The following is a 144,179-nucleotide window of genomic DNA, read 5'->3' as shown; positions in this document are numbered from 1 at the left end:
CCGACGGAGCCACCCAGGCGCCCCTATAATCACATAATTCTAAAAAGTCCTCAGAAGCAGAGAACTTTCTCTGGCCGCAGGCAGAGAAATGGGCCGGAAGATGTCAGAGATTTGAAGCCTGGGAGGGTTTTGCCCCACTGCTGCTGGCGGGGGGTGCACGGAAAGCACGAGAAGGAATGTGGGCAGCCTCTAGTTGCAAAGACCAGCCCCCTCCCCCCCCCCCCCCCCCCGTTGGGAGCAGGGGCTCCTCAGTCCCACAACCACGGGGAACTGAATTCAGCTAACTACTGAAATGAGCTTGGAACCACATTCATCCCCAGAGCCTCCAGAAAGGAACATCGTCCCACTGACCACTCTGGTCTCAGTCTTGGGAGACTCTAGGCAAAGGACCCACCAGGGCATGGTGAACTTGGACTTCTGACCTGCAGACACATGAAAGGGTAAATAGACTTTGTTTTAAGCCTTCGAACCCGTGGCTGCGCGTTACAGTTGCGATAGAAAACAAATACACCGCATGTGATTTGCAGGACCTGCCTGCATGCTCACTGGGTCCACAGTCTATATCTGTCCTAGTGACCTGTCACACTGACTTACACCCCTGCTGTCAGAGGTGCACCTTGAAATTAAGGCATTTTTTTCCCTTCAAAAGTCTTGTTGGGGGAGCACCTGGGGGGCTCATTCGGTTGAGCATCCACCTCTTGATTTTGGCTCACACCATGATCTCCAGGTTATGAGACTCTGTGGGCTCTGTGCTGAGTGTGGAGCCTGCTTGAGATTCTCTCTCTCTCTCTCTCTCTCTTTCTCTCTCTCTCTCAAAAAAAAAAAAAAAAAGCCTTGCTGATAAGCACAGACACCATCTGAGATGAAATAATGCATTAGCAGCCTGTCACTGATTAACATGCAACCAGAGGCATTGCCTGTCCCAGAACGTAGAACAGGCATGTTCTGACACAGAGGCCGGAAATTCCAAGCAGAAAAGGACCCTTCTCTGGAAGGGAAGATCTGGGGAGGGAACAGGTGTGAAAGGACCCTGAACAGCATGCAGGGGCTAAGGGCTCCTTAGAGACAGGAAGGAGAGTGGCCCCCGACATAATTTTATCTGGAGCCACCATGGCCTTGTGGTGTCCTGACTTACGGCTTTGGAACCCGCTGTTTTCCATGCTGAGAATGCCCTTCCCTCGGCCCGTCAGAAGGGCCTTCCATGACCATCCTACCAAAGCAGCATCGCTCTCCCCTGGCCACTCTGGTCCTCTCCATGGCCCTATCACCCTCGGATAGGATCTCTGCATTTTCAGGTACTTATAATTCCCACCCAACTAAGCTATAGGCTCCAAGAATGCTGGGACTTGGCCTCCCTTCTGGTATCCCCAGTGCCCAAACGATGGCTGAGACAGGCTGGGGATTCAGCAAATACCCACCGAATGAATGGAAGACTGAAATGCAAGGTACTGTCTGCCAACAGCAATCAAAGACGCAAAGGATGAGAATCTCTAAGGGTGGGGAGGCTAACGGAAGAGAATTGATTGAAAAGGCCCGGATGTTTGCAAGGGAGGCAGGGGTCTGATTTAGATACGAGTTGGCACGCAGGAGGGTGGACTCATGCAAGAAAAGGCAAGGCAATGGGGGAACAGCAGGGGCGCTCAGGCAATGGGTGTCAATCCAGTTTGCCAGAAGGCAGAGTGTGTAGTCACAGGTGAACGTGCTGTGAAAGGCGTGAAGCTTAAGCATCAGGGTTTAGCACCTGCATGGGCACTCCCAGGTCCCTAGCAAGGTGCTCACATGGTCACGTGTTTCCATGTGATTTGCACGAATAGGATGGTTTGCCCATTACCAGTTAAGGCCAGTTCTCCTTCCGGTTGGTTGGCTTCTCTTCCATCTCACTTCCTTTTGCGTCGGGTGGCCCTGGGATTTCTGTGGATGATTGTTGGGTCTAGCCAAAGGAAGCTGAGTTGGGAATGCATCAGGCAGCTGTGTAAATAAATATGTCCCACATAAGCCACCAAACGTGTGGCCGTGTGTCCCAGCAGCGACGGAAAACGAACACACCCAGTGTTGGTGTCCCCACACTACAGGTGAGTGGTACACGTCTTTGCACCTGCTCTCCTCTATGCTGAGTGGGGTGTAGTTAAGCAGTTCACAGTCACTTCCTCTACAGTTAAGTAATTGCCAGCTATCTTCATGCAAGAATAGTTTCCAGGAATCCTCTCACTACCCACTGGGCCAATTCACCTGGAATTATGACTTAAAGACACGTCACGATATGAATCTACCCCCGAGGATGTGAGTAACGGAGTAGAAACAAGCTCTGAAGTGCACGAGCCAGAAGCTGGTCTGTGTAAAATTACTCCAAACCTTTGAGCCCATATATGAAAGAAACCTGATGGCAATTTTCCAAATTTAACATTTCTAGAATTTCATATGATGTTACCAATACAAAGTTGTAAGGCTGAAAGAAAAGTTTATAAGTTATCAAGAATAGGAAAACAGGGGTGCTTGGGTGGCTCAGTCGGTTAAGCGTCCCACTTCGGCTCAGGTCATAATCTCACGGTTCGTTGGTTCAAGCCCTGCGTCGGGCTCTGTGCTGACAGCTCAGAGCCTGGAGCCTGCTTCGGACTCTGTGTCTCCCTCTCTCTCTGCCCCTCCCCGCTCAGGCTATGTCTCTCTCTCTCTTTGAAAACATAAAATGAAAATTAAAAAAAAAAAAAGAATAGAAAAACAAATTCAATCAGTCAACACGCTGTAGGAAAGATGGAAGGATCGTTCCATGTTCTCTAGAAAGTGGTATTTTAAAGTCATTGCTGGACGTAGAGGCAAAGAGGAAGAAGAAGAGAGGCATATTGGCACTGATGGCTGTGGACGTCAACGGCAGAGAGGCAACAGTCAAAGACAGAGGAAGGGGAGTGCTCCCCCCAAACCAGAGGGCCGGACAGAACCTCAGGAAGGGGCCAGAAGAACCTTGAGGGTAACCCTCATGCAGGCAGAGAAAAGGAACTGGCGGTGTGAACCAGCCGTGCTTTGCCAGCCATCGCGCTAAGGGCTGGATGCTGGTGTTTGAGTCTCCAACAGCCTTACCACGTAAGCGCGTGTGTCTTCCCCACAGACACACACCTGAAGCTCAGAAGAGGGAGGATTGCATCCAAGTCTATTCAGCTCTGAAACCCACCACAGGATGAGTGAGACCACCAAGAAGTGGGGCTGCGACGAGGAAGCCGGTAGAGGATAGACATGAAAAGAAGGCAAATGATGGCCAACGCTTAGACATCTTTTAGAGCCAGAGATGGGGAACCCAGATGCCTGCAGGGGCTGGGCAGTCGGCAAGCGATGGAGAGGTGTTTGCAACACAAAACTCACAAGCTAATCTTTACTTACATGAACTAATTTATACTGCTTTTTTTTTTTTTTGTTTTTTTAACACACAAGGCTTCCTTGGCCGTGCTTTCATTTTCCTTGATACAAGAGCAATTTCTTGACTGTCAAGGAACAAGACTACGTATGTGCAATGATCCCGGGCTGTGGGTTCTTGGTCTCAGCGCTGGGGATGGGTGGGGACGGTGGCAAATTGGAGAATTACTCACACTACCCAGTTCCAGGCCATGATGCCAGGTGGAAATGACCCAGGATCGTCAGATCTGATTTTCCAATGGAAGCCAAAAAGACAGATTTTCATGTGAACTCTTAATTTCTAAATGTTGTCAATGAATTTTTTTTTAGAATAATGTGTAGCCCACAAGATGCATCTGTGAGTCAGATATGAAACCATGTTTGATCCAGAATGAATGAGGTTGGTGAAAATAATAACAGAGACAATGATGATAAACTTGTGAATATTTAATGTGCCAAGAACTGTTCTTACCCGAATGAAATTTAGGCTTCTACCACAACCCTGTAAAGTTCGATATTATTATTCCTTTTTTATATCTGGGGAAACTGAGGCTCAGAGAGCTCATGTTCATGTACCCAGGAAGCGTGGAGCCAGGATTTATACCACGCAGACTGACTTCAGAACCTGGGTTCTTCATCCCCAAAGCTGGTTTAGAGAAGACCTCTGATTTTACACCCAGGAACAGCGTTATCCCAGGGACTGAGGCAGAGCTTATGAGGCCTGTGGTTTTCTGAAACTATTTACATTTTTTTTTACCTGGGTGCAAGAGTGTGTTTTCATTGGAAGGGAAGACCAAAGCTTCCATAAAGCTCTCAAAGAGACTCTAGAAAGGACGGAGTGACTGATTTAGGATCATGAGTAACTTTGCTTCAGACAAGCCAGTCCCATAGACTAAGGGGCAGAAGCTGAACGGCCAGGGGTTAAAGAGATAGCAAGCTATACACGGTGGGGGTCAGCCCTTTCTAGAATACTGGCAGTGAAGAAAGAGAAAGCAGGGGTAAGAGAAGATTCTACAGATAAGAGAGATCTGGGCATTTCGTCTGCTGGAGAAGGAGGCGAGGGAGAAGGAAAGAATGAAGCATTTATGGTTCTTACAGAGCAAGGACACTTTGAAAAGGGCCATGCCTTGGCTCCCAAGCACGAGGGTCTCGAGAAGTCTGGACAAGTCGAACTAAAACACGGTTTCACAAAATGGGAGTAGCTTCTCTCCTATGCTCTGCCCCACTCCAACCCAGGAGTGAAGCCTGAGAACTTCCTTACCCATCCACCTCTTTCCTGCTCTCCCTGTCTTCGTGCCGCAAAGCCGGGGTCAGGGCGCCCCACAGGATCTGCTAGTGTGTGTCTCTTACACACCCACCCAGCTTCGACTTCCCACCAGCAAAGGGGACAGTGCGCGTCTCTTTGCATTCTCCAAGAAAAAACAGCCCCGTCCGCCTGCTTGCCATGTTCTGTTCTGGCCTCGTTATCACTCAGATTTGTTTGAACAATCACTCCAGATTCATTTCTCCCCAGTAGGTGAGACAGGTTTTAAAAAACATGAACTATGATAAATAGATGAATTTAAAAGGACAAGAGACGATGAGTGAATGCCACCTACAGAATGTTTGTGTCCCCTCAATATTCATATGCTGAAACCTAATCCCCAGTGCGATGGTATTGGTGGGGGGGGGAGGAGGGCTTTTGGAGGTGATTAGTTCATGAGAGTGGTGCTCTCATGAATGGGATTAGTGCCCTTATAAAAGACACCCTGGAGGGGCACCTGGGTGGCTCAGTCGGTTAAGCGCCCGACTTCGGCTCAGGTCGTGATCTCGCGGTTCATGGGTTTGAGCCCCGTGTCGGGCTCTGGGCTGACAGCTCAGAGCCTGGAGCCTGCTTTGGATTCTGTGTCTCCCTCGCTCTCTGCCCCTCCCCCACTCATGCTCTGTCTCTCTCCATCTCTCAAAAATGAATCAACATTTAAAAAGATTGAAAAAAAAAAAAGACACCCTGGAGAACTCCTTCACCCCTTCTGCCATGTGAAGACACAGCAAGAAGACAGCTGTCTACTAATCAGGAAGTGGGTCCTCACCAGACACTCCACCTGCCAGGCACCTTGGTCTCAGACTTCCCAGTCTCCAAAACTATGGGAAATAAATGCCTGCTGTTTAAGCCCCCCAGACTGTGATAGTTTCGTTACAGCAGCTTGAATGGACTAAGACAGTGGATAACTCGGGACAGGAGTCAGCACTGGCTTCTCTGAGGATGCTGCTTTTGACATGGCTCATGAAGACCAAATCAAAGTTAACTAGGGGAAAAGGCGCAAGGGTGGTGGTTGGGCAGCGAAGGGTAAATTCAGGCAGGGCGAACTGCACTGTGAATGGAGAAATAATGCTCTCGGATGGGGGAGGAATAGTCAATGACAACCACGCACCATCACAGCTGCAGACACCAGGTCTCAAACAGGAGGAAGGCTCCTGGGGAGGGTGGGTCAGTGGCCTCAGGGATGAGTGAGCAGAATTAGGAAGTTTAGTGTACAACGTCTGGTGCTTTTGATCGCACCTCTTACATACAATTCTTAGGTTTGGGAAATTTCCCGAGATTCTCCTCTCTTCAAGGCGGAGACGAGAAGCTCCGTTTACTAGACTCCTTTGCAGCAAAGACATAGGTGTTGTTCCTGGCTGTGCACCCTCTAAGCCCAATGACCTGGTCCTGCCGGGGCTCCCGCGAGTTGCCTAACACCATCTAACATTTTCCCTTTCTTTTCAAAGTAACTGAAATGGATTCTGTTGTTCTCAACCGGGAACCCTGACAAAGGCAGGAAGGATGACTAAGTAATTAGAGGAAAAGGGAGCGACAGAGCTTAGGCACAGGGGCGCAAAACAGTACGATGTGGCAAGGGAGCATAATAGGTTAGGATGCAAATTTTCCCCAAGTCTGAGAAGGACACATCTTCAGCCCGGGAGAAAACAAGCTCGGGACAGCTCTGGGCTGCTGCTATTACCCGCAGCACGTTGGGTATCTGCTGTTCCATACAGTACTAGGAGTATTGGGGACACACAGCAAGGCTGTGGGGAGGGGAACACTGGGTTCAGTTGACAGAGTATCTTGGTCTTGAAGTCAGGGTATTACCTGCATCTCCTCAAACCCTTTAACCCCTTGCCACAGTATGGAAGTACATGCTCCCGGGAATCAGAAGCCCTAGGCTGGAGACCACGAACTGTTAATTGGGTGACCTTGAGCACAGGGTCACTTCCATTCTCTGATGCTCAGTTTCCACATCTGTGAAGTTGGGTAACACGTGGTTATATGACACGGCACCCACACAAATGGTTTGTCAACTATGAAGTGCTAAGTAACCATGATGGAAGATTCTCACCTCGTTTGGGGTACCAAACAGAAGCAAAATACAAATGGAAGTTAAGATTGATGATTTCAGTGGGGGCCGCATGGGGCCCAAGGCCGCGGGTTGTAAGTCATCAACATCAAGAAAGAAACGGCTCTTGAGGAAGATGTTAAGATTATCTGTAGTCAGCCAGGACTCTTGTGGTTGCGAGGGACACTAGCCTCATGCCAAAGCGGCTTCAGAAAACAAACACAACTTTCATGTCACAGCGCTTGATTCAGGCCCAGTTGGATACAAGGACTCAAGCAACAAAATCACACCTCCAACTCCATCTTGTGTTACATTTTTGTTGATCCTCCTCAGACAAATTCTTTCTTTCTTTCTTTTTTAAGGTTTATTTATTTATTTTGAGAGACAGAGAGCACGCACGTGAGCGAGCCCGAGCGGGGGACACCCTCAGCGCAGACCCCAGTGGGGGCTCCACCCACAAACCACGAGATCGGGACCTGAGCCAAAATCAAGGGTCAGACGCTTAACCCACTGAGCCACCCAGGCGCCCCAAATTCTCTCGTTCTGCTACCAAGAAGCTGGCTGCCAAGAAGTCGGCAGCTGCTACAGCCCTGATAGTCTCTGACCTATTTGAAAGGAACACAACTGCAATCTTGAAATTTCTATAAAACCTTTTCGGTATCTCATTGGCCCCAACTAAATGATGTACTCTTACCTGAGCCAATAACTTGGCAGGAATGCGATGATCTCATTGGCCAATGCTCAATCACATGATCACATTCGGAGCCAATCAAAACACTTCACTTCAAAACCTCAGGGTGGGGTGGTTTAGCGCAGGTAGAAGTCGCTCCAACAACCACAAATACCTACAGCGGGTAGTTCCTGATTGTGAGTATTTACTATGCTTTGAAGAATCTACATGGAACCCATCTAAAAACCAATCAGGCTTAAAAATGCCGCAAACACTCCATGCTTAAAAATGCTGGGAGGAACCTTATTCCAGGGACTTCTATGAATTAGTCATGAGGGTGATTTGAATGCTGCCCTCTGAACAGCGCTTTGACATCTTATGACTCTTCTAACTTTCTACAGAGCTCCCACATTTGTTCCTTTATTTGATCTAAATTTAACCATACTCCTAGGAGTCAGAGAAGTTAAGTCACTTGCTTAAAGTCACACAGCCAACCCTGATTTCCTGCCTCCCGGCTTGTAAGTTGTCCGCTCTTGATCCTGGGGTACTAGCAAGAGATAGTATGGGCAAGTTAGGGGAGAGAGCAGGGACGCAGGCGTTTAGGCATGAAGGGTAAACCAGACAGACTCGGTCTCTGTGTGCATAAGCACAAAGCGTCGTGTGGACACAGACAAGAAACCAGACCCTGATTGTTCCCTGTGCTAATGACACAGGTGAGCCCAGAGCCCCTTGGGAGCTCCCTCGGATTCTGCTGGCGACACTGCTTTTCAAGTGAAGACAAGGAGTCAGGGAGTGTGCATCTTTAAGGATCACATAACCTCTATTTTAATTATTAACTTGCTGCATTATTAACTGACCAGCTGTGGGTGGCAGAGAACCAAGGGTCAGAACTCTACGGCAACAATTCGTTCCTGGTGGAGCCCCCAGGCCAGCGGTTCTGAAACCTTCTTAAGGCACATTAAGCACCTGATGAATGATGGCAAACTTCCCTCCAGAAAAAGGCACGACTGGTCTGCAATTTCAGGACTCAGCTCTACGTACTTCCTCCCCATGTCCTGAGGAGCTACCCACACCAGGCCTAATGTCCCCAGGTCCCCTAGCCTTCCTTGGTCTCTTTCCAAATAATAACCCCACCCCCACCCTCACCCCTCCCACTGCCTGCCATGGGTAGCCTTGGGGAAAAGAGGAAGGTGAAAAGATTAGGAGGCGGGAGTTTACAGCACAAACCTCAACCATTTGGAGAAGAGAGAAAAATAAAGTTCTCTTCCAGAAGGCACTGGCCGAACTTCCTCTATACATGGATATCCCTACAGCACGCGCACATCTGTTCAGTCCAAAACTTCAAACATATGGATGGCACCTTCAAGGCTTTTGGTTCGTTCCTCCCACACTGTGACAATTTTTCCTCAAGAACAATACACCTGAAGTTAAAATTTTCTTTTAAAAGAGGACTTTCTTTTAAAGTAGAGAGCCACGATGATTATTTGAAAAAAAAATTAAACACTCAGAAAACAAAACAATGTTATTGAATCCTAGCTAGCCTTGGTAATTGTGCTCTGAGCCCAGAGATGTTCTTTCCGATTAGATATATAGATGGGCAGGTTTTTAAAAGGGGGGCAGAGAGGGTGGGGAGAGGAATAGCATGTTGGACACACATTCACACCAAACTGCAACTTTTGATGTTATCAGATGGGTTGAAATGATTGCAAAGCCAACAATTTCCTCACCAAATGGTTCAGACTTAACTTCATGCCTCACCCAGTCAGGGAACACTGTGATTTATTTAACAGATATCTATTGGGTTACCTACTAAATGCTCTTGGGCATCGATGAATAATGGGGATGAAAGGAAAATACACATGGTTCCTGCCCTCCCAGACAGACTATTCCCTTGGTGGAGACAAACAACGAAATGGAAAAGAAAACAATTTCAAATTGGGTTGGGTACTACCTACAAAAACCCAACAGACCCAACAAGGGGTTACAAGAGAAGGTTGAAGAGGCATGAGATGTACGAGGGGGGGGGGGGGGGCTTCACAGACTGGAGCCAAGATCAGAAGGCAGTTTGGTCTTTGAGTGAGTGAGACCGGAGTTTCCAGTAGAAAACTCACGCTCAGGATCAGACTCTCAGGGAGTGGGAAAGTGGTTAGCAGCTGTAACTCGATATCCCAGGCATAATCTGAAGGACACTAGAGAGACCTGCTCTTTGCCCCTGATTCAATCGGAAAGCAAAGCAGATGTTGTCTTAATAGTTTTCCAGTCCAGTGGCCAAGAGAAAACAAAATATGTCATACATGTGGTTGTATTTAAAGGCAAGATTACAACACATGTCCACCAAACGTTGGTTGTTGCTGGAGCAAGAGATTCCATTTGTAATCACAGCTGAGTTAATCTAATTAACTGCAAATGAAGACAGTTTTCAAGTTCAGCCAAAATGGTCACAAGTACATGCTTTTTACAATGTTTTCCCCTCTTCTCTCCTTGAAGGGCCCCAACCTGCCATCCTGTTTTTAAATGCTGAAGTCCTAGTGACATGACATGAGAGTTTCTATTTGTTGTTTGGCTGGATCTCTGCAGAGGCAAAGGCTCGATGCCCTAAAGAAGTTAGATCTTTTAAAATATAAATCAGTACAATGGCTTTTGATCGCAATTGATCAATATCCAGGCCCCAAAATGGAGATTGCACAATCTACCATCAGACTCGCTACACCCATAGAGGTCGATGCTCCACGCCAAGCCCCCTCAGCCTTGCCTAAGAACCCAGGCTCCCACCCTACCAGCCAAGCCCTCTGCGTTTCCCTTAGATGGTTCTGGATAGGAGCGTAAGAAAAATCCCAGGCTTAACACTGGCCTCTTAAGTGCTGGCGCTTCTTAGGGCAGTCAGTGATGTGGGGTGGCCAGGATGAAAGGCTGACTTTAGCTCTGCTTTGGGGGCCTCTTGAATCATCTATGTTGGGAAGCTGGATGTCCTGGGGGAGGATAATGGATTAAGATCATTCCATTTGAAAGAGTTCACTCAGATACAAGCAAAAAGATAGATGATGACACCATTAGGTTTACAAACCACAGAGCATTTGCTCCCCCATCCCATACAGGATGAAAGCTCTAGGGCCATTACATGTTAGGCTCCCTGAAGCAGAAGGGTTAGGATCTGGGGCTTTTGACTCAGGCAGCCCCGGGTTCAAATTCCAGCTCTATCATTCACTATATGTCGAAATGCAGATAAGCCATGCAACCTCTGAGCCTCACTTTCCTCATCTGTGAAAAGGGCATGACACCACTTGCCTGGAGTTGCTTAGAAAATGGGAAATGATGCATATGGAACTGCCAAGATAATGCCATGCACAATGTCAACGGCACGTAGTTTACATCTGCATTCAGTAACGGTACCTTCCCTCTGCCACTCTGCGCGTTCGCCAGATCTCCCCTCCTGCCTCTCTTCTCTGGTTTTCTCATACGGCTGCCCCAACTGTAAGCAATCCCTATGATGTCATCCAACCCTGGCCGTTCAACTTCTTCCTTAGGTCACACATTTCTCAGGGGCAACTCTGGGTGACAGCCATCAATACAAGCTGCGGCCAAGGAAGGCGCTCCATCTTTATGAATGGCGATTCCCAAGTGTGCTCTGTGTCAACAGTAACTAAGGCCTGTGAGCATTCCTTGGGAGATGGAACAAAATGGAATTCTGTGGTCATATCAGTTTGGGAAATGCTCAGAGATTCATAGGACACATTCATATATTAAAGGCTCTGAGGAATCTTACCATGAATAACCCCACTTAGCTTTGTTTGCTTTACCCTTCCCACTTTATCTGATTTACTGGTGTCCTGCTATCCGTGGTTCCTTCTTTAAGCGCTTTCCTTTACACCCTTTTTAGTATGAACTAAATAATCCCCCTTCGCAAATAGAGAAATAGGGTTCAGAAAGGTTAAATGGTTAGCACATCCTGATCCAGTGGGTAGTACCAGAAACACCTGCTCCCTCTTTGAGTCCAGGGCTCTTTTCTCTACATCTGGAAGAAATAGCTTAATAAATCCCTTTCTGCTAAACAATCCCAGAATCTATAAATCACTGGATGGGCTCACGGGATTGCATTGCCTGACAATTTCATCTTCGTAGCAAGGAGAAAACCATAGAGGGGGAGTGATCTGTCCAGAATTAGGGGTGGCAGAGTTGAAAGTGGCACCCAACCTACTAATCTCCAGGCTCAGCTGCCTTTACCTTACGCCCGGGGTTCATGGGTCTGGCTCAAACTCCTCAGCCATCTTCTTCAATTACATCTTCCCTCTCTCCAAGGCTAGATCAGGGCTGCCTGACAGACCCTTCCGAAAGAGGGTGGAAACGTCTATAGCCGTGGCATCCCTTCCGATAAACACTAACCACATGTAGCTGTTGATCACTACAGATGAATCTAGTGCAAATGAGAAACTAAACTTTTCATGCCATTGCATTTTGAAAAAAAATTTTTTTTAATGTTTATTTATCTTTGAGAGAGAGACAAAGTGCGAGCGGGGTAGGGGCAGAGAGAGAAGGAGACACAGAATCTGAAGCAGGCTCCAGGCTCTGAGTTGTCAGCATAGAGAGTGATGCGGGGCTCAAACTCATGGACGGTGAGATCACGACCAGAGCCGAAGTCAGACACTCAACCAACTAAGCCACCCAAATGCCCCTCATGCCATTTCATTTTAATGAATATACACTAAAATAGCTGCATGTGACCAGCCACCATATCAGACAGGGTAACTCTGAAGACCAGAAAGCATATTGATTCTATAGACCCACGGATGCAATTATCACAGAAGCAGAAGATCCTTGTAATAACAATGGAGTCTAAGCTGCCTAGACCTTGTTAGGGGCTGCATTCAGTTTCATTTAATGATAGAGCACAACCTATCCCAAAAGATGCATTTGCTCAACCAATTTCCTCCTTTCCTTGGCAACATCTTACCCATCATTCTAATCTAGGCTCAAATTCACCCTCTTTCAGGAAGCTTTTGCTGATCTACCTCCCTCCCACCAAGCACAGCGAAGAGATTCTTCCATGGAACTCCCACTGTCCTATAATTGTCCCCAGCGGGATGAAAAGGAAGACAGTTTTTGTGTTGGTTTTGAAACTGGATGAGAGGGGAGAGAGTTTGCCTGGGGGGAGGGAGTTGTGGCAGGTGCATTTGGGGAGTGGTGTGGGAGAGATAAGGAAGAGGTACCTAAAAGAGATGGGTAATGCGTGACTTAAGCTTTTCCAGCTACCCTAAGAAATCTTCAGTAAAAGTAGGTATTACAATCTATAGTGACACGTGGATCAATCTCACAAGGTTGAGAGGGAAAAGGAAATCACATGCTTCACAAACAAAACACCCAATATATTAGGAATAAGAGGGGATTTTCTCAACCAGATAAAGGTCATCTATGAAAAACCCAGAGCTGACATCATACATGATGGTGAAAGACTGAAGATCAGTCTTCAGTCCCCCTAAGATCAGTAACAAGACAAGGATGCCTACTCTTGCCACATCTATTCAATATTACTGCAGATTCTATCCCAGACAATTAGGCAAGGAAAAAATAAAAGGCATCCAGATTGAAATGGGAGAAGTAAAACTATCCTCATTTCCAGATAATGTAATCTTGTACATAGAATATGCTAAAGAGTCCACCCAAATACATTAGAACTTCTAAATAAATTCAGAAGTGTTGCAGAATATGAGATCAATATACAAAAAGTAGCTGTATTTCTTCTACATATTGACAATGAGCAAATCAAGAATGAAGTTAAGAAAACAATTTTATTACCACAACATCAGAAAGAATAAATACTGAGGAGTAAGTCTAACCAAAGAAACACAAGACTTTTGAACTGGAAACTACAAAATGCTGTCGCAAAAAATTACAGAAGACCTAAATAAATGGAAAGACATCCATGTTCATAGATTGCAAGATTTAATACTGTTAAGATGGCAACACTCCCTGAATTGATCTACAGATTCAATGAAATCCATATCAAAATACCAGAAACTTTTTTGCGGAAATTGACAAGCTGATCCTAAACTTCATATGGAAATTCAAGGACCTGAAATAGTAAAAATAATCTTGAAAAAAAAAAAGAACAAAGTTGGAGGACTCACACTTCCTGATATCAAAAGTTACTACAAAGCGGCAGTAACAGGAAAGTGTGGAACTGGACAAGAATAGACACATAGACCAACCAATAGAATAGAACTGAGAATGTAGAAATAAACCCTCACAATTTATGGTCAATTGATTTTTGACAAGGGACCCAAGACAATTCGTTCTACAAGTGGTAGTGGGACAACTGGATAGCCACATTTGAGAGAATGAATGTGGACCCTTTACTCACATCATAAATAAATTAATTCAAAATGGATCAAAGACTAAATTTAAAAGCTAAGCTTATAAAACTCTCAGAAGAAAACAGAGGGGTTGAGGCACCTGGGCAGCTCAGTTGGTTATGTGTCCAACTCCTGATTTTGGCTCAGGTCATGATCTAATGGTTCATGGGATCGAGCCCTGAATTGGGCTTTGCGCTGACAGTAAGGAGCCTGCTTGGGATTTTCTCTCTCTCTCCCCCTCTTCCTCTGCCCCTCCCCAGCTCATGCAAGTGTGTGTACTTTCTCTCCCTCAAAAGAAATAAAGACACATTTAAAAAGGAGAAGAAAACATAGGGGTAAATGTTCACGACCTTGGATTAGGCAATAGGGTCTCAGATATAACAACCAAAGCACAAGCAACAACATCAATGAAAAAAAATGGATAAGTTGGACCTTATCAAAATGAAAAACTAGTGAAGATAATTCACAGAATGGGAAAAATCATGTATCTGCTAAAGGACTTGTATCTAGAATATACAAAGAACTATTACAACTCAATTATTTTTGTTTAATATTTTTTAATGTTTATTTATTTAGTTTTTTGAGAGAGAGAGAGAGAGAGAGAGAGAAAGAGAGAGACCAAGCAGGGGAGGGACAGAGAGAGAAGGAGACACAGAATCTGAAGCAAGCTGTAGGCTCTGAGCTGTCAGCACAGAGCCTGACGTGGGGCTTGAATTCACGGACTGTGGGATCATGACCTGAGCTGAAGTCGGATGCTTAATCAACTGAGCCACCCAGGTACCCCACAAATCAGTTATGAAAAGACAGATAACCCAATTAAAAAGCAGACAAAGGATCTGGATAGACATTTCTCCAAAGAAGATAAACAAATGGCCAATAGACACATGAAGAGATGTTGACCATCATTAACTACCAAGGAAATGCGAACCAAAACCACAATGAGATACCACCTCATACCCCTGAGAGCGGTCAGAATAAAAAAGATAAGATAATAACAGGTATTGGAGAGGGTTCAGAGAAATAGGAACCCTCACATGCTGTGGTGGAAATGCAAAGTATTGCAGCTGCGTTTGAAAACAGTTTGGCAGTTCCTCAAAAAGCTAGGCCTGGAGCTCCCCCATGACTCAGCAATTCCACTCCTAGGTATATAGAAGAGAAAAAGAACATGTCCACACAAAAACTTCTACATGAATGTTCATAGCAACATTATTCATAATAGCTAAAAAGTGGAAACCACCCAAAAGTCTTATGAGCTGAAATCCGAGTAAGTAAAATGTGGTACAGTAGATACCCCTCATCTGCGGGGATAGGTTCCAAGACCCCCAGCAGATGCCTGAAACTGAGGATAGTCCCGAAGTCTCTAGATGTTATATAGTTTTTCCTATACATACATACCTATGATAAAGTATACATTTATACTAAATTTATAAATTAGGCCAAGTAAGAGTTTAACAATGATAACTAATAATAAACTAGGATAATTATAACAATATACTGTACTAAAAGGTAGGTGAATGTAGTCTCTTTCTCTCTAAATGTCTCTTTTTTGTGTCTCTCTTTTTTTTAAACGTTTACTTATTTTGAGAGAGACAGAGCATGAGCAGGGGAGAGGGCAGAAAGAGAGGGAGAGAGAGAATCCTAAGCAGACTCCATGCTTAACATGGAGCCCGACATGGGGCTCAGTCCCAAGACTGAGAGGTCACAACTTGAGCCGACATCAAGTTGGACACTCGACTGACTGAGCCACCCACACGCCCCTGTATCCCTCTCTTTTTTTTTTTAATTGAAATATAGTTGACACGCAATGTCAACTGTATGCCTATTAGTTTCAGGCATACAACACACTGATTTGACAACTCTGTACTTCATGCTGTGTTCACCCCAAGTGTGGGTACTATTCATCACCATTCAACACCATTATAGTGTCATTGATTATTTTCCTTATGCGGTACCTTTAATCTCTGTGCCTTGTGCATTCCACCCCGTACCTTCACCCATTTCTCACTCCCGTTCACTTATTTTGCCCATCTAATCCCCCTCCCCTCCCTTCTAGCAACCACCAGTTTGTTCTCTGTATTTATGCATGTATGTTTTTGCTTTTTGTTTGTTGTTTTTATTTTGTTTTTCAGATTCCACATATAAGGGAAATGATATGGTACATGTGTTTCTCTGTCTGACTTATCTCACTTTGCATAATGCCCTCTATAGGTCCATCCACGGTGTCCCCCGTGGCAAGACTTCATTCTTTTTTATGGCTGAGAAGTATGCCATCATATCTATATACACACCACAACTTCTGTATCTCAAAATATCTGATTGATTGTCCTGCACTCACCCTTCTTCTTATGATGATGGGAGATGAGAAAATGCCTGCGAAATGAGATGAAGTGAGTTGGGTGAGTGACGGAGGCCCTGTGACGTAGCGCGATGCTACCACTGACCTCCTGATGAGACTTCGGAAGGAGGGTCATCTGCTTCAGGACTTCGGTCGACCGTGGTCACTGAAACTGCGGAAGGCAAAACCACAGATGAGACGGGGCTACTGCATAACGGTACAATGAAATATTATTTGTCAATACGGAGGCAATAATACCACCTACTCCTCATAATTAGTGAAGACTAGATTCACAAGCCTCACCTGGTTCCTGGTTTCCCACCTGCTACTGGCAAGGCTTTTTGTCTGAGCTCGCTCCCATCTCCCAAACCAGTCTTGCTAGGAGACCCCTGTCCTGTTGAATCCTTCACTCTTTTGCAGGACTCCTTTGATCGGCCAGCAACCAAAACACATGGAATAGAATTGATTTTAAGAGCCCACACTTTCTGTGCCCCTGGGTGGTTCACTCGGTTAAGCATCTGACTCTTTTTTTTTTTTAACGTTTATTTTTGAGAGAGAGAGAGAGAGAGACCGAGCGCGAGGGGGTAGGGGGCAGAGAGAGAGGGAGACCCAGAATTTGAAGCAGGCTCCAGGCTCCGAGCTGTCAGCACAGAGCCCGACGTGGAGCTCGAACTCACAAACCTCGAGGTCATGACCTGAGCCCAAGTCGGCCACTTAACCCACTGAGCCACCTGGGCCCCCGCCGACTCTGATCTTGGCTCAGGTCATGATCTCAGGGTTCATGAGACGTTCGAGGGATGGAGCCCTGCATTAGGCTCTGTGCTGATAGCATGGAGCCTGCTTGGGATTCTGTCTCTCCCCATCTCTCTCCCTCTGCCCTTCCCCCACGTCTCAAAATAAATAAAATAAACTTAAAAAAAAAAAAGATCCCATACTTTGTTCCTCTCTTCCTCATGATTTTAAAAAGTTCTGTGAAGAGAGCTCCCTTCACTACTCTTGAAACCAAGGAAATGTGTAAGTGAGTTGGCTCTGTCATTCTCCACGGGTCATTTTTGTATTCCCAGCTAGTGTTCACCAGTTCCTGGAGGCTGGCAGGGCAGGGCAGGGCAGCCCCAAGGGCAGAGGGAAGAGACTGAAGGTGCGTATATCTGTCTGTAGCTTTCTCCCATACAGCTGGGCGGGTTCGCCCAGCCGTTCTTGGAGACTGGAAGTTTGGACACCTCGGCCCTGGGCCCTTGGCAGGTGAAATCCAAGGGCACCCCAGCACCCCTGCCAATGGCAGCCCGGCACCTGGGGGAAAACCAGGAGACAGAGTGGGTCTGAGTCTGTGCTGGTAGCTGCCCAGGGTGGAAGGGGACTCCGGCTTCATGTAGGAGCTGCTGGGGAATTGCTCCCACGGAGGAAATTCCAGTCACCGAACAGAACCTGGAAAGTGCGTTCTCCGAGCTTTGGGCTCTCACCTTCAGCCTCCGAGTGTCAGTCCCCCCTGCACGGCTGGCTAGTCCTCTGTTTCCTCTGGGACTTGGCTGGTTTCTTTTAGGGGAGCTGCAGTCCAGAGTCTGTGGCCAATGGAAAGGAAGCAGGGAGGTTGTGCCCCGGCCGGGGAGGGGAGAGCCTGGTTGCGGTACCTCCAAAGGGTCCAAGCAGGTCAGAGCACAGCCTCTGTTTACTCCATTTCCGATGACCTGCAGTTACCCCAGTGTGATCCCCTGGGGTCACAACCCAGCCTGGAGTGTGATGTGTCATTCCAGCTTCTCCCATGGTCCTTTGGGATGGCCTGTGGCCACATCTGTCCAGGGACTGACCCTTAGTAACCTGTGGTCTTTGCGGCCCAGGGTGGGCGTGGACGCAATGGCCTGGGTGGCTTTGGGAACTAAGGGAAAAGTGATAGTCCATTCTCCCCACTCCCCAGCATGTGTCTGGGGTCCAGCTGGCCCACTCTCCCACCCACTCAAATAAGGGTCCTCCGGAAGTTAGGGCCGGGGCCGCCATCGAGCCCTTGGGTTTCTCTGAAGGCCTTTGGGGAGCTGCAACGTGCTGCCCACAGCCACTGCCTTCTTCCTGTTCAGTCTGTCACTGAAGCCATTCGTCCAAAACTCATATGGGACTGTGTCATAGGCCTGTTTGGAAACCCTACTTGGCTCCCCTCCAGGGACTGGAGGCCCACAGATGGGCTTTTGCTTGGCCTGCCTTGAGTTTTTTAAAAATCTCGAAGTTTTGCACGAAAGCTGACTTTCCTAGCTTCTCTTGAGACGTGGAGCCCTGATCCTGTGTGGCCACACAGCTGAGCACAGCACCTCTCCAGCCATGTGTTCCTCGGGGAACGGCTTCCACTCGTCCCCCTGGCCTTGCAGCCAAGCCTCCCTTCCTCCTCTCACGACCAGCTGGCACCCGCCCGCTTTTGAGTTTCCCACTCTCGTCTCGAGGCCAAGGCTCCCGTGGCACAGCTTGGGGGCAGTAGGTGACCTGACCTCTGTCTGCCTTTCCAGCCTTGTTCCTGCTCACCCCTCCATTCCCTCCCTCCCTCACCCCTACCTCTCGGCCCATGGGCCACGCCAGTCTCTGCCCGCTCACCAAACGAGCCAGATGTCGACACGGGTCCACACCTCGTGCAGTTGCCGGGATCTGCAACTGTATCCTCGGGCAGCAGACGTCTGCAGAGCACCTGCTATGCATGTCTGGGCTACGTACTGGGGACGGAAGTATAAGACCCAGGGTATGAGTCTGGGTTCTCCACTGAAACAGACCCAATAGAATAGATGATCGATCGATTGATCAGTCGATAGACAGATACTAATCATAAGGCAATGGCTCATGTGATTATAGAGGCTGAGAAGTCCGAGATCTGTGGGAGGCAACCTGGAGCCTCAGGAGAGCTGATATTTCTAGTCTGAGTCTGCAGGGCTGAGTCTCAGGAGCGCCGATGGTGCAAGTTCAAGTCTGAGATTGAAGGCAGAAGACGGATGTCTCAGCTCTAAGACAGGCAGGCAGAGGGGAAGCATCCTTTCTTATTCAGCCTTTTGTCCCATCTGCTGTACTCAGTCTACCCAGGCACACGTTAATCACATCCAGAAACACCCTCACAGACTCCCCAGGTCCAACGCTGAGCCAAATATCTGCGCGCTCTGAGGCTGACACGTAAAATGGGTCCTCCTTCTCCTGAAGCCTGCAGCTTAGCGAGGTACGCAGAGGGGCAGGAAAATAATTCCAAAACTGAGTGGTGAGAGCTGGAGGGATTCTCACTTCTACTTCCAGCTTCACCTCGAATAGTGCCTCCTACAAGTCTTTTCTCGTCTCCCCACACAATCAGTGACTTTCTCTTGGGGGCCCCCAGAGAACACACCTCTTGGGAGAGATTGTCTCTCTCTTCTCAGTGAAATGTTCTAAGTCTACAAAAGGATACAGAAGTAATGGAGCAACGTCCCATGTACCCACACCCGTCCTTAAAAGATAAAGCATCACAGGGGCGCCTGGGTGGCTCAGTCGGTTGAGCGGCAGACTTCGGCCCAGGTGGTGATCACGGTTCAGGAGTTCGAGCCCTGCAGTGGGGCTCAAACTACATTGGGATCCTCTGTTCCCCTTTCTCTGCCCCTCCCTCTCTCGTGCTCTCTCTCTCTCAAAAATGAATAAATATTAAAAATAATAATAATAAAGCATCACAGGCTAGGGCTGCCAAGTTGTCCCCTCCGGGGACCCCCCTCAGTCCCTGGCAAGTCAGGAGGATGGGTCACACCAGTGCAGGCCTCCTCACCTCCCACGCCTGAGTATAGCACTTCTTGAAATCGTCCCCCCCACACTCCCCAGCAGAGGACTGATCGATGTATTAAATCGATCAGTTTTAGGGTTACCATGTGTGTCTCTATACTTCGAATCCAGCCCTAAATGACATTGGATTGTCTGTGTCCGCGGCCGCAGCCCCCCCCCGCCCCCCCCCCCCCGCATGCACACTGGCGGCCCAGGCTGGGTCCAGAACACTGGATGACCTCTCCTGATGGGTGACGGCGATAAGAGCCGGGTGGCAGCACCCAACACTTGCTGCAAATTTGAAGTCAAAAGCTGGAAAAGCAAAGCTGGAAAGCTGCGTGAAACCCAGACAGGGGAGAGGTGGGTGGTGGGGGGAGAGGCGGGGACTAGGTGGAAGAAGCAGAGAGCGCCCCCGAGAGGCAGTTAGGAGAGCATCAGAGTGGGGACCCGGGGCTGGGTGGAGAAGGTCAGGGCATGTTGGGTAGGGAAGCGCCAAACTCCCCCCCTTTAATGCTCCTGCGACACACTCCACAAAATCCACAGCCCTCACTCAGGCGTGGGGGCACAGGCGCGCTTTCAGGGGCCCGACTCTCGGTTCTCCCGGAGATGCTCCCGGAGGTGCTCCCGTGGCCTCTTGCGGAGCCTAGCTGCTCCCCGAGGCCTCCTGGTGCCGGCTAAGTGTTCAGTGTTATTTGTCGGGGGAAGATGGGGAGGAGGGAGGAACACAGAGAGGGAGGAGGGAAGGAAAATAGGAAGGGGGGGAGGGAAGGCCGGCCTCAGCTCTGCGATGGGGGTGGGGGTGGGGGTGGGGATGGGGAGGAGCCAGAGCGGCTCCGCAAGGTCTTTCCTGCCAGGACGGAAGGGCCTGATCTGCAGAGGGGCTGCGAGGCCCCCGCCACTGGCCTGCTGTGGCCCCAGGAGCCTTCTGGGCTTTGGGAACCAGGCCGGGAAGCGCACTGCGAGCGAGGGCGTGAGGGGGTGGAGGGTGGAGAGAGCAGACAGGGAGCAGAGGGAAGTGGAGGGGCAGAGGCGTGCTGCTTAGCAACGGCAGGAGAAGATTTAGGGAAGTGACAGGACCATTTCTCCCCGCGCCTCAAAGGGAGCGGTTTTTTTTTTTCCCCAGAGCTGCCTGCCGCCTACACTGGCGGATCTTGTTGTGGCGGCTCAGAACGCGGGTTAGAAGTGGGGGGGGGGGGGGGGGGCTCCCCGCAAGTCAGGGCCATCGCTGGGGCAGGCTGCCCCGCCACATGTGCGGCCACCAGGCTCTCAGCAACTCCAAGGGGACCTCTCCTCTGGGCCCTGGAAGGAAGGGAAGGAAGCCAGCCTCGCAGGAAACACCACCAGCGATGCAACCTCAGCCTCCTCTCTGGAAGGTGCTGGGGATTCTCCCTTCCCTTTCTTCTGCCCCAGGACCCTGCTGGCAGCCCCCCCCCCCCAGCTTCCTCCCCACTGAGAATTCTCAGTTGCTTTGCTTTCTTAATTTGGTTTTCTCCGGCTCAGGATCGAGATCAAAAGAAGAAATTCTTTGCAGCCTTTTAGGAATAATTCCCAGAATCGCCCCCTGGAAATGCATACATAATGACCATAATTATTTAAAAAGGAGTCTTTCTCCGTTTCTTTTCCATCTCTGCGGCAGGCTTGGAGAGGACAGGCGAGAGGGAAGCGGCTAGGGTGTCTTTGTGGTCGCAGGGTTTAACTGCATGAACCGTGTTCTCGCAGGCGAAGTGTGGGACCCACACGCCACCGGCTTGCGGCACGTGACAGGGCTCTAGATGGTGCAGACAACAAATGCAAAAGGCAGTTCGCTAGCGCTGAACACCCCGACTGGCCTGGTGGGAAGTTACTCCCTTTCTAATTGGTGTTACTTGTCTCGAGTCCATCAAGTCTCAAGCTGGGGCTGGGTCTGTCCTTAACATTCCCGCAAACTTGCTAACCTTCCTTCTGACCGGGGCAAATGGCAATCCCCAGGCTGAGAACAAGTAAGAGCGACTGCCTGCAATTTACTAGGGCTGTTTTTCGTTGTGATTATTAAAAAAAATTTTGTTTAAGGTTTATTTATTTTTGAGAGAGAGAGAGAGAGAGAGAGAGAGAGCGAGCTCGAATGGAGCAGGGGCAGAGAGAGAGGGAGACACAGAATCCGAAGCAGGCTTCAGGCTCTGAGCGGTCAGCACAGGTCCCGATGCTGGGCTCAAACCCACAAACCACCAGACCATGACCTGAGCTGAAGTCTGACCCTTAGCACACTGTGCCACCCAAGGTGCCCCCATTGTGATTATTTTTTTGTGAGCCCTGGGGGCGGTGGGGGAGGGGGACTTTGCACTAAAGGCTGGTTCCTTTTTACAGGAAAGACAAATAATTAGTAACTAATAATCAAAGTGATTGCTGGACCCTGCCGAATGACAAACGCTTTGGAAAAGTCTCCAGCCTGTCAGCCCCTCGATCCAGGAGGCCAGCTTTCCCCCGGCAGGCTGTGGGTCAAGTTGAGGGAAGGATCCCGTTCAAGGTCAGCTGGTCGAGTTGGTCAGCAGCTGGCCCCCCAAGGAGGCTCAGATGGGAGTTTTTAATTTTTTTCGGAGCCACTCAGCCTGGCTTGGCACCCACTCGTAGCCCATCCTGTTTCTTGAGTTTCGAGAAGTCGGCTCCTCAAGGTCCACTTGGGGACACACGGCCATAGAGTGTGGGTGGCTGCCATACCTGATTTCCCTCTGGACAACCACCAGTCTGTCCTCTTGGATCTGGGGTTTGAGCAGAGCAGACCTACCCGGTGGCTTTAGGGCTGGCATGCCATCTGAGCCTGGCTTCCCCTGGGCATCCCATTCTTCCGGCCACAGCGATGGATGGGCTCCGGGAAGGGCAGAGAGATGCATGGAGACTCTTGCTGGGAATTCTGGGGCTGGCTGGCTCTTTCCCACTGGCCTTGATCCTGAGAAGATGAGACTAGAGCCATTTCTGCCACCACGGGGAGGGAGCCAACAACGAGGGAAGGGGGGCGGTGAGAAATGAAGAGAGAGAGAAACCCGATCCTGATGGTATCAGTTCCATCCCTGGATCCAGCGGTGCCTGAAGCCAGCCTCTACCCTTGGCCGCCTTTAGAGCTCCCCACAGAGCCAACGAATTCCCCTTTCATGTAATCTAGTAAGGATCAATGCTTCGGTCACTTGCAACCACGAGTCTTAACTGATGCAATGGCTCAGTGCAAATCCCTGGCCGCTGGGAGAGCAAGAACCCAAAGGGTTTGCCGTACCCACGCAGGTGAGTGGCATCGTCACCCTACGCAAACATGGGCACAGGAAAAGTTATGAAAGCTCCGAAGTTCAGAGGAACAAGTAGTAGCCACAGGCTGAGTGTGTTGCACGAAACGGCTTATTTCATCCGGGGAACAGTCCTACACGGCCGTCCGCTTTCGGCACCATTTTACAGATGAGAAGACTGAGGTCCAGGGGGTCTCTGTGAACCTTCAGGGCAGAACCAAGGCTTGCCACTCAGTGCCGTATCGTCCCAGCCGTGTCTCTACAGTAAACAAGGAAATGACTCACTGCTACATACAAGACTCTGGGGATGTGGGACAGGGAAGGGACCAAGGGGCGGGGCTGTCGGGCGGCACAGGGTGATACTTACGGAGCCGGTGGCACGAATGCCTCCATCTGCCCCCAACCCCGGCAGCCACGGGGTGCACACAGGCCTGCAGAAAGGGCTCCAGCTCTTTGCACCTCTGGCTGAGGACAGAAAGGCAGAGAGGGCCCCGGGATTCCATCAGCACCCATCAGTACTCATTGGCTGTGGGGCTCCCGACGAGCCCTTCTTCCCTCTTGGGAAATGGAGACCCCGGCTCCTGGCCTTGCTCATGTGACCCAGCAACCCGAGCATCAGATGAGGACAAAGATGGCAAGGATTATTATTTGCAAACATCGAAAGGGGGGCTTCAGGATGGAGGGAATCCCTGGACTTCCCGGAGGTGGCCTTGCAGGTGTGGACGGGCGTAAACTGACTCCCTGTACTTCCCCCTCCACACCCCCCCCCCACCCCAGAGCTGTGGAGAGGCAGGCCCAGCGTGACCTGAAAGGAACCTTTCTGGCCCCAAAGCCAAGAGAGATGAGAACTGTGAAGGAGAGAAGCGAGAGCTCGGCTACAGGCGCTTGGGGGTTTATTTTTACCCTGTTATCTCTATCCTGAAATGTCAAGCGTGGAGCCGCCTCTCCCACCAGCCCCCCAGCCTCCCCAGCCATTCAGCGTGGCAGCGCAGCCTGGAAACAGGCCCCATTCTCCTTCTCTGGTTCCTCCGCCTCTCCAAGAGAGTCACAGCGCTATGGAGACGGGAGGCATGGAAACCCTGAAATAGAGAAGTGGGAAGTGAGACCTTTTATTTGGGTTCTGGAACAGGCTCACTTCCTCCTAGAGGCCCCGGGCGCAGAGGAGGCCCTTGGAACTGTCGGGTACCTATTCTAAGGTTTGCATCAAATCGGTTCTTTATGGTGCAAGACTCAGAGATCCCTACTTACATGGGGTTATATAATAAAGATTGTTTAATTGGCTGAGGCCACCGAAAGGCCTAGCAAAAGGTCAGGCTTCGGGTAGGGTTCGAGCCAGGGGTTTTTTGTGCCGTCCCAAAGACTCGGTTCTCTCCCTCTCTCGGCTCCGTGTTCTGTGGTGTTGGCTTCAACCTCGGGCACCAGTCTGTGCTCCCCAACAACCTTTAGCACTTCTAGAATCTTCCCCCATGATCACAAATGGCTGCAGCAGTGGGTCTAGACCTCACATCCTCATACGGGTGGCTCCCAAGGAAGAGAGAGGAACCTTCTTTTTGCCACAAGTTACCAAGAAGTGTCCTCCTGTGTTTCGTTGGCTATGACTGGGTTATATGACCATCCCCAAGCCAATCATTTTGGTATGGGGCAGGAAGGTGAAATACACATTGATCCGATTAAGCCAAACCAGATTCCCAAGAACAGGAAAGCAGTGGTTTCCCACAGGAGATTTCAAGCACTGGACCCAAAAGGCGACAGAATGGATCTGCTGAGCAGCAAGCAGGAGGCTGTTCTGCACTTTATTCACTTTGTTTGATCCTTCCGTACTCAGGAAGGCCCCTGAGGTTAGACGTGACAGTTCTTTCCTATCCAGAAAGAGGCCAACATCAACATCTCTTTCTGTCTGTACGTTTACCTGAGGTTCTGAGTTCTACGAATCCTGGGTCCATCATTCCCAAAATTGCACCAAGGCAACAGACTCTCCCCCAGGTAGACAGGGAGGTACAGGCTGAAGGGTCATCTGTTTACCTGCCAAAGTCTTCCTCTGCATTCGAAAATTTTTTTTTTAATGTTTATTTATTTTTGACAGAAAGAGAGACAGAGCATGAGCGGGGGAGGGGCAGAGAGAGGGAGACACAGAATCCGAAGCAGGCTCCAGGCTCCGAGCTGCCTGACGTGGGGCTCGAAATCATGGACCGTGAGATCATGACCTGAGCCGAAGTTGGACGCTTAACTGACTGAGCCACCCAGGTGCCCCAGCTTCCTCTGCATTCAAAATAAAACTCACACTCTACACGCTGGCTTCCCTATCACTCACCGCACATTCAGCCATTCCAGGCTTCTTATCGATCATTCCTTAGACAAGCCAATCAGTCACCTTATTCCAACAGAGCCTTTCCACTTGCTCTTTCTCTTGGATCTAGAATTCCTTTAAATCTTTTCAGAGCTGGCCCCATCTCATCATTCAGGACTCTGCTTGAACATCACACCTTCTCGGAAGCCTTCTCTGACCCACCTGGGGCATAAAAACCATTTGAAATTACCGTGTTCCTTGATGGCTTGAGTATCTCTCCCCCTTTGTTAGACCGTAAGCTCCACAGAGCAGGGACTTCGCTGGTCCTACTGATGTGTGTCCCTCGTAATTCCTGCTTCTGTGTCCGCCATAATGGAGGGACTCAATACATATTTGCTGGGTCAACGAAGGAGAAGTCTTTTTTGAATGACCTTGTAAACGTTTCCAGAGCAGGGCAACTTGTTACATTTGTCCTGGCTTTAACTTGGTGCCTACCAAAACATGGCAGCAGAAGCGATGCGTTCAAAGTCGCACCCTAATTAGTAGGGAAAGGGACCTGGGTAGCACCAATGGCTTCTTTCCTAGGCCAATGCATGTGAACATCTGAGGGCATGAAACTGTAGAGAGGCACCTGGGGCCACCTGTCCATCCAGGTGTCTAAGTATGGTGGCAACACCACCATTCACAAGTAAAAGCGCGGAAACAGCGTGGGGTGGAATTGTTTCCTCCTTTCTCTACCGAGGCAGAGAGAGAACAATGTCCCCGAAGAAGAAGAATGTCTCGCCTGGTCCACTGCAGACCCCAAAAATCAAAGTCAGAACCTCAACGTGCTGGTGACTCAGAAGAACCCGCATGTTCTTGATGGACACAAACACTCCTCGAGGCTACCGAGACCTGCTCGTCTGTGACAGTCCTCAGGACAATCCGGTAAGTGTGGATGGCTCAGCCCAGAGAACGGGAACTCAAAAGCACATCGGCAGACAGACCTCGGTTGTTCCTGTACTCCACAGACAGCATGCCTTCTGGAGTATCTCAAGTATTCTGCTGTTGATGGTTTTCCGCTCACCCAAACAGATCCATCATTCCTCTGTTAGGCCCTCACAAGACACTCTGAACTTCGTTCTCCTGGACTCCCCAACATTTGTAATAATATCTATATTTAGGTGATAATTTGAGTAAGACTCATCTTCCCCACTGGACTCCAAACTTCTGAAAGGCGGAGATGATCTCATTACCTCACTACCGTGTCCAGTGGTGTAAGTAAACCAACCCCTTGCCCAACTTGTAGAACGAGCCTCGTAAACAGTTTTTGAATGGGAGGGGGGGATAAGTGAATGGAACTCGGGGTCTGCTGGGAAAGCACGTTACAGCCGGCCTGACTCAGCTGGAAGACAGCAAACAGGCTGGATCTTTCACAGTGAATCAGACCTCGTCACTGGCTGACCACCCTGTCCTCTCCATCAAGGCATCTCCCAGGCCTAGAATAGTATCTACCACAGAATAGAGAGTCTGCAGACGGTGGAAGAATAAATCAATGAATGGACACTGTTCTTTCCCTTCCCAAAGAAGCTGGTTACCTTCTTAAGGATAAATTCCTGGAAAGGGAGAATGGGGGGTGGGGTGGGGCAGAGAGCCATAGTATGCAAATGTGCTGAATCAAACCCAATGGTTTAATTTAGGTCATCCCCTTCAGACTCAGCGGTAGCTTCGAGGAGTTTGTCTCCAATTAAGAACATATGGGTTCTTCTGAGTCACCAGCAAGTTGAGGTTCTGACTTTGATTTTTGGGGTCTGCAGTGGACATCTGGGTCCTAATGGGTAGTTTTGCATCTGACATTTAACCAACCAAGGGCTCAAGCTATTTGGTCTTTGTCCCTCCCTTCGGAGGTGACAGAGATTCCAAGACCTCATTCTTCAATCGCCAACCCCAAATCAAATACCAAAAAATCTCCCCCCCAACCCACCATGAAAAACCTCCATAAAACCAAATCTCCAAACATGCCTGGGTGTCAAGCCCACCCCCACCCAGCTAGCAAAAGGTGGCTCACTTTTGAACTACAAACTCCCTTCTAGAACCAGAAGGAAAGGAATAAGGGATTTATGGGTCGCCTCAGAGTTGTAGGTTCTGGCTTGTCCCCAGGATGAGTTCATTATTTATTCTTAGAGACTGGACTCAAATTAAACAAACAGTGCCTATAAATAGAGCAGGATACACTCAGCTCAGTGTCACTGAAAGGTCCTTTTCACAGGGACAGATGCGCTAAATGGATGTTCTCAGGTTACCCCGCTGGTACTACGTGAAAAAGGGTTGTCCTTTTTGTTGTTAAGTGTGGTCCAGGAGCGAAGCAGGTGAGTCAGACATTGGGATTTGGCCTGATTCTGTCTCCTTCGTTTCTTTTTTTCTAAATTCTCATTCACGTTATAACTGAGAGGGAGCCGGAGAGGAAGGATGTCACTCTATAAACGCCCTGGCTGGACAATTTGGCATTTCCCTCGGGGAATGGGTCCTGGCTCAGGTTGTATTTGACAGAGTGTTCTGGTCTTTTAGATTAGATTGCAAACTCCCTAAGGGAAGGGACCAAATGGTAGACTTTCCTCTTGGTTTCTCCCATGCTGCCAAACACAGAGATGGCTAGGGTTTCCATGGCAGACCTGGAGCTACGAATTAAAAGGACTGTCCTCAGGCATGGGGACCTGTCTGGTAGGGAGCAAGGCAGCCTGTGTTCCAAGCCTGCTATGGCTTTGCTTTGCCTCTCACTGGGTAGTACGCTCGAGCTGTGCAGTGATCACATCACCGTGACAGACAAGTTGGGGTGGAAAGACCTGGAACAACTGTGAAGAGACATCAAGCAACGGGGCAACCAAGTCAAATCACCGGAGGGACAACAGTGATCACCGAATCGGCACTTGGCCGGCTCATTCCAAGCACTGTTCTAGAACATCGCAACAGCTCACTTAATCTTTCTAAAAACCCCTATGACTTAAGGACCATGATGATCTCTATTTTACAGATGAAGAAAGTGAGGCACCGGTTGAGTATTACCTTGCTCGAAGTCAGACGGCTGGTGAGTCAGGATGGGGATTCAGGCAGTTGAGCTCAAGAGCAGCCTCCTGGAGTAAAAATTAAGTGCACAGTTTGTATCTGTCAGTTTTATCGCCTGGGTCCGGACCACGCCCGGAACTCCCTGTCAGCATGGGATCGAGGTCGGGCCAATGACCCTGAATCTCAGGACTTCTTCTGGGAATGCTAGGCACAAGACACACGGACCTTCCCTGTGGATTGGCAGGGGAGGTGGGCACCTCGCAAGGGCCACAGCCATCTGGCCGCTCCAGGAGGAACGTGGCTGAGAACGGAATCAGCACTGAGAAAAACAGGTCCTGGTGATGGTCTTCGAACCCTGAGTCCAGCTGCACTTAAAGGCGGACCAGCCCTTCAGCCTTGGGCTTTCAGGAGCCAGTATCTCCCCTCTGCTGTCGTAAGCCAGTCAAGGCTGATTTCCTATCATGTGCAGCTGACAGAGTCCCTAACCGAGCCGGCCGGCCCCTAATAAAGCATGATTTGGCCAAACCAACAGCCCAGCCCCACCCACAAGTGAGAGCTCTTTCCTCGCCCTGTTGGAATCTTCCAGAAACACGTACCAGCCTGCTTCTGTGCACTTGCACAATGGCTCCTTTCTCTGTTTACTGAAATCCCAAACACTCTGCTGAGGCCTCCCCCACGGTATCCGTCAGAATCACCTACCGCTTCATTTGGTTACCACAGTATGGAACTTAGGTGCTTACTTAGCCCTTACCCTATTCTGCCTTGAGATAGTTATTTACAAGTCATCATTAACATTCATTGAACGCACGTGCTCAGCTCGGCGAGGGGGGTTCAGAGCCAAGACCATCAGCACGTAGCTGAGCTCTTTCCAAGCGTCGGGCACTCCGCTCAGCGCTTGGCACTGAGCATTTATGTGGCTGCGTCTCCTAAAAAAAACCCTACAGGGCAGCTACGAATGAGATCCCCACTTGACACATAATAGGATGGTACGTTAGGAGGTTCCGGCAAGACTCGGAGATTTGAACAGAAATTGCAAAGCGAGTGGCCAGATGTGGATGTAGGTTTTTCCCAGCAAAGACTTAACGACCAGTTTCAAATACTAATCCCTCATTCACAAACCCCTAAACCACAAAGAAGATGTAAAAGACTCAATAGGTATGAAGAGAGGATTTTACTACTTTTTTTTTTTTTTTTTTTTACAAATACCATGCTGTCATCCACCTCCCAACACACACACACACACACGTATGTGAGCAAGGTGGGGGTGTTTAACCTATTTGTGCATCTCAAGCCTGGGGAGAGTGGCTTCTTTGAGATACTATGGAGAGTCTGATGAGCCATCCTGTTGCTGCAGAGATGGAGACACAGGGAACCGTGCCTGACTCACTGCTGAGAAGTCCAGAGGGTGAGAAACGTGGCCAGGAAATTTACGAGCCCAACGCTCATTCTGGCGAAGACTGTACATGTTTTCCTGCGGCCTCACGTGAGCAAGCTGCCTAATGGGTCACCTTAGAGAGTGTCTGGCAGGGCGGCCTAGAAGGGCCTTGAGCCCTCATCAGACAGGCTGGAGGCGGATCATCAGACTCAGAGGAGTGTTAGTGAGTCCCTGGTGTGAGTTACCCTGTCAATGCTGGGGACTGTCCAGCACCCGCCCATTACCCCGTGTGATACTTGAGCATACCGAGAGGGGGCGACACCATCTTTGGGTTCTAATAGTCAAGTAGGTACTCCACCCACCCACCCACCCTCATTTTGCCTTACATCTTCTCTCTTCCAACCTCTTGTGTGTACATTTTGGGGGAAGACAGTGTCTATTTCCTTCTTCCTGAAGGCCAGCGGCCCGTTATGGTGGGCCTCAGGTGGAGGAAGAGGAGAGGAGGCTTATTTTTAAATAAAGTTTGAAGTGTTGATTAACGTACTGGACACGACACTCTGATTTGGGAAATGAGACTAATCTGTGACCTAGAAATCATAGGACTTTAATTAAAAAATTAGGCATGAAAAGCAAAGTCATGGTGCCTGCCTGAAGTTTTCATGCACGGCCAGGACAAGGATGTACCCCACTGAAATTTGAAAGAGCTAAGATGCGACAAAAGTAAAGTTGCCTTGATGGCCTCACCTCATGAGCTCTCCTAGATAGAAGGCCAGACGGGGTAAGTGAACTGCTCAGGGTCACAGCGCTAGTAAAAAGGCAGAACTGCGTTCTTAACCACAGTGCTATGCTGTTTCTACACTCCAGGAAATTACTGTCTCTCCTGCCTATTCTTATCTTATTTTTCTCAAATTACCTCCCTTTGCCTCCATGTATCATACATGGCCCTGGACCAGTGTTGACAGAAGCAGGGTATGATCAGAGGTGGGTAAGGTTATCCAAGGATGACGTCAGTCAAGAACATGCTTCAAAGACCAGCGAATCCCTGAGCACCACATCTGGAGAATTTCCTGTCTCCATCTACCTCAATGCTTTGATGATGACTTAAGACACTATTGGTATATTATTTTTTTTAATTTTTAATGTTTATTTATTTTTGAGAGAGAGAGAGAGTGAGCATGAGTGGGGAGGGGCAGAGAGAAAGGGACACACAGAATGTGAAGCAGGCTCCAGGCTGAGCCGTCAGCACAGAGCCCGATGTGGGACTCGAACCCATGAACCGTGAGATCATGACCTAAGCCGATGTCAGACGCTTACCCGACTAAGCCACCCAGGCGCCCCAAGACGCTATTGCTATTATCAACACAACATTGAACCTTACTAAGTTCCAGGCACCATGCTAAGTACTTTTGACACGTTTTCTGATTAAATCCTAGCAGCCCTGTGGAAAGGATCCTTCTGCGCATTATTCCTGTTTACACAGGAGGCAGTTGAGGCTTGGAGCACCTTGCACAGGTTTCATGGCCAGCCAACAGACGTCTGAGCCTACAGCCTGCATGCCTGGGCATCGTAAGGCACTCAGCACATGCCTGGAACCCCCCAGCCACCTTCGCACCAAGCCTGCCAGGAGTTACCTGATTCTATGCCTACTCACTAAAACGGACCCTCTATCAGCATTTCTGTTGGTTTCCAAGAAGTTTATTCGATTGGATCCAATCACACAGGGCTCTTGGGTCTTGATTTTTCTGGAGCAAAACATGGTACTTGCTTGGGGCGCGGGCAGAAGGATACGACCTGTGGTTATAAGGGTAGTGACAGGATATGGGTCTTCTCTACCATTTGAGATGGGAATACATGGGCCCCAGTCTGAAGCAGAAGCCAATATCCAATAGAACTTGGTGACCACAGTATGGATCTCTCTAGACCTGTGATCTATCCCACTGTGACATCAAGTAAAGCCTGTGCCTAAATTTTTCACCTCCTCCCCCAATGGGGATGTCTCAAAAATCTATCCGTAATTAACAGTATCTCAATGGAAACTAATGTAGTAGTTGAGAATGCAGGCTTGGGAGTCGGAGTGCCTTGGTTCCATTTATTAGCTATGAATCCTCCCCCAGGCACTTCATTTCTGACCTTTGAGGTTGGTAAAATAGTGATAATAGTATCTTCCTCTTAGTATTTGTGAAAAGCCATCAGTCTGTTCACAGATATTCCAATTCCCCTTCCTCTCTAGGCATGTGATAAAATCAATATTATACTTTTTATGCACTTTGAAGTGAACCACACCCATGTGACTTGCCTGCCAGCGAAATGATGACAGTGATTTCCTGCCACCAGGGGGAAGCTTTGCAAGCTGGTGTGCGGTTTGCTTTTTAACTTCAGGGGTTCCTAGCAGCCTGGGTCCCTGAGTGTCTTTGATGAGCACCACCCCTCCTCCCTGGTTCTAATCATCACTGGATACGTAGCATGAGTGAGAAACACATCTTTGTTGTTTTAAGCCAATGAGGTTTGGGGGTTGTTTCTTACTGCCATCACCTAGCCTATCCTGACTAATACACTGTTGGTGGGAGGGAGGATTCAATTAAAAACAACAAAAAAAAAGCAAGCACAACTAAGATACTGCTATGCACCCACAAGAATGGCTGTAATCAGGAAAACAGACAATGGCAAGTGTTAGCAAAGATGTGGAGAAAGCCGGTGCCTCCTATATTGCTGGCGGGAATGTAATATAGCGCAGCCACTTTGGAAAACAGCTTGACAGTTTCTTAAAAAGTGAAACATAAGCTCACGTACCACCCGGAACTTCAACAAAGTATCTGCCCCAAAGAAATGAAAGGTATGTCCACGCACAGGCTTGGATGTGTGTGTGTTCCCAGCAGTGTCATTCATGGTAGCTACGAAGCTGGAGCAAACCAGATGGCCATCATCCGGTACCTAGATACACAACACGCGGTCTATCCTTACAAGGTCATACTACTCAGCAATAAAAAAGGAACAAAATGCCAATACATGCTACCACATAGACAAACCTCGGCAACATATGGAGTGAAAAAAATCCAGATGTAAGATCATGGATTGAAAGATTCAATTTCTCTGAAGTGTACAGAGAAGACAATTTTGTAAACACAGCAAGCAGTTCCGTGGTTGCCTGGGACTGAGAGGGAGAGTGGGAATTGACTGCAATTAGGTTTGAGGTGGCGTTGGGAAGTGACGGAATGTTCTAGAACCGGATTGTGATAGTGACTGCACAACTCTATACATGTTCTGAAAATCAGTGAGTTGTACACTCACAATGGGCCCATCTAACCATATATAAATTCTACTCCAATAAAGCTGTTAAAAAAAAAAATGAACTAAGCGGCAGTATCTGGCACATAGGGAAAGATCAGTAGACGTTTGTTATTATGTATCATTTTAGGAACCGGAGTCTAGGACTGAGACTCTGCAATGAACTGATGAGGAGTAAAGATCTACATCCACTGAAGAAGGGAGGTCTGGCAGTTGACCTTTGGGTTCCCACCCCCAAACTTTGTATTTCCTCTACACTGACCACTACCTGCAAAAGGCCCAGGGGATATTTACAGTACCAACTGCTGGAAAGATGGGAGTCCCGTCCTTGACTAGACTCTTAGTCTGTTTAGGCTGCTATAACAGAGTATCACAGTCGGGTGATTTATAAATAATGGAAACTTATTGTTCACAGTTCTGGAGCTTGGAAGTCCAAGGTCAAGGTGCTGATAGATTTAGTGTAAGGTGAGGGCCTACTTCCTGGTTCATATATGGTCATCCTCTCTGTATCCTCCCATGGCAGAAGGGGTGAGAAAGCTCTCTGGGGTCCCTTTTCTAAGGGCACTAATCCCATTCATGAGGGCTCTACCCTCATGACCTAGACTCCTCCCAAAGATCCCATCTGGGCTACATCACACTGGGGATTCGTTTTCTTTCTTTATTAAAAAAAAAAAAATCAATCAATTAATTAATTAAAAGACAACACAGAGAGAAATCATGAGTGGTGGAGGGGCCAAAAGAGAGAGGGAGAGAGAGAATCTCCAGCAGGCTTTGTGCTGTCTGCCCAGAGCCCAAGGCGGGGGCTCGATCCCACAAGTCGTGAGATCACGATCTGAGCCGAAATCAACAGCTGGATGCTTAACGGACTGAGCCATTCAGGCACCCTGGGGATTAGTTTTCAAGCTATGAATTTTAAGGGACACAAACATTCAATCTATAGCAATTAGGGACCATGTGGGCCCTCTGGTTAGCAGGAAGCACCAGCAGAAAAGCAGTGATGCATTATCTGCTCACCCGGCTTTCTGGAGGCACAGCCAGGTCCCCATCAGAGAAGTGCGCGCGTGGTCGTTTCTATTTCCAGGCGCTTCTCCCCACCTACAACATTCTCACAGTGTGTTCATCTCTCTGGCTACTCCTTGGAGAAAAGAGAAAGCTTGAATGATTTTGTAATTAAATAAAACAATGTTTAAAAGTGAGCAATTAAGCCCTGAGATAAAAACTAAGGAAATAGGGGCACCCGGGTGGCTCCGTCAGTTGAGCGTCCGACTTCGGCCCAGGTCATGATCTCACAGTTCATGAGTTTGAGCCCCGTGTCAGGCTCTGGGCTGATGGCTCAGAGCCTGGATCCCGCTTTGGATTCTGTGTCTCCCTCTCTCTCTGCCCCTCCCCTGCTCACGCTCTGTCTCTCTCTCTCTCTCTCTCTCAAAATTAAATAAACCTTAAAAAATTTAAAAAAAAAAACGAAGAAAATAAATCTACAGATGGCAGAAGGAAAGAATGAAAAGTAAAAAAAGCAGATGTAAGCAAGTTAGAAAACAGAAAAACAATAGGGGTTGGTAAGAAAAATCAAAGACCTAATTCTTTTAAAAGACCAATAAAAGAGACAAACTTCTGGCAAGGTTGCATAAGGAAAACAAAATACAAATAAATAGTGCTAGATTGAGTCTAAAAGGGACTAGAAACGAAGACATGGAAGGAGATTAAAGCTAACGAAGAGCCTGCTATGTTGAAATTTACGCTGATAAAATATTAGCCAAAGTAAGACCACATAATTCACTCAAGAGCAGGCAGAGAAAACCCAAGTAGACAAAAAGTCATAGAGGAGACAGCTAAAGAAGTCTTGGGCACTGTGATGAGACGTGTGCGCTCCGATGATTTGGGGGGTGGGGGGCAAATTCCAGCAAACCTCAAGGTAAGAGATAATTTCTACTGATTTAGTTGTTCCTGGGACTGAGAAAGTTTAAAAGTGTCCTAATTAGTTCTACAAATCTAACCCAACCCTGATAAACAAATACTGAGAAGAGAGGAAGGGAGAGACAGAAACGCTATGGGAGAGAACGAGAACATTATAGACCAAACCTACGTAGGGATAGCGGGCTCTACTGCCTGGTGTCCATCTCCCCCCCTTCCCCCCGCTATCCACATCCACTCGGAACCTCAGAATGTGACCTTATTTAGAAATAGGGTCTTTTATTTTGGGGGGGGAGGGGCAGAGAGAGAGGGATAGAGCAAGAATCCTAAGCAGGCTCTGTAATGTCAGCGCAGAGCCTCATGCAGGGCTCGAACTCACGAACCGTGAGATCATGACCTGAGCCAAGATCAAGAGTCAGATGCTTAATCGAGGCGGGGGGGGCCCAGGCGCCCCCCCCCCCCCAGACATAGTTATTAAGATGAGCTCCTACTGGATTAGGGTAGGCCTAAACACAATGACTGATGTCCTTCTAAGAAGAGGAGAGGACACACGGGGACAGAAGAAAGAGGCCATGTGAATGCCGAGGCAGAGATTGGAGTGACACAGCCATGTGGCAGGAACTTCAGGCATTTCTGGCAGCCACCAGAAGCTGGAAGAAGCAAGGAAGTTTCTCCCTTAGAGCTTCTGGAAGGCACACGGCCCTGGTGATGGCCTGATTTTGGACTGCTGGCCTTCAAACTATGGAGAGCTGTCCAAGCATATATTTGCTCCCCAGTTTGTGGTATTTTGTTATGGCAGCGCTAGGAGACCCGTATAGATAGGGAGGTAAGGATTCCCCTATTTCTTTGGTGACTTCAGTCTATTTGTGTTACAAAAGTCCCAGCACTGCTTCCTGTTGAGGTCTCCCCCAGATGGCCTCGAAGGGTGGCCTCAGCAGTGGGCTTCCCCCAAGCAACTGTGGGGCCAGGGGGCCATATGCCATATGGCTAAAGTATTTAAAGCTATAAATAAAACTGTGTTTAAAAATTATTAAACCGGGTGCCTGGGTGGCTCAGTCAGTCAGTTAAGTGTCTGACTGTGGCTCAGGTCACGATTCGTTGAGTTCAAGCCCCGATTTGGGCTCTCTGTTGTCGGCAGTGTGGAACCTTCTTCAGATTCTCTGCCCTTCCCCCTCTCTCTTTGCCCCTCCCCTCCTCTCTGCCGCTCCCCCTTCCCCTCCTGCACACGCGCTCCCTCTTCCTCTCAAAAATAAATAAGAACTTAAAAAAGAAAATTGTTCTACTTCTCCGTTGATGAATGTATTTTCCTAACCACTCGGGGAGCCAAGCTTGGATTTATAATTCTTTCAAGCTCCTTGGTGGTCTGAAATATTATTGTTGTAAAGACACTTGAATGCCCTTTCCTCATGGCTCCTGGCTCCTTCCTACATCATAACGGGCCTTGTGGGAATACTGCGGACACTCCAGCCTGCGTGTCCGGGCTTCGTCTGTACTCCACACAACCCACTGTGCTTGGTCACTGGTCAGGCCCAGGAGTGCAAATGTCTGTAGTGTGGTTCTCCCTGGGGAGGATGGACCTAGGAAAGAGGCCGGCACCAGTGCTGGGTACAGGCTAGCACCATTTAGGTAGAAAATTCTGGGTCCTGGCTATTCAGAACACGGTCTAGAAGGCAGGGGACATGCAGGCCCCCAGAATTCCCAACCCAGATAGGTCTGCGCTTACTTGCAGGGCCTGTGGTGTCCCCACCTGCTGGGGAGGAGTGTGGCGAAAAGAGGGACAGAGCAAAGCCTTGTAAAGCCGCCCGGGGCCCGGGTCTAAGGGAGTGGCTGCTTAGCACTTTGTCACACTGCCCCAAAAGATCCAACCCAACAGTACACTGAAGACAAGTAGATAATTCATTAATAGTTTGGTGGGACATCAGAGAAAGGAACCACGTTTCAAGCCACAGCACATACTCTTACACGTCTCTGTCCTGTTGTTTAAGGTCTTCTCCCAAACACAGAGCCTCTAAAAAAAAAGATTTCTTAACATTTACTTATTTTTGAGAGAGACAGAGAGAGACACAGAGAGAGAGAGAGAGAGAGAGAGAGGCAGAGCATGAGTCGGGGAGGGGCAGAGAGAGAGGGAGACACAGAATCCGAAGCAAGCTCCAGGCTCTGAGCTGTCAGCACAGAGCCTGACGCGGGGCTTGAACCCATAGACCGTGAGATCATGACCTGAGCTGAAGCCGGACGCTTAACTGACTGAGCCACCCAGGCACCCCCAAAATAAGATTTCTTTATGGAGAACAATCTAGCTTTAACCTCATTCCCCCAGCAAAACAAAATCCAAGCCATCATCTACCAATGCACAAGCACATCTAGTGGGTGTGATAAAGTGTGATGGCCCCTCCCTTCCCTCAAAACAGCATATTACACCATTTACCACAGGAAATCAAGGAGGGGACAGTGGCAGTATGAGACAGAGGGGCAATAGGTGAATCTTGCTGCTAAAAAAAAAAAAACAACCAGTTGAGTGCCTCCTATTTCATAATCATTAAATAAAACAGAAGATGGAACACGACTGTATATTTAAAAGAATGATATAACATGACTGAGTACAGTTTAGTTCCATCAGTCACAAATGCAAGGATAGTTCAATAATAGAAAATGTATGGATTCATCACACAGGTCACAGAAGAAAACCATATCAGCTAACAGAAGTCAACTTTCTTTCTTCTTGCAATACTCCTATTAAACCGGACAGAGGTTAGGGTGCTTGGGTGGTTCCGTCAGTTAAGTGTCTGACTTTGGTTGAGGTCATGATTTCACAGCTTGTGAGTTCGAGCCCCATGTTGGGTTCTGTGCTGACAGCTCAGAGCCTGGATCCTGCTTCGGATTCTGTGTCTCTCTCTCTCTCTGCCCCTTCCCCACTCGTGCTCTGCCTCTCTCTCTCTCTCAAGCATAAAATAAACATTAAAAAAATTTTAATTGGACAGAGTCAGAGGCTTAATACGAAGAACAATAAACCCAAGAGACTACGAAAAGGCTAATTGGTCAAATAATTGGAGGCACTTTTGCTAATTTAATAAAAGATAAGGCAAGAACGTCTAGTAGTCCAACTCAATATGTTCTTAAATTCTGGAAGCTTCAGCTAAAGTGGGGCACATTGTGAGCCTGGGTTGAACCTAACTGTCAGTCTACATTTGACTTGCCTGATGTTTAAAAACGTTGAATTCATTTTCAACATTTAAGATTCTTACAGATTTCACATTAGAAGTGATCTTTGGCATCCTTTTTTTTTTTTTTTTTTTAAATCTGACCATCTGTCAACATGAGAGCTATTCCCCAAACAGCAAAAATTGGCCAGAGCTAAGTATGGACTTCCCCCTTGAGAAAAGATCTGTGTTCTGTTTGCCAAAGGCCTCAGTTTGGCCCAATTCATGCATTAATGTTACTTGCCTGGGCCCATGGGCATCTGAATTCTCCAACCATGCTGGAGAATGGGTAAGAATAAGAAATAGAGAAATAGAGATAAGAAATAGAGAAAGAGGCATAAATATTGAAAAGGGGACAAAATTACCATTATTATTATTATTTTTTAAACCCACCCCAGCGCCTTCCTCTTGGGTGGGGTTGCAATTTTTTTTTAAGTTCATTTATCTTGAGACTGAGAGAAAGAGAGAGAGAGAGAGAGAGAGAGAGAGAGAGAGAGAGAGAGAGTGCATGAGTAAGGGAGGGGCAGAGAGAGGGGGAGAGAGAATCCCAAGGAGGCTCCACACTCAGGGCAGAGAACGATACAGGGCTCAATGTTATGACCAACGTCAAGACCTGGATGCTTAACTGATCGAGCCACCCAGGCACCCTACTATTATTATTTTTGAATGCAATGATGGCCTACCTGTATTATCCAAAGGAACCAGCAGAGAAAACGTTAAGATGAGTTAGAGCTCTGCGAGGTAGCCAGTTATAAAAGCCGTAAACGTTAATGCCGCAGAATGATGAGAGGCTGGGGGGAGGAAAGGGAGTATAATCACAGTCTGCAATGGCAACAAATAACTTTGAATTAACTTGGCAAGAAATGCGTCAAGGATTTATAGGACTCAAACCCACCAAATCCTACCAAAGAACCAAAAAAAAACCCGACTTCGACACAAGTAAAGTAAAACGAGCCATTTTCCCAACATTGTAAGGGTGTCTATAATCACCCAAAGAACATAAGTGTAACGTAATCCTAATAAAAATCAAAACATGACATTTGTTGGAAAATTGACCCCAAATGTCCATCCGGAAGGATAAGTGCTTACGGATGGCCAGTTAGCCAATAAAAATTCCAAAGAGCATAATGTTAGGGAGGTATCTGTCCAAAAATGTATATCCAAACTTATTATGAAACGATAATTAAACTCACAGGGTCTTATATAGGCACAATCTTCATAATAGGAACAGAATTAGAAGCACAGACCATATTCAAATATAAACATAAATACAGGAGGACAAAGGTGCTAATTTGCACTAGCAAGTAAAGAAAATATTCTTTCAACAAATGGTGCTGGCAGCTGGCTAGCCATTTAGAACAAAGTTAGCTCCATCACCACCTGACATGAGTTGTCAATGGAACAGAGATGGAAATGTAAAGAAAGAGAGAAAGAGAGGAAGAAAGAAAGAAAAACAGAAAGACAGAAAGACAGAAAGAAAGAAAGAAAGAAGAATACCAGAAGAAAATTTAGGCTTTCAGTTGAAAAGCCTATATATTGGGATATATATTCTCCAATGAGAAGGGAATTTTGAAAATACTGAAAGATTTGACAACATAGGCAATTTTGAAAATCTGAAAGGCAAAAAAGCATAGAAAAAAGGACAAAAGACAAATTTAGAAAAATGTACGCAATGCTCATGAACGTTAAAACCCTCCACAGATAGAACTTGCACAAATAAATAAGAGAAGAACATTTGATGGATAAAAGGGGGAATAGACACCAATACACAATTCACACACACACACACACACACACACACACACACACACACACATACTCAAGAACAAATGGCCAGAAAACATGAAAAAACTGAACCTCATTGTCACTGAAGAAATATGCACTAAGTAAAATGGCACTTGAACTTGGCGTACTGATGATAAAAGGCACAACAATACTATTGTTAGTGAGGTTGTGGGAGAGAATAGGTCATCTTATATTCTGCTAATGTGAATATAAGTGAATAAAACCTTTTTGGAGAGCAATTCAGCTGTAAGTATCATGAAGTAAAAACATGTTCTTACTCATTAGGAATTTTCACTTACAGAATTTATCCTGAGAACATGATCATGGATGTGTGCAAAGTTTTAGTGTAATTAAAAGATGCTCATTTCATCATTGCTTCTAAAAATTTTTTTTTTCAATGTTTATTTATTTTTGGGACAGAGAGAGACAGAGCATGAACGGGGGAGGGGCAGAGAGAGAGGGAGACACAGAATCGGAAACAGGCTCCAGGCTCTGAGCCATCAGCCCAGAGCCTGACGCGGGGCTCGAACTCACGGACCGCGAGATCGTGACCTGGCTGAAGTCGGACGCTTAACCGACTGCGCCACCCAGGCGCCCCCATCATTGCTTCTAATAGCGAGTAATTGGAAATGTAAGGGTCAACAGTATGGAACTGGTTTAATAATGCCCAAGGCTGAAAGGAGTGTGTGAGAGCACTAGACAGCATCCATTAGGATTGGTTGGTGGCTGTGAGGCACACTTGGTGAATATTCTAGATTTTACCCACAAAAGGAGATACTCTGTACCCCTCAGATCATGGTGTGGAAAAATGTTTCTTACACTGGGAAAATGGGATACGATGTTAAGCAAAATAACCAATCCCCCCCCAAAATAAAACCCTTAAAAAATAGCATCTACAAGAAGATTCCATTTTTAATGGAATATAATACATATGTAAGGAAAGATATAAAAAAGTCTAGAATACACATCAAAATGCTAGAAATCATAATTCTGGCTAGTCAAATTAGACATCATTTTGCCTACCCTTATTTCCTAGTAACTGCACAAGACTCTAAGTATAATTTTGTTAGCAGAAGTTTGTTGTATTTTTTTTAATGTTTATTTATTCCTAGAAGACAGGGAGAGAGTGGGAGTGGGAGAGGGGCAAAGAGAGAGGGAAGAAACAGAGAATCCCAAGCAGGCTCCGTGCTGTCAGTGCAAAGCCCGATGCGGAGCTCCGACTCAAGAACCGTGAGATCATGACCTGAGCTGAAGTCGGATGCTTGACCCACTGAACCACCCAGGTGCCCCTTAAAGGACTTCTTCAGTGAAAGGCATTAATTATAGAAGACTGATATAGTTTCCCTATTTTAAGAACTTGGATTCATTAAGAGATACCTTAAAGAAAGTGAAAAGATCTAAATTAAAAATAAATAAATAAATAAATAAATAAATAAAAAAAAAGAAAATGAAAAGAAGTACAAAGGCTCAGCATGAGATTATATGAAGGGCTCCTTTAATGAGAAGAACGCATACAATGGTAGAAAAATGAGCGCAAAAATATGGATATTTCTCAGGAGATATGAGACATATTTGGCAGATCGCATAGTAGTTGAAAATGCCAGTCAGGACCCTATGAGGTTCTTTTTCATACACACTCCAGCAGTGACAGTCCAGTGTGTCAGGGAGGGTGTGGATCCACCCACTGGCATACACATTGCTGACACAAAGTGTGGGTCCGCACAACTTCAGTACACAGGTTGGCATTGTGCCCTAAAGCTGAGCATACATATACTGTCCGATGTGGCGATTTTGCTCCGAGGTACGTACCCAAGAGGAATGTTTGTACCCGTGTGAGACCAGGTATGAGGATGTTCGTAAAAGAACTGTTTACAATATGGAGCATCGGTGCACAGTCCAAACGACGAGTACCGAGAGGATCGGTGGGGTCGACTGGGGGATATTCAGAGAATACAATACTACAGAGAGGCCAGAAACAAGCGAATGACAGTAACATGCACAGCAGGTTGGATCTTACCAACATAGGTCCCACCAAGTTACATACGACATGGTATCTTTTTTTTTTTTTTTAATGAAGTTAAGAATCACACACACACACCACACTTTCAGGAATACATATAATGCACATAAGAAATTTAGTTTAGTTCTGAAACTAAATTTAAGAAAAGCAAGGGAATACTGAACGCAGAAATCAGGATGAGGATTCATTTTGGTTTCGGAGGAGCAGGGTCATAGGGTCGGGAGGGTGGACCTTATAGGGTTAGACGTAGGTTATAATCTTCTCATCAAAGCTCTAGCATTTTGCAAGAGGGACGGTAGCTTCGTGAGTACTTTTCTGCATTATTAAGAATAACAGTCGGGGCGCCTGGGTGGTTCAGTCGGTTAAGCGTCCGACTTCAGCTCAGGTCATGATCTCACCACTGGTGAGTTCGAGCCCCAAGTCGGGCTCTGGGCTGACAGCTCAGAGCCTGGAGCCTGTTTCCGATTCCGTGTGTGTGTGTGTCTCTCTCTTTGCCCTTCTCCCACTTACAATCTGTCTCTTTCTCTCAAAAACAAATAAACATTAAAAATAACAATCTAGGGGCGCCTGGGTGGTTCAGTCAGTTAAGCGTCCGACTTTGGCTCAGGTCATGATCTCGCGGTCCGTGAGTTCGAGCCCCGTGTCGGGCTCTGTGCTGACTGCTCAGAGCCTGGAGCCTGTTTCAGATTCTGTGTTTCCCTCTCTCTCTGACCCTCCCCCGTTCATGCTCTGTCTCTCTCTGTCTCAAAAATAAATAAATGTTAAAAAAAAAATTTTTTTTTTAAATAACAATCTAAATCAAAGCAAGTTGTGCATGGATCGGTGGTGAGTGTGTTTCATAAACCAAGATTATGATTACTCCAATTCTGGGTAGCGAGAATCCAGTTAAGAAAAAAAAAAACCCATCTATTTTAAACAAAAGTTAGAATGTGGTAAGAGAAACAAGATTATTAATTAGAGAAATCCCACGAAGCTTGGATTGGGATGACAGACTGAAGATGTCATTGGAAGGGACAGAGCAAAGGCTAGGAGCACCTACTAAGAGCCGCATTACCAAGGTATCTTCTAAAGGGCCGTAAGGAGTAAAAGGTTAAACAGACCTACCTGAAGAACGTCTTTCCTTTTGTAACAATCCTCTCCCATTTCAAAAGTACCCTCTGGCACCACTCAGCGACACCAGTACCTAGCCAGAAAGATCCCGAACAATGCGGACGCGGGTCCTTGGCTTTTCAAGACAACTAAAGTCTCTCGCCTGCTCGAAAGACCCGTCTCACGCTATCTCATTCCTACAAGGCATTAAATGTGAAATAAGGCCTTTTGCCTGGCAACGTGCCACGATGTATAGTCTTACCACTTCTGGAACCTGTGCTCTCCACAGCCCAGAACTCGGTAATGCATATCACAGCGCTTTGAAGGTTCGGTCATTTCCCGGCAATGAGAGGGTTTTTGTTTTTGTTTTTGTTTTTAATAAAAGTAACACTTTACCGTAATTCCATTGTTATAAATACAAAATCTGGCTCTGCTTTTTGGACTCCAAGACGGGGAAAAAACGTCCTGTAACTCCAGTCTATGGGTCACGTTCCACTTTCCTGGCACACAGTAGGCCCTTCAGGAACATTTGCTGAGGAAACTGGCATTGTTTGCCAAATCATAACATGAAGACCCTGGATGTCAAGAGAAAACACCTGTCGGGAGAAACATTCTTCCTACAGGTTGTATTTATCCAGCAAAAACAAAAACAAAAACAAAAAAGATCTAAAAAGGTATGAACATATGTATGGGAGTATGGGATTACGGGAGCGAAACGAATTGTTGGAATTTGGTTCTGCCTTTGGAGATTAAGGACACACATAGCCATTATATGTGAGATCACCTGCTGTGGGCAAAGACATACCTTCAAAGTATACACAGAATCCAGGGAGTCAGAAAATAACACACACACACATACCCGTCCACCACCCACGACCCCCACACACATACTCAAATGATCTCGTACACACTCATATGCACACATACACACACGACTCTCCCCCCCCCCACAGTCTCTCACACACACATTTAGTGACAGCGACTGACTGCGAGATTAGAAAATGAAGACAACCCCCGCCAACGTTAATGACCCTTTTGTTAAAGATGACAGCCGGATCCCCCCACTTTGATGTGTAACCTGAATTTCTTCACCCAAAGACAGCAACAGGAACAGACGTACGGAAACATGAAAGAAATAGGTAAGGCCTTTTCCTTAAGCAGTCAGAAGCAGGTATTTGCAAGATGAGTCACTTTTCCTGCCCACTTGAGAGCATAGTATCTGAAAGGAGAAAAATGTCAATTGCTTTTTGGAAGAAATTCATCAGCGAGCCCACGAGCAAACACGTGTCCCTATTTTCCTAACTGAGGTCGTCGGCTTTTATATCGGGGCCACCCCTCCTCTGCTTGCTGCTTTCTTTGGCTTCACCCCACCCGCCCGGCTACTTGGTTCTTTTCCATCATCTAAGCACATGCATGTTCGTTTCCCTCTGAATTCCCTCGTGCGCTGGCGGCCAAACGTTAGGTCATTCACGTGTGCGGGATCTGTCGGCACAGCCCGTCCGCGGAGCTCCCGACTGCAGTCATGCAGCTGGCCTGACCTGACTTGTATGGGCTGAAATATGAAGGCACCCAGCGCATAAACAGCCTCCTGCGTTCTGCCGGCAGCCGGGGAGGCGGCGAGGGGCAGGTACATCGAGGGTGCTTATTTCTCCTTTTGCTCCCTGCCATCTGCCCCGACTCCAAATTTGTTGCCAGTGCTACCTCTCCCTACCGCCTTCCTTCGGGAGAAGTAAATAACTCGCCTACCAACACACACTCTGAGGGTTGGGATCGGCCTACCAGCATGAGGTTCCGTTCAGGTGCGGGCACCCTGTCTGGGTTTGCGCCGAAATGCAAAGCAACAGAAGGGTACGGATAAGGGAGTGAGGGGGTGTGCAGGCAGCTTCATGATAATTCACAATAAAAATGGGTTGGCCAGGGTTTTTTTTTTTTTTTCCCCTCCTCACTAACTTGCTAACTGTATTTCTTCTTAAAAATCTTTGCAGTGAAGGGGCATCTGGGTGGCTCAGTCGGCTGAGCCTCTGACTTTTGGTTTCAGCTCAGGTCATAATCTCAAGGTTCCTGGGATCTAGCCCCCATGTAGGGCTCGGTGCCGACAGCGCAAGGCCTACTTGGGATTCTCTCTTTCCCTCTTTCTCTGCCCCTCCCCAGCTTGTGCACGCTCTCTCTCTTTCTCTCTCTCAAAATAAATAAATTAAAAAAAAAACTTAAAAAAAATCTTTGAGGTGTAGTTCACATACAATAAACTGCACATACTTAAGGTGCACCCTTGGATGATTTATTGGCAGGTGTGTATGTTGTGAAACCATTGCGGCCAGATTGCAAATGCTTCCATCATCAACTCTAAATGGGTCCTTGTGCAGGCGGCCAGTTTTATTTGGAAGCCTTTTGGTTTTTTGTGGGGGGAGCATTTGACCTCACCTAGAAGCCCAGGGCTCACTGTGGGGGGGGGGGGGCACTGATTGTATTTAAGAAGTCACCTCTTCTGCAAGGGGGAAAAAAAAAATCCCTTCGACCCAACAAAAGACTTGCGACTTCCAGTGTGACTCACCCTCAGGCCTGGGGCACATACTCGGGCTCTGATAAGAGGCAGTCGATCTGTCCTCCGTTTGTTTATAATGAGTCATGCTGGAAACAGGCAGCTACTTTTCTTCTCTCCCATGTCACGGTTAGGCAAGAATCAGAGGCAGATACACCCCCATTCAAAGCGCGGTCGGCCTTAAAGCGTCCAGCGACTCCAGCGAAGCTGGTTTAAGGAGCTGTGACTCGATGGAGACCCCTACTGGTGGAGACAGGGAGCGCCGCGTCCCGGAGTTGAGGCCTTGCTTCCTCGCCCCACTCCAAGGACGGACAGATCCTGTAGGAAGTTACAGATTTGCAAGAGGAACGGGAAGGAACGGCTGAGTTTTCTGTGCATCCTGCCCAACCCCCGATTATTAGTGACAGAGTCGGGCGTGAGTCACAACCTCCAGCCTATGCCCACACTGGAGCGATTAACCACATAATTGCTTCAGCGATGGACCTTCTTCCAGCTACAACCCCCATCCCTCCCACCCCCGTGGTCGGGCTCTAGGCCCTGAGCCAGCAGTCTTCAGCCGCATGAATTGTGAAGGCCCAGGTTCAAAAAACCGAAGTTTCTATTATTCTTTTAGACAAGGCCTCCTCGGCCCCGATCGAAAATTCCTACACACAAGTCCTGATGGGGGGCACGCGGGATGTGTCAACCAGAATTAATGTCGCGACCAAATCAACATAAAGCAGATTTATCTGCTGTTTCCGTGTATTGCGGCAAAGCGCTGTTTGGGGAAGAAATCACCATAGCAACCCAGCCGCCCCAGTTACAGTAAGCTCAGGGCGACCAAAATAAAAATCCTTCCCAGTCTTTGGATTGGCTAGGGAGAGCTACTGAACATCCACTTTGTTTGCAGACGACAGTAGCCAGCATACATTTTGGTTTCATAGTTCACTGCAAGGGATGCTTTAAAGAATAATAAAACTCCACAGCCAGGTTACAAATGACGGGGTTCTAGGCCATCCCCCCTGCCAGTTTAAACGCAAGCAGACCTCACTGCCAAACAGCAGCATTTTGTTGTCAAAACAGGTTTCAGAAAAGGGCTCATTGTGACTTCTTGTGGCCTGCCGGTTCCTTCCCAGGTTGGGGGTACATGGTACTATAAATGTTAGTTTTTAAGACGAGGCAAATCAGGGGCGCCTGGGTGGCTCAGTCAGTTGAGTGTCTGACTCTTGATGTCGGCTCAGGTCATGATCCCCGGATGGTGGGATTGAGCCCTGCGTGGGGCTCTGTGCTGAGCATGGAACCTGCTTGGGATTTTCTCTCTCCCTCTCTCTCCCCCTCCCCTGCTTGTGCTTTCTCCCACTTTCTCTCTCTTTCTGCCCCCCTCCCCCAAAAGAAGCAGCAAATAGATACAAAAATGGGTTTTCTGTGGTTGTGAAAGGAAAAAAAGTAAAAATCACTTTTGTTTCCCTCCACCCTCAGGACCCCCAACAGTGGGTTTTGCTTCCACTAATGATCTGTTCTCTCTCTAGCATCTTCCTTTTTTTGTTTTTTGTTTTAATTTTTTTTAACGTTTATTCATTTTTTGGGACACACAGAGAGACAGGGCGTGAGTGGGGGAAGGGCAGAGTGAAACGGAGACACAGAATCAGAAGCAAGCTCCGGGCTCTGAGCTGTCAGCACAGAGCCCGATGCGGGACTCGAACTCACGAACTGTGAGATTATGACCTGAGACAAAGTCAGACGCTCAACCGACCGATCCACCCGGGCGCCCTGCATCTTCCTTCTTTGTCTCCACTGCACTCCTTTCTTCTGATCACCAACACACATGATCACCTTGGGAGTGCTGCTTGCCTGTTCTTCTTGTCTCCAGACTCACCGTGCCCCCGTCTGGTGTGTGCCCTTGGGCTCCCAGGAACCCCTGCCCAGGATGCCCTCTCGTCACAGTGTGAGGCCACCAGCGCGTCCAAGCTCAGCTCCCAGCCCCGTGGGTCTCCCTTGAAGTTCTCTGCCGCTTTTGATTCTGGTGGCTGCTACACATTGAGGATCTTCTAAGAGTCTGCCTCCTCTATGCTCTCACTCCCAAGATTTGGGCATTTTCTAATTTTCTCTTGCATCTTTCTCTGTGTTAACCATTTATCTGATGCCTTCGGTTCTCACTTCCGTGCAGAGGTCAACTGCACCTTGAATTGAGACTGTCTGCCTATCGGCTATCTTGAAATCGACTTGGTCAAAACTGAACTTCACTTTCTTTCCAACACAATGGGGTCCTTCTGCAGACTCTTTGTTTCTGTTCACAGCATCATCGTTTTCTGAGCCTGGGACACCTGGGTGGCTCATTCGGTTGAGCATCTGACTCTTGGTTTAGGCACAGGTCATGATCTGGCGGTTCATGAGTTCGACTCCAGCACTGGCTTCTGTGCTGGTGGCATGGGGCCTGCTTGGGATTCAATCTCTCCCCTTCTCTCTGCCCCTCCCCTCCCCTGCTCTCACTCTCTCTCAAAATAAATAAATAAACTTTAATGACAACAACAACAAAAAAAACCCAGAACTTCATTTTCTTTCCAACACGGCTGGGTCCTCTTTGGTTCTATTCACGGCATCATCATTTTCTGAGCCTGGGCTTAAAGGCAAGTGTTTAGACTCCCTGGCATTGACTTTCTTTGCCATTCCCCTTCGATGCCTATTCAATTTCTGTCCTTCTTTCCATTTCCAAAGCTATAATCTTCATTCTGGCTGTCATTCTCTATTGCTTGGGTTATTACAAAGCCTTCTGAATGGCCTTTCCACCTCCAGTCCTTCCTTCTAGGTAGAAAGGGGCCACAGAAGGAAAGGGGGCCGTGGAGTTTGAGTCCCACCTCTGCCGCTTACTTCCTCTGTGACTTTCATTTCTTGCTCTCTCAATCTTACCGGCCCCATTACCAAAGCAGGGATGTTCCCTGCTTCAGGGCGTGAGGACGTACTTGGGGTAAAGTACCTAAAATATCTGGCACACTGTAAGTGCTCAATTAATATTTCCATTTCAAACTCGCTGCTCCCAGGCTGCAGTTGTAAAACAGACTTCTTGCTCACGCCCTTCCCTTATTTGAGCATTTCTTTTTCTACGAAAATAAGAACGCCTCGAGCCTAGCACTTGAGACCCCTATGATATGTCTCCAGCGAATTGCCCCAACTCTGCCGTTCTCGACTCCTTCTTTTAAACACCACCATTTTCTCCATGTCTTTGCTAAAGCTCTTGCACGTGGACATGCACGCTCCGCCCTTCCCTCTGAGGCCATTCTAGATCCCTACAGCCAGATGCGGCATTTTCCTCTGACCTCCAAAGCACTTCTACTTCTCTCGTGCATCTGAATTGTTTTAGTTGCTTGGGTTCTTTCTCTGACTTGCCTTCACTGCAAGGCTGAATGTCCCTTGATGGCATGTGCTATTACGGCATCGAACCCAGAGCTGGCCCTCTGCCCTCTGCAGGAAACGCCTTACGCTGAAAACGAAAACAAACCTGCCCAGTCATGCTTCTCTTAGTCTACCGAACTATCTTCTTCCCTGAGCTTCGGTTGGGCGTCCCCCTGCCAAGAAACAAAGTTGCACAGAGAAGCAAATCTCTCAGTGAAAGGCACGCACTGACACCAAATTCTGTTGGAAAAGGGTCCCCGAAGATCATCATCTTAAATATACTGCGCCGCTGCCGTTCCATCAGACCTGGTCTATTTACTGTTTTCATGAATCCCGGGAAACTCCCTTGGTGGAAATCACAAACTGATTTTGTTTACCTGTCTCCCAGGCCCTTGGGGAGCACTGTTCTTTTCATGTAGAAATATCTTTGTCGGGCAAATGGATCCTTGGGAATATCTAAAATTCCTCTTCTTTCTCATTCATGAATCAGTCTCCCGAACACTCATAGTCAGGGGCTATAGGGAAACAGAACTGAGAGGAAATATTCAGTTAAGCTTTTGTAAACAGAGAAACAGGGGTCCACGGAGCATCTTAAAATGAGTCTATAGTTCTTAAATTTGATCCACTTATAGTCTGTAGTATTAACATCTTATCAAACCACAGTTCTTAAACATATGCATATGTATATTACCCATCTTCTAGTTTACAAGGTGCAATTTGGGGATGATTGAGGCTGGAAACACGGTTTTATCATCATATGGAAGCTCATGTTGGCAACACCATTTGCAAAGCATGATTTTTTTTCAGAAAGTTAGAAACGCGGCTCTCATACAAATAGAAACAACAACAAAAGGGGTCAAAGATTTTATTAGATTCAATGCACGAGGAAACCAGTTAGATGTTAAGACTGATTTGAAAGAAAATTAAAGACCCAGAGATTGGTAGCTGGTCAGATGAACGCGGAAATAAAGTTGCTAATGAACGTAGCACTGGTTCATGTCTCACCAGGCAATAACCTTGCAACACTACTGAACAGGAATCGCTTGTATTGCTTTCAGGTTTTCTACAAGTTAACCTCTAGTCTCATAAAGTTGTGAAATAGTAAGAGGTACGCAGCCATGGAAAATCAGATAATCCCCAGGGAGCATACGCGTCTGGACAACATCCAGCTCTTTTTTCCTTTATTTTATTTATTTTTTAAGTAGGCTTCATGCCCCGCATGGAGCCCAACGTGGGGCTTGAACTCACAACCCCAAGATCTAGAGTGGCATGCTCCACTGACTAAGCCAGCCAGGAGCCCCGACATCATCCAGCTCAGTGATCTCTTTGATCTTTTTTCAAATTTTATATACTTGCTTTTGAAACTATTAACTAAGAGAGGCATGAAAACAAACCAATTTGCTTTCTCTGTGACATATTTGTAATGAAATATTTGAAAGTGGGCACAAACCTCTCTCCCCCCACCACTCATCACCAATGTTTCAGCATGGGCTCTGGAGTCAGAGTGTTTGGGTTCAAATCAAGGTTCCATCATCTACTGCTGGGCGACCCTGGGCAAATGACTTAACCTCTCTGCTCCTCAGTTCCCCCACCGTAAAAGAGGCTTTTAAATAATAGCACCTTTGTCTTTGTGATGAAAAGAGATCATGCACAAGGGCTCAGTAAATGTGAATTGAATTATATCACTACTACTAAAAAAGGGTTAATTATTCTACCAGTCTTTATTCCAATATTAAAACATTTTGCAAAATAACCTGTCTTATGCCTTGTTACAAAGGGATCGGTTCTACATTTTAAGACGGAAATGAAAATAACGAAATCCTCAAGATGAGCCAATTAGTAAGCTAATTAAATAATAATTAAACATAAGAGGTTACAATAAATTCTAGATGTGTCGCAAGGATTATTTACTTTCAACTCTGACGCTGAAGGAACAAGAACTTATGAGTCAGGGGCGGCAGGAAATTAATCTCTCTGTTGAGTTAAGATGTTCCAGGCATTGTGCTTAGCACATATTCATTACACGTCAACAAACGAGTGTTTTCAGAAGAATACTCTTTTTCTCCCCCACTCCTTAAGGAAATATGCACAAAATAAAAGGCAGTAAAGGAAAAATAACCGAAAAGAAAAATGTGCTGCAGCCTTAGAAAGTGGGTTTGTCATGCAAGTCAAACGCAAAGCTGGGGTTTGCAATCATTTATTGTGCACAACAAAAAAGAAAGCACGTTACATATTGTCTTCGTTTCTGATTATAGTTACCAACATGTTGGTAAAAACGACCCGCTGGGAACACATGTCCTTTCATTATACATTGTTATTTTTATTTTGCCCACAGAATGCTGAGGAAAACACTGAATAAATACAGATTTTATTAAACACACACACACACACACACACATACACACACACGCCTCTCGTTACAAATTGATATGAATCAGTCTCCCTTTTGGCTTACATAACCTTAAATTAAAAAAAAACAAAACAGCAGGGGTGTGACCCACTAAAAACCTGTGGATAAAGACGGTTAAGTACTGAAGTTCAGAATTGGGCAGGAAGTAGCAATAAACCAAAATAGAAAGCAAAATAATTAAGAAAAATGACAACTCGTGTTGAAGTCTGGATACATTTGAATGTATTCAAGACTGAGAAAAGAACTTTCCTAAACTGCTGGGTTTTAGGAGGATGTTTCTGGGCTACACTGAACACAAAAGAGAAGAGAAGTTCCCTAAAGAAGTTTTCTGAGCCAGAGGAAAATCAAATTATGCTTGAAAAACAAAAGCAAAGACTAACAACACTCTTGTCTCTCTGCCCCCACCCACTTCTTTGGACTGACTTCGGGGTAGGCTTTCTTGCTGGAGGCCATTTATTAATTCTATATTCTGTTACCTCAACACAACCAAATCTAGACTTAACCCTCTGTGTCCCGATGGGTGCATGGATGGGACAATTATTTTCAGTGAAAGTGCTCTCTCTCCTATTTCATACGTGCTGATTTTTTTATGCAAAAAAGCTCAAAAAACAGTATAATGCCGATCTCAGGCTTTTAAAAAAGGTTTGGAAAAAAGCTAAGCGTGAGTTCATAAGTGAACTAGATCTTTACTATTTTGAAAGGAAAAAAAAAGGCAAAGGTAACAATATGATGCTGGAAAATAAAGCGATACGTTAGTTTTGCAAATTCATGCATTAGTCCTTTGCCAAGAGTCTCAGGTTGTAAAAATGTGTCAAAGAATGTGATAAAAGTGAATACACGATGGTTGTACTGAAGGCTCCCCACAACTGGACACACATTAAGATGTATTTCCTTAGTGGGAACGGGAAGTGGCAGCGGGAGACTTGTGTCTACAACGAGCACGTTGGAGTTCATTAGAAATCATCGTCCATAAATTAAATACATGTGAGGCAGCACGCCTGCCTGTCTTCAAGGGTCCGGTAGGTCCAACAGCAAATGGCAGAATCAGAGCAGGGAGACAACAGCGCCCTGAATACAATTAAGACTGTTATCTATGTGGTACTAGATAACAAGGGCTGTTTAAAATGGTAGATTTAGGACTAGGGCTTATTTCTGAAGACTTCTATCGGAGGGAAACCCACATCAAAAAACGTGCTATGTTCGGATTTGCCTTTTATGTAATGGAAGAACAAAATACGGCAGGTGGGATTACACAAGAAGAAAACAAAAATAGCAATTTCATCTGCCACAAGCAGAAGAGCTAGAACTGGGTGAAGAAAAATTGTTAATAGCCATTTCCATTTGGGGCGGGATGTCTATTTTAATGTACTTTTAACTCTGACTGGACTCTTAAAGAAATACATAATGTTCTCAACATTTTGTGTTCTATTCTCAAGGGTGTATATTTATTTTAATGTTCATTAATTTTTGAGAGAGAGAGAGAGAGAGAGAGAGACAGACACAGTGTGAGCAGGGGAGGGGCAGAGAGTGAGGAAGCCAGAGAATATGAAGCAGGCTCCAGGCTGTTAGGTGTCAGCCCAGAGCCCGACCCGGGGCTTGAACTCAAGGACCGCGAGATCATGACCTGAGTCAAAGTCGATGGCTTGGGGCGCCTGGGTGGCGCAGTCGGTTAAGCGTCCGACTTCAGCCAGGTCACGATCTCGCGGTCCGTGAGTTCGAGCCCCGCGTCGGGCTCTGGGCTGATGGCTCAGAACCTGGAGCCTGTTTCCGATTCTGTGTCTCCCTCGCTCTCTGCCCCTCCCCCGTTCATGCTCTGTCTCTCTCTGTCCCAAAAAAAATAAATAAACATTGAAAAAAAATTTTTTTTAAAAAACAAAGTCGATGGCTTAACCAAGTGAGCCACCCAGGTGCCCCTCAAGGGTGTATTTTTAACTCTGGGGGAAAAAAATGAGTAGCCCAACTATTTATTCTACCTTAAACTAATTTTTGTTTCCTGTCTTCTCCATTCCTCAGATCACTGTACACAGTTCCGTGTAACGACACGGTTCCTTGAAATCTCTCAATTCATTCTTGTCCTACCCTGGCAGAGAGTTGGAAATCCACGTCTGCTTTAACCTTATCAACAAGTGTTAACATATGGAGGGATCAAGACGTCAATATGAGTGGAAAGGCCGGTGGAAAGAATGTCTGTGGAGGCTAAGACCACTCTCTGTTCTGTGCTCCCGCCTCCACTCTGAGTTCAAACACTGTGACAAACGAAAACGTGGCCGACGCTGAAAACGCGAAACTGTGCGGCGTGGCTGGCGGCACTGCTGTCTACGTCCGCATCAGCTCTTGAGGTAGAAAATTTACTACTCGTTACTAGATGTGTGAATAATACTTTAGTAAAGCCGAAATAGAAAAGTTTAAAAACTGCACAAAGATGCTATGAATGTCCTGTATGTGCACCTCAGTAAAAAGCTAACCTAACTCAATCGGAAGGTTTGAGAAGGAGATGGCTTTGTGAATTTTTAAGTGTGTAAATTTCTCTAGAATTCTTAGATATTCTATGCGCTGATCTTCCATTTACTTGTACTTCTTTCATCTCCACTCCAAGAAGGAAAACCCAATCTTAAAGACTCGGGGGGCCACCCGTTTGCTTGTCCCTGAGTCCTCACACAGACGCCAGCGAGCACGCTGGCCCAGGGACACGAAGCGGGGAGCAGAGGGTGGGCTGACGCTGCGTGTGGAGAGGATCTGGCGCTGGTGGTCTCAGGCGTGTGGGAAGAAGCTTGGGGGGGAAGAGGAAGTCTTAAGAGACTCTAACGAGCCCTTTGGGCTTAGAGATCTCTGAGATTCAGGAGGTGAGATGTCTGCACAACGGCGCGTCCTCAGCGCTCCTTCACCATCAAATTCTGGAAACAGGGAACAATTCATCTCACGTTTAAAAGCTGCTGGCTTTGCACAATCGAGTTCTGGTACGCGTCACACACATTCGGGGGATGAGGAACCAGCTAGTTTCACGGGGCGCCATCTTACGTCTTACGTCAGTACGAGGAAGTCCCCATGGGTTTTTCTTAAAGGGGGAAGCGCGCATTTGCGGAAAAGAGGGTGAGAACTGGCAAGGAATGGCAGACAAGGTTCCTTCTCGGCGTTCCGGGGGCCCGTCCTGAACAAAGAGGGCAGGGACATGATGGTGTGTCTTATCGGCCTGCGTGGGAAACATAAATTGCTGCTTGCGTCAAGAGCGGCCTCCTATAAGCCCCCACATTCTGCCTCGCCCGATTCTGACTCCTGACCGAAGAGCGGGACACGCTGCCTCTGGCCCTGACGGCGCAGGGAGGGAGGCGGGCCGGCATGGGAAGGTTAAAATCAGTGCCTAAACACAAAGTCCAGAGGGGCATCTGGGCTTGTGGTCCGCTGACCCCAGAAGCGGACTGCGCAGTCGTTAGGTGCTGAAGTGAGCGGAATTCTGAGCTCGTGATTCATCTCGGTCTGTTCATTCCGGTACAGGGTGGCTGGAAATCACAGTCACGGGATAAGAAAACGGCCGCCCTCGTTCACTTTCTCATTTTGCCTTTACACACAAACTCGGCATAAGGGGTGTGGATGAAGTCATAGAGCTGCTTCGCGTTCGAGGCGTTGCCCAAAATACCCGCCAGCTTGTCTTGCGACAGGCTCGCCAGCTCTGCGATGTTCTTGACGTGGTGCATCAAGGCGCGACAGTTTTTGGCATTTACCCCTGGCATTTTCAACAAGAAGTCCTGGGGACCCGGATTATACTTTTCTGACTCCGGGAGGGTTTCCGAATCCGCCGTGACGGCCATGGCCGTGGCCGCGTCGGGCTGCGGCTTGTTCTGTTTCAGCTCCTCGAACAGCTCGGCGGTGGCGTGGGGGGAGGGGCACCAGAGAAGCCGGAGTCTGGGGAAGTGAAGCGTGAGGAGGGTGAGCTTGGAACTGACGTCATTGCCGGAGATCTCCTGGTGGAAGGCACCTCGGGAAGTGAGAGAGAAGGGCTTGCTGGGGTCGAACTCGATCAGGAGCACTGGGCGCTTGTAGTAGCGGGACATGGAGATACACTGGCCGTAGAGGCGGCCGTTGTTTAAAGAGCCAATCAAATCACTGATGCTCTTGCGCTCCACGCACATTTCTGGAGTCAGAATGTAGTCTCCGACCTCCAGCGTCACCGGTTCAATGTCAATGCCCCGACGGTGGATCAGGGATGGGAGTTCGCTGCGAAACTCACGCATATCCACAACTATACTTTGCTGTGTACCGTTCTGCTCCTGGCCACCTGTTAACAAAAGGTGGCACGGTAAGTGATGTCACTGAGGAAGAACTCTCAAGGACGAAGCAGAACAACTAAAGTTTAAAATCTGGGTTGCTGCTGCTAACCTCGGATCCGCTGTCCATGCTTATTCCTCCTTTTTCTCTATTTTCAGAAAGGTCTGTTTACAGAGTCACTAAAGGCGATTTTCTCTTAAACTGAACAGAGTTAAAAGGAAAAGTCACAAATGACTCCCGAACACCAGCGTTCACTGTTGCCTTCTCTCTGCCCCTCTAAGAACGGTCCCTGATGGTTGCACACGGCCCCACTCTACTCCTGATTCCCACGGCAGAGTCCGGCACATACTAGATGCCTAAAAAGGCTCGCTGAGTAAACTGCCTTATAAGCTGCTGTGAGAACCTTTGGAGCTGTTAGTGCTTGTACCAGTGAGTCCGGAGGTGGGAAAATGGAAGAAGGTGGGAAAAACCGTAAGCCGGTAGATCAGAACTTCTCACACTTGAATGTGCACAGAACAGCCTGGGAGCAAGTTAAAGGCAGTTCTGTGTTCAGAGGGTCTGGGGTAGGGCCCAAGACACCGTGTTTCTAATGAGATCGCAGGTGGGTGCTAAGGATGCTGGCTGAAGGACTACACCCGGAAGGACCAGGGGCTGCTGTAGGCAGAATGGTGGCCCCTTTAAGATGCCCGCATCCTAATCCCAGGAATGTGTAAATATATTACTTCACGTGACAAAGGGGACTTTGCAAATGTGACTAAATTAAGGATCTCAAGAATGGGAGATTATTCTGGATTACCCAGGCCCACCTCAAGGGTCCTTACAAGTGAAACAGGGAAGCAGGAATGTCAGGGTCAGAGGCGCTGTCTTTGAAGGTGGAGGAAGGGCCAGGAGCCAAGGAGCACAGGTGCCTCTAGAAGGTGGAAAAGGCAAGGAGATGGGGTCTCCCCTGGAGCCTGTGGGAGGGGCACAGCTGGCTTATACCTTGGTTTTAGCCCAGTGAAACCCATTCGGCCTCCAGAATTTGAAGAAAATAATCATAAGATAATAAATATATATGTTTCGGGGCACCTGGGTGGCTCAGTCAGTTAAGCGTCTGACTTCGGCACAGGTCATGATCTCACAGTTTAGGGGTTTGAGCCCCGCATTGGGCTCTGTGCTGACGGCTCAGAGCCTGGGCCCTGCTTCCGATTCTGTGTCTCCCTCTCTCTCTGCAACACGCCCCCACTTGTGCGCTCTCTCTCCCTCTCTCAAAAATAAATAAACATTCAAAAAAATGTATACTGTTTCAAGCCACTGGATTTGTGGCAGGTTGTTATGGCAGCTGGAGGGCCTGGAGGACTGAACTCAGAAGGACGGACTTCTGTAAACGGCGTTCTGCGTGGCGTCTACGTGCTCAAATCTCACTTCCTTCGTATAGCTGATGTTCGGTAGTTCTGCATGAAATGTCAGCAGCCTATCTGAGTCAACGAGAATCTTCTTCAAAAAAGACATAGATGCTCTGAGGCCAGGTTTCCCAAAGTAGGGTCCCGGGATCACTCCTATCAGGAGGCCCTGAGAGGCCGATCCCATTCCAGACTCACTGAGTCAGAATTTCCATGGAGGGGGGCCTGTGGGTCCGCAGCTTTGACAAGCCTCTGAGGGAGGTTATTCCCGAGGACCCTGACGTCTGGAGTCCTGCTGCTCTAACCGATCTCGCTCTGGACGCTAGGTCAACTCAGTCATATTGCTTTCCTCATGCCACCTGGCTGGCAGCAGCCACCGCCAGGGGGAAATGGGGACTTGGGGAGGGGGACAGGGTTATTCCTGGGTCACACCGCACTCGGAATTCAGCAGCTTTTGCTGGCATGCCACAGCGCAGACCGCAATGAGGGCACCACACACCCGGGATCTGGAGACGTGCCAAGAAGCAACACGTGGACACAGGAAGAGAAGTGGGGATGTGCCCCACACAGCTCCTGCCTACCTGTGAGGTAAACCGGCTTCTCTGGGTGAAGGTAAGAACCTAATTGCCACTTGTACAGGTTCCTTGAGTTCTGTATCTCAACCAATCACATTTGCGAGCAATGCCGGGGCGTGACGGATTCCGAGGTTGGGGCGCCTGGAGCACAGCCCCCTTATTTTACAGATGAGCAGCCAACGGCCCGGGAGGGACACATGGTTAGCGAATGTCAGCGCGGGCACCGGGAGAAGCTCTGGAAACCCACAGCCTCCTTTACAGGCGACGGGGGTGCCCAGCAAAGGGCAGGACTCACCTGCTTTCCGTGTGTCAGTGGGCGAGCCTGTGGATGCGGAGCCTCTCACCAGGTCCAGGTTCCCCTCATCTCTCCCTTCCCTCCCTTCAGGCACAACCATGCTAGCCTTCTCCCTGGGGCGGAAGATATTTTAAACATTTGTTTCAACTAATTTCAAAATTCCAGATTTTAAATTTCCATACATTATAAGAAAACGATCTGCGTGACTATAGTGGCAAAGAGAACACAAGAAATATGTTAGACCAGCAAGCACAGTAAATACACACAGATGAACGACGGGCAAAGGAAGGAGAAAAGAGTTTCTTGTTGGGTGCTACTTCTGATCTTCTGGAGTCACAAAATCTGTTGTTTAGTTTCCATTCTGTGCGTCCTTCAAGCACTTTGACACATGAAATAAGCATGCAAAAATGCCACAGAGAGATGGAGACTTTTTATAAAAATGTGCTAATGCGTTTCTGAGCGTTAAAAATAATGCAAGCCACTTATATTCCAATACTTTCAGAGTAAATCATAGGTAGAAATGTTAAAAATCAGTGATTAAGAAAATGAAAGCACAGATGATACAACTTTGATTTAAAAAAAAAACAGGTGGGAGCCCCATTAAATACTTGGAATTTTACAAGACAATCCAGAGTAATACAAATTTCCAACAGAGATTCAACACAAAGATCGACGTCTCAGGTGAGACAACAGAGCAGCACGGATTCATTCACTCGTGCATTTGCTGAAAAACCTTTCCGGAGTGCTCCTCCCTGCTGTGCTAGGTGGTTCGGATTTAAATATGGTTACACAACAAATCCTGTCTTCGAGGTAGCTCAGTATCTCACAGCTGGTTGACGGACAGGACCAAACTATCATAACTAAGGTTTGTGGTCGGGAACTACAATCCTCAATGACCAAAGAAAGAGTGGACCAGGTTTGCTACAGTCGTATTTTTCAGAACCAATGAAGTTGGTTATAGTCAATTCATAAGCCAGCAAGCGCTGTGTGTCTGACTGGTGCCGGGAACGGCAGAAAGGATGCACAAAGCCGGGTCTCCTCCCTCGTAGAAACAGAGTCGAGAAAACAGAGCAAGGGTGACACAACAGCGGCACTGACCAACGGCGGTCACAGAGCACGGCGTAAGGTGAAACAGAAGGGGGATATTTAGTAATCACTAATAATTTCAGGAAGGGGTGAAGCAACAAAGATTTTCCAGTTAAAGGAAATAAAACCAGATGGACCAATTTTGCGACCAACTCTGGATAAGTGATGTTTTAGCCACTACGAGATACCACCAAAGAACAAATTACTATTTTAAATCCTATATATACCCTTTGAAACAATATACAAAGTTATTATTAGTACAACATTTTATAGCTAAATGGCCCAAGGGGGCGGCCACAGTACCAGTTCCATTTTTCCTATTTTTCTCAAAATCAGTGTCCACCGTGGCCCTGCTGAAATCGGCTTGGCATTGGCCGTGGCCCCAACAGCCACTCATTACGGATCCGTGACACCCACTAGACTCTAGTTGAGGACAAAGAGCAATCTATTCAGAAAAAGAATTGCTCGTTGACTTCTTTTTCTTTAACATTTGGGATTAATATTAGGGATTTTTTTTTTCTTTATTTCCACTTACTTTACTGGTTACGCTACATATCACACATGGGGGCATCCCAATTTTCTGATTAATTTGTAGTCTGTGAGCGGCATAGTGGGTTAGCGTACGAACCTGTATTTTGTGGAATCTGAAACCACTCATTGGCTGTGTGGTCTCAGGCAAGTAGTTTAATGGCTCTGTGCCTCAATTTCATCTGTAAAATGGGGACAATAATAAAACCTACCCTAAAAGAGGCACGTTAGGAGGATTATCCAATACATGTAAAGTACTCAGAATAGCGCTTGGCATATAAAAAGCATTATAAAAGGTTAGTTGTTATTATAATTCTACTTTTCTTATAATGTGGTAAGTTCACCCCTTAATTATCCATGATAATGCTAAAACACTGGAGATTTGCCTTCAAAGGATTCCACGAGGGTTTCAATGAATAAAACAGCCAGTTTACCGTGAAATGTTGTACAGCATAACAGCAAATGGAATCTGAGAAAAGATAAGCTCCTGAAATGAAGCCTGGATTGGGAGGAAAATCAGAAGTCTCCCTCAAATGAACAGAAATCTGCCATAATTATAAACATTCACTCCTTCGCCTTCAACATTTAGCATGATTACCCAAGTTCCATATGACAGAGAGAAAATAATTACAAGTGCAGACCCCTCTTCCCACTTAATCTAAAGTACTGAGGTTCCTTATTTTTACTTCAGCATCTTTAATGATATTTGAATAGCTTGTATAACGTGATGATGTAGGGAGGAGGTGCTGAACCGTAAGTCTCTTCCAACGGGCACGCATGCTGGCCTTCATGCTAACTCACTTTGGGATCACGAGCTATTCAAATAACCTCACCCCCGCCTTTGCAAAGCGGTGACCTCTCCAAACTATGTCTACTCGGAACGTTACGGCCAATCTTTCTACCCGGGGAGCGTTTTATTATCAATACTTAGGAGTGCCATTTTTTTTTTTCTCCTGTCATTGGTAACCCACTGATCTTGCCCAGACAAGCCATCTGTTCACTGCCAGTTTGCGGGATTCATTCCTTTCTGGTTGTTTTAAATAGTAGCACTGCTTTTATTCTTACGACATCACCCACGGAGGTCCTGGCAAAAGCACATTGTCTTTTTCTCACATTAAATTTCTCAGTACGGGCTCAGTGCAAATGCTCTTTCAGCACCACACCTCATATATATTTTCCTTTTCAAAACAAACACTTCTCAAATTCCCCAAGTTTTCTGGGAAAGTAAATATCTTGAGAGTCTAGATGGTGTAACTTCCTGATTGCTGTGTAATATGGGAAGATCTAACTTCCAATAAGTAGACAACCACCATTGAGTTAGGAGATTAGGCTGGACCACAGATAAAATTACATTAAACTCTGATATGGAAATGATCATGTAGACGGAAAGGCAGGGGACAGTCCGTATTCCAGATTCTGCCGGCTGGTTTCTAGGACGTGCCAGGCTTACCCACAGCTTATCACCGAGCCCTTTGATGTGGAGGCTCGCTCCAAAATACGAATGGCCCGGGGTCCCCAGCAGCTTGCTACAATCTACTAAAAGGACTCTTTTCTAGATGAGGTTCCCCGATGTGTTCGACAAGAGGCAGCCTGGAGCACAAAACCTCACCCGCTCAGGCCTTCTCCCCCCCACATCCCACCAGGCTCCTTTGGCTACGCCGCTGCAGGAAAGGCCCAGTCTCCCGAGGACTGGCCCTTGACCAGCTTCTGGGAGTTGAGCTCTGAACCCTTGCAATCGTCTGCCTCATCAAGGGTTTTGCACGCCAGAGGCCTGGGGCCACCTGGCCCCGGTCTGATCAGATGCTTTATGCTAACTTGATGTGGCGTAAATACCTGCTTTTGCTCTGGGGGGCTGGAGAACTATAATCACGATGGGTACTCTGTGCTCACGTGACTGACCCCCGGTAAAAACTCGGGGCCCCAAGGCTCTGGTCAGCTTCCCCGTTGACAACCCTTAGCACGTGCTGTCACTCACCGCAGCTGGGAGGATGAAGCACATCTGTGTGACTCCACGGGGAGAGGACACCTGGGGGCTTCCGCCTGGTTTTTCCTGGACTGTGCCGAATGGGTTCTTACCCTCTGCTAATTTTAATCTGTATCCTTTTGCTGTAATAAACCATGACTGGGAGTACACCAGTGTTTTCTGGCTCTCGTGGGTCCTTCGGGTCGATCCCCGAATCTGAGGAGGGTCTCGCGGACCTTCACACGAACGCCAGTAACCTAATCTGAATGGTCTTAGCTCTAAGTGCTCATTTGGGACTTGGTGACCATCAACCAGAGCACGGTTGGGCAGAGGACGTTTTAAGAAGAGCGAAGGAACAGTGAGGAGGTACCGACCCACATCTAGTAGCACCAGCTCCGGTTGCATCTGCAAATCTCTGAAATCTGTTCCCTTCTCCTCGTCAGCCTAATCTTGGCTACCACCTTTTCTCCTGACTCGCTTCTCTGTTCCATCCCTTCCCCAGTTTGATGCCAGAGAGCGCCTCTAAAAATAGACTTCCCACTTAGAACGCTTCGGTGCTGTCTCACTGCCTCCACAGTCACGTTCTCGATCCTCACCAGGGCTTCCTGTATCTCGGCGCCTTCACGCACACTCCTCTCTGCCCTGTCGACTTAGCACCTAGGGCACATTCTTCACGCGTCGGCTTACGCGTCACCTCTCCAACGAAGCCACCCGTTGTCCCCACACCGGGCCTGGTCTCTCTGGCACCCACTACCACACCCTGTTCTTTCACCACTGTGGCCGGGCTCCATACAGGTCCACTTAGTGTAATATTCATGGTCACTTAACGCTCGTCTTTTCCACCAGAGGATGAGCTCGAGCAGCGCAGGGACTTCTGGCACTGCTGTGACTACAGCATGTTCCTAGTGGCACAGGGCTTGGCACCTCAGAGATGCCCGGTACATGTCTGTTGGCGGTTTTGAGTCGTGGGGGAGAGAGGGTCTAGAAGGCACAGAAGAAACGCTAAAAGCTTTGGACAGGAAGAGGCAGCCTGTTGAATACCTGGTTGGTTACCACGCTTTCTGAAATATTTTGCCAAAAAACATAAGCACACGCATATAAACCATCCCACAGAGCCTGTTAATAGAAAATACTTTCATAGGCTGAAAGGACTGGCCAGAAGCTGGAAGAATCCACGGCCAAGGCATACCGTACTCACAGAGGATTTGGCGGGGGGGAAGGGTACTGCCCATGTAACGAGCTGAGCCCCTCCACAGGGACCCAGCGGCACGGATTCAGTAAGCACCCGTTTCCAAGAAAGCATGCCCCGGAGGAAGTGGGGTATGGGGACATTTTACATGTATACTGAGAGCCCACAGCCAGTGTTAGAGGAAGGCTGTCCATTGTGAAATTCTGTGGGGAGCCCTGGTGGGCTGACAGCCAGTGACAATGATTTCCGCCCTCTCGTTGCCCCTGATACACTGCCAATGTCTGAGGCTTGGACGATTGGTCAGTCCAAGCCACGGTCTCCTCCACTCTAGCCTTTTCTCTAGCTCAGCTCGAGGATGCCCCGTCCAGCCCCTGCCCTGGCTTTTGAGGCCCCTCAGAGATCATGTGGCCCATCTTCCCTCACCAAGCTGCCACCTCCTGGACAGCATCCCCTGGTGCGAGGTTATCAGATTTCCCCAGGACCTAGGGGGGTAAAAGGTAGCTGACCGGTTTGTGCGTACCTCACTTAGAACATCTGCCTTATGTTACACAGAAGAGCATTTTCGATTTAGATTCGGCACGCTGCCAGACGCTCGTCCTAAAACTCATACACGAATGTTTGGGTAAACGTCACACCGTCAAAAAAAATGTCTTCCTGGGGTGATTCTACCTCTGGTGATCTGAAGTGACTGGGTTGTAAAAGCATTTCCCGGCCAAAGGGAAGGCAGTCACCCACCCCAGACCATGGAAATTTTACAAGGAGGAACTAAGTCATCACTCCAAGGCAAAGGAGAAATCTCGTGCATGGGGGTATGGGAAATTTAAGAACGTTATTTCTTAGGAAAGTAGTCGGTCGAGCTGTATTTTTGGTGTTTTGCGTCGCATGTCTTTACAAGCAGAGAAGCAGATCTCTCCACGTTTCCAATATTCTGTCAAACCATCGAAAGGCAACCCGAGACGGGGGAGAAAGAAGAAAGGTGCACGTACCCCAGGGATGAAGCGGACCACAGGTTTATCTTGACGCGATCCTCCCAGGGTCTCCCCCTCTCCATCCCTCCTGAGGGCGATTATGCTATGCCTCCACTCAGAGAAGCCCCTAGACCTTGAAAGTTTCCATGTATTATTACCTTATGAGTTTTTCAAAAGCTTCCTTTTCTTTCCGCAAAGCAGTGAGATAGCGCTGTTCCTCTGTTGAGCCTCCGTATATAAGAAAGTAAACCCTGCCAGTTAAAACAGAACTCTTTTAGGCTGTAAAAACATAATTTTTAATCCCTAAAAGGAAGAGCACAGCACAGCGTTTGAAATCAGCAACCTAGAGGGCTGCAATAATAAATATTTGACCAAGAATAAAAGGTTCCATTAATCACACACCTAAAAACGAAGCTGCCTAAACCCCCACCTGTTAAAAGTCTCATTACCACATTTTTCTGCCCTCTTCACAGAAAGGAGGAACAGAGTTTAGGTAAACACTGAAATATAACTAGAGGGAGAGAGTAAGTGTTGCCTCAGAAGTATAAACAAATCAGAAAACACAGAATCTCAGCGGCTTCTCTTTTGTCACTTTTCTCTTTACCTCTCTGCCAAACGATAATTTGAAAAGCTGGCTGCTAGTTATAAAACGCAGCTTGTGAAAGTTCATGCCAGCGAGAAATAAACACATGAAATCTATATGACCTTTATCTTCCTTCTCGGTTCTTTTTTACCCATGGCTTAACAGAACCGTGTCAGTGCACGTTTTATATAAACGCATGGGCATGGAAGACATATGGATGCTATCAGCCTCAAGACAATAATTCGATATATTATTTTCTCTTAGGAAGGGCAGCTTTCCTATCTTGTTTGTTGCTAAGAGGCTGAATTAAGCACCTTGTCTGTCCTCCTTCTTCACCTTTTACTGGAGGTTTTCAGCCCTCAACTTTTCTTCCAGATGTCATACTCCTAGGTTATCTTTCTTTGAAGTGTAGACCGCTCAAAAACAAAAAAACATACAAAAAAAAAAAAAAAAACATTGGACAATGAGTCCAGAGACCTCAGCTGTCCCCCAGAAGTGCAACAGGGCCACGGGCAAGTAACTCATCACTTCTGGGCCTCAGTTTCCCACTGATGGAGACAGCAGTGGAACGCCAAGGTCCCTTCCAATTCTTACATTTTGTTTTCAAATATCACACTGTTCCATTCTCAGGCAACAGACAACTTTACAGCGAACAAGCTATCTACACAGGTGATCAATAGCAAAGTATGAAAAATCTACCAGCCTATAATTATTTGACCAGCTTCGTCCAATCTCTTCATCCTGTGTTATTTCTGACCCACCTGCTCCATTCATCTCTGCTCGGGAAGGTTGTGTCAGTTAAGCCGCTAGGAAGGTTTCTTTTGGCTCTGTTTTTGGTTCAGACTGAGTTCAGGATATTAATTTTGCTGTTTATTTCCTTCAGATAATTGGAGGGCCAGAACACTATATTCTTTGAGAGGCATCGTTTTCTCAATCTGATATTTCTCTAGATTTTTTTTAGCTGCTAATTCTTGAAACTCAAGAAAACTTGGTACAATAACTCCTCAAACACTTTCATTTTATGTGGATGTAACTTAGAGTCACTTCAAATTTATAAGGATGACCTTTCAGAAGATCGAAATTACGGAGGTGAGTCATAACTACAGTAATTTTTGGTGGAGGTTATGATATTATAGATTTTCTGGCCTTGTTCAGATCCAGCACCCCAGAAGCTACAACCAATGCATAAGGCACACAGTACGGAACAGCAGGGCAGTAAGTAATGGGAATACAAATCATTCCCTAGATTTGTTGTGCTGCTAGACATCTGACACACTTCATATGCAAACTTCCTAGATTGGTCAGAAAGCAAAAGAAGGTTTCATAAACTCCACCCACCCATCATGACAACAGAATGTTAAAGACAATCCATGTGTAGCTGGTGCGGTGTCTGTGTTAAAGCCTGAAGAATTGTGAGATTGGAGCCTTTCAGAAACAGTTCAACGGATGGAATATTACTTGGCCACGAAAAAGAATGAAATCTTGCCACTGCCACAACGTGGATGGACCTCAAGGGCAGTGTGCTAGGCGAAATAAGCCAGACAGAGAAAGACAAATAAATACCATATGATTTCACTTATAAGTGGAATCTAAAAAGAAACAAAACAAATGAACAAACAACAACAGAGAGAGAGAGAGAGCGAACACAGTGATGGTTGCCAGAGGAGGTGTGGGGAGAATGGGCAGAATGGGCGACGGGGATGAAGAGGTACAAACTTATAAAATAAATAAGCCGCGGGATGAAAAGTACAGCATTGGGAATATAGGCGATGATATCATAACACACTTATCATGGTGAGCATTTTAGAACGTATATAATTGCCCAATCACTGTGTTGTACGCCTGAAACTAATCGAATAGGTCAAGCTATACTTCAATAACAAAGATATACATACATATATATATATATATATATATATATATATATATATGCGCATCAAAAAAGAGAGAGGAAAGAGCTCATGTTCTTTATAACTTGCCTCAGAGGCTTCCCGGGCCTACTCGCCCGGTAAATCTCAAGCTGGCGAACAAACGTTAGCTCGGCGTCGTACAGAACCACGTATCTGGGTTCCACCTCGTGCAGCACCCTTGTCAGAGCGTAGGGGTCACTGCAGCCCAAGAGAGGGTGGATGATGGTGAGCGGGTCTTTCAGTATTCCATAAGCGGCATCGGATGACAAGTTTAAGTCAAATTCCTCGTGCTTGATTTCTTCTAAGGAACTGTCTGGGCTACTGCCCTTGTCTCCAGGACAGCCTTCCTTGGCATCCCCTTCCTCTTCCGGTTCTTCAGGCTTTCCTATCATCTGTGTTAAAGTTAACCGCCGCTTCTTCTTCTTGAGAGTCCTTTCTTTGGGGGCAGCCCTCTGTTTGCTGTGGGGGTCTTTAGGCCTTTTGTGAGATTTCGCCATTCTCTTTGCACTGTCCTCATTTCTAAATTGCACCCACACGTCCTCAGCTTTGCTGTCCCTCTCAAAGGTCTTCCTGTAGAGCCTCAACAAGAAGGCCTCTGCTCCGATCGTGATATACTCTCTCAGCTGGGAACATGTTCGCTCATCACTTGCACAAATCAGTACCTGACCTAAAATTACCAAACAGTGCAATGTTACCATTACCTCACGTGTCCCCCACCGCCACCACACCCCCGTTCTCTGTCCGCCTGCTCGCCTCCTCCCCTGACAAAGAAAACACATCTTACCCCTTGGCGCATTTACAATTTGTTTAAAAAGGGTCTCAGATGCTTATCAAATGCTTTCCCTCTCTGACAGGATTAGTGAAATCTTTTGAGTAAAGTTGAAGCCAGAAACATTTAGTCTTAGGAAAGCCTAGCCGTGGTATAATGGAGGCTTTACAGAAGCTCTTTTTAATTAATAATTTTCCAGAGGATTTTATATGCCAAAATAAATTCCAAATGGATTACTGAGTCAAATGTTAAATATTAAATCATTAAAAAAAAAAAGGCAACTACTCTCCATCTCTGTGGATGGAGATGATTTTCTAGGCTTAAAAACAGTGGAAGATATCTCAGACAAGACTGATATCTATAATCTGAGAGGGACTCTATATAAGAAAAAAACTGTGCATTAAGAAAGCTAAAGACAGAAAAACGACTTTACAAAACAACTATCATAAATGATAGTATCTTTAATATATAAAAAGCCAATACAAACCGAGGACATACCCTAATTTGGCCAAGGAAAAGAAAGACAATTCACCAAAGAGGAAAAAGCATTAAGAAAACATTGAGCTTGGGGCGCCTGGGTGGCTCAGTCGGTTACAAGTCCGACTTCAGCTCAGGTCATGATCTTATAGCTCATGAGTTCGAGCCCCACATTGGGCTCTGTGCTGACAGTTCAGAGCCTGGAGCCTGCTTCCGATTCTGTGTCTCCCTCTCTCTGACCCTTTCATGCTTGTGCTCTGTTTCTCTCTCTCAAAAATAAATAAACATTAAAAAACATTTTTGACATTAAAAAAAGAAAACATTGAGCTTAGCAAACACCAAATTTCAAATGAACATTTTCTCCAAATTAATAAAATTGTTACACATATGTATGTATATACACACACGAATATATGATCTCCAGTCACTGCTAAGTGAAAAAGAGATGAGCTCTTACATTGCTAGAAGAAATGAAAACTCATAAAAATTTCATGTAAGTCAAATGTGGTAATATGTCTCAAGAACGTTATCATTTGACTTGCTAATTATATATCCAGAAATTACATTGCACTGTGACCTTAACAATGTGAAACAGAAAATACAGAAAAGAAAACCTGGAGGAAATACACCAATGTGGCTTCTAGACATAATTTTTTTCCTTTCTCTTTTTTCTTGGTACTTTTCAATTTTCCTAAGGGAGCAGGCATGACTTGGAGTCTTAAATCAAAGTACCATACGTTCTCAGATAATATCACCAGCGTATTTACTCATATAAGAATTATGTGCTTGCCTTTACTGATTCATAGGAGTTCAAAGTCTCAATAGACTAAAGAAAAATCTAGTTTTTTTAAACATCTGGTTTTGGGGCGCCTGGGGGCTCAGTCGGTTAAGTGTCTGACTTTGGCTCAGTCATGATCTCACGGTTTGTGGGCTCGAACCCCACGTCAGGCTCTGTGCTGACAGCTCGGAGCCTGGAGCCTGTTTCAGATTCTGTGTCTCCCCCTCTCTCTGTCCCTCCCCTGCTTGTGCTCTGCCTCTGTCTCTCTCTCCAAAATAAATAAACATTAAAAAAAAAAGTAAATATCTGGTTTTACTTAAAAAAAAATTTTAGCGGGTTTGGTCTACGATGCTAATCTACTAGTATACTCATGCTTGAAGAGAGGGGCCCTAAAATCTGGAATTTTTTTTTTCAGGGCCACGTCAGTGTTGATCCATAGAACAGTTGAGACGTCTTTGGAAAGACACTTGCTGAGAATATAAAACAAGCTCATTAGCTTTCTCCTCGGGGGATTCTAGATTGAAATCGTGGTGAATGTGTATGTGGAGATTAGCTGCATCTTTAAATAGAAGTCCTGAGAAGTCAACCAGCCCAGCAAGACAGCCTGCTTTCTACAAGTATGCAAGGATTCAACCAGGAGAAAATCACATCAAACGAACAGAAAGGAGGCTGCCACTAGGATTTCCGTGTTCATCTGGCACTTATTCTTTTACGTCTGATAAGCAAAATAACAGTAAGTTACTTTTTTTGTTTTTAATTTTTTTTTTAACGTTTATTTTTGAGACAGAGAGAGACAGAGCATGAATGGGGGAGGGGCAGAGAGAGAGGGAGACACAGAACCGGAAGCAGGCTCCAGGCTCTGGGCCATCAGCCCAGAGCCCGACGCGGGGCTCCAACTCACGGACTGCGAGATCATGACCTGAGCTGAAGTCGGACGCTTAACCGACTGAGCCACCCAGGCGCCCCAATAACAGTAAGTTACTTTTAAAGGACTAATAACGAAGACTCATTTGCTCCATTTTGAAAGCAAACGTCTTCTTCTCTTTTTTTCCTACCTGGACCCCCAAGGGCTTCACTCTCCTTATTTTCCGCCTCAATTTCTTTCAGTACTTCGGTCAGAGCTTCCCACTTCGGGTTGCTTTCTAGCACCAATTCCTTTTTTGTTTCTGTATGGGAATAAAAGGATAACCTCATTCTCCAGGGTAGTATTCACCTGTAAAGTGTTCCACAGGCTTTCAAAACAACACAACACAGACAACACAAGTGTCATTCCAAAAGCTTGTTCTTGTGAGCTTCCTTCCTGATGCCAGATAGAAACTACTTTCTTGAAAAAGGTCTCTTTAAGGTCTAAATAGAAGATATTTGAAACCAACATTAACAGAGGTTTCATAGTGGGGCGCCTGAGTGGCTCAGTCGGTTGAGCGTCCGCTCTTGGTTTCGGCTCAGGTCATGATCTCACGGATCATGGGTTTGAGCTCACATCAGACTCTGTGCTTACAGCATGGAGGCTGCCTGGGATTCTCTCTCTCCCTCTTTCTCTGCCTCTCTCTGGCTTGCACACATGCTCTCTCTTAAAATAAATAAATGAACTTTAATTTAAAGGAAAGAGAGGTTTCATAGTGCCTTGAGAGAAAGTTACATGTACGTCATGAATTTCAGATGATTCTGTATTAGTTGTCAACCGTGATACTATATATAAGCTGCTACATAAAACGAAAGAATTAGTACAGAGGAAGAGTATTTATTATTTCTAATCCGCATGACTTTCACATTCCTGAAAATGGAATACAAGGAGACCACAATCAAACATTTCTGTAAGTACCTAAACACATCACTAATGTATTTAAGTTTTGAACTAGACCTTTGAACTAGGCAGAAAGTCAGCATCAATCCTATCCCATGCTTTAAAAAACCAATGATATTTGTCATACCCACTAGATAAGTATTGGAATAAACCTATTCTCGCCTCATTCTGGTATATTTATTTTTGTACAGCTAAAAGGAATGTTAAATATTGTTAAGACTGTAAGTGCCAAAAGTAGTTATTATTCTGAAGTAAAAAAAAAAAAATATCAATCAATAGTTCTTATATAGCAGTAAAAACACTCTTGACTGATATTTGGCACTTGTTATCCGGAATCCTCTAACAACGGATTCTAGGACTTGCCACGCTGGATACTTTCAACTTATGTTACACATAACACGCCTTTAACATACAGGCACGCATTCTTCACACAGCTGAAGGAGACTGAGGATTACACGTTGACTTGGTAAGAATTTTCACACCAAATACTTAAATAAGAGACACAGTTAAAGATGAAGCCTACAGGATACCTTGCACTTGTTCAATTTCCGTTTTTTCAGACACTTTGCCTTTTTTGTTCATTTTGGCATCTGGAAGATGATAAACCCTTGCTCGAGCATTAACAAACATCGAGGTGCTGGAGTCAAGAAAGAGCCAACCTAATATGAAAAGTTAAAAAAAAAAAAAAAAGGCCTTCAATTTGGGATGAATTTTAAAGACTCTCTGATGGTCACATGCCCTATCTATACAACTGCCTGCCATCGTGTTCTCTGAACCGTACCTTCTCCCTTACTGAGGCCTCACTGTTTGATTAGGCCAGTGGGCTTTCAAAGTGTGGCCTACTGACCTCTGGGGGCCACCAAAATGTTTTCAGGGAGTCTGGACCTCAAAACTATTCTCAGATGAGTAATAATTCCTTATTTGGTTTTTTCCCCACTGTGTTGACATTTCTGGTAATGGTGCAAAAGCATTGGGGGGTAACACTGCTGGGCGCCTGAGCGTCATCAAGGCGGTGGAACCAAAGAGTACTAGTGGTCAATGTGTTCTTCACTGCTGTGCATTCGTAGCTTATTACTTAATGTCCCTGATGAAGCAATAAAAACTATTAATTGTAAGGGCGCTTGGGGGGCTCAGTTGGTGGAGTGTCTGACTCCTTCTTTCTGTTCAGGTCATGATCTTGAGGTTGTGGGACTGAGCCCTGCATCAGGCTCTGTGCTGAACATGGAGCCCGCTTAATATCCTTTCTCCCTCCCTCCCTCTCTCTCTGCCTCTGCCCCTTTTTCCTGCCTGCTTGCTCTCTCTCAAATAAAACAAAATAATTTTTAAAAGTTAAAAACATTACTAATGGTAGTAAATCTTGGCCTCAGAGGACAACGGACCCCATTTTGAAAATCAACGGTCTAGTCAAACAGTGACAGAGGTCACATTAGTGGGGCAGATGTGGCTGGTAGAAAAACAAGACGGTAGTCAACTGTTTAAGTATGTTTCTCTACAAATCTCTTCAGTCTTCAGCACTCTAGCTGATGAAACCCTAAACTCCCTTGCTGTTTCTTAGGAGAAAATGAATTTGAAGTTCTTAACAACTAAACTTCCAGAACACAACCTATTTCTAAGTTGGGGACTGCCTGTAATATACAGAGTCTTTTCTAGAAATAAAATTGCCCGGAATGGATATGAATATTTATTATTATACAGAACAGAAGTTCAGTAGGCGGAAACATTAGCTATCAATAAAACCTACATCCTTATGCTATGAACATAAAACGTAATTTGAAAGCTTAGTATACCGTGTAGTTGAATATAGCACTCCCCACATCTGATTCCCCAACAAAATCTGACACTTTATTCAAATCAGCTCCCATAATAATATTAGCATTTTTATCTCCCACCTGAATTCTGACCAAAAGCCTTCTCTGTCGCTCTCAGAGATTCCAGAAGATTAAGGAATGTGATACAATCATACTGAGAGAGATACTGCAGCAAAGTTCGTAATATCTTCAAATCCTGAACCAAGGACTTAGTCTTGGCTCCAAGCTGGTGCCACAAGGGATCCAGATAATGGCGGATCATCTAAAACAAGAATACAGTTTAGTATGGCTAAAAATATATTCGATATAGCTATTATTTTTTTATTTATTATTTGAGAGAGAGAGCGAGCGAGCGTGGGAGCAGGGGAGAGGCAGAGAGAGGGAGAAAGGGAATTTCACACAGGCTCCACGCTGTCAGTGCTGAGCCTGATGTGGGGCTTGAACTCATCAACCATGAGCTCATGACCTGAGCCAAATTCAGACGCTTAACTGACTGAGCTACCCAGGTGTCCCCAATCATTTGTTTTCATGAAATATCAAAGCTTACAGCTTAGACCCACCCAGTTTCAGCCCAGTTTGGCTGTGACCCTATCCTGGATACATAAAGATGTGGGATCCAGCTGAACAGGGAACAGAGGGCACATACCAGGGAAACTACATGATATCAAATTAAATAACGACGTACCTTAACTTTGTGGTGTAAGTGATTTGCTTGGGTTCCCCCCCCCCATGTGATTCATGGATGGAAAAGGATTTGTTAAATTAACAAGGGACTACATTTGAATATTTTCTGGGATCCTAAAGTGTTGCCTATAATGAAGGCTAGCTTTGGCATGTACTATGTAGGTATCTACGTATCCACTGCTACGTATATACACGTCCTTCACAAACTGATTCCTTTTTTTTTTTTTTTTTTACTGTTTGTTTATTTTTGAGAGAGAGACAAGAGTGCGAGCAGGGGAGGGGCAGAGAGAGAGGGAGACACAGAATCTGAAGAAGTCTCCAGGCTCTGAGATGTCAGCACAGAGACCGACACAGGGCTCGAATCCACGAACAGCGAAATCATGACCTGAGCTGAAGTCGGACTCTTAACCGACTGAACTACCCAGGCGCCCCACAAACTATTTCTTAACTAAAAAGGATAATACCTGTAGCATGCTATGGAAGGAGTATCACTACACGGCACCTTACCCAACAAATTCATACTCAGAAGGAGTATCTGGGTGACCATATAATTTACCGTCCAATCTGGGGCTCTTATGAAAATGAAATTATATTATTAATAATCACTCCGGGACAACAGACAGATCCTAGAACTATCCTAGACAAACTGGGACATATAACTGCATGCCTGCTTTGTAAAATAATCTACAAAAGTTAAATTTTCTGGCCACCTGGGCAGCTCAGGCAGTTGAGCATCCGACTATCGATTGCTGCAGGGTTGTGGGATCAAGCCACGCTCAGTGTGGAACCTGCTTAGGATTGCCCCTTCCCCACCCCCCCGCCCCGCCCCTCTCATTCATGCTCTCGCTCTCTCTCCTATTCTTTTTTTAATGTTTATTTTTGAGAAAGACAGAGACAGAATGCGAGCGGGTTAGGGGCGGAGAGAGAGGGAGACACAGAATCCAAAGCAGGCTCCAGGCTCTGAGCTGTCAGCACAGAGTCCCACACGGGGCTCGAACCCATGAACCGTGAGATCATGACCTGAGCCAAAGTCGGACGCTCAACCAACTGAGCCACCCAGGTGCCCCTCTCTCTCTCTCTTAAACAAATGTTAATTTTCTGGGGCGCCTGGGTGGTTCAGTTGGTTAAGCATCCCACTTCGGCTCGGGTCATGATCTCACGGTTCGTGGGTTTGAGCCCCGAGTCAGTCTCTGTGCTGACAGCTTGGAGCCTGGAGCCTGCTTCGGATTCTGTGTCTCCCTCTCTCTCTGCCCCTCCCCTGCTCATGTTCTGTCTTTCTCTGTCTCTCTAAATAAATAAATAAATAAATAAATAAGTGTTAAAAAAATTAAATAAAAAATAAAAAAATTTTACAAATGTTAATTTTCTAACAAGATGAGAGTCATGTCTGCATTTACATCTGGTTGCTGAAAGAATACCCAAAATAATACTTTGACCTTTACCAGGGAATGAGAAACAGAAACTTAGTACAAAACCTATCAGGTTATATTTTGTTTTTTAATAAGGACACACACATTCTATTAAAAGAATGGGAAGGGTTTTTTTGTGGTTTTTCTTTGTGGCTTCACATGCACTACACTGTAAGAACAGAGGAACAAAACATAATGTAATTAGTTTTATGTATCATTATTTCAATAGAAGCACTTTCTGGAAGAATCAGAGATATGAGGAGTTAAATTTTTCCTTTTAAATAATCACTGTGAATTATTTCCAGTGACACACAGATGCATTCAAAGCTTAAAAGACAGGAACTTGTTCCACCAAAATATAGAAAAAAAGAAAAAAAAGCTGCCAGGAATTTTTTTAAAAGTCAGCGTTTTCTGGATCTACAATTCAATTTTAGACATTTACGCATCTGTATTAATATTCATCTACAATAGAAAACATCAGTTAGAATAAAAGTTCCTTGAACTAAAAGTCTTAACATTTTCTCAACTGAAAACGTAATTTTAGGACACAGCAAGGTTCACATTCCTCAGTAATGAAAACTCGTCCCAATTATTTTTATTCCAAACAGAAGATCATAAATTATGAAAGCATTCTCATGTAAAACTCTTCTATCTGTAGATATCCAAATGCTGTCATTTCAGAGCAAAAAGGTTATTTTTCCTTCTCTTAATTATACTTGAAATACAAGATAATCACTGTATAACGGCAAAAATAAAGAGTTGTGCTTACAGGTCAATCCATGTATTCTACTACAAATTATTACTCTCCAGTAAACCAAACAGGTTGTACTTAAATCACCTCCAGATTAGTTTTAAAATAACAGCAATTTCTGGGGCGCCTGGGCGGCTCAGTCAGTTAAGCGTCCGACTTTGGCTCAGGTCATGATCTCGCGGTTTGTGAGTTCGAGCCCCGCACTAGGCTCTTTGCTGACGGCTCAGAGCCTGGAGCCTGCTTCGGGTTCTGTGTCTCCCTCCCTCTGTGCCCCTCCCCTGCTCACACTCTGTCTCTCTGTCTTTCTCAAAAATGCATATAAAAAAAATTAAAAAAAAATAACAGCAATATCCTATTGAGGACACTGCAATTAGCAAAAGAACTTGGATTCTTTAAAGCTGTAACCTAACACACTGCTCTTACAAGGAAAAGAGGCAGAGTACCTTGTCAAACGGTTTTCCAATAGCATTTTCTAAAGACAAATCTTCAACTTCGAGCGATGGGTTGTGGCATTTCAGTTCTTTCAGACACGCATTTAGGATGTCCAGGATGGCAGTCTGTATGGCGAGCATGGCAGGCGTCATAGAAACGTGAATTTCTACAACTTCAGGTTTGTGCTGTTCTAAGAATGAGTTTACTGCTACATGGAACCTGAAGAGACAAATCGTTTCCAAACGTTTTCTCCGAGACCAGAAATAACACGGCTCTCAGTTTTTGCTCTCACAGGGTTTTTGGAAATGCAACTAAGACACAAACCAGACAGACAGCAAAATGACAATGTTTTCAGAAGTACTTTTAATCTCAACGAAAGGATGCATTCGTTGAATAAGGCGGGGGGTCAGCAAAAATATGGTCTGGGCCCAAACCAGTGCCTGGTTTTTTTTTTTTTTTAATGTTTATTTATTTTTGAGAGAGAGGGAGAGAGAGACAGAGCACAAGCAGGGGAGGGGCAGAGAGAGGGGGAGACACAGAATCCGAGGCAGGCTCCAGGCTCTGAGCCATCAGCAGAGCCCGACGTGGGGCTGGAAACCATGAACCATGAGATCATGACCTGAGCCAAAGTCAGATGCTCAACCGAGTGAAGCCACCCAGGCACCCCGTTTTTGTTGTTTTTTTTTTTCATTGCCTGTTTTTAGAAATAGTGTTATTGGAACACAGCCGTGCCCAGTGTTTATGTATTGTCTATGGCTGCTTTCCTGATGTAACAGCAGACTGGAAGCATCGTCACAAACCACCTGGCCTGCAAAGCCCAAAATACTTACTATCAGGCCCCTCACAGAAAAAGCATGCCTATCCTTGAGACAGCATAATCAAGAAAGGCAAAAGACCCTGGCAATTACTTTCAAATGCCATGTAGTGTAACCAAAATACGTATCAGCATAGGTGCGAGATGTTTGAACATTGGAACCTTCCGGGTTTTCCTAGACATTTACAGGAATTCTTCAAAAATCTTTACGCTTTGGGGCCCCTGAGTGGCTCAGTCAGTTAAGTGTCCGACTTCCGCTCAGGTCATGATCTCACGGTTCATGAGTTGGAGCTCCGCGTCAGGCTCTGTGTTGACCTCTTGGAGCCTGGAGCCTGCTTCGGATTCTGTGTCTCCCTCTCTCTGCCCCTTCCCTGCTCGTGCTCCATCTCTCAAAAACAAATAAACGTTAAACAAAATTAATAAAACAATCTTTGTGCCTTATTCCCCGACGGGTAATTTTCAGAGGGAGTTTAGTTCTCCTAAACCTGTTATATACCTTAGGCTCTAGATTCCCTGGGGGTTTCGCTAAACGTAGAAGAGGCAATAAAGTGGCTGCCCTTGGATGGATGTGACGGGCTACCAGAAAAGGAAATATCAAATCTGTCTCTCCTTTTAAAATAATCACAAATGAGGTAACCATATGTTTCTATTTGATGCACTTGGTATGGACCCGGCTATCGTATGTCAAGTGCAATTCCTATAAATTTTACATCACTTTCAAGTGCACGCTTAAGTCGTAGTGGATTCTCTCACAGAAATCTGTCACATAAGGCTATTTACCTTGGCCACAGATACAGCTTCCCTACGAAAAGATTTCGCATCACTCTTTCCACGTGACAAAAACCAGTGTCAAAGGCGACAGCATTGTCTGTGAAAGCTTTAATAAAACCACGCTTGTTTTTCTGGCGAAACAGACGCAAGATGAATGCTTCTTGACAAGACTCGATTATCCTGTGCGCTCTATACACCAAGATGCCTGGGAGGAGATAATAATTTAGATTACAGAACAGACAAGGAAGTTCATGCTCGTTTTCATTCACTGATTTTACCACATTTCTCTTGAGCACGGGTGGTGTGCTCGTCTGGGCCCGAGATACAGCAGTGAACACACAGATGGCAATCTGTGTCCTTGCGGTACTTACGATACACAATATAAACAAAGAGACGATTTAGTAAGTTGTACAGCGATAAGGGCTGGGGAGGAAAAAAGGAATCCGAGGAGGAGGAGAGGGAGTGTGTGTGAGAGGTGATGGGGGGCAACTTTAGGCAGGGTCGCCTCGTTGAGGCTCTATCTGGGCCAAGGCTAGATGGAAAAGAGGAGGTGAGCCTTGTAACCACGTGCACCAAGACCGTTCCAGGATGAGGGGACAGTAAGAGCAAAGGCCCTGGGGTGGGGTGTGTCTGGCACGGCGGTGGAAGAGTTTCTGAAAGCAAAGTGCCTCACTGACTCTCCTTTCATATGTGAACCAGATGTGGACTACAGAAAAGAGGGCCATTTCACAAGTCTGGGTAACATCTGTACCACCTACTAGAATAATTCAATTTTTGGAATCAGAGGATATTCAACTGAGAGATAAACTAGTCCATTAAAATAAAGACCTTTAATGAATGTATTTACTACATCTGGGTTTGGGGGTGCTGTGATTAGGACACTTCTGAGATCACAAAAACAAGGAAATTATTATACGTTTCCTTATTTATAAAATGAGAGCACTGACCAGTTAATCTTTCTTTTGTGTGTATAATACATCCACGAGACATGACACATATATGCCATTTTGATGCAGTGTGATTAGCGAGAAATTAGGAAGACGTAGGACATAAGAGTGCACGGATGTCATTTCTGAATCAAAAACTCAATTATTCTGTGATGATTCTTAGTCTTTGAGACCGACATCAAGCCAATTACCTTACATAAAAATTTGTCATAAATGTGCTTATGTGTTTTTGTACCAGTTCCCATGACTCCTAGCATCTGGGAAATGACATTAATAGTGATTTATGACCCCTTTTAGTAGTTCAGGAGGCTCAATTCAGATTCTGCTCTTTTGGCGTTTAAATTTTGGACTGAGGTGGAGAGAGCTACCATCTATTCTAATTCTAGCTAAGCACACTATTTTTCAGATGTGCTAAAAATCAGTAAGTGTTATTTAGGAATTTACAGACAAAGGGTTTTCAATAACTGCAATACATGTACATAACAAATTTACAACTCAGAAAAGATCCTGGACTTAAGACGCTGGGCTTTTCCAAGTACTTTACTGGGCTACACTTTGCTGGCCTAGACTGAAATATTATATAAGGTTGAAGTGATAAAGGTGGGCTTCTAAAGGAAAGATGGGCCTCAATTTAAGACAATGTTCTGCTCCACTCACCTGGTGGCTCAGTTGGGTAAGCGTCTGACTCGTGATCTCAGCTCAGGTCATGATCTCACGGTTTCGGTTCGTGAGATCGAGCCCCGTGAGATCCTGCCCAGAGCCTGCTTAGGATTCTCTCTCTTCTCCCTCTCTACCCCTCCCCCGCTCGTGCACGTGTGCACACATGTTCTCCCTTCTCTCAAAATAAATAAATAAACAAACATTAAAAAAAGAAAAAAGAAAGAAAATGTTGTGTTCCAAAAGGCTGTCATTCTTTTGGCACCCAGATGGAAGAAGAGAATACTCGATCCCGGGCACTGGGGTCAGGTACTTTTGCAGACTTATTCATTTAATCCTCAGAATTCTATGATGTAGGTATTATTATGAGATCAGGAGAGGCAAACAGGTTGATCAAAGTCATCTGCCAAGTAATGGGAGGCTAAAGGTCCCAAACCATGTGTGCCTGAAGACAAAGCCTGGTTTCTCCTAAGTGACACCCCCTGAGGACTCCCCACCACCCCCGACACACCGTTTGAAAAACCAGCAACAAGAAAACACGAGCAGGTGTACTTCTGGGGGCAACTGCGGTCTCACCAAAGCCTCCTTACATTTCATTCTGATGCTCCCACAACAGTTCGTATCTCATCCTGTACTGCGAGTACTGCTTTCCACCTGCCTCCTCCACGACACCGCTTGAGGACAAGGACATCACAACAAGCATTCATCAGAGAATGCTTGACTGTGTGCTGAGCATGAAGCTAAGAATTTTACAAACATGATCTCATTTCACCCGTGTGCTACGCCTAAGAGGAGGCACTGTTACAGTCTCCCATTTATGGGTGAGTAAACGGAGTCCTGATGACATTAAGGAACGTGCCAGGGGTCACAACTTTGGTACACGGGGGAGGCGGGGTCAAACCCAGAGGGAGCCTAGCTCAAGAGTTCACCAGTCTCTCGTTCATCTGTCTCCAGGACCTACCACATCTCTACCAAACAAAGGACCCTTAGGACACTAAATGTTTGTTGAGTAAACAGAAAACTGGATTATAGCCCTGGGCGCACGAACCTAACATGTAACGTGGGAGGGTTTTTTTAAGTGTCCCGTGGAAAGCGTGTTCTGAGTTCTGTTTGGGGAGGTCAGGAGCCGTTTTAGCAATGAAAGCCTCCTGTCCTGTCTCCTGCCAGTACAACCAGGGTCGCTATCTACACAGTTCTCTCTGCACCGGGGAGCTGCGTTTGGCAGGGACCCTTGGGTGGGGTATGGTGGCGGATACCACGAGTAGCAATGGCAGTGGCGGAGGTGGGGGGGGGAAGGGGTCAAAGTGTCATTGCCAGCCTGGCGGGAGCGGGGCGGGGGGGGGGGGGAATGATCCCTTGGGGAGCAGAATCGGGCGGGGTTCTTGTCTGGCATTGATTCACCTTCCATGCAGCGAAGCGGCGGCAGCAGCAGCGCCACCTTCATTATTGGCTGCTGATCAGATATGGGCCGGGAATTTTGCGCTTTTATTTAGGAACTACCTATAAGCTATAATTTGGAGGTTTCTTTGATTCATCCCGCTCTCTGCCTAAGTAGGTTGAACGGTTACTAAAAGTCAGAGCAATACTGACATCTAGTGGTAGTTCCAGTACACTGCCCCCATTTTATCCACTTAAAAAACAAAGCAATATAAAACTAAGCTGAGAAGAAAGCAGCAAACAGTGAAAGACTTTACGATGCATCAGAATTTCTGGTTATGAAAAGCCAATGCTTTTTTTTTCTTTGCTATTATTTATCATTTAGTATGTACCACGCACTATACTGAGCCGTTTATTTTTACTCACTTAATCCTTAAGATAACTCTAGGAGGTGCTCTTTTTCTCAATTTAAGAAATGAACCCACAACTATATGGCCAACTCATTTTCGACAAAGCAGGAAAGAAAAATGGAAAAAAGTCTCTTTAACAAGTGGTGCTGGGGGCGCCTGGGTGGCGCAGTCGGTTAAGCGTCCGACTGCAGCCAGGTCACGATCTCGCGGTCCGGGAGTTCGAGCCCCGCGTCAGGCTCTGGGCTGATAGCTCAGAGCCTGGAGCCTGTTTCCGATTCTGTGTCTCCCTCTCTCTCTGCCCCTCCCCCGTTCATGCTCTGTCTCTCTCTGTCCCAAAAAAAATAAATAAACGTTGGAAAAAAAAAATTAAAAAAAAAAAAAGTGGTGCTGGGAAAACTGGACAGCGACAAGCAGAAGGATGAACCAGACCACTTTCCTACACCATACACAAAAATAAACTCAAAATGGATCAAAGATCTAAATGTGAGACAAGACACCATCAAAATCCTAGAGAACACAGGCAGCAACCTCTCTGACCTTGGCCGGAGCAACTTCTTACTAGATATGTTGCTGGAGGCAAAGGAAACAAAAGCAAAAATGAACTATTGGGACCTCATCAAGATAAAAAGCTTCTGCACAGCAAAGGAAACAGTCAACAAAACTAAAAGGCAGCCTACAGAATGGGAGAAGATATTCACAAAAGACATATCTGATAAAGGGCTGGCATCCAAAATCTACAAAGAACTTCTCAAACTCAACACCCAAAAAATAAATAACCCAGTGAAGAAATGGGCTGAAGACACGAATAGATACTTTTCCAAAGAAGACATCCAGATGGCCAATAGACACATGAAAAGATGCTCAACATCACTCATCATCAGGGAAATAGAAATCAAAACCATGATGAGATAATACCTCATACCTGTCAGAGTGGCTAAGATTAACAACACAAGAAACAGCAGGTGTTGGTGAGGATGCGGAGAAAGAGGATCTCTTTTGCATTGTTGGTGGGAATGAAAACTGGTGCAGCCACTCTGGAAAACAGTATGGAGTTTCCTCAAGAAACTAAAAATAAAACGACCCTACAATCCAGCAATTGTACCATTAGGTATTTACCCAAAGGATACAAAAATACAGATTGGAAGGGGTACGTGCACCTGATGTTTACAGCATTATCAACAGTAGCCAAATTATGGAAAGAGCCCAAGTGCCCATCAACTGGTGAATGGATACAGAAGATGTGGTGTATCTATCTATACGATGTAATATTACTTAGTCATCGAAAAGAATGACCCCTTCCCATTTGCAATGATGTGGATGGAGCTAGAGTGTATTATGCTAAGTCAATCAGAGGAAGACAAATACCATAGGATTTCACTCATGTGTGGAAATTCAAGAAACGAAACAGATGAACACGTGGGAAGTGGGCGGAGAGAAGAGAGGGAGACAAGCCATTCTTAACGACAGGGAACTGAGGGTTGACTGAGGGAGGGGGTGGGGGATGGGCTAGATAGGGGATGGGTACTAAGGAGGGCACTTGTGATGAGCACTGGGGGTTGTATGTAAGTGATCAATCACTGAATTCTACTCCTGAAATAATATTGCCCTGTATATGTTAACTAACTAAAATTAAAAAAAAAAAAAAAAAAGAGAAAAGAGAACCGAGGCTCACCAAAATTACGTAACTTCCTTGTGAGTGGTGGCATCCCCATTCAAAGCCAGGTGAGTCCAACTTTACCACCTATGCCCCAGCTTATTACAGTTATAAATGTTATAAAAGTATAAAAACACTTCTCTTCAATCAGTGTACCCATGAGCCACATAAAACATTCGTTCATACATTGATTCACTAAATGCTTCCTGAGGGTCTTCTGGGTCAGGGCAATAGTGGGATATACCATTATGAATGTCACAGTCGCTCTGCCCTCCAGAAGTTTACAGAAGATCACAGCTTATTCACACAACGTTCATCCAACAAACACGTGTTCAATACCTGCGTATCAGGTTCTTAGCCTGCAATGAACAAATTGTTCCTTGTGCTTATGAAGCTTGTTATCTAAGAGTGAGACAGAAAAATAAACTGGCAAATATAATGGGTTGTTCTTTAGTGCTATGACTGGGGAGAAGCACAGGATAACCCGAGGACAGAGAGGTAGGGTCCTCAAATGAGCTTTGGGGGAGATCAGAAAAGGTTGCCAAACAGATGAATGATAATGAGAACGAATTCCTTTTCTATATTAATTCTAGCTAAAATGAAGCCATTATTTCTCAAAATAATTAAGCAACGACTCGGTTTAATTTCAAATCACGGGGGGGGGGAGAAAAACTCTTTAAAGAGAAAACCAAATATTTTAGGAAATATACAAGGAATATCTATAAACATTTCAAGGCTGATTAGGTTCGAAAAGCAAATGCCAGCCAATTATGAAGTATTAACCAGATGGGAGCTTAGAGAGCAAGGAAAAGTCATTCTTACTTACTCAGGCTACAAGTACTTTTTAAGCATCTAAAATGTGTCCGGTATTGTGCTAACCCCTGGGAGTACAATGCTGAGTCAAAACACCCAGTGCTGCCCCCAAGGAGGTTCTAGTTTAGACTTCAGCAGTGGAGACAGGCACAAAAAAGTGCTAGTTTGTATCATTATACAAATAATGACAAGGTGTCAAATTCTTACCAGTGATTAAATCTGAAGGTATTCTATTAGTCAAGAAGTCGACCACAAGTATTCGACTTGTTGCAAATATCACACCTCCTTGGGTGTAGACCTCGTAGCGACTGTTACTTGTGATTTCATTTGTTACACGACGAGGGAGGTGTTCCACTCCTTCAATCTTCAGCTGACTGATAAAATACTCCTACATCAAATCAAGTTTGATTAGCAGTCTGTTTAATACAGGGCAGTTTTTACTAGGCGGCAAGGTCTTTGTATTTAAAAAGAGAGACAGGGAACTTGAGGAATATACAAACCAAGTTACTGCTTTGGGTGATCAACCAATCATCCACATGCAACCAGGCTTTTATTTTTGTTGGGTTTTTGGGTTTGTGCTGAGGCATCACTGCACTTGAGTTATGAGCATTTTAACAACAATAACAAAGACTTTAAAACCCTCAGTTAAAAGACTTCGGCTAGCTAGAAAATACTTGCCATCAAAGCCCGGTTTGCGGGCAAGCACTGGGTGTGAGGAGATCGCAAGGAATCCTCTTCCCAAGCCGAGTTTTAGACTGGTGGCTCTGTCCCCATCCGCCCCAGCGGGGCTTCAGGTCAGTGGGAGCTTGGCCCTTTGTGTCTTCAGGGCAACCCTTCCTCTCCTGGGGCCCTGGGTGGTGCCAGGTACTGGGGATCCCCAGACAAATCAGACAGTATCCCTGCCCACCGAGTCTGTGGGCATTCTCAGCGGCCACCTGCCTCCTGGCCACCTGCTCTACCTAGGGGCGCAGCAGACTTGTCAGACCAGGCTGTGCCACCTCTCAATAGCAAACGCCCCGTTTTGGCACAGGTGTATCCGTCTTCTGTCCTCAGTGCCCTCCATTCCTTAACCGCCAGGTCCTCAGCTTCCAGCTCCCTTCCCTTCTGACCCTCCGCCCCCTCCCCCCAGCCTGGGTCAACCCCCTCAGACCCTCCTCTTCCCTCCAGGGCTCTCCCCAGTTTCAGTCTCTCCTTTCACATCCTGCAATTACCCTCTGAGACTCGCCCATCCCCGTCACTGTTCCCTTTTCCAGATCCCGCTCTTCTGACCCAACAGGCCCCATGGTACCCAGCCTGGGGCCTCTCTCATCGTTCCTCTCCGCAGCCTTCTCTGGCCATCGCGTCCTCTTCCGGGACCTCCAATCCTTCTCTCTGCCCCTCGCCTCCGGTGGTGACTCCCCTCCCCCTCTCCGAGCCCCTCCGTCCCTCTGCGTCCTTGCACCCTCGGCAGGGACCTGCAGCTGTCTCAGAGACCCCCGTTCCAAGCTCTTGCACCAGTGTCAGAGACTTGCACCCTGCTCGGGACCCCTCGCACCCTCGGTGTCCCCGCGCCGGTGTCAGGGACTTGCGTCGGCCTCGAGACTCCTCCCACTCCCGTGTCCTCCCACCCGCGTCAGGAACCCGCGTCCGCCTCAAGGACCCCTCTCATCCTTCTCAGTGTCCCCGCGCCCGTGTCAGGGACGTGCATCCTCCAAGGGACCCCTCCCACCCTACGTCCTCGCGCCGGTGTCAGGGTCCTGCATCTGCCTCACGGACCCCCATTCAACGCCCTCCCCCGGCGCTAGGGACCGCCGGCGCCCTCAGAGGCCTCGCGCCCGCGCCGGGCCTGCATCCGCTCGGGAAGCCCCCAACTCTCTCGGGGACCCCCTCACCCCCGCGCCGGCAGCCGCACCTCCTCGGCCGGCTGCGTGTTGAGCACCAGCACCAGGCACGCGGGGTGGCAGTGCAGCCGGAGGAAGTGGTAGAGGAGCCGATCCGCGCCGAGCCCGCGGGCGCACACTACCAGCCCGTCCGCGTCCAGTAGTTCCAGCACCAGCTGCCGCTCATACTCCAGCAGCGGCGCCATAGCGGTCGGCCGAGCCGGCGGTACCGGCTCCATGGGCGCCCTTCCGGGGCCGCGGCCGAGCTCAGCCGAAGAGAGCCGAGCGGGAGCCGAGCTCAGCCGAAGAGAGCCGAGCGGAAGCCGAACTCAGCCGAAGAGAGCCGAGCGTGAGCCGAGCTCAGGCGAACAGAACCCAGCGGGAGACGAGCTCAGGCGAACAGAACCGAGGGGGAGACGAGCTCAGCCGAACAGAGCCGAGCGGGAGACGAGCGTCGGTCGAAGGAAGCCGAAGGGAGCCGAGCCCGACAGGTCGAGAGCCAGCCGAACTCAGCCGAGGAGGAGCCGAAGCCGCGAGGAGAGCTGGCCGAACTTAGCCGAAGAGGAGCCGAGTGGAGCCGAAGATTCGTAGAGTTCCCCAGCAACTTGGTGCTTGCGCGCTCCCGACAGGTGTCCGCTCCAGACCTCAGGCTCCAGCCCACGGCCTTTAGGGAATCCGTCTTGCCTTGTCCCTTCGGTCGGAGGGTGGGGCGGCCTGGATCTGCAACTAGAACCCAAGCTACCCCAAAGCAAGGAGAGGAGAATTAAACCCAAGGAGTTTAGTTCCCCAACCTCGGCAATGAAAAAGCTGTCAGTTGTCCAAGCGCGCCTAGAATTAGTGGCCCTCTTTGCCACGGTGAGGTTTCAGTTTTACTTTTGCAGTTGGCCTCTGTCTCCCTGTAAACATTTTTTTTTTTTTAATGAACAGAATAGTTTACTACTTTCAGGCCCTTGTTTCTCTCGAAATGTCTTGAATGCAATAATAATCTGTTTCTTAAAAAGTCGCGCCCGGGTGTCCCCCCAGCCGCTGCATCCTGTCTTCCACTAGAGGGACACCTTCGGAAGTTTTTGTTCCACAAGGACCGCCTGATAATCCAACCAAAGGAATTGTTCTATGTGGACATTCCTTTCCCCCCAATTTAATTATTAGAAAATGAAAATCAACCGTTATTCCATTACCCAGAAATAGTCACTGTAATACCATGAAATGTGTATTTTCAGTCTTTTTTTTTTTTTCCCTTCTCACCGCACAATTCTTTTACCGATTTGAGATAGTAAGTGAGGCGGGTTTCCAAGTATGTCACTGATATTTGACAAACCTCGAGCATACTATTTAGTATTCTACAAAATCCTTTTACATGGCTGATAATATTTCTGTAATGAGGATATACCACACTTATTTATCTAAGCCCTGATTAATGGACATTTAGTTTGTTTTCACCATCACCCCCTATTATAAATAATATTTCACTGAACATTTTTGCACATAAATTCAACCATGCTCCTAAGATATACTTAGAATGGATAATTAGTGGGATAAAGAGAACCAACATAAGGCTTTTCGTTACATTCATAGTGCAACATTGCCCTCTAGAAAGCCTGTACCAATCTACATTCACATCAGCAGATGCAAGAGGATCTGTTTCTCTATCTCGTTACGGCTTAACCAGGATTTTACTTACATTTTGTCAAGATTAAAACAACGTGTAATAATTCCTGAATGGGAAGGTTTGCCTGCAATTTTCGACAGGCAGAATTTCCTGTGAAACAAATATTAATCTCTCCAATTCTGAAAGTGACAGATGGAGCTTCAGGGAAGTTACCAACTTGGCCAAGACCACGGAGTTAGTTAGTGTATTGCTTAGATTTAGTTCAGGACGTGGCAAGCAGGAATGCACCATGTATTTAGGGTGTGCATGTGGAAGAGGCAGTGCTGAAGTTCAAACCTGATTCCCATGCTGTGGTGTGCAGAATAATGGCTCCCAAAAGATGTCCAAGTCCTCATCCCTGGGACCTGCAAATATGTTACCTTCTGCGGCAAACGGGACTCCGCAGATGTGATTTCAAAACGAGAAGATTATCTGGGATTATCCAGGTGGGGCCAGTGTAAATTACAAGCATCCAGGGAAGGGAAGGAGGGAGGCAGGAGGGTCAGAATCGGAGAAAAGGATGTGACAGTGAAAGCAGGTGTTGGAATGATGTGGAAGAGACCATGAGCCAAGGAATGCAAGCTTTAAAAGCCAGAAAAGGCAAGGAAATGAATTCTATCCTAAAACCTTCTTAAGGAGCATGCAGCCTTGCTAACCTATACTGTAGACTTCTGCCCTCCAGAACGAGGAGATAATGAATTTATGTTGTTTCCAGCCACGAAATTCATGGCAGCTACTTACAGCAACAATGGGAAACATACACAGTCACTCACTATTTCCATGACACTGAGCTCTTAAGATATCCCCAGCAGACCAAAACCAAACAGAACAAAACAGAGTAGAGAATAGATAGTGAAGCAATAATTTTGGAGGGGCAGTGGTCAACATACACATAAAATTTGAATACTTGTATAGATACATGTACACACGAAAATATATTCACTCAATAAACACTTATTGGGCACCTGCTACATGTCAGGCAGCGAACCAAATGCTGGAGGTTCATCAGTAAACAAAGCAGGTGAAATTTTTGCCACCATAGAATTTATTGTATTCGAGCGGGAGCTTGTGTACAAAAATGTTTATTCATCAAATCATTTTGTGAGCTATCATTATTTCTCAGATACTGCTCCTAAATGTCCAAAGAAGGAGGCTAGTTAAAATCTCTTCATACATCTGTACTGAGTGGAATATCATATGGCTATTAAAAGGTGTATGTGGCAAGCTATCTCGTGCATGTTATTATATGCTGAAAAAAAGCAGTTACAAGACAATAATGTCTAGTACGGTCCCATTTGTCTAAAAACATTAGCAAAAAACCAATGCTTTCCCGTGACTGCTTAGAAAAGCTCTGGAATTAAATCTCTTAGCAAAAGCGATTGTTCCTGGGGAGGCGAAACGAGTGTCTGGCATCGTACTAAGACCTTTACTTTTCCGTTGATTCCCTTCCATGATGTTGGTCTTGCTTACCATGAACATATATTGCTTGTATAATAAAAATGAAGCCAAAACCAATTCCCAGGTGTTATATACATACTTCATCAGCGCTAAAGATGATCCTCTTGTGAATTCTACATTTAATATGTGGGTGGTGGGCAACACTTAATGTCAAAAGTTGGCATCTGGGGAGGCAGACATAAATTCTCACAGATTCTGTCTAGACTAAAATTTTAGTTTTTCCAGTGGGCAAACGTTTTCAACATAAGGTGACGGGACTCTTCTTTTCCCGTGCCTCTGTCGCCACAGTTCTCCTAACCTTTTTCTTATCTCTTAGGGTGTTCTGATCTCCACAGCCATCTCCCCTCCAGGTCACTTTGTAAGTTCTAGTTCTTTTTTGCCCGTGAGGACACAGGGCAGGTAGTTGGCCTTTGGCCTTTGGCCTTTGGCATTGGGCTGGGAATGAGATTAAGCATCATCTTTTCCCCTCTGCCCTGAGATAGAACCCAGCATATCTCAGTTAACCTTAGGTTGACCACGACTGTGATTTCTCTTAGCGACCTCAGCCTTTCTCATACCTATGCGGAATGTCTGCTAAATCCAGAAGCTGGATAAAAAGCGAATGTTTCCTGAGTTTAACCCTGTCCTAGGGCCAGAATTCCTTTGAGTCTCTTAGAGTTTGCTTGTGGTGGTTTAAGGGTTCAGGCTCTAAGTCAGAAAGACCTGGGCTGAAAACTCAGCTTAGGTACCTACTAGCTGTGTGGCCTCTTGCAAGTTACTTAACCTCTCTGAGTTGCCTCATCTTTAAAATGGGGGCTGATAATAGGAACTACCTCATGTGATGGGTAGAGAAGTTAACTGAGATGAAGAAAATAGCAGGACGTGAACATTCAACCAATTTTAATTTAAAAACTTAATGACAACCATTTTATTTTTTATATGTTTATTTATTTATTTTGAGAGAAAGAGACAGAGAGCGAGGGAGGGGTAGAGAGAGAGAAGAGGGAGAGAGAGAATCCGAAGGAGGCTCTGGGCTGTCAGCTCAGATCCCGCTCGGGCTTGAACTCACGATCCATGAGATCTTGACAAGAGTCGGATGCTTAACTGACTGAGCCACCCAGGTGCCCCAGTGACAACTGTTTTAAAACACTCTAACCCATTCTAGGACCTGAAGCACATGTATTCCTAAGGATTAAAACCAAACCTTCCCTCTTAATGCTGAGGAGCATTTGGTGCCCGGATCATCCCTGCCCTCTAACAAAGGGAAAGTCGCTAACCTTTGGGGTCCAGTTTCAAAATGTTTTAAAGATGATTATGAAAGGAAAAGAGAATATCAAGAGTTTTACGTAGGGGATAAAGAGGTTGCAGGTTGAGAACGTGATGGAAAATAGCGGTGTTGGGAGTGAAGAGCAAGCAAGGAGGTTTCTAGGTGGGGCCCAACGTCCTGGGACAGCCTCTCAGGGAAGGTGTCCAGTCCATCTGGAAGGGCGGAACTGAGAGGCGAGGTCTCTCAGGTCACGAGCCACAGTCTCGCTTGGCTAAGAACCTTCCATCCGGAGCCTATAACATCTCCCCCCCACCCCAAGTCTGTGTACTAGGGGTTGGGTTTACAACTCACGGCCCAGCTGAGACGACGCTTGAAATTACTCACAACACATAGAATTGCAATGCATCTGCTGTATTAAAATTTCATGGGGAAAGCAATTAGGAAAACCTAGAGGCTTAGATAATGTCTTAAAAATTAGATAACGTCTTACCAGGTAATGAACAGAAAGACATCCTGAGCTGGAGTGTGCTTTTAATGATCGTGCAAGTTAGGACAGCTACTCAGCTAGAGACAGGTGGGCAAGTGACCTAACCATGGCGACAATAACCAGGTCACGTCTATTGTGGGCTTGCAATGTGCAGACACCGTGGCTGGGGCAGGGCACATTACTAACCACCATCCCGGCTCTACCTCGCTCTGTTCAGCTCTTTCCTCTCCCTTATTCGGGGCTGGGGGCTTCTTCTACTGCCATGATTCTCCTTTGAGTTCAAGGTGTCCTGGGGCACAATGAGGTGGTGTCCACTAAGATCATAAGGTAGCTACTATTATTTTCCTTATTTTACACGTAAGGAGAAGAGGACATAGGAGGGTAAGGAGCTTGTCCACGGCCCCCAAGTGGGAGCAGGAGCAAATTCTACTTGACTTCGAAAACTGGACACCCCCGCTCCCCCTACTGCCTCCTTAGATGTCTAACACGGGCAGGCCATGAATGCCATCCTGAGTCACTTTGACTTGAACACGTGACTCATATGGTCCACATCCTTTCTATGCTTATACATCCCTTTAACATAAACTCAGAATACTCTTGGATCAATCCCTCCATGATGACAGTAGTAGATTTGTGTCTGTGGCTGGCAACCACACTTTAAAAAAATTTCTTGGGGCACCTGGGTGACTCAGTCGGTTAAGCATGCCACTTCGGCTCAGGTCACGATCTCATGGTTCATGAGTTTGAGCCCCGCGTTGGGCTCTGTGCTGATGGCTCAGAGCCTGGAGCCTGCTTCAGGTTCTGTGTCTCCCTCTCTCTCAAGAATAAACATTTAAAAAAAGTAAAAACATTTCTTTTTTTAATGTTATTTATTTATTTTTTTATTTAAAAAATTTTTTCAACGTTTTTTATTTATTTTTGGGACAGAGAGAGACAGAGCATGAACGGGGGAGGGGCAGAGAGAGAGGGAGACACAGAATCGGAAACAGGCTCCAGGCTCTGAGCCATCAGCCCAGAGCCTGACGCGGGGCTCGAACTCACGGACCGCGAGATCGTGACCTGGCTGAAGTCGGACGCTCAACTGACTGCGCCACCCAGGCGCCCCTAGTGTTATTTATTTTTGAGAGAAAGAGACAGATACAGAGACAGAGCATGAGTGAGGGAGTGGCAGAGAGCAAGGGAAACAGAATTCGAAGCAGGCTCCAGGCTCTGAGCTGTCCACACAGAGCCTGAGGCGGGGCTCAAACTCATGAACTGCAAGATCATGACTTGAGCCAAAGTCGAACACTTAACCAACTGAGCCACCCAGGTGCCCTGCAGCCACATTTTTAAAAAGCTACTATGAATTCAGCAACAGTTTCAAATAGATCTGTGGTATATTAAACCGGACAGCGTCTACAAGCATGTGCAAATTTTTAGTATATGACCTTGAGAGGCCTGTTACGATTCTGTCTGCGGGCAATGGATGGTACGCGTAGGAGGGAGGAAACCATTGCAATACCTACAGAGCTTCGCCGGGAACCTGAGGTCCCTGGGAGACCCACTGGTGTGTGTCACTTGCATTAATTGTCTGAAAATGAAGTCACCTGTGTACTAACACTGTGTCATTATTCCACCGAGAGAAGACTTGTATTTGGTTAACTAATTATTACTCATAGAGGCACAGGGAATTTAATCATTAAACTAATCTCTTTTCTCAGAAATAAGGACTTTTGATGACTCTAATTAAAAATATTTTTACTGTTTGACAACAGAAAAGGAAAAAAAAAAGTAAGAATGAATCTGAACCTGAAAACCAATTACCTGCCCCTCTTTGCAAGGACATCAAGAAATGATAGTGGTTCTTATGGATTAGGCAATTAGCTTTTTGTAGGAATTTATGAGGAACCCCGAGGAAACTCTCCCATGGGGAAAAGAATATGTGAGTCAGGCAAATTTTGTGAAGTGTGTTTTTCTTATTTTTATTTATTTTTTTTAATTTTTATTTTTTTAACATTTATTCATTTTTGAGAGGCAGGGAGAGACAGAGCATGAGCAGGGGAGGGGCAGAGAGAGAGGAAGACACAGAATCTGAAGCAGGGTCCAGGCTCTGAGCTGTCAGCACAGAGCCCGACGCAGGGCTTGAACTCACCAGCAGAGAGATCATGACCTGAGCTGAAGTTGGCCGCTTAACCAACAGAGCCACCCAGATGACCCAGGTTTTTCCTTAATTTTAGAGACATTCCTTTTCCCTTACCATCTTCTCCCTCTTAGAATGTATTCTGACAAGGAACAGAGGACTGGCTACATAGTTTGTGGGGTCCAGTGCAAATGAAAATTCACGGCATCTTGTTAAAAAAGTAATGGGAATTTCAAGATGGCGACAGCAGAGCGTTCAACCAAGCCTGGGACCCTTCAGAGCTTGGGGTCTGGGTGGCTACGCAAGCCCTGACCATGGCGCTGACAAAGAGCTTTGACCTTGTGAATAATAATGATCTAAGAGCTGTTCGTCTTTGTCAGTAGGCATTGATGCCACTGTTAAAATCCATTTGCCTGACTTGGAGTTAGTGTCACGTGTGGGGAACGGAAAGTAGGGGTGGTGGTGGCGGGGCCGTTTCCCTGGCATCTTGTTCATGAGGGGACTTACACATAGACTTTCAGTGTTTTCTCCAAATGTGGTTCCACCTACAGTCTCATAGAAGCACAGACGGGGGAAGAAGCATAGGTAGATGCTAAATATGGGTCCGATTATTGGACCACATTGCTTGTAGTGACCTATGACAATCTTTAATAAACCATGTCATTTTCCTATAGGAGTTTGTCATTGGGGTAGAGCATGTATACAGAATTAAATCTGTAAATTATAAATTACAATCAGTTATCATCCCAAGCATACATGCAAAAATATTATGATTGCCAAAATATCCTAATATCTGGCTGCAATCCATCCACTCCCCCACCCCCCGCAAAACCCTGTGGCTTTTTATTCATCAAAAACAATTGATTTTGTTAAGTGAAAAAAGCAAAGTACAATGTGATGTGTAAGAAATTTTTTGTGAGTGTAGTGCTTGAATATACATAAAGAAAGTCTGGCAGGATATATAAGAAGCTAAGGTTGTTGGTTTTCTATTGGAATTTTCAGATGGGAATGAGGAGGAACGGGAATTTTTTTCATTGTCGATCTTATATTTGTTGTTTTGAACTACATAGTTAAAAAACGTATTAAAAGTTAAAACTGGGGCATCTAGGTGACTCAGCCAGTTAAGGGCCCAGCTTCAGCTCAGGTCATGATCTTGTGGTCCATGAGTTTAAGCCCCGAGTTGGGCTCTGTGCTGACAGCTCCGAGCCTGGAGCCTGCTTCAGATTCTGTGTCTCCCTCTCTCTCTGCCCCTCCCTTGCTCACACTCTTTCTCTCAAAAATAAATACACACGAAAAAAATTTTCTAAGCTAAATACAATTAACATAAATTAAAATAAAACGTAACAAAAAATAATACAAATAAGACATCAAATATGCATTGTGCTGTATTTTGGGGACAAAAGTACTAATTTGTTAAATAAGTGAAATTAAATTATAGCCTATTAAAAACGTACTGTAATTGGTGCTCCTGGGTGGCTCAGTCGGTTGGGCATCCGACTTCGACTCAGGTCATGATCTCGAAGTTGGTGGGTTCGAGCCCAGCGTCGGGCTCTGTGCTGACAGCTCAGAGCCTGGAGCCTGCTTCAGATTCTGTGTCTCCTCCTCTCTCTGTCCCTCCCATGCTTATGCTCTGTCTCTCTGTGTCTCTCAGTGATAGATAAACGTAAAAAAAATTCTGTAATTATTTTTTCATGGCCTGGTCTTTTCCTGAGCTCTGAGATGCTTAATTTGGAGTTTAGTTCTTATATCTTCCTAAGAAATCCCATGGGGTGAAGGTGCTTTCTTAGAAAAAAAAAAAAAAAAATGGACTCAGGAAATTCAAAGTTGATTCATTTCAAAAGTGGAATTCATTATTATTTAATGTAAATATATAATGTAAATATATTTAATGTAGTTTTACCTGCACAGGGAGATAGGATATAGAGCCCTGACATTTAGAGTGAGGCATTATGTTTAGAAGTCAAGACACGTACTTGGAACAACAGAAAGGAGGAAATAATTTGATAGTTTACCTATCCTTTTGGTGGGAGAAATGAACTCGTGGAAGAGCTTATTCATGGGAATTACTCTTTAAGACAAATAAATCACAAACCAGGTTCTCGTCCTGCTCCTAATGCCAGTAGCCTCCGGCTGAGAAACCTGTACATTAAGAAGCATCCAGGGACGCCTGGGTGGCTCAGTCAATTAAGCATCCAACTTCGGCTCAGGTCATGATCTCGTGGCTCATGAGTTTGAGCCCCGCATGGGGCTCTGTGCTGGCAGCTCAGAGCCTGGAGCCTGCTTCGGATTCTGTGTCTCCCTCTCTCTGCCTCTCCCCTCCCCGTTCACCCTCTGTCTCTCTCTCAAGAAAAATAAACATTAAGGGGCGCCTGGGTGGCGCAGTCGGTTAAGCGTCCGACTTCAGCCAGGTCACGATCTCGCGGTCCGTGAGTTCGAGCCCCGCGTCAGGCTCTGGGCTGATGGCTCAGAGCCTGGAGCCTGTTTCCGATTCTGTGTCTCCCTCTCTCTCTGCCCCTCCCCCGTTCATGCTCTGTCTCTCTCTGTCCCAAAAATAAATAAAAACGTTGAAAAAAAAAATTAAAAAAAAAAGAAAAAAAAAAGAAAGAAAACATTAAAAAAGAAAACAGAAACATTAATTCCCCACCTGCTGGAAGCATTGAGGGCCAAAGGTTCTTTGTCCTAACCTCTAAGACTTGCTCTCAGAAGAAGCCTGTCACTTCTTGGGGCTAGCCACGTGTAATTAGAATGGACATATTTGGCCGTTGGCAAATCCCCACAGTGGTTTCTTGGCTATCGTCTTGTGCCTGGGCCGGGCTGGCGGACTAATTGGCTTCATCGAGGGATCTCCATGCTCCACGTTCTCCAGATATTTCCTCTTGGCCACGTTTGTTTCTTGGGAGAAGAATCCACCAGTATGTTACCAGCTTCCAGAGCTCTGGGACTTTGGCCAGGAGGTTGCTTCAGAGGAAAACCTAATACTGGTCATGCCTTGCCTCTGGCTTTAGTGGAGCTGTTCGTTTCTACTTTAATATGCTTCTTCCGGTCTGAGGTCGTTTTCATACATATCATTTCTCCTTTTTAGGAGTTTATTTCAAACCTGGAATGGATGTTGGATTTTATCAAACAGTTTTCAGCATGTCTTAGTACAATCATGATGTTTTCCTTTGATCTGTTGAAGAACTATGTTGAATTCTCGATTTCCTAGTATTAATCCATTCTTGATTTCCACAAGTATTTTAGTTAATTAGCCAACAGCACATTTGGAAAGCAGTGTATCTGTGGGGGGTAACCATGGTAACCAAAAGACTCTCCATGTCAAGGTGGTTCAGCCCAATGGTCCTGGCTGGCGAAAGCACGGGGTCTGGAAACAGGAAGCCATGTCTTGGAATCCAGTTTCTGCATCGTACCAACTTCATGGCTGTGGGCAAGTTTCTTGAGCCTCAGTCTTTCCACTTGTAAAATGGGAATACAGAAATGAAAAGTAAATCATGGGACTGTTTTGAGTGTTAACCGAGTTAACCTGACACATGGTCATAGCTTGGCAAATATTGGGCGAAGGATTTCTTTTTAATTTTTATTTAAAAATTTTTTATTTTACATTTATTTATTTTTGAGAGGCAGAGAGAGCGCGCGAGCAGGGGAGGGGCAGAGAGGGAGGGAGACACAGAATCTGAATCAGGCTCCAGGCTCTAAGCTGTCAGCACAGAGCCTGACATGGGGCTCAAACCCACGAACCGTGAAATCGTGACCTGAGTGGACTGAGCCCCCCAGGCGCCCCAGGGAAGGGTATTTTTGAATGAAGTAGATGCTGACAAGAGCAGAGCAATTTGGTAACCATGGATGTCAAAAGTCAGTGTGTAGGTAATTTTTTAAGTGTGAGCTGCAGCTTTAAATAACTATATTTCATATCAAAATGTCAAGATTCTGAGAAAACCCATATTTCTCTTCCAATCTTTTTATTCACCACCCATTTTAGTCCAAACACCAGTTACATATTAAATTATATTATTAAAATTAAATAAAGAAAATATATTTGGATGAAACTTTTTCTTACTTCTTTCCCCAGCAAAATTACTATGGCCCCAAAGAACGAAGATTGTAATGAAATAAACGGAAATTGAATATTAACTTTGTGAGTGAATTTATTTTGAGTTAGCAATAAATCCAAGGGAAGGAACTGAAGAATAAATGTATAGATTCAATTTAGTTAAAATATAGATGCATTCTGGATTCTATGAGTGTATGTGTATTGTATTTGTATCGATCTATATGTAATATAGACCAGTGAGTTTGTGCTTTGCCAAAAGGTAGCACATAGAGTACACGTGAATACAATTGCAAAAAGTTAATCTTGATGTGTGTGCCTGTGACAATTAGTATGCTTTGTTGTTTTGGTTCTAACTGACCAGCATTAATGCAGATTTCTACCTTGATGGGATCAGTAATAGATCATGTAGCCTTTGTCATCTTTTCATATCCTATTCTTGAATATAGTTAGTGTTTACTATCTTTTTGGGATGCGAGCAATTGCTTGTTTATTTTGATGAAGGAAATAAATTACCTTCCCATAATATCAGAGTGAGTCCCTCATCTCATTAGATAACGGAATTTAAAAGACTCCGAAATGATTCCAGACTAGTTAATAGCATCTTAATTATCTCACATCATTTCAGGAGAAACAAAACGTCCCTCTGGGGTATACTTTGTCTTGGTAGGAATAATGACTGATGAAGGTCTAGAGAATAGGCGTGTATTAATGTATCAAATTCTTCAAGAAGAAACACACAACTCAATCAGACGTGTTGACTGAACTCCTGCAAAGTGGCTTGTTGGAGGTGAGAGGGGACAACACGCATTAACAGGAGGAAGAGGGACAACACATGTCTGGGACAGAGTAGACAAGGCCAGTAAAGGAACTGGTTTCCTCTCCCGTGGAGCACGATTGGACAGTTGAATTCTCTGGGAAGAGTTTCCCTTACAGGGTGAGGGGAGGAAAGAAGTAAGAGAAAGCCTGTCGGAAATTGATCGAGGGCAGGAGTGAATCATGTTTCCACTCAAACTCTGAGCCTGACAGACACACTACCAGGGCCAGGCACGATGGCTTTGGCATCACTGCTCATGTCTCCAGATGTGCAAGCACATAGGAAACCAACTGATGTACGAAAGTAGAGCGATCTCAAAATCGTAGAATCAAACTCAGCAATCAGAACAAGACTCGCTGGGGGCGCCTGGGTGGCTCATGCGGTTAAGTGTCCGATTTCCGCTCAGGTCATGATCTCACCGTCTGTGGGCTCGAGCCCCTGCTTCGGATCCTCTGTCCCCCTCTCTCTGTCCCCCTCTCTCTGTGCCCCTCCCCACTTGTACTCTCTCTCTCAAAAATAAGTAAACATTTAAAAATTAAAAAAAAAAAGAACAAAAATCGCCTTCCGAACTAGGGGTGTTGCAAGAAATTTTAGGATATGTCTCATATTTTAGGATATTTCTAAAGTATATTGTAACACAATTCTTTGGAGCATTACATTTGGAAACATTACATTTGCGGGTGATATTAAAGAGGAAAGAGGTGGAGACTGGAAGGATTGTATGGAGAGAAAATCCACACTGGATAGATGAAAATCTGCAGTGGACACAATTGCTATACAGAACACAATTGTCTGTTGTGGAAAATGGAATCAGAGCAGTGCGAGACGTGTTTAAAAATTTCTCCCAAAACCCAAAGGGAGAGGACAAAGACATGAACACAGACTTAAGAAAAGATCAAAGAAATGCAGACTAGAGGGAGAAGAATGAGAAGAATTTCAGAAGGAGCAAACAGCACATAGAGACGGAATCATTCAAAGGAATAATAGAGATGCCTTTTTTTTTTTTAGCTGAATAATGTTAAATTTATGGTTTACTGAGCACAGGCCAAAACAAACTTATGAAAATAGACTAGCAAAGAGTATAACCCACATAGCATCAAGGCTAAGAGGGTTTTATGCTTGATTCTTTTCCACACGTGTCAAATAGAAGGAGTTTGCAGAATCATACTGCCATACGTTAGACAGTGACTGTAAGTTGTACCCTGATTCCAGAGGGTGTAAACATGTGATAAAATGTTCATTTTCAAATCAATCAAACAGGCTATTTTGATGAAATGTTTGAATTTTTTTTTGAGAGAGAGAGGGAGAGAGAGCATGTACATGAGCAGGGAAGGGGCTGAGGGGGAGAGAGAGAGAATCTTTTTTTTTTTTTAACATTTACTCAGTTTTGAGAGACAGAGAGGGACGGAGTGTGAGTGGGGGAGGAACAGAGAGAGAGGGAGACACAGAATCTGAAGCAGGCTCCAGGCTCCGAGCTGTCAGCACGGAACCTGACGTGGGGCTCGAACTCAGGAACTGTGAGATCGTGACTTGAGCTGAAGTCGGATGCTTAACTGACTGAGCCATCCAGGTGCCCCTAGAGAAAGAGAGAATCTTAAGCAGGCTCCATGGAGCAGGGATAGATCTTATGACCTTGGGATCTTGACCTAAGGTGAAATCAAGAGTCAGACACTCCATTGACAGAGCCACCCTGGCACCCCAAAATGTTTGAATGTTAAGAAGAAAAAGAATATGATGGTCATTCAGACAGGATAAAAGACTACTTACTTAGGAAAAAAAAATAAGGCTAAGATATTTCTTATCTGCAAAACCAGTGATCAAAGGTAAGGATCTGGCTCCTCTCTTGTTCATGTGGGAAGGCAACAGACAATTTCAGACATGATCAAGATGTGTATCTTTTTATTAAAAATATTTATTTATCTTTGAGAGAGAGAGAGAGAGAGCACAGGAGGGGAGGTGCAAAGAGAGAGAGGGACACAGAGGATCTGAAGAGGACTCTGTACTGAGAGCAGAGAGCCCGATGTGGGACTCAAATTTACAGACCTCGTGATCATGCCCTGAGCCAAAGTCCATCACTAAACCAACTGAGCCACCCACGTGCCCCAAGATGTGTATCTTAACATACACTTCCTGAAAGTATTTACCATCATACTCCAGACAACTAGAAAATCAATCAAATTATAGAAATTAAGAATGTGGAACTCAAGGTATAAAATAACTGCTTACACGAAGTCTAAATTAATCCTAATATAGCTATAAAACAATGCAAATATTTAAAGAATCTATCAAGTGAAGCATATAATGTTTAAATGTATTAGTTAGGGTTCTCTTGAGAAAAGAAACAAATGACGTGTGTGTGTGTGTGTGTGTGTGTGTAGATTCTAAAAAGATACAGGAAAGTCAATGGTATAATTCCAGTCCGAAGGCTGGCAGCCTGGAGATCCAGGAGAGTGGATGATGTAGACGAGGTCTAAAGGCAGTCTGCTGGAGACTTTTCTCTTACTCATGGGAAGGTCATTCTTTTTGTTCTATTTAAGTCATCCTGACATTATGGATGGCAATCTGTTTTACTCTATTAAGATGTTAATCTTGTCCAAAATTACCCTTGCAGAAACACCCACAATAATGTTTGATGAAATATCTGGGTACCCGATGGTAAAGTTGACACATACAATGAACCATTACAGTAAATAAAAGTACTTTAATGATGATAACCAAGATCTAAGATGACAAATTAAATCCATAATGCTGGGAAACATTGAGGAGAGGAGTGAAGGAAAGAGGGGCATACGCAGTGGTGTGCTGGTAAACCAGCTCTCCGCAAAAACAAGTACTAAAATGTCACTAAATGTAGAGGTAAGAAGAGATGTGTATAATCAGCTGTTGTGAGTCAGTTCAAGGTGCCTCCAGCACATCCTATCCATGCCCAGCACATATGTTGAATTTTCACCTACTTTATCTCTCATCTATGCTTCATTTTCAGTTTGCGTTTGTCTGATAGATCTTCCTCTATTATTTTAATCTGCCTTTTTGGTATATACATTTTAAGCAAAATAGAGTTTTTGTTTATTTATTTATTTTTAAATGTTTATTTATTTTTGAGAGAGATCCAGGCAGACCACAAGTTGGGGAGGGGCTGAGGGAGAGGGACACAAAGAATCCGAAGCAGGCTCCAGGCTGCGAGCAGTCAGCACACAGCCCAACACGGGACTAGAACTCATGAACTGTGAGATGACGACCTGAGCCCAACTTGGACAGTTAACCAACTGAGCCACCCAGGTACCCGTAGAGTTTTATTTTTAATAAACCTTATTTGAAACTTCTTTTAGAGGCGCCTGGGTGGCTTGGTCGGTTAAGCGTCTGACTTCTGCTCAGGTCATGATCTCACGGTCCGTGAGTTCCAGCCCCGCGTCGGGCTCTGTGCTGACCGCTCAGAGCCTGGAGCCTGTTTCAGATTCTGTGTGTGTCTCTCTCTCTCTGCCCCTCCCCTGTTCATGCTCTGTCTCTCTCTGTCTCAAAAATAAATAAATGTTAAAAAAAAAAAAAAGAAACTTCTTTTAAAACCTTATTTGAAATTCCTAACCATTTGACAGGGAAGTGTAACCCATTTATATTTATTGGCAATGTCAGCATGTTTGGTCTTTTTTTTCTTTTTAATTTGAGTACTGCTGAGACATAATGTTACATTAGTTTCAGGTGTACAACATAATGATTCAACAAGTTTATACATTACTATGCTCACCACAAGTGTAATTACCAACTACCATCCATGTATTTACCTTACTATTACAATGTCATTGACTATATATCTTATGGTATGCCTTTTATTTTCATGACTTAATCATTCCATAATTGGAAGCCTCCAACTCCCCTTCACCCATTTTGTCTATCCCTCTATCCCCCTTCCCTCTGGCAACCATCAGTTTGTTCTTTGTGTTTAAAGGTCTGATTATGCTTTCTATTTGTTAATTAATTTGTTTTGTCTTGTAGATTCCACATATAATGAAATCATATGGTATTTGTTTTTCTCTGACTTATTTCACTCAGCATAATGCCTTTGAGGTCCATCCATATTGTCGCACATGACAATAGCTCACCCTTTTTTACGGCCAAGTAATATTTCATTGTACATGTTAACCCATTTAGTCTTATATCTGATATTTTGTTTTATGATTACTGCCTTTGTACTTTATCCTTCAAAAATTGATTTTCATTGCCTCTTTTTCCCTACTCTATAATCTTTAGGGTTTTCTAAGTTTCCTATAACGCAGTTTTCTACAGTGTTCTTTCTGTTTTAAACTGTCTCCAGTGTGGATTTTAATTCTCCTATTAGAGTTTAGATTTCCTTAAATTCTTTAAAAATTTTATTTGGCTTTTTCCCCTGCATTTTTGCCTTCATCTCTTATGGCCTCCTACTTTTGTTTCATAGAGGACTCTTGATTTTCTATCTATCTATCTTCCTTTAAATTGATCAATATAAAATTAATTGCAATTTTAACAATATTTAAAAAAATTATGTCTTTTAGAAGATGATCATTAAGTTCTGTTTTTCCTCTAAGTCTTTAAGGTAATGTTCTCTTTCCTTATGCTTTAGTACCTTTTTATAGCCTCAAATGTGAATCGTAATTTTAAGGTTTTTGCACCATTTAATTAACTATTCCACCTAAATATTTCTGATGGATAATAAGATTTTTGATATTTTATGATGATGTATCATGGATACTGAGTTGCAGAGCACTTAAAGAAAAGTACATTCTGTATGTCTTTGAAGTCCTGGAATAAAAGTAGCTTTAAAATAACTCATGATCTATAGAACTGATTTTTATGTACTGACAAGAAAGTATAGATATAAGAGGGATTGTTAGAAATGTATGTAGATGAAAAATAAAATGGCCTCATTTTATTAGTAATATTTATTAAATCAGAAAAATTAAGTTTTATTTTAGCCTTTCCCCAAACCCTGTTCAAAGTTTGATATATTAATATAATTCATAAGATTTAGGGTTTAACAATAATAAAAGCAAGTTGGATATTTACGAATTTGTTTAGTGAAGAAATCTCAGAAAAAAACAACCCACCAACTTATTCAAAGTTGCCTCTTCCTGCCTTTCTCAGGAACAGTGAATTTCAAGTGCATTAGCACCAGAAATTTATGAATATACAAATATCTATGCTCATGCATCAGACTGAGCAAGCCCCTAGTTACAGTGGAACAGCTTTATATTTCATATAAGATGTATGCAGCTTTCCAAATGTTGTTTGTTTCTAAATGTTCCTATAGAGGAATGTGAGAGATGCCTATTTTTACAGTCTTAGAAGGCACATACATTTTCGGCTCCGGGAGTGAGAAACACCTGGTGGGGTAAAAAGAGCCAAAGATACTCCATTTGGTCTTCAGAACAGTTATCAATATTCCACAAGAGCACCTGTGCTGAGAATTAGCCCGTTTTTGCTCTCAGACACCCTACTGCGTGATTCTCCTTCTTGTTGCCAGTGTGCAGGCGAGGGGTGCTTCATTAACGGGTCTTGAGTTAAATATCATTCTAACAGAGCTGCAGGGATTTCTGCCCACATGCAGTTGGTGAACGTGACCCAGGAGTTCCTCTTAATTCACTGCTTTGGCGTAGTTCAGTATCTAAAGTGACAGTGGGCTTTAGGGATGGAACGTGTACCTCAGTCATGTACATCTGGATTGAGGTCCACTGTTGGCCTTAATTAACAGTGTGGCCTTGGTAAGTCACATAGGGCACCATTTATTAAGTGATTCGTCTTAAGTTAGAGTCCCCACAAGTAGACACCGAGAAGAGGATCCTTGTGTGTATCAGCAAGGGTTCAATCAGAGAAGGAGAACCACAGAGAGTAATGCGGAGAAAGGGACTTATTAGAGGGCTGAAAAGTGGGACAACTGAGAAATTATAACCAGGAACCCTTTATTCTGAGTCTCTGTTGCCTTATCTATAAATGTGAGATAATGATACCTTCCTTTGAAAAATGCTAAACACTGCAGATTGAGTGCTCAAAAAAGTAAATTTCCTTACACAGCTAAAGCAAGCTCTAAGCAAAGCCATTAACTAGGTCATTGGCTCCAAGAATTTCATTTTGCAGACTGACACAGTAACTTTAAAACATGGTGAAAGTTATGAGCGGCTGCCAACCTTTTATTTTGCCAAGTTAGGACATTAGATAAGCAATTACTAACTATGATCACCACCAAGTCAAAAAAGAAATGACATTTTAAAACAAAAAAAAAAATGTAGGAGGGCCATTTATTATTGTCAATCTTAGCAACACTGAAGGATTACACTGCCAATTTAGCTCTATAATGACATGTTCTTTTTTTTTTTCCTTTTACCACAGCTCAGCGAACAACATCACAGGCAGGCATTTGTACGTAGGTGCATCTTGAGAACAACGGAACTGAGCAACACCCCATGGTAGTCTCTTCTCCAGTTATCTGCATCCCTATTTCTCTGTGCTTCCTCCTCATTGGTTTGCAAGTTGCCCTTTTTCCTCCTCTGGAAGGAATCGCACTGTGATAATCACTGTTTCCCATCCTCCCCCTCTTCCTGGACACCTAAAAGACTACATTTCCCAGGCTTCTGTGGTTGGGGAAGCCATGTGACTAATTCTGGCCAATGGCTTGAGAGTAGGCGGGTCCTCTGACACTCTAGGGTGAAAGCGTTTAAAGGCTGTGTGTGATTCTCCGTGTTGTTTCTCCCTCCATAGTGAATCATCTGTTGGAAGTGCCATGGGAAGTAGTTACCACGTGGAAGGTGGCGTCCCCAGAAAGCTGCCCAGACTCAGGGCTTTGCAGGAACAAGAAATAAACTTGCATAAAGCCCCTGTGATTTGAGTTTTGCTTACTACTAGAGCTTAACTTGGTCTGCTAACTATCCCACACCAGCACCATCAGCGGTTGGACACAAGCAAGCTCGCATCTGATTTTGTTAATTGCTACACAGAAATAAATATCAGTCTGGAAAGCAAATAATATACGATTTTTAATTTTTAAGAACTCTAATATCTTCTTCTATCTGATCCATAACAGGGAAGCTATGTTGAATCCTTCTGTTAAAGATCTAAATTAAAGTCACGTAAGTTGACGGAAAAAAAAAATTCAGCCATCCTTGAATCGCCTTTATTACTGACCAGATGTGTTTTTAAAGCTGCTTTGTTTCTGGGAATTCTCAGAGAATCTGGATAAGTATCTTCCCTCTGGCTTTTTCTCCTGGGTCTTGTTATTCTTTTAAAGTTCTTGTTACATAAGGTGCCATATAGCAGGATATGTTGCTTTCTGTTGTTTTCAAACGGTGCAATGGACACTTCTCTTGTTAACTTGATTCAAGCTAGCAGCCAAGCCCATTTGGATATGTAGAAGATTTTAAATTGTTGATTACTGCTTACTTGCTCTTTAGGCATTTATGTGCATCTACTTACTGAATTCTGGCCTCTGTAAAAATAGATGAAAGATGGCAGGTTTGTGTCTGAACGGTGGCTGCATTCTCACATCCTCCTAACTATGGTCCAGTAAAAAGAGTGTGCTTTTCCTACTAGTTTGGAGCAAGTTCTGAGAGTCACCATAACCTGGCTTATTGGCCAGGACTCAGTCACATGTTTACTCCTAAACCAATCATCTGGGGGCAGAAGTCAGGAAATCACACTACAAGGGCAGCCTGCCTATTTTTGTTAATAAAGTTTTATTGGAACACACCCACAACCATTCGTTTAGAATGTTGCCTACCGCTGCTGTGATGCTACAATGGCAGAGTTGAGTAGTTGTAATGGAGACCGTATGACCCACAAAGTCTAAATGTTTATTGCCTGGCTATTTACAGAAAAAGTTTGCCGACCCCAGGGCCAGGGATGTACTAGTTTTCTCTGGCTGCCATAACAAAATCACAGACCGAATGAAAAGCAGAAATGTATTGTCCTACGATTCTGGAAGCTAGAAGTCTGAAGTGTCTGCAGATTGATTTCTTCTGAGGCCTCTCTCCTTGGCTTGTAGATGGCTGTCTTCTCTTTTTATAAGGATACCTATAAAATAGGTCCTATCCTAAGGATCTCATTTTAAATTAATGACCTCTTTAAGGACCCTATCTCCAAACGCAGTCACATTCTGAAGTCCTAGGGGTTGGGACTCCAACATATGAATTGGGGGGGACACAAAGAAGACCTTGGGCTCTGACTGGCTGTGGATGGGTGACATGTTCCACTGTGAGGGGAGGGCTGAGAACCAGGAGAGGTGATTTTCAAGTGGAAACCAGAATGTTACCACCAAAATACAGGAGAATGGATGCTGCTGGGTAAAAAAAAAATTGTCCGGTGGGGCACTTGGGTGTCTCAGTCGGTTAAGCCTCCTACTTTGGCCCAGGTCATGATCTCATGGCTTGTGGGTTCAAGCCCTGCCTTGGGCTCTGTGTGGGACAACTCAGAGCCTGGAGCCTGCTTCAGGTTCTGTGTCTCCCTATCTCTCTGCCTTCCCCTGCTTGTACTCTGTCTGTCTGTCTCTCTATCACTCTCAAAAATAAATAAACATTAAAAAAATTTTTTTAATTAAAAAAAATTACCCAGTGTTATATCACCATTGCTTTGAATCCTCTAGAAGAGGAAAATGTATGGGTCCAGTGAAAAGAACTCTGAACAAAAAATTCATGTTTGGCTATGGGGTGAACTGACATGCTGTAGAGATAATGAACCAAAATAATATGTGAGAGGAAAAAATATATACAACTATCTTCAAATGCAAAACAAAACAACAAAACTGAAAGCCATAAACCCCAAATCTTTTTTTTTTTTTTTTTTTTTTTTTTTTTTGCCACACAATTTTGAACTATTGTCTATGAAAAGTGTGGCATTAAAGATAAAGACAAGGGGCGCCTGGGTGGCTCAGTCGGTTAAGCGTATGACTTCAGCTCAGGTCATGATCTCGCGGTTTGTGGGTTTGAGCCCTGCATCGGGCTCTGTGCTGACAGCTCAGAGCCTGGAGCCTGCTTCAGATTCTGTGTACCTGCTCTCTGCCCCTCCCCAACTCATGCTCTCTCTCTCTCTCTCAAAAACAAATAAACCTTAAAAAAATTTTTTTTAAAAAATATGAAGAGAAAATGGAAAGTGTACAAGATGAAGTGCTCACAAGTTGCAGATTTATATGAATTACGTGGATCTCTGCCAGGACTCAAAGTTCGTGTGAGCAAGTTAGCAGCAGTTCTCATAATGGTAGACATAGAGGGGCATACTGCCAAAAAAGAAAAAAAAATCAGGCAAAAGGTACAGTTTGCTATGTCTGGGAAAGGAATTCGTGAGCCAAAAAGCCAAAAAGGGAGAAACAAGAATGACTCAGTTCCCAGCCGCTTGTTTTCTTCACAGTCTCTAGGAAGAAAATCATCCAAATAATTAGGAACGAGCCAGCGTAGATATTCTAGAAGTGTGGTCCTCAGAACATCAGGATCAGCATTACCTGGGACTTGTTAGAAATGCAGGTCCTCAGAATGGCCAAATCTGGAACTCTGGGGGTGGGGCCCAGCGATCTGTTTTAATTAATCCTCCAGTGAGACTGAAGCATGCAAAGTGTGAGAGTCACTGAGCTAGAGAATTCAGTCATAGTCAGAATGAAGTCTTTAAGCCCGGGATCCCTGTATCAGTTAAGGGAAGGTTCAGCAGCTGCAAAGAAAAGATAACCTAAATAACAGTGGCTTAAATATGATAGATGTTTATTTTTCTTGTGCATGGAAGTCCAGGAGTAAGAGTTTAGGACTGATAGTGTGGCTTCACGGCCAGTGAGGACCTATCTTCCATATATATATATTTGGCTTCAGTAAAACGTAGGCCTTCATAGTCAAAGTGTCTCATGGTTCAAAATGGCTGCTGGAACCCTGCAAACGTATAAGCTTTTCCAAGCAAGAAGTAGGAAGCAAGGGGGAAAAAGAAACAGGAATCTCCTGGATGAATCAGCCTTCTTTTTTTTTTTTTTTAAGTTTATTTATTTATTTCTGATAGAGAGAGAAAGAGAGAGAGAGGGAGGGAGAGGGAGAGAGGGAGGGAGAGGGAGAGAGGGAGCACACAAGCTGAGGAGGGGCAGAGAGAGAGAGGGAGACAGAATCTGAAGCAGGCTCTAGGCTCTAAGCTGTCAGGACAGACCTCGATGCGGGGCTGGAACTCATGAACTATGAGATCATGACCTGAGCCAACATCAGATGCTTAACTGACTGAGCCTGGGTGAGAAGGCACCCCAATTAACCCTTCTTTAAGTTTCCCTGGAAACTCCATCCACCAACTTATTCTTATATAATACTGACTAACTCTAGCGGTGAGAGAGGTCAGGAAACACTCCTTCTGCTGGTCACATTGCCACATGAAATAAATTTGAGGTTCTTTGAGTAGAAGAGAAGTAAAAATGGGAAGGCAGCCAGTAGTCTCTTCTATAGCTGCAAATGGACAGCCTCAGGGCTTTATAATCTGGGAAGGGGGAGGTGTGTCCAGGGAAGGTGTTCTTTCCCTTTAAGAGGAGAGTGGCTCACCTCTCGACTTGCCCAGAGGGTTAATAAAGATTTGAATGGAGAGATTTGCAGAAGAAATTTTAGGGGAGAATTACAGACCTGAGGTGGGGCGAACCAGATCAAGAGCACTCTTCAGGGTGTCAGTTAAAGGATTTTGCCACCTGCAAAGGGTCCATGTGTTTAGATGGCTTCCTTTTGCAACTCCAAGGAAAGCCCTAGCAGTGAGGACTTTAAACATTACCTTCTCATATTGAGGTTTTCTTCTGCAAGTGACCTGGCTCTTCAGGAAAGAAGGTCACGGTACAACACCTGCATGCTTCATGGTGGTGGCCTTGGGGAGAATGAAGGGCTTTGCAATAAGGGGAAGAGAAGGGTTTCAGAGCAGACAGACTTCGGAGTGACCATAACATACCCCATGTACTTGGGGCCAAAGAGTGCCACACATATTTCTCATGGTACATGAGATAATTTCAGATGACTTCCAGAAATAACATCAATAGCACTTAGAGAAATGAACTCAGTTGGATCCACTGACAAGCACAGTCTTTGCTCTTCTATCTTTCCTCCTTTTCTCTGCCTGGTGTATGGGTGTGTCAGCTGGAGCTCTAGCAGCCATTTTTGACCATGAGGTGACAGCGAGGAAGGAAGCCATCTACTAAGGATACCAGGGGAGAAAGAAAGCAAAAGCTCGATTTCATGATGTACCTCTACTTCTAGCCTCGGTCTGTCTATCTGTGGACTTCTTTTGTGTATGGAAAAAATAAATAAACCTTGAATTTGTTGAAGCCTCTTGTATCATTTAGGGATTTGCACGAGCTGCTGAGTGTGGTTCTTAACTTGTAAGAGACATCTTTTGCTATTCAGGAGTGTGATGTGCCTGTAGGCACATTAACTGCGGTTGTAATTAATATGAAAAAACTACAGTTTTTTTTTTATTAGGCGGGAATTAGACTCTAACATTATGCTAGTCAGATCAGCAATAGGCGTTCGTAGTGCGCTCTGAAGATAGCCACAGGGTGTCGTTACCCTGATAGGAGGTGACACTTGGCGTTGTGGCCAGGATCCTGGTGGCAGCTGCAGGATCAGGGCTCTGTGATTTGCTAGTTGTTTGAGAGGCTGTGCAAATGCGGGTGAACTGGTAATAACATTCAGGCTGCATTGGAGAGGCTTTCAGGCATAAAATGAGATGATTTCCTTAAGGAGAAGTTGTGCGCATCAGTGGGAGAAGCCGGCCGCAGAGGCACTTGAGTAGAGACACCTGTACAGCAAACTGGGCCTAAAGTGTAATGAAGAACCCATTGTAGGTATGCAACCTGTGGCCCGGGTTCCTTCTTCCGCAGAGCAGGGGAGGCGAGCTCAAATTACGTTAGGCGGAGAGGGATAAGCGGACTTAGCTTCTATCACTTCTTGTCAAGTGCTTCTCATGCATTGTCTACAGAGTGCCTAAGTCTAAAGGCTGTCTGGTTGGGGGGGGGGGGGTTGACGGGTGACAATGAGTACAAGATTGAGAAACACTGGTGTATCTGGTGTGGTAGCTTACGTTATCGGCCCCAATTCTTCACTCTGGCCCGTTTTTGGCTTGGGGTTCAGCCGTATCATTCGCTCTGGCCAATGGGTTGTTGGGGCCTGGGGTGTGAGCAGAGGCTTGCAATGTGGCTGGGTGGTGGGACCTGTCCTCTTGCATCCTAGTGGCCATGAAACCACTGGCCCTTCAGTTTTGACGCCTGGAGCCAAGCTGAACTGAACCTACAGTCTGAAGCAGAGACATGAGCGTAAGCCACGGAGAGTGGGGGAGGGGAGGAGAGGGGAGGGGTTTGCTCTGCAGCGTTATTGTGGCAATGGTTTGCCTGACACACCCAAGGTTCGCTTAGAGAGGATTCCTGACCTCTCAAATAATGAGTTTCACTTTTTAAATCTGGGGCAAAATGAGAAAGCATTAGCCAAGTTTTTAAAAAAATGTTTATGTATGTGTTATTATTTTTAACGTTTATTTTGGAGACAGAGACAGAGCACGAGCAGGGGAGGGGCAGAGAGAGTGAGGAGGACACAGAATCCGAGGCAGGCTCCAGGCTCTGAGCTGTCAGCACAGAGCTGATGTCGGGCTGGAACCCATGAACCCCGAGGTCATGATCTGAGCTGAAGTTGGACCCTTAACTGACTGAGCCACCCGGCGCCTCTATTTGTTTACTATTTTTGAGAGGGAGAGCACACGAGGGAGGAGGGTCAGAGACAGAGAGGGAGAGAGAGACTCACTCAGCGTGGAGCCCAGGGGAGGCGGGGTTCCATCCCACAACCCTGGGATCATGACCTGAGCTGAAATCAAGACATGGATGTTTAACCAACTGAGCCACGGCAGGCGCCCGTGAATTAGCCAAGTTGTACCTTAAACGGGACAGAATCATCGTCTCTCATGTAGCACATGCCTCCCAGTTATTTCTAGCTCTGCTCTGCATCCCACTGGTGGCTGCCGCTAATGAGATTGAAATGGACTGTAATTTCACCAGGATGTTTGGATGCTTCGTGGCTTTCGCCGGTTTCCTATTTATCTTTGGATGTTTTAACTCCTGCTTTTTGCTGGCATTCCTCTGAAGACGTGATTTAGTTGTGTTTTCATTCCATCCTCTCTGCGATTGGAAGGCTTTCCGGCTGGTGTGGGAATCCACAGGATTTGGGTTAATGGGGTCGCCGGTAATGCTTGTTAAGTCAGACGTGAGTTTTTACTGTAATTAATTAAGCATCATTTGTTACGGGCTCCTTCTTTACTTGCTGTGAGCAAGATGTAAAGTGAAAATCAGCTCTTTGCCAGGATTCTTTTTCCTCTGTGTCTTCAAATGTATGTAAATATCTCAAGACTTGGCTCTGTGTAGAGAAAACAGTTTGCTTCAGATGTTTTTGATGTCACGTAGACACAACCACATTACAGCATTTTTGAAGAGTCAATTTGAAGAAATTCTTCAAAGGAATCGCTGATGCCTTGGTTTCTAAGAGGAGTTACTATTCATCACAGAATTTTATGGCCTTAAAGCATTTTGTGTGCAGTAGAGAAAAATCGCATTAAAATACGTTATGTTTAAAAATGCAATCAGTGAGTAGTCAAATGAACAAATGTATTTAAACCCTAACCAATAAAACACAAGAGCGTGATATATTGTTTTTGCCTTTCCTTCTAAGCCTGATTATAACATAAAAGAAAATTTGAAATTAAATTCAAAAATCACCATAACCATGATTTATGACTGGATTGTGTTATGGTCATGAGAGTGGAGTCTGAGAAGGATGGCATTTGCATACCACATTAAAAGTTTTTTTTTTTTAATTTTTTTTTTTCAACGTTTATTTATTTTTGGGACAGAGAGAGACAGAGCATGAACAGGGGAGGGGCAGAGAGAGAGGGAGACACAGAATCGGAAACAGGCTCCAGGCTCCGAGCCATCAGCCCAGAGCCTGACACGGGGCTCGAACTCACGGACCGCGAGATTGTGACCTGGCTGAAGTCGGACGCTTAACCGACTGCGCCAGCCAGGCGCCCCTAAAAGTTTTTTTTTAATGTTCATTTATTTTTGAGAGAGAGACACACACAGAGAGTGCAAGTGGGGGAGGGCAGAGAGGGGGGGAGATGCAGAATCTGAACCAGGCTCCAGGCTCTGGGCTGTCAGTACAGAGCCCCATGCAGGGCTCAAACCCACGAACCATGAAATCATGACCTGAGCCAAAGTCAGACGCTCAACAGACTGGGCCACCCAGGAGCTCCAGAATCTGCATTTTAACGTGATCCCTAGAGGACTTGTGTTCACATTAAGTGGAAACACCAGAATCTATTTTGGTTGCCAGGACTAAGGCTGGGACAGCAGCCACATCACCGTTAAGGTACCTGCTATGCTCCTTACCCCCATCTTTGAATGTCAGGTTCTCTGAAACAAATGCTAAGCCACATCCCTTGATTGGTGGAGCCATTAAACAGGGAGGGAGAGAACATACACTTGGCCGTCAGTCCTGAAGGTCTGCCACATGGGAGAGGGAATGGCCTGCCTGCAGAAGACTGGGTAGATGACAGCTTGGCGTGAGTGGGCCTGGCTTGGTGTGGAGGGAGCCTTGTCACAACTGCCGCATGGTACTGAGCTGGCCACCGTGGGGCCCAGCTTCTCCTGTAGGGCCTTGCCTCCTGGGGAAACAGTTGGCAGGGGTCTCTAGGGGCCAAGTCTTTGGCCAAAGACGCCATGAAACAAGACTTACAAAATGTCTCATTTATGGAGCACCTATTGTCTACTAAACCCAGGCCCTTCTTACTCCAGAAAGAACTAAGTATCTGCTGTTTTCAGAGCAGTGAGCTAGGGGTTAGGGCTTCAGGGTTCATGGCCAAGGTTGCTCCCCTCCTCCACAAGGACGGTGGTAAAGAGGGAAAATGAAGTGCGGCTGCATTAACGGTGGGCACATGGCTTGGTGCCTTCCTTCCCCCGCCCCCAGAGAACTGGACTTCTTTGTGCGTGTGTCTGGGGGTGAAAGTCCAAGAGGGCTTCCTGGACCCTACCCCCAGGGTTGGTAATGGCTGGGTGTGTGAGCCACTCTGGGGCCACAGACCCCCGCAGCCCCTGGAGGAGGAGCCAGGGGCTGTTTTGTCTTCTGGCATCACGACATGGGACAAAAAATAGGAAGTGGGCAAGGGGCCACCATGCACAGGCACAGAAGGAAAAGGGGAAAGATCTAGCTGGTTCCTACCTTTATCCCAATAGCCGGCCAACTAGTAAAATGTGCCCCACCGACTGTCTCAAGCTGCCACCTCCAGTTAGCAAGTCCTCCTCCCACAGGGCTAGTGTGAACAGAAGGGACACAGAATCGTTGGCGAGAGAGTCAAGCGTCCCACCATCCTAAGGGTGGAGGTGGACACATTCCCCTTTGGCCAAGCAGAACCCTTGGGGGCAATGCCAAAGAAGCGGAAGACAGATCCTGTACCCCGAGAAATGCAGGCTTTTGTTGGCAAGCAGGCCGCGGGCATAGCAGGTGCATGCTTGTGAGAACCCTTGTATGTGTCTTTTCTCGACTCTGCGCTTGGTGATATCATGTTGGGAGCCTGACGTGGGCCACGGTGGGAGTGTTTTCACCCCGGAGATTGGCAAAGGCATCTTGCTCCCAGAAAGCCAGTTGTTAAACATTGACCAGCACCTCTCTGTAAGCAGGTACGTACAAAACACAAAAGATCCACAGAGTGGAGCTAAAGAGTAATTCATCAGCAAGCCCTATGTGATTTTCAAGTGAAGTCCTCTTACAACCTGTGCAGAGCAAGAGAAATTTCTCGAATGGATTTCTAAGCTCTGGCAAATGGTCTTCTGTTTGTTTTTTGTTTTTTTTTTTTCCAAAAATAATTCCAGTGAATCTGGAGTTTGTGGTAAAGGATATCGATGTGGAGGATCCATCAGGCATTAAAAGGGATTAGATTGGTACTTAAGGTGTTTGAGCCTGCCTCCAGATCCCCCGGGGGGCTTGCTAAAACTCAGATTGCTAGGGGCGCCTGGGTGGCTCAGTTGGTTAAGTGTCCGACTTCGGCTCAGGTCATGAGCTCACGGTTGGCGGGTTCAAGCCCCGCATAGGGTTCTGTGCTGTCATCGCGGAGCCCGCTTCAGATCCTCTGTCTGCTTCTCTTCTCTGCCCCTTCCCCACTTGCACTCTCTCTCATTCTCTCAAAAATAAATAAACATTAAAACAACAAAATGCAGACTGCAAATCGTCACCTTTGACGTGTCAGATTCCGTAGCTCTGGCCTGGAGCCTGACAGCTTGCATTCTAACAGGTCTTCAGGTGATGCTGATGCCGCTGGTCTAGGGACCACACTTCACACTGACAACAGCTGGATGACGGCGGGGGACCAGTTTCTAAGCATTTCAGTGAGAATGTGAGTGAGGCCACGGTTGGCAGGAGGGGAGTGGTGCGAATGCAAAATGAAGGAGTGAAGGAACTTATGAAGTTATTAATTAACTTACTAAGTTATTCATTATTTGGCACCTGCAATGCACTTAGGAAGCACCTGCGATGCGCTGGGCACCCAGTGTGAAGAGTTTTCCCTCTATAGTTTCCTGAAACATCCTCTCTCTGATTTGTAAATGCATTCAGAGAGGATGTTATGGAAAACAAAGCTCCGGAAAGCACAGCCATGACCGCCATTGTGGGAAACTGAGAGGGGACGTGACAGAGATGAGGAAGGAGAAATGAGACCCTCATTTTTCTCTGCAATCCTGAACTTGGGTGATGATGTCATAATGTGTTTGAGATGGGCAGAATACAAGGGTAGAAGCTGAAGAAAGCTGCCTGTCTTTGTGAGGGCAGCAGAAGGAAGTATGGTAGCTCCAATTTCCCAGTGCCTGCCTCGTCACAGGGCACCCATCTCCCCTGCAGAGCAGGTGCCAATGAAGGAGAGGGCCAGCACTGTAGGAAGGGCTGCCTTGATGGCATATTGCGAGCGCCATTTTTAATCACCAGCACACTCAAGTCTCACGCTATTCCTTTTCATTTTCTCAGTACTGTAATTGTAAATGAAAAAGCAATATTGCAACACATCCAATTATAACCAGAGTCCTGTCTCCCAGGACTCATCGAAGAGAAAAAAAAAAGTATTTATGGCTGTGAGGAGCCATTAATCTCTCCACTTATGGCTTCACATACAGTTGGACAGTGGCTGCAAGATTGGGACTCTCCCTCTCTTTTCTCTAGAGATGCTTTTATCAAGTCTCACCTGGGCGTTTTATTAAAAATTAGGCCTTGAAATATTGGTTTCATAAGCACCTTGGTTAGGATCCACTGAATAAGATTTCTTCTTTGGGATCCTACCCTGGGATCATTCATTCTTTCCAGGGGGCTGTCTCATTTGCATGAAACTTCTCTTTGACAGTCAAAAGCAAGTCAAAAGCAGTGTTTGCTCAGGGAAAGCAGAAAGGGGGCAAATCATCCTTGGAAAATGGGGACATGAAACATTTTGTGGTTTTTGTCTGTTTGGCTGGTTGCTGCTGTGGGATCATTGGGAACCGGATGCAAGTCACTTTTCTCTTCCTTCTTAACCAACTGAGCCACCCAGGCACTCCTACTTTTCTCTTCCTTCTTATCTAGACCATCTCTTCCATAATCTTCCTGCTATCTAATGTGCATTAATACTTAATGTATTATTGCTTAATGTTTATGTATTAATAAGTAGGACATTAATACTTAATGTATGACTTATCTTTGGCTGCATAGCCATACTACCTTAAGGAGTATGGGTGAACCATACTCCTTAAGCTTAGGAACTTAAAACAACTAACATTTATTATCTCACAGTTTCTCTGTGTCCAGGTGTCTGGACACAGCATAACTGGGTCTTCTGTGGGGCTGCATTCAAAGTATCAGCTGGGGCTGTGGTTTCATCTGAGGCTAGACTGGGGAAGGATCTCTTTACAAGCATGCATGTTGTTGGAAGAACTCAGTTCCATGGTATGGAACTAAAAGTTTTAGTTTCCTGTTTTCAGTTTCTAGAGGCCACCTGTAGTTCCTTTCAACCTGGAGCTTCCCAGCATACGTTGGCTTCCTGAAGGCCAACAAAGGTGGGAGAGACTCTTGCAAGACAGGTGCTACAAGCTTATGTAATATAATCATGTGTAGCCTGTTACCTTTGCTATATTCTATTGATTAGGAACAAGTCACAGGTCATGCCTATACTGAAAGGGAAGAGAGCACACAAGGGCAAGAACATGAGGAGGTGGGGAAGATGGGGTCACCCTAAGAATCTGCCACAATGACTATCATCAGTGGCGATGATAATTTAAAAGCAGCAATAATAACTTTTATTATTTGGTACCTAAGTCGCACATGAACTTTCAAAGTATATATTATTAATCAGTCTTACTTTACCCATTAAGAAAACTGAGGGTAAGAGATCCAGCTAAATCCACACATCTGTTAAGTCAGGAATTGCAAACTTAAAATCCTGCAGGGGCCATGTAGGAAAAGTCCATGAATGAAGTGGGAGAGGTAGGGCTCTGCTATACCAGAGCAGTCTTGATATACCTACAGGAAACTTCCTGGTCCATCCTAGCTGATTGGCTTTTCATTAAAACTCTAATTAAAGAGAGAGAGAGAGAGAGAGAGAGAGAGAGAGAGAGAGAGAGAGACTTTTTTTTAAGGGAAGTTTACAACAAAATTAAGAGGAAGGCACAGAGATTCTCCCCTGCCCCCACAAATGCATAGCCTCCCTCATTATCAACATCATTCACCAGAGTGGTACATTTTTCAGTAAATGAACCTACATGGACACACCATAATCATCCAATGTCCACACTTTACCTCAGGGTTCACACTTCCTGTTGTATATTTCATGAGTTTGGACAAAAGTATAATGGCATATATGTATTATTATAGTATCATACAGATGATTTTCATCTTCCTAAAAGGCACTCTCTACTTTTTAAAATTGGGTCATTGATTACAAAAAAAGTTCTGGCAGAAATAAACATAACTCTAAGAGCAATTTATTTCAGGAGTTGCTATTCGGGGATGCAAGTAGCGGATCTGAATCCAGGTTTGTTCCGTGGACTTAGCCTATTTCTCAGGAGTAGTTTTTAGTTGTGAGTGACAAGAGACACATGAAAAAGGACTTGCACAGAAAACTGAATCTATTGATTCCTGTAACTGAAAAGAGTAAGACCCCAAAGTCTCATAGTTGGATCTAGGGCTCAAAGACGTCATCAAGAATGTGTCTCTCCAAAGAACCTAATTTAAAAAATAGGAAAAAAATTTGAATAGACATTTCTCTTGAGAAGATAACCAAATGGCAAAAAAGCACATGAAAACATGTTTAATATCATTAGTCAATAGGGAAATGCAAATCAAGACCACAATTAAATTTACAACTTCACATCTGCAAGGTACTACTACTACTACTAATTAATAATAATAAAAACAGATCATACAGGGAGGAGCCAAGATGGTGGAACAGGATGGAAGTTTTTTTGTGTCTTGCATCCATGAAATACAGCCAGATCAACACTAAACCATCCTGCACACCTAGAACACTGATCTGAGTATTAACACAACAATCTGCACAACCTGAACCACAGAACTCAGCAGTATGCAGCAGGGAGAGGTGAACTGGGGGAGAGAGAAGCCCCGAAGGGCAGGGAGCTGTTTCTGCTTGCAGACAGAGCATGGAGACGGGAGAGAGTTAGGAAAAAGCACCCACCCACCACCAAAAGCAGCTGGAGAGAAAGTGGAAAAGTGGAAACAGCCACAGGGACTAAACTAAAAAGGGAGAAAGGAGAAAGGAGAGGGTTGAAATTCCATTAAGACTCTACAAACAGGGGAGGGCAGAGTCTGAAACACTGCAGCTCATTACCTGGCGGGGCTCTGGTGGGAAGGGCGGATCCCCAGGCGCAGAGTGAAGGCCGGTTATCCTCCAGTCACATGGGGAGAGGCAGTTTCCCTGCTAGGAGGACATCTGGTCGAGGCTGTGGCCAGATGGTCCACAGCAGACCCCAGAGAACAACCACATTCGCTGGTGCTGGAACAAGGTTGTTAAGGGCGAAGCCTGGGGCCAGATATGTGTTGTGATTTTCCATGATCCCTGAAACGTTGCTGCTACACAATCGTGTGAACTTTCTCTGGGGCGGGCTGGCACCCGGCCGCGGTCTCTGGGCGTAGGCAGCAGCAGCGGTCCTGCAAAGGTTCCTGGCTGTGGCTGCCACTGGCCATTGCTCAGGGAGACCCTTCTGCAGAGGATCAGAGCGGGTCCAAGCTGCAGTTCCTCCAAAGTGAGGGGTCGGGAAACACAGCCACGTCAGAGATAAAACTCAGGAGGGAGGTGCCACCTGGCAACCTGACTGCTTGCACGGACAGTGTAGAAGCGGGAGTGGAGGAAGACAGAGACAAAGGATGGGTGCATGATTGCTGGTTGGGAAGAGCACAGAGTTTCAATATTAGAGACTGGGCAGTTGGGTGACGCCATTTTCATGGCTCCCACGCATGCGCATACACACCTGCAAGCGCCACAACAATCCCCTCCAGTAAGCTGAGCAGCGCCATCTAGTGGAGAACAAAGTCATTACACCAAGCCCCACCCAACTGGGCCAACCTCGCTCTTCAGAAATACAAGTCTCTCCGCCTGCCTAGTTGATGGATTATAAAGCACTTCATAGTTTGACTTCAAGGGGAAACCGATGTAATTTCAATCGTATTTCAGTCTGTTTGCAGGTCCATCTATTCACTTTATTTTCTTTCTTTTTAGTTTCCTTTTCTTGAATACAGAAAGAGAAAAAATTATTTTTATTTTCAATTTTTATTAAAAATCTTCTTCTTTAATTTTTTCTACTATATTTTTTACTTCTTTGTAAAATTTTTGAATTCTATTTTACTTCCATCATTTCATTTTATTCTAATTCATTGTATTCATTTTTTCAAATTTTCAAACATTTTCCTTCCCCCCCCCCCCGTTTTTTCTCTCAACTATTAAGCTCCTTTCAACAACCAGACCAAAACACACCTAGGATCTAGCATCATGTATTTGATTTGTATGTGTGTGTGTGTGTGTGTGTGTGTGTTGTTTTTAATTTTTTAATGTTAATTTTTTTTACTTATCAATTCCTTTTCTTACTTCAAAATGACGAAATGAAGGAATTCACACCAAAAGAAAGAGGAGGAAGAAATGACATCCCAGGACTTAACCAACACAGATACAAACAAGATGTCTGAACCAGAATTTAGAATCACAATGAAAAGAATACTAGCTGGGGTTGAAAATAGATTAGAATAACTTTCTACAGAGATAAAAGAAGTAAAAGCTAGTCAGGACAAAATAAAAAATACTATAACTGAGCTGCCATCTCGAATGGTTGCCACAGTGGCAAGGATGGATGAGGCAGAGAAGCAAATCAGTGATATAGAAGACAAACTTATGGAGAATAATAAAGCAGAAAAAAGAGGGAGACTAAGGCAAAAGAGCACGATTTAAGAATTAGAGAAATCAGTACTCATTAAGGAGGAACAACATCAGAATCATAGGGGTCCCAGAAGATGAAGAGAGAGAAAAGGGGTAGAAGGGTTATGTGAGCATATCAGTGGAAAACGTTCCTAACCTGGAGAAAGACACAGACATCAAAATCCAGGAAGCACAGAGGAGTCCCATTGGATTCAACAAAAACTGACCATCAACAAGGCATATCATAGTCAAATTCACAAAATACTCAGGCAAGGAAAGAATCATGAATCCAGCAAGGGAAAAAAAGTCCTTAACTTCCCTACAAGGGAAGACAGATCAGGTTTGCAGCAGACCTATCCATAGAAACTTGGCAAGCCAGAAAGGAGAGGCAGGATATATCCAATGTGCTGTATTGGAAAATTATTCAGCCAAGAATTCTTTATACAGCAAGGCTGTCATTCAAAATAGAAGGAGAGAGCAAAAGTTTCCCAGAAAAACAAAAATTAAAGGAGTCTGTGACCACTAAACTAGCCCTGAAAGAAATTTTAATGGGGACTCTCTGAGGGGGAGGAAAGACAAAAAAAACCCAAAAAAGATCTAAAGTAACAAAGACTAGAAAGGACCAGAGAACCACCAGAAACTCGACCTCTACAAGCAACATAATAGCAATAAACTCATATCTTTCAGTACTCAGTCTAAAAATCAATGGACTAAAGGCTTCAATCAAAAGACATAGGAAAACAGAATGGATAAGAAAACAAGATCCATTTATATGCTGTTTACAAGAGACCCACTTTAGACCTAAAGACACCTTCAGATTGAAAGGAAGGGGATGGAGAACAATCTGTCATGCTAATGTTCGACAAAAGAAAGCCCAAGTAGCCAAGTAGCCAAAAAGAAAGCCCAAGTAGCCAATCTAGACTTCAAAATAAAGACTGTAACAAGAGATGGAGAAGGGAATTATATCATAATTAAGGGGTCTGTCCACCAAGAGGACCTAACAATCGTAAACATTTATACTCCAAATGTGAAAGAACCCAAATATATAAATCAATGAATCACAAACATAAAGAAACTCATTGATAATAATACCATAATAGTAGGGGACTTGAACACTCCACTTACAACAATGGACAGATCATCTAATCACAAAATCAACAAGGAAACAATGGCTTTGAATAACACACTGGACCAGATAGACTTAACAGATATATTCAGGACATTTCATCCTAAAGCAGCAGAATACGCATTCTTCTCCAATGCACATGGAACTTTCTCCAGAATAGATCACATACTGGGACACAAATCAGCCCTAAGTAAATACAAAAAGATAGAGATCATACCATGCATATTTTTGGACCACAATACTATGAAACTCCAAATCAACCACACGAAAAAATTTGGAAAGGTAATAAACACTTGGAGACTAAAGAACATCCTACTAAAAAATGAATGGCCTAACCAAGAAGTTAAAAAGGAAATTAAAAAGTATATGGAAACCAATGAAAATGATAACACCACAGTCCCAAACCTCTGGGATGCAGCAAAGGTGGTCATAAGAGGAAAGTATATAGCAATCCAGGACTTCCTAAAGAAGGAAGAAACGTCTCAGATACACAACCTAATACTACACGTTAAAGAGCTGAAAAAGAACAGCACATAAAACATAAAACCAGCAGAAGACAGAAACAATAAAGATTAGAGCAGAAATTAATGCTATCGAAACAAACAAACAAACAAACAAAAAAACCCAGTAGAACAGATCAATGAAACCAGAAGCTGGTTCTTTGAAAGAATTAACAAAATTGATAACCCCTTAGCCAGTTTGATCAAGAAGAAAAAGGAAAGGACCCAAATAAATAAAATCAAGAATGAAAGAGGAGAGATCACAACAAACACAGCAGAAATGAAAACAATAGTAAGAGAATATTATGAGCAATTATACGCCAATAAAATGGGCAATTTGGAAGAAATGGACAGATTCCTAGAAACATACACACTACCAAAACTGAAACAGAAAGAAATAGAAAATTTGAGCAGACCCATAACCAGTAAAGAAATCGAATTAGTAATCAAAAATCTTCCAAAAAACAAGAGTCCAGGGCCAGATGGCTTTCCAGGGGAATTCTACCAAACATTTAAGGAGGAGTTAACACCTATGCTCTTGAAGCTGTTCCAAAAAATAGCTGTTCCAAACTCACTGTATGAAGCCATCATTACCTTTATGCCAAAATCAGACAAAGACCCCACTAAAAAGGAGAACTATAGACCAATTTCCCTGATGAACATGAATGCAAAAATCCTCAACAAGATATCAGCCAATCAGATCCAACAATACATGAAAAAAGTTATTCACCACGACCAAATGGGATTTATACCTGGGATGCAGACCTGGTTCAATATCTTCAAAACAATCAATGTGTTTCATCACATCCATGAAAGAAAGGACAGGAACAACATGATCCTCTCAATAGATGCAGAGAAAGGATTAGACAACATACAACATCCTTTCTTGATAAAAACCCTCAAGAAAGTAGGGATAGAAGGATCATACCTCGAGATCATAAAAGCCATGTATGAAAGACCCAACGCTAATATCATCCTCAATGGAGAAAAACAGAGCTTTCCCCCTAAGGTCAGGAACAAGACAGTGATGTCCACTCTTGCCACTGTTTTTCAACATATTATTGTACGTCTTAGCCTCAGCAATCAAACAACACAAAGACATAAAAGGCATCCAAATTGACCAGGAGGAGGTCATTTCACTCTTCGCAAATGACATGATACTCTACACGGAAAACCCAAAAGATTCCACCAAAAAACTGCTAGAACCGATGCATGAATTCAGCAAAATGGCAGGATATAAAATCAACACAGAGAAATTGATTGCATTCCTATACACCAATAATGAAGCAACAGAAAGAGAAATCAAGGAATCGATCCCATTTACAATTGCACCAAAACCCATAAAATACCTAGGAATAAATCTAACCAAAGAGGTGAAAAATCTATACACTGAAAACTATAGAAAGGTTATGAAAGAAAGTGAAGAAGACACACAAAAAAGAAAAAAAATATTCCATGCTCCTGGATAAGAAAAACAAATATTGTTAAATTGTCAATACTACCAAAGCAATCTACATATTCAAGGCAATCCCTATCAAAATAACACCAGCATTCTTCACAGAGCTAGAACAAGCAACCCTAAAATTTGTATGGAACCACAAAATACCCTGAATAGCCAAAGCAATCTTGAAAAAGAAAACCAAAGCTGGAGGCATCACAATCCCAGACTTCAAGCTGTATTACAAAGCTGTCATCATTAAGACGGTATGGTACTGGCACAAAAACAGACACTCAGATCAATGGAACAGAATAGAGAACCCAGAAATGGACCCACAAACATATGGTCAACTAATCTTTGACAAAGCAGGAAAGAATACCCAAATGGAATAAAGACAGTCTTTTCAGCAAGTGGTGCTAGGAAAATTGGACAGCCACATGAAGAAAATAAACCTGAACCACTTTCTTACACCATACACAAAAATAAACTCACAAGGGATGAAAGACCTAAACCATCAAAATCCTCAAGGAGAAAGCAGGCAAAAATCTCTTTGACCTTGGCCACAGCAATTTCTTACTCAACATGTCTCTGGAGACAAGGGAAACAAAAGCAAAAATGAACTATTGGGACCTCATAAAAATAAAAATCTTCTGCAAAGTGAAGGAAACAATCAACAAAACTAAAAGGCAACTGACAGAATGGGAGAAGATATTTGCAAGTGACATATCAGATAAAGGGTTAGTATCCAAAATCTATAAAGAACTTTTCAAAGTCAACACCCAAAAAACAAAGAATCCAGTGAAGAAATGGGCAAAAGACATGAGTAGACACTTCTCCAAAGAAGACATCCAGATGGCCAACTGACACATGAAAAAATGCTCCACATCACTCATCATCCGGGAAATACAAATCAAAACCACAATGAGATACCACCTCACACCTGGCAGAATGGCTAACATTAACAACTCAGGCAACAATAGATGTTGGTGAGGGTGCGGAGAAATGAGGATCTCTTGTAATGCTGGTGGGAATGCAAACTGGTGCAGCCACTCTGGAAAACAGTGTGGAGGTTCTTCAAAAAATTAAAAACAGAACTACCCTACGACCCAGCCATTTCACTACTAGGCATTTATCCACGGGCTATAGGTGTGCTGTTTGGAAGGGACACATGCACCCCAATGTTTATAGCAGCACTTTCAACAATAGCCAAAGTATGGGAGGAGCCCAAATGTCCATCGATGGATGAATGGATAAAGAAGATGTGGTATATCTATACAATGGAGTGTTACTTGGCAATCAAAAAGAATGAAATCTTGCCATTTGCAACTACGTGGATGGAACTAGAGGGTATTTTGCTAAGTGAAATTAGTCAGTCAGAGAAAGACAAATATCATATGACTTTACTCATATGAAAACTTAAAGACACAGAACAGATGAACACAAGGGAAGGGAAGCAAAAATAATATAAAAACTTGAAGGGGACAAAACATAAGAGACTCTTAAATGTGGAGAACAAACAGAGGGTTACTGGAGGGGTGGTGGGAGGGGGGATGGGCTCAATGTGTAAGGGACATTAAGGAATCTACTCCTGAAATCATTGTTGCACTATATGCTAACTAACTTGGATGTAAATAAAAACAATAAATTAAAGAAATGGAAAGAACTGGTGTTGGTGACGGTGTGGAGAAAAGGGAACCCTCTTGCACTGTTGGTGGGAATGCAGACTGGTATCGCCACTATAAGAAACAGTATGGAGGTTCCTCAAAAAATTAAAAATAGAACTACTATATGATCCAATGATCCCTCTTGTGGATATACACCTAAAGAAAATGAGAACAGGGTCTCAAGGCGATATCTGCCCCCCACCCCCATGTATACTAGAGCATTATTCACAACAGCCAAGACATGGAAACAATCTAAATGTCCACTGGTGAATAGTGGGTAAAGAAAATGGGAAAGAGATATATACAGATATATATATATATATATATATATACACACACACACATACATATATATACACATATGTATATATATATCTCAGAATATATATATATATATATTTAGATATATATATAAATTTGGATACATTTGTTTATATATATTGTGATATATATTTAAGATGTTATTTATATATTCTACATATCGTTATATATTCCTTATAAAGGAAGGCATTCCTGCCATTTGTGACAACATGGATGAACCTTGAGGGCATCATGCTAAGTAAGACAAGTCAGACCTAGAGAGACAAATACTTTTCTATCTCACTTACATGTGGAATCTTAAAAGGCCAAGGTCCTAGAAATCGAGAGTAGATTTCTGGTTATCAGGGTCTAGGAGGAAGGGAAAATGGGGAGAGGCTGGCCACAGAGCACAAACTTCCAGTTATAAAATGAATAAGTTCTGGGCATCTGACATCTAACATGGTGATTACAGTTAATACATACTGTATTATAGGGGAGCCTGGGTGGCTCAGTGGGTTAAGTATCCGACTTCAGCTCTGGTCATGATCACATAGTTTGTGGGTTTGGACCCTGTGTCGGGCTCTGGGCTGGCAGCTCAGAGCCTGGAGCCTGCTTTGGATTCTGTGTCTCCCTCTCTCTCTTCCCCTCCCCGTTCATGCTCTCTCTCTCTCTCTGTCACTCAAAAATAAATAAACATTAAAAAAAATAAATACTGTATTATATAGTTGAATGTTGCTAAAAGAGTAGATCTTAAATGTTCTTAAAACAAACAAGAAATGGGGGGCATCTGGGTGGTTCAGTCGGTTAAGTTTCCGACTTTGGCTCAGGTCATGAGCTCGAGGTTCGTGAATTTGAGCCCCACATCAGGCTCTCTACTGTCAACAGAGTCTACTTCAGATCCTCTCTTCCCCTGTCTCTCTCTCTCTCTCCCTCTGCCTCTCCCCTACTTGTTCTCTATTTGTCTGTCTCTCTCTCTCTCAAAAATAAATAAACATTGAAAAGACAAAAGAGACAGTAATTATGTGATATGATGGCTTGTTAGGTTAACACTCTGGTGATAGCCATTTTGTGATGTACAAGCATAGCAAATCAACACATTGTTCACCTTAAACTTACATGATACTGTATACCAATTATATCTCAATAAAGTGGGGGGTCAGAGAAGAAAGTTCTGGTACTTGCTACAACATGGGTGATCCCTGAAAGCATTATGATAAGGGAAATACGGCAGGCACAAAAGGACACATGGTGTATGATTCCATTTCTCTTAAGTATCTAGAACAGGCAAATCCATAGAGACAGAAAGCAGATTGGAAGTTACCAGGGGCCAGCGGGGATGCAGACACACTTCTGAATGGGCGCCAGGTCTCCTTTTGTGCAACAAAAAAGAAAGTCCTGGAACAATGGTGATGATGGCACAGCCCCGTGAATGTGCTAAGTGCCACTGTGTGGTACACTTTAAAATGGTTGCAGCAGTGGATTTTATTTTACGTTGTGTGTATTTTACCACAATAAAAATAGAGCATGTCTGCTTTACCTCTCCCCTTGACTTTCATCTGTGTTGGCCTCACTCACTCAGGTTTCTTCCGCTGGGGATCGGAGGACTGCCAGGAGATATAAACTCATTTTCATTTCTTCCAGCAACTTTAGTGGAAAGAGGTAATTTCCCAACCTTCCCACAAGCATGTGGGCCCTGCCTCTCTTGGGCTCTGATTGGCTGGGCTTGCTTCACTCGCCTTTCCCAGAGCCAGTCACGTGGCCAGTGTGATGTGATTTTCCAGTAGAGTCATGGATGCTAGATTGAGGAATGAGCACCCCTGAATGGTAACTAGAGGAAGAAGTGATTCGTTTTGACTGAGGAGGGAGGGTTCGAATAGGATTCGCTTGGCGGAGAAATGGGGGAAGAAATTCCCAGGTACAAGGAGGATCATGGGCATGAAACATGTGTATTCCGGACAGAGTACAGAGCCCACTGTGGGCGGGGCTTTGGTGTGACCCTTGAGAAGGGTGCTGTGTTATGTGCCATGTTCACAAGAGGTCTGCCCTGCACCTACATGTTAACCGACAGAGTTACAGACGGTACGGCAGAGGTTCTAGATTGCACATGTCTCTATATTTCTAAACAATATACACGTGATTACCATTTTACTTTTGGGTTCATCCATTTGAAACCTTAGTCACTGATTTTCTATCATCACAGAGCAGAACTGGGGTCTCATAAACCCTTTCATTATCACCCTCCTAGAACAGTTATTTTATCATTTTTAAAAATGAAACCAACACACTTTATACAAGGGCTCTTATGTTCATAGAGGAGTTCAATTTGTGTGGGCGTAGTCTCCCTGCCCCATCCCTAGCTCCCAGAACAAATCCCCACCACGAGCGGGGCTCGGGGTAGTGTAGACCGGCAGTGGGCTGGGCTTCAAGCACTGGACAGCTCATGGGGCCATCATGTCCCCGAAGTCCTGGCTTCTGTCGCTCTGTTCCCAAGGAAGCTGTACATATCAAACCAGAGACTTTATATGATGCTGGGCAAATGGTTTCATCTCTCCACTCCCCTCTCAAGAGGAAAATCACCAATTCCTCGTGACCCGCTTAGAAGGGTGCCCTCACTTGGAGCCACTTCAGGAAGGAGTCTGCTGGTTGTCCTCCCTTGTCCCTTCAGAGGGACTTTAATCAGAGTTTATTCACTCAAGGACTCTTGAGGACAACAGCTTTATCATCCCTCAGCATGCTTTCCTGTCCTCCTGCCTGCCCTGTGTCTCAAGCCTCTGAGGCTAGCACTGCCTGCAGGACAGGCTTTCTGGACCATCAGGAACACACTCTGCCTCTTGAGGAATAACCCCCTTCAAATGCAGCAGCATGGGCGTACTAGTCGTGGCCATCGTTTCACTCCTGCCTTGTTTCGCTGGTAGATGGGGAAGGCGGGGGTTGGCCAATGAGGAGAGAGAAGCTGGTGGAGCAACTGGGGGGGGGCTGGATGGGAACACCTTTGAAATCACAGTCCTGTCATGGATTCTGTGTGCTCCCAGACCCCAGTCCTCCACCAGAGCCACTGAAGAGGACAGAATAAAGTGATTGGTCTGTTTCTACAACCTGGACATTTTGGGCCACTTGTAGACCCAAAGGTGGCCTGGAAAGCTCGCTCAAAGAAATAGGCAGCATGCGTCATTCATGAGGACCTGTTGCAAACTTCTAGGACTCTGACATGTTCGTTCTCACAAAACCTTAAATGGGGGCTCCTGGATGACGCAGTCATTTAAGCGTCCGACTCTTGGTTTCCGCTCAGGTCAAGATCTCACGGTTCATGGTTTCGAGCCCTGCATCGGGGCTCTGTGCTGGCAGCGTGGAACCTGCTTGAGATTCTCTCTCCCTCTCTCTCTGCCCCTCCCCCAATTGCACTGTCTCTGTTTCTCTCAAAACAAATAAAGCAAAGCTTGTTACAAAACAAGCAAAACCCTAAACATCTTTATGTCATTATTACCCAACCCATGAGAAACAGGAACAAGACAGATAAAGATGTATTTCCTGGTGACTATCGGTGCCTGGGAGGCGTCTCTGACTTGGGGCGGAGGACGCCCAAGCCACCCATCAGGGAGGCGGAAGACGTTAATCCAGCTCTGAGGACTGGGGTTGAGAGAGCAGTGAGGTCAGGTCACAGGCAGCATTTTCCACGTGTTACAGGAAAATGGAATCTCTGATGACAACCCGTATCAGAAATCACCTAGATGCAATTCTTACATCACCAGTGCCTGTGGCGGTGGGGACAGGGTGGTGACAGAAATAGGAAAACCTCATGTTCCCCAAGTCATCTGGGGAGAACACTTCACAGCACTGGGAATAATTCTAAACTCCCCCAGCATGGGGTTCACGACATCCCTACCCAAGCCTCACTTAGAGAGAGAGGCTTTCACAAAGAATTTTTTGTTTTCAGTTCCAAATTAGGATAGCTTCCAAAAAGTTCTCTCTCATCGACTATTCCCCCTCCTCGACATAACACAGTCATCTCCCATCTATATGTGCTCAGGGCTAGTGGTGAAGAAGATGGAGGAAACTTTAGCAAAAGATACCTTGAGGGGCGGCGCCTGGTGCCTCAGTCAGTTAAGCGTCTGACTTCAGCTCGGATCATGATCTCTCTGTTCGTAAGTTCGAGCCCCACGTCGAGCTCTGTGCTGATAGCTAGGAGCCTGGAGCCTGCTTCGGATTCTGCGTCTCCCTCTGCCTCTCCCCCGTTTGTGCTGTGTCTCTCTCGCTCTCAAAAATGAATGAACAGGGGCGCCTGGGTGGCGCAGTCGGTTAAGCGTCCGACTTCAGCCAGGTCACCATCTCGCGGTCCGGGAGTTCGAGCCCCGCGTCGGGCTCTGGGCTGATGGCTTGGAGCCTGGAGCCTGTTTCCAATTCTGTGTCTCCCTCTCTCTCTGCCCCTCCCCCGTTCATGCTCTGTCTCTCTCTGTCCCAAAAATAAATAAACGTTGAAAAAAAAAAAAAAAAGAATGAACATTAAAAAAATAAAATAAAAAAAAGATACCTTGAGGGGCACGTGGGTGGCTCAGTCAGTTAGGTGTTTGACTCTTGATTTTGGTTCAGATCATGATCTTACGGTTCATGGGATCTAACCCCACGTCGGCCTCTGTGTTGACAGCATGGAGCCTGCTTGGAATTTCTCTCTCTCCCTCTGTCTCTGCCCCTTCCACACTCATGTGCTCTCCTCTCCCTCTCTCAAAATGAATAAATAAACATTAAAAAAAATACCTTGACATTTTGGCCTGAGCATTCTGGTTTTCAAAATAAATCTGGAATAATACCCTTTGGCACCCTCAGAAGTTCTAATTCTAGATTTTATGAAAGTGAACCTGTTGAGAATATGTTTGGCTGTGTTTACAAATACTGGCTTAAGCATTATCACATTTTTTGTTTTTTTTTTTTATGTGACAAGAGCCCAGATGTAAGCAGTCTAAAGACAGTATGGTCAGTTCTAGTATAATAGGACAAAGGCACTAAAAATCACTGTGTTATGTAAAATCGCACAGTAGAAACCACAATCTTTTTTTAAAATATAATTTATTGTCAAATTGGTTTCCATACAACACCCAGTGCTCACCCCAACCTGTGCCCTCCTCCCAGCCCATCACCCACTTTCCCCTCTCCCCCACCCCCCCATCAACCTTCAGTTTGTTCTCAGTATTTAAGAGTCTCTTATGGTTTGCCTCCTTCCCTCTCTGTAACTTTTTTTTCCCCCTTTCCCTCCCCCATGGTCTTCTGTTAAGCTTCTCAGGATCCACATAGGAGTGAAAACATATGGTATCCGTCTTTCTCTGCCTGACTTATTCCACTTAGCATAATACCCTCAAGTTCCATCCATGTTGCTACAAATGGCCAGATTTCATTCTTTCTCATTGCCAAGTAGTATTCCATTGTATATATAAACCACATCTGTTGTACCCCTTCGTCAGTTGATGGACATTTAGGCTCTTTCCATAATTTGGCTATTGTTGAAAGTGCTGCTATAAACATTGGGGTGCATGTACCCCTAGGCATCAGCACTCCTGTATCCCTTGGGTAAATTCCTAGTAGTGCTATTGCTGGGTCATAGGGTAGTTCTATTTTTAATTTTTTGAGGAATCCCCACACTGTTTCCCAGAGCTGCTGCACCAGTTTGCATTCCCTCCAGCAGTGCAAGAGGGTTGCCATTTCTCCACATCCTCACCAGCATCTATATAGTCTCCTGATTTGTTCATTTTAGCCACTCTGACCGGTGTGAGGTGATATTTCATTGTAGTTTTGATTTGTATTTCCTTGATGAGGAGTGACGTTGAGCATCTTTTCATGTGTCTGTTGGCCATCTGGATGTCTTCTTTGGAAAAGTGTCTATTCGTGTCTGCTGCCCATTTCTTCACTGGATTATGTTTTTTGGGTGTGGAGTTTGGTGAGTTCTTCATAGATTTTAGATATTAGACCTTTATCCCACATGTCATTTGCAAATATCTTTTCCCATTCTGTCATTTGTCTTTTAGTTTTGTTGATTGTTTCCTTTGCAGTGCAGAAACTTTTTATCTTGATGAGGTCCTAATAGTTCATTTTTGCTTTTAATTCCTTTGCCTTTGGAGATGTGTCGAGTAGGAAATTGCTGTGGCTGAGGTCAAAGAGGTTTTTTCCTGCTTTCTCCTCTAGGGTTTTGATAGTTTCCTATCTCACATTCAGGTCCTTCATCCATTTTGAGTTTGTTTTTGTGTATGCTGTAAGAAAATGGTCTAGTTTCATTCTTCTGCATGTTGCTGTCCAGTTCTCCCAGCACCATTTGTTAAAGAGACTGTCTTTTTTTCCCATTGGATACTCTTTCCTGCTTTGTCAAAGATTAGTTGCCATACATTTGTGGGTCCAGTTCTGGGGTCTCTATTCTATTCCATTGGTCTCTATTTGTGCCAACACCATAATTGTCTTGATGATTACAGCTTTGTGATAGAGGCCAAAGTCTGGGATCATGACGCCTCCCGTTTTGGTTTTCTTCTTCAATATTTGGCTATTCAGGGTCTTTTGTGGTTCCATACAAATTTTAGGATTGTTTGTTCTAGCCTTGAGAAGAATGCCAATAGAATTTTTATTGGGATTGCATTGAATGTGTAGATTGCTTTGGGTAGTATTGACATTTTAATAATATTTATTCTTCCAATCCATGAGCATGGAATATTTTTCCATTTCTTTGTATCTTCTTCAATTTCCTTCATAAGCTTTCTATAGTTTTCAGCATCCAGATCTTTTACATGTTTGATTAGGCTTATTCCTAGGTATTTTATGGCTCTTGGTGCAATTGTGAATGGGATCAGTTTCTTTATTTCTCTTTCTGTTGCTTCATTATTGGTGTATAAAAATGCAACTGATTTCTGTACATTAATTTTGTACCCTGCGAGTTTGCTGAATTCATGTATCAGTTCTAGCAGACTTTTGGTGGAGTCTGTCAGGTTTTTCATGTAGACTATCATATCGTCTGCGGAAAGTGAGAGTTTGACTTCATCTTTGCCAATTTTTATGCCTTTTATTTCATTTTGCTGTCTGATTGCTGATGCTAGGACTTCCAACACTATGTTAAACAACAGTTAGAAACCACAGTCTTACAGGAAAGATAGGTTGGAGGGTAACATTCAAAAACATCATCATGGGGAAGCCTGGGTGGCTCAATTGGTAGGTGTCTGACTTCGGCTCAGGTCATGCTCTCGAGGTTCGTGAGTTCGAACCCCACATCGGGGTCTGCTCTGATGGTGTGGAGCCTGCTTGGGATTCTCTCTCTCTCCCTCTCTCTGCTCTGTCCCCACTTGTGCTGTCTCTCTGTCTCTCTCTCTCTCTCTCTCAAAATAAATAAATAAACTTAAAAAAATCATCAGGGACACATCCACAAGGTAGAAACTCCATAAAAACAGTAGCATATTTTTTATGCGTGCTAAATGGTTACGAAATACAATAGGTAGTATGGTAAATATGGCACTTTGTCTTGAAAAAGGGTTGAAGTTTGCTTGTGAAAATGGGTGTTGGCAGGTACATGGCTCAGTTCAGCTGGGTGCAGTGTTCTGCAATTATCTGGTGTTTCTCATGGATGAAGTTACATACAAGCAAAAGTAACACTTGCACTAGGCTTGGATGGTTCCCTGTGGTATTCATCACTACGGAACACATTCAGAACGAGCATCATTGTACACCTGCTCAAGGAAGTCATCCAAAACCAGACTCCTTCAATTTTTCTTGCTCTGCGACCTTTGGTGCACAGCTTTTGTCCCCATGGTATTAAGAGGGCTGATGTCCTCCCAGGTATTCTTTCTACCTTCCAGGCAGAAAGAAGGGAACAAGAAGAGCAAAACACATTTTCTCCTTGAAGAATCTTTGCCTTAGGGAGTGGCCCTTTCCCCAGGGACATCCCTCTGTCTCTGACAGGTGAGAAGGGTACCACACAGCCATTTCTACTTGCAGAGTCTGGAAGGTGAGTAGTTTAGTAGGCACATTGCTAGTTAGCTCTCTGTCATCATCACCCACAGGTTTATTAAGAGAGAACTGTAACAGGTCTAAGTTTCTAGAGATAATTTTGTTGAACAAATGTGTTCCCACTGGGGCACCTGGGTGGCTCAGTCGGTTGAGCGGCTGGCTTTGGCTCAGGTCATGATCTCATGGTTTGTGAGTTCGAGCCCCGGGTCAGGCCCTGTGCTGACAGCTCGGAGCCTGGAGCCCGCTTCGGATTCTGTGTCTCCCTCTCTCTCTGCCCCTCCCCCACTCATGCTCTGCCTCTCTCTGTGTCTCAAAAAGAAATAAACATTCCCAAAAATAAATAAAAACGTTGAAAAAAAATTAAAAAAAAAAAAAAAGGGGCGCCTGGGTGGCGCAGTCGGTTAAGCGTCCGACTTCAGCCAGGTCACGATCTCGCGGTCCGTGAGTTCGAGCCCCGCGTCAGGCTCTGGGCTGATGGCTCGGAGCCTGGAGCCTGTTTCCGATTCTGTGTCTCCCTCTCTCTCTGCCCCTCCCCCGTTCATGCTCTGTCTCTCTCTGTCCCAAAAATAAATAAAAACGTTGAAAAAAAAATTAAAAAAAAAAAAAAGAAATAAACACTGAAGACAAATTTATAAAAAACCAAATGTGTTCCTATTCAATTATCTGGAAAGGCATCTGACCACAGAGCCTATCTACCTGGGAGACCTCGAAGAGATGGAAGGACATGTAGCAGATTTGAAGTTTCCTGTCTGCCTGAATATTTCATTTTCAGCCCATGATAGGAATATTAATATTAGTTATCTAAATAGACATCAAATACACAGCAGTTATGTACCAAGCATTGTGCTGGGTACTGAGAAAATAAAGACATGATGATGGTCATACATAATGCTTAATGAGCACTTAACTTGTGCAAAACAATATTCTGAGTACTGTATTCACATTAGCTAATGGACTTCTCACAATGAGCCTAGGAGGTAGGCTTTATTATTCCTCCCAATTTAAGAAGGATGAGAACACTGAGGCACAGAGAGGTTAAGTAATATACTGAAAGTCATTCAGCCTGGTGAGGGGCAAAGTCATGATTTCAACATGGGTCTGTCTTCTCAACTGCTGTTGAACCTGTAAGGGGGCCTTATATTTAGTTGTAGAGGTGAGGACAGAAGCAAGTAACCAGTAGCGAGATGCTATTGGCAGCCTGCACAATATTTAAAACATTTAAAAAGTTAGGTGCCAATATTAAAAAACTGAGGGCTTTTTCCCACAAAAATTTGGATTATTGATGTATTTGTCAGGGTTCTCCAGAGAAACAGAACCAATAGGATATGTATGCAAATATACAGAAAGAGGTTTACAAAGAGATACTGGCTCATGTGATTATGGAATCTGCTGTCTGCAAACTGTTGGTACAGGGCAGCTGGTGGGGTAGTTCAGTTCAAACCCAAAGCCAGAGAACCAGGCGAGTCAACGGTACAAATCTCACTCTGAGTCTGAAGGACTCTAGATCCAGGAGCGCCAATGTCCCAGCTCAAGCAGAGAGAGCAAATCCATCCTTCCTCTACCTTTATGTCCTACTTAGGGCCTTGGTGGGTTGGGTGATGCCCACCATATTGGTGAGTATGATCTTTACTCAGTCTACTGATCCAAATGCTAATCTCTTCCAGAAACACCCTCATGGACACACCCAGAAATAACATTTTACCCACTCCCTGGGCATCCCTTAGCCCAGTCAAGTTGACACACAAAACTAACCATCACAACTGGCTTCTCTTGAACAAAACTCAGAATATTTGTTAATACAGGAAAAGTATGTACATATGGCAATGCTTAGTTGGAGCTGACTGGTAGCTCCTCACTTTAGGAGGGCAGTTTGTGTCCACTCCCCACACCCCACTGCTCCCTACTGTCCTAGGACTCACCCCCTTTTGCTCACTCATGCTTCGTTCTGCAGGATATCGGAGTTTGCAATCCCTGCACTATGAAGCATGATGCATACAACAGAGAAGATAAAATCAGAGTCTTTTGAAAGCGCAGAGGACAGAGTTGGAGAAAACCATAAAGCAGACCATGTCTAAGTTGGGTGTTCATGGCAAAAGTAAGCTTATTAAATGGCAGAGAAAGAAAGGCAATCCTGGCAAAAAGAACAGCACAAAGGCTTAGGAGGACACAGAATACTGTTCCCTACTCTCATGACATTTTTTTTTTAAATTTTTTTTTCAACGTTTATTTATTTTTGGGACAGAGAGAGACAGAGCATGAATGGGGGAGGGCCAGAGAGAGAGGGAGACACAGAATCGGAAACAGGCTCCAGGCTCCGAGCCATCAGCCCAGAGCCTGACGCGGGGCTCAAACTCATGGACCGCGAGATCATGACCTGGCTGAAGTCGGACGCTTAACCGACTGCGCCACCCAGGCGCCCCTCATGACATTTGAGCAATATGCCATAGTGGGTTATCTATTAATTTGTCTGATACTAAAGAAAAGAAAAACAAAAAACAAAACAAAACATCTGCTCCCTGTAATCACTGTACCCAGCCTGGGCTTTTGGTACAGCTTTAATTTCCCTCTTGTTCTATTGATCAAACAAACAAACAAAAGTTTTTTGGTTTTTTTTTTTTTTTTGAGAAAAGATTCTTTTTTAAGCCAGCATTTTGCTTCCTTGTCTGATGCTTGCTTTGTATAGAAATTGATTTGTTTTCTTTCCAGCGTGCTGAAGAATTTACCTGCCCTGCCCTCACCTCAGTTTATGCCACAGCTTGAGACTCTCATACTGAAGGCTCAGGACAGGCAGGGTTTCTGAGGAAAGCCGTGGGTGAACTGCTTGAATTTGAATCCTGCAACCATCACCCCAGCTGTGTGTTTCTGGGAGACGTCTGTAGCTTCTCTGGGCTTCAATTTCCTTCCATCTTCCTGGGCAATAACAGGAGTGTCTACCTTTTAGAGTTGTCAGGGGTTGTTATCTGAGGAGCGGTTGAACCAACCAAAGGCTTGGATGTGGCTCAGCACACGGGGGCTGTTATCACAACACTACTCAGTGCCTGGCTCTGTGCCAGCTGTTGGGGAAACAGGACAGACGTGGTCCCAGCAGCAGGGGGGCTGAGAGGACCAGAACATTTTGCTCTGTAACCCCCTTGCTTTTTCATCATAGATGGAAATGCCAATACCGCCAGCCCGAGTGTAAATCCTCAGTTCAGACGTGTCGCTCTTTGCTGAACTTTGCTGGAAACTTCATGCTGGGTAGATCGACACATCCGTGCACAGACATTGGGCCATTCCCAGCTGAAATCCTTGGCCGTGCCTCCGCGTGTTTTCATCCCCTTTAAAGAGAGCCCAGCAGTGAGGGGCAAGACGGGGGGAGGGAAAGACGTCTGGCAGGGGATAGACTGGAGATCATATTTAATGTGGCCCAGTGATAAATCAGTGTGTGCGTTGGGCATACATTTTTGCTTAGGGTAGCACAGTCACAACAGATGTATGAAAAATCCAACCAAAACCAAACCAGACAAAACTGCAGAAGAAAAAAAAAAGCAGGTGGTGTTGTCAGCTTCATGCAACCACAACCCCCAACCATGGATTCTTTAAGGTGCCTCGCTGTTCTTCTGATGGGGAAGCAAAGGCCCTCGGGTCTTCTTTGTCCCCTCCCCACCTCCCACCCCCCCGCCCCGCTGCGTTTTCACTGTGGCGATGCTTTAGCTGTCACCTTTCGGTGACAAATGTCCCCCTTGTGGGTGTTGAATTTATTCAGCTAGTCCAACTAGGAAAGATTACAAATGAGGAACAAGGGTCAACTCTATGAAACGCAGTTGCAAAAGGGAAGAAAACAAAGTGGCTCGAGAGCCAGGCTCCTAAAGGGAAGTGCAATGAGACAGATTCAATTCTGACTAGTATGTATTTACAAAGAGAGGCCAGAAGGCAGTAAGAAGGGAAACGCAGAGCCTCCGCTCGCTAGAAGAGCGATTAGGGACCATCCAGTGTGCGCTGAGTTAATTGGCTTGAGCCACGTACTATCTGGAATTAATCTTCCGTTTCTTTTGTATTCGTGTCCGGCTTGGGAGGACTGGATGTGGAAGATGGGTACAGCTGAGCAGATCATACCGTGCAAAAGTAATTCTTTCGAGCAGGCATAGCCAAATGAAGGATGCTCTTTCAGCTAAGAGACTTGACATTCAGGAGGCAATGGAGGGGCTGAGGAATGCAAACAGCTGTTACCGACTGGGCTGTTGACAATAAATCTTGGTCCAAGCTATTCAAAAGTCGCCACGCGTTGTGTGGGAAGGCTTCGGCTGTGCTCTTCCCGGGGGGGGGGGGGGGTTGGCTGGAGGGAGAGAAAGGACAAAGGAGGTCAGGGTGAGAGGAAAAGGTGCCGCGCCTACTCTGTTCCCCACAGTGATGTTCCTTGGAAAGCCGGGGTGGGGAGGGAGAAGCTTTCTGCAGCCCCAGGGCGAAGCTGGTTCGATCCCCCCTCTTCCCTGGGCGTCTACTGCGTCTGAGCATTTACTTAGGTATTACCTTCACTCACCACAAGATGTCTGAAAGTTAGGTAACATTCTATTTTTTTTCAATAAGCTTCAAATTTTAGAATAGTTTCAGATTTAGAGAAAAGTTGCAAAGGTAGAACAGAGATTTCAGGACCCCTCTCGCTTTTCCCCATTGGCCATCTCTTACCTCACTGGGGTGCATTGATTAAAATGAAGGAACTGACCTTGTTAGGTCTTTGTGTGGACCAGTTCTCCCATTAATGTCCTTGTCTTTGTCCATTTGGGATGTTATCATAAAAAGGCCGGGGTGTGAGGGGTTCAAACAAAAGGCATGTATCGCTCACCGCTCTGGAGGCTGGAAGGCAAGATCAAGGGGTTGGTAGATTTGGTATCTGGGGAGGGCCTGCTTTCTGGTTCATAGATGGTGTTGCTGTGTCCTCACTGATGGGAAGGGACGAGGTCTCTCTCTGGGGTCTCTTTTGTCAGGGAAGTCCCATTTTGGGGAGCTCCCAAAGACCCCACCCCTTGATACTATCACTTTGGGGGGCAGGATGCAACATGCGAATTTGAGGGGGACACAAACATTCAGTGTCTGGCTGTCCTCCACCTGTTCCAGAATCCCATCCAGGGACCACGCTGCGTGTTACCATCACGTTCCCCAGGCTCCTCTGGCCTGTGACAGTCTCTCAGTCCCTCCTTGTTTCTCGCGTCCTTGCCATCTTGAAGAGCACTCCTTATCCTTTTTCTAACATCTCAAGAAATTAAGCCTCAGAGGGGTGAAGGGACTTTTCCAAGTTCAGGCAGCCTATGGAGGCCATGCCAGATTTCCTCGGGGACACCTTGAGTCAGGGTCTCAGTCTGATGCCTTAGAATCACCAGGTCGACTTGCTGGGACTCACCCCCAGAGTGTCAGGTTCAGTAGCTCTGGCCTGGAGCCAGGATTTGCATTTCTAGCAAGTTCTCAGGTGATGGTGATGGTGCCTTCGGTCCAGGGACCACATTTTGAGAACCGCTGTTTTCAGCTCTGTCCCTTCGGATCTGTTTATCCAGATCGAAATCATCAGATGGTTGTCACATCTCCACTGCTCTTTCTGAAGTGTACAAATGAAGTTAGACTCTGAAGTGACTTTCCCACCCTGCCTCCCTTCCTCTCCCCACTGTTTTGAGCATCACTGACCCAGGCGGAAGGAGTGTGGTTCAAAGGCATTTGCTACCCTGGGCGAGTAAGAAGTGCATGGTGCTTGTAACCTGGCAGAGACTGGTTTGTGCCCCCTCCCGTCACATCTGAGGGCCGCTTTGTGGCTTCAGGGGAACGATAGTCTGAAAAACGTTAGCGACTGATTCCTACTTCAGACGTGGAGCCAAAACAGTTACTGAAAAACAGGAGACTGACAGATGAAACAGTATGAACTCTATGTACTCCCTTGGAAATAGTAATATATTATTAATCTATAGTTTCTTCTTGAGAAGGTTGAAATTTATTCATTCGAACTTTATTCTTCCTTTCCTGTTTTGTTTTGTTTTTTTTCTGTTTGTTTGTTAATGCTGCTACAAAACTGAAATGAGCTAGGGGCACCTGGGTGGCTCAGTCGGTTAAGCTTGAGACTTCAGCTCAGGTCATGATCTGATGATTGGTGAGTTCAAGCCCCGCATAGGGCTCTCTGCTGTCAGCATGCAGCCTGCTTTGGATCCTCTGCCCCACCTCGCTCTCTGCCCCTCCCCTGCTCTCGAAGGCGCTCCCTTTCTCGCTCAAAGATAAACATTAAAAAAACAAAAAACCCCCCAAAAACCCGAAAGGAGCTAAAAGCGAGACCTGCATTTGGTTAACTACCGATTTCGGAATGATGGCACCAAGGAAAATAAATGCACAACAGGGACTTCCTGAAGAGGCACACACACTGATTGAACTCACATTAGTGAATGGCGAAGTAATGCCTTTATGTCCATATAACAGCTTCCAGCGACCTGGCATTTACTGAAGCCCCAGGTAAGAAGTCACCATGCCTTGTTAGTTACTTAAAAACAAGTTACTTACATTGTATGTTGTTTTCTGGAGCCGTTTGTGAAGGGATAGCTCATTCCCCCCCCCCCCCAACTCCCGAGCTTGACCCTGACACTATTTTTGGTTATCTCTTCACAAGGGACTTGAGGAAAAGAAAAATAAAAACACAAAGCCTCCCGAGTATTATCTGGAAAAGTGCTGCAAGTTTTTCGAAACTCTTGAAGAATTCATAACCGTAAGCACTTCCCCAGATTAATGATTAATGCTGTTTTCAAGCTCTCTCCGTATTTCATACTTTGATTAGCAGCGCAACAGGACTTTTAAGTCGGGCCGGATTCCCAATGAAATAGAGAACTTTAGTCATTTCTTGTGTTACCCTGCACATCTCTGCTCCTTAACCATTTCAAAACACTTCCAAACCAAGGCAGCGTTATGCCCACAATTCGTGATCCCTAAAGACCACCAGGGAGCCGAGTCTGATGCAAAAGCAAAAGAGCCTTTATTCGAGCTAGCTCGAGCTCAATCCCCTACCTGCACCGATGCAGCGGTGAGATGCCAGAGAGAGCCGGGGAGTTTCAAAAGCACAAAGGTTTTATAGGGGTCTAGGGGCAGTTGGTGAGGTAATGGCTGTGGCCTCAGCCAATTGGCTGGGGAAGGGTCGTGGCCTCGGCCGATTGGCTGGGGAAGGGTCGGAGTCCTGTTACGCGGGTCGCTGGGCGTGTTTTGATCGGGAAGTTTGAACGGGTGAGCGGAAGGTTACTCAAGGGGAGGAGGCGCGGTCTGAGGTTTCTGTGATTTTCCCGGAAAGGGGGTCATGTCGGGGACATCGTCACTCAAGGTGGAGGACACAGAACAAGATGGAGTCGGCCGGCGTAGGCCCGCCCTTTCAGCAGGTTTCCTAAAACAAAGCCCATATCATCATGTGCAGGGCCCTGGGGGGCCAGGCAGAGGACCCACTTCTGCCTGTGTTAGCATATTTAATCATCCCATTTGGGGGGAGATAATCCGTTTTAGTTTTCTTAGACCGCGTTCACTGGCTTTCGTTATTTTCTTGACTTCAAAGATCATCCTGACAACTGTTTTTCTTCGCAACAAGGCTGATGGTATTCCTCCAGATCCATCTGATTTCATGGCCTTCAAGGTTGCTTTCATGTATCATGAATTTCTCGATTGGCAGTGTGTATTAGATGGAAACTTACACCTCTTTGTAGAGTGTTTATCTTGCACAAGTTGTTGCTAGGGTAAAAAGCAAGAGAAGGAAATATTAATGTTTCCAGAGGAAGGCGGAAGCATGGTTGGCAAAAACCTTCTCAGAAACAGTGTGTTGGATCATGCTTTTGAGATGTGTGATGTTTTCTTTTTGTCTCCTGGTGTCTCTCCCCTTCCCCCATTAAGCAGGGAGTTGGCTCTGTGTTCCTTGCCTTGGGGTGGGTTTGGGGCACTCTCTCCTTTTCCTCTCTCACACTTTCAGCATCCTGAACCCATTCAGGAGAAACAGGGTTTGACCACAGAGGGCTTTTCCCCAAACTTAGAAAGGGGCCCTTGCTTAGGTCCCTGGGTCTCTGAACTGGAAGAGCAGCAGAGAGAGCTAGGAGATTTTGAAACAGGAATTGCATAATGCCTGCAAGCAACAGAGACCACCCTCTCCTAATTTTGTGGCTTGAGCTGCTTGCAACGTGGGTTAAAAAACAGAGAAGACTGGAGGCAAGTAGTCCAGAGCTGGTGTGCCAGTGACACAAGGCAATCAGGGACATCTATCTTTTTGTTCCTTTATCCTCACCTTATGGTTTCCTTTCTCAAGGTTGCCTCAAATTCCAAAGTGGCTACCAGGGCACCAGCCATCACATCTGCATTCTTGGCCGCAGGAAGATTGAGAGAATGCTTCTCCCAGGCAAAACAACTCCTTTCGAAAGATCTACTGCAGAAGTTGGTTGTAATACATTTATTGACATCTCCTTAGAACTTAGTCACATGGCTGTATCTAGCTGAAGTGGAAAGCAACTAGCAGTGCCTGCCACACACCTGAAGGGGCTAATGACCTTGAGCAAAGAAAGCTTCATCTGCCCTCTATCTGCATCGGTGAACATGGACCACTAGGCAGAGGGCACTGTGTGCCCTTCGTCTTCCTCAGTGAATTGGCACAATGAAAAACCAGTGGAACCTTACCACACCTTGGGGGTGGGTGTAGGGAAGAGCCTAGGACCTTCAAGCCAAAGGAATGAGGCTTGAGATAGAGATTAAGTGGAGTTGTAAAGATAAAGCAAACTTTGATTTCTTAAACGAATGAGTTTGGACAGAGATTTGTAGTAAGTATTAGGGTAGGGTATCTGAGAGTTCAAATCTTCATTTAAATGCTTTCTTTCTTTCTTTCTTTCTTTCTTTCTTTCTTTCTTTCTTTCTTTCTTTCAAGTTAAGCACCAACACTTGATTTATTGATTTTGTTATAAAAATGCATCACTTGGAAGGCTTGAGCAATATTTTTCTAAAATGACCCTGCTAATTTCTGAGACAGGGGCTGTATATTTTACCTCAGCAGAATGCTTGATAAACCTAGGCACTTTGTATTTGTTAAATAAGTGAATCAATGATGGTAATCTAAGAGATTTTAGCCCCCCTGTGTTTTCACATCTATTTGTGTGTCTATTTTTGTCAAAACTCCTTTAGTTGCACGTTACAGAAATTGAAGTCAAAATGGTTAAGACAAAAGGTAATTTATGACTCTTACAATTTAAGCCATAGGCTTCAGGCATGGCTGTATCTAGGTGTTTAATGATCTTATCAAAACAAGGCTCTGTATTCTTCAATGAACTTTTCTCTGTATTGGCTCCACTCTCCCCTCTTGGTGGTAGGATGACTGTTAGTAGCTCCATGAAAGCCAATTGTTTAGCTTTGAGTCCAGAGGGTAAGAATATCATTTCTTAGGCAGCATTTCTTAGGCAGAATGCTCTCTCGACTATCTCATTGGCTCTGATTGTTCTGACTTGGAATCAGAAACCTTCTCCGAATATTTCACTAGAATGTGATAGGCTTTAAGACTCATGCCCACTGTGTCAATCTGGGGCCAGGCAGGAGAAAGAAAAACATAATATTTGAACAGAAATAATTTAAGACAGGTGGTCAAATCCAGTCTTTGCCTGCTTTTGTAAATAAAGTCTTACTGGGACACAGCCATGCCTGTACATTTAAGTGTTCAGTTTATGGCTGCTTTCAGGCCAAAAGATAAAAGAGTGAAGTTACTACAACAGAGACTGTATGACTCACAAATCTAAACATTTACTATCAAGGTCTTCATGGAAAGTTTACCCACCTGTAATTTTACATAAACGAGTGACAGCAAAATGAAGCCCTGAAAAGGAACAAAAGAAGAAAAGAAGAGTAAACTATCATGGGGGGAGAACCTGCCAGAAGCATCTACCTCTAGGGCTGAAGGAACAGAGGGAAAACACTAGAATTACTAAAACTTAGAAGTTTGGAGAAGAGGCCCCATAGAATGGAAGCTTCAGGCCTCCAGAGAAGGAATGACTTGGTGCTGGTGTTGGTGTCACCGAGGGGATGTGTCCCCTCTTCCTCCTCCAGCCTGTGGGTTCCCTCGATGCCCAAATCCAACCGGGAGCAGTGGTGAAGGAGAAATGTGCTTGCGGGGTCCCAGCCCCAGCCTCCCAAAGCGGGGTATGGGAACACGGGCTTGGAGTTGAAATACAATAGCTAAAAAGCTGGCAAAATCCACTCTGTCTACTCAGTATTCATCCACACGCTTCTATTTGTATTTGAACTTCTACAGACAGTACAGACAACTCTATGCTTCCACCTGACCACAGACAGCCACTCTGCACTCAAGCAAAGGCATGTATATCTGCGATGCTCCCCAGTGTGAGGAGACTCAAAGTCACAACAGTCATTACAGCCATTTGGGGGCTATGTTAATTACTCTCCGAAGTCAGCCAGAGTCTCATCAGAATATTCTGTTACTTAAAGACCAACTTGTAAAGTTAACTGCCCTAACAAGGTTGGATATTAGGGAAGAAGAAAAGAGAGCACACACACACACACACACACACACACACACACACCCCAAGCAAGGAAGAAGATAAGCATAGTTCTTCTACAGTCCTTGCTTCTGTAAGTGGTCATGACTGGTTATCACATGTCATATTCGTGTCATATCATCTCATGTTCTCTTTGTCCTCATCCAAGGGCTCAGCTGGTTCAGTTCTGTACCAGGTGTTAAAATTCAAACTTTCATTCATGAAGGGTTGGGATTATCAACCCTATTTTTTTTTTAAATTTTTTAATGTTTACTTATGTTTGAGACAGAGAGAGACAGAGAGACAGAGTGCAAATGGGGGAGGGGCAGAGAGAGAGGGAGACACAGAATCTGAAGCAGGCTCCAGGCTCTGAGCTGTCAGCACAGAGCTCGATGTGGGGCTCGAACCAACGAACCACGAGATCATGACTTGAGCCGAAGTGGGACACAAACGACTGAGCCACCCAGGTGCCCCTGGATACTCTCATTTTCTAACTCAATGGAGATACTGTTGTGTCTTGTGGTGGGAGCACTGCCTCCCTGTAACTAAGACCTCCAAAGCAGCAGAGCTCAAAGTTGGTAGGATCAGGACCAAAAATCCTGCAAGTGGACGTGATAGTGAGAGAGGAGACAATCCCACCTTCATCCCTGGATTCTTGGCCCCATGTGAAGAAAGAGCACCTTGAGATGGTTGCTGCATCAAGGCATATATTGCTTTCCAGATATAGAACTCCATCCTTTCTGGGTGTTGCCTCCACAATGGCTTTGTAACTAAGCCTTCTGTAGACCATTTCTCTATCTTATTAGGCCTGGGGCACCTAGATGATGGGCACCTGGCAAACCAGTGAACTCCACGGAAAGGAACCTGTGCATGCATCTGTTATTTCTCGATAAGGAGTAATCAATACAGGGGGAAGTGTCATAACGTTAAATAGGGGATACTATAGCCCATGGATGGTGGTACCTGCAAAAACATGGCAGATAGGGAAGATACTCATGTCCGGGTCGTGTGTCTGTTTCAGTGAGGATGGATCTCTGCCCCATCTGCAATGTAGGGGAACTAGTGCTTGTCCTGCCACAAAGTAGACGGCTGTTCCCCGAAGGGAATGATGCAATGTTGAGCTTCAGTGCTGGTCTCTACTGTTGGCCGATCAAGAACCTGGTTAGCATTGGTGGGAAGAAGTCCATGTTGTTGAACTCGTGCATGGCTTCCGTCCCTGTCACCTTGGTCTGTTTGCACACAGGCCCATTGAGCAAGCACGAGGGTGGGTGCTGAAAAGGGCTGAATGACAGCCAAAACGCAGGCCATCTTGCCCATCAGGTTACTGAGAACCCTCTCTACTGTGGATTTAGGTTTCATGGGATCATTCTGATCCTACTCCAAGGTGTCCTCCCATGTATATTTCTCACAGGCTTCCTGGTTGCCAGTGCCCCAGGTGTGTCCTTTCTAAGAACGACCACACCCAGCCAAGTGATTGGCAACTGCCCATATATTGGTGTAGCTCCAGGATTCTAATTCTCTCATGGTGCAGATGTACTGCCTGGAAGTTCTGATCACTGGAGCATCCTCCTTCACCATTGTCCTTCAGGACCACCTTTCAGTCAGGCTGGAAGGCTGTAGCTGTCTATTTCTTGTTGGCACCAGCAAGGTCTAGCCCTTGCCGTTTCTACTGACACATCACAAAACGCTCTATCTTCCAGACCTCTGTGTCTTTGGCTCAGCCCAGAATGTCTTTTCCTTGCCGTCCATCTGTGAATCCTCTCCTGACCACACTGCACCTCGCTAACGCTGTTTCTGGGCACTTGGCAAGAGTCTCTGCTGTCATACTTGTTTCAATGCTTTTATTATTTATGCTGCCCAAGTATCAGCTGTGCCCTCTTGGCCCGGTCAGGATTCAGGGCACATCAGTTTGTTTCCCCCTCAGAATCCAAAGCCCACTTCAAAAAGTCTGCATGTTCTCAGGCAGCTTACATTCCCCACTGTTGTTTTTCAAATCCATATTTTTCACCTATTTTCTCTGATTTTTGCCACATTAGTCTGGTTGTGAAATTAAGGTCTGTGGTCAATGTGTAGCATGCTATTTTAGATGGGATTTTTTTTTTTTTTAAATCTACTAAGCTTGTTCTTTGTATATAGCAGTGGTCTGTAGACTTTTTTCATAGAGTCAGACAATAGATATTTTTGGCTTTGGGAGCCATATGGAGTCTGCTGCAACCACTCAATTCTGCTGTTGTATTGCAAAAACAGCCACAGACCATAAAGAGACAAATGGGTATGGCTGTGTTCCAATAAAACTTGATTGACAAAGTTTGTGGCAGTCTGGATTTGGCCAGCCCCTGGTTTGTAATTGACTAATCCCAGGTATGCAAGAAGGCTATGGCCTTTGGTTCATGGAAGTTACCTTTTTAGTCACCTTACATTCTCTTGCTTCGAGTTTTTTCAGTTGATCCTGAGCACTTGAATTTTTTTCAAGGTACACAAACCATATCACCTGATATCTTAGTCCGTTTGGGCTTGATATGCCCCGATTCGAGAGACCCCCCGAAAACAAACCACCAGAGTCCAGAGTCAAAGCCAAGCGGCAAGGGTCGTTTATTGCAGGTCCGAACCCGTTCCTCCGAGCACTCGTTGCCGGTAACGCTAAGAGGCCCCGAGCGAGGATCTTACAGCTTCTTTTATAGACAGGCACAAACAAATTAGGGACTTTTCGTGGTTACAGAGCTGTTATTGGTTGACATTTAAATTTGAACACTCAGCAGAACTTGATTGGTTCCCGCCTTTAGGTCAGACCACAACTGGGCACGCCCTGGCTGGTTCCGGGAACTGTGGTTGGGGGGGGGGGGGTCTTTTCTTTGCAGTTGTGAGTACACCTGGTAATTTTTCTCTTAGTCTCTCAGGCTGCTATAACAACACACAAACTTAAACAACAAATAGCCCAGCTTAAAACACAAATATTTATTTCTCACAGTTATGGAGGCTGCAAAGTCCAAGACCAATGTGCAGCAGATATGGTGCCTGGTGGAAATCCACTGCCTGGTTCATAGATGGTCATCTTCTTGCTGTGTCCTGACCTGGTGGCAGGGGCA

At 45.3% G+C, this 144,179-nt stretch overlaps 1 protein-coding gene and 1 long non-coding RNA gene across 2 annotated transcripts; both read right to left on the bottom strand.

Annotated features, from left to right (window-relative positions):
* Window positions 1-24,685: 24,685 nt before the first annotated feature.
* Window positions 24,686-39,612, bottom strand: LOC115503969. Its single transcript, XR_004343065.1, has 3 exons — window positions 38,862-39,612; window positions 28,411-28,478; window positions 24,686-25,119 (listed from the first exon to the last, which is right to left on the bottom strand). It is a non-coding gene; the product is annotated as an uncharacterized LOC115503969 (long non-coding RNA).
* Window positions 39,613-53,752: 14,140 nt separating this feature from the next.
* Window positions 53,753-84,593, bottom strand: ERCC4 (ERCC excision repair 4, endonuclease catalytic subunit). The gene is made up of 11 exons (XM_030300554.1): window positions 84,379-84,593; window positions 82,695-82,875; window positions 76,639-76,834; window positions 75,056-75,263; window positions 71,850-72,030; window positions 70,491-70,619; window positions 69,212-69,322; window positions 66,202-66,799; window positions 63,798-63,890; window positions 57,906-58,018; window positions 53,753-55,663 (listed from the first exon to the last, which is right to left on the bottom strand). Exons 1-11 carry the CDS (start codon window positions 84,583-84,585, stop codon window positions 54,930-54,932), a joined length of 2,751 nt encoding a protein of 916 aa, XP_030156414.1. The 5' UTR covers window positions 84,586-84,593; the 3' UTR covers window positions 53,753-54,929.
* Between the last annotated feature and the right edge of the window lie 59,586 nt (window positions 84,594-144,179).

The sequence above is a fragment of the Lynx canadensis genome, chromosome E3 (genome assembly GCF_007474595.2).
Source record: "Lynx canadensis isolate LIC74 chromosome E3, mLynCan4.pri.v2, whole genome shotgun sequence".
Classification (NCBI taxonomy): domain Eukaryota; kingdom Metazoa; phylum Chordata; class Mammalia; order Carnivora; family Felidae; genus Lynx; species Lynx canadensis.
The sequence above is the reverse complement of the archived record's forward strand: the minus strand, read 5'-3'. Positions and strand labels throughout refer to the sequence as shown.

Coding starts and splice junctions, on each gene's coding strand:
- ERCC4 (XM_030300554.1), bottom strand. CDS start 84,585: ATGGAGCCGGTACCGCCGGCTCGGCCGACCGCTATGGCGCCGCTGCTG. Junction 70,620..71,849: donor GGCTTTTGGTCAGAATTCAG/GTGGGAGATAAA, acceptor TTTTCATATTAG/GTTGGCTCTTTCTTGACTCC. Junction 63,891..66,201: donor AGGCCCGGGAAGCCTCTGAG/GCAAGTTATAAA, acceptor TTTAACTGGCAG/GGTTTACTTTCTTATATACG.